The sequence below is a fragment of the Sarcophilus harrisii genome, chromosome 2 (genome assembly GCF_902635505.1).
Source record: "Sarcophilus harrisii chromosome 2, mSarHar1.11, whole genome shotgun sequence".
NCBI classification, from domain to species: Eukaryota; Metazoa; Chordata; class Mammalia; order Dasyuromorphia; family Dasyuridae; genus Sarcophilus; species Sarcophilus harrisii.
Genome location: NC_045427.1, coordinates 338,537,214 through 338,681,392, shown reverse-complemented (window position 1 = coordinate 338,681,392; position 144,179 = coordinate 338,537,214). Strand labels below are relative to the sequence as shown.

At 34.1% G+C, this 144,179-nt stretch overlaps 3 protein-coding genes across 4 annotated transcripts in view; 2 read left to right on the top strand and 1 right to left on the bottom strand.

The window, feature by feature from the left end:
* The window catches only part of TRAPPC6B (trafficking protein particle complex 6B), a 17,917-nt gene extending 15,658 nt beyond the window's left edge, over nt 1-2,259 (top strand). Inside the window, exons 5-6 of one of the 2 annotated variants that reach the window (XM_031952953.1) lie at nt 381-474; nt 1,742-2,259. In XM_031952953.1, coding sequence (XP_031808813.1) covers nt 381-474; nt 1,742-1,773 — 126 coding nt within the window. In that variant the 3' untranslated portion in view covers nt 1,774-2,259. The remainder of the gene's footprint in view (nt 1-380; nt 475-1,741) is intronic. The other variant, XM_031952954.1, reaches the window with a different exon arrangement.
* On the bottom strand, nt 2,080-28,657 carry GEMIN2 (gem nuclear organelle associated protein 2). Its single transcript, XM_031952952.1, has 10 exons — nt 28,241-28,657; nt 27,787-27,871; nt 26,255-26,344; nt 25,688-25,747; nt 25,015-25,128; nt 22,602-22,646; nt 20,594-20,662; nt 4,357-4,467; nt 3,533-3,591; nt 2,080-3,149 (listed from the first exon to the last, which is right to left on the bottom strand). The coding sequence occupies exons 1-10, from the start codon at nt 28,360-28,362 to the stop codon at nt 3,110-3,112; spliced, it is 795 nt and encodes a 264-aa protein (XP_031808812.1). The 5' UTR covers nt 28,363-28,657; the 3' UTR covers nt 2,080-3,109.
* A 33,741-nt stretch (nt 28,658-62,398) lies between these two features.
* On the top strand, nt 62,399-141,529 carry SEC23A (Sec23 homolog A, COPII coat complex component). The gene is made up of 20 exons (XM_031952950.1): nt 62,399-62,491; nt 70,242-70,480; nt 73,523-73,580; nt 75,080-75,166; nt 75,884-76,120; nt 81,901-81,980; nt 83,019-83,163; nt 84,375-84,533; nt 92,076-92,191; nt 95,884-96,007; nt 99,286-99,366; nt 101,483-101,572; nt 103,900-104,006; nt 112,652-112,805; nt 117,655-117,732; nt 118,699-118,860; nt 120,467-120,553; nt 123,398-123,553; nt 134,832-134,897; nt 140,324-141,529. Exons 2-20 carry the CDS (start codon nt 70,260-70,262, stop codon nt 140,411-140,413), a joined length of 2,298 nt encoding a protein of 765 aa, XP_031808810.1. The 5' UTR covers nt 62,399-62,491; nt 70,242-70,259; the 3' UTR covers nt 140,414-141,529.
* Nucleotides 141,530-144,179: the final 2,650 nt, after the last annotated feature.

Here is a 144,179-nt window from a genome sequence, read left to right as displayed (position 1 = left end):
TGCAGTAAAAGAGACTATTAATGTGGTTCCACAGCACAAACCTTGGTGGATATATGGAAGCCAATACAGGATGTGTGCTGAATGATTTAAGATCTAAATTCATAAAGCTACTTTGGTTCTTTCTCGTTGTCTTGATTCAGGTATGATTTTCTCCATCTGTACATAATTCCCTCCTCCTGCCCCCCTTTTTTGATTGTTTTAGTGGGGACTAGAGGAATATGTCTAGTTCATAATTTTGTTGGTCACATGAAAATTTACAAATTGATAGTTTCTCAACTCCTCTATAGAAAAAAATCAAAACAGCATTATGTAAATTTACTGTGGTTTGAATTTACAAGAGGTATCATCATTCATAATCCCCTTCCCCTTTTCCCCCCCAGTATTTAGCATTTACATGTGGCTTAATCAGAGGTGGCTTATCAAATTTGGGGATAAAAAGTATTGTGACAGCTGAAGTGTCAGCAATGCCAGCATGTAAGTAAAGTTTCTCTTTCTTAGTTTTATAGTAAGACTGTATTTTTTCATTTTTTCTTTTAAGCATCTTTTTATTTTTCAAAAACACGTGTGAACAATTTTTCAACATTAGCTATTGCAAAATCTTGTGTTCCAATTTCCCCCCCTTTCTCACATATGCTTCCCTAGATGGCAAGTAGTCCAATATATGTTAAACATGGTAGAAATATACATTAAATCCAACATACGTCTATTGTGCTGCACAAGAAAAATCAAATTAAACTAGTTTAAAAAAAAAAAGTGAAGCAAAATAAAATGCAAGCAAACAACAAAAAGAGTGAGAATGCTATGTTATGAACCACATTCAGTTCCCACTGTCCTCTTTCTGGATGTAGATGGCTCTTTATCATTGAACAACTGGAACTGGTTTAAATCATCTCATTGTTGAAGAGAGCCACAAGGCTGTTTTTTCCAAAAAAGATTGTTATAATTTTTAACCAGCACAGAATTTGTACCACATTAGGTAAAAGTCAAAAAAGAAATTAAGACTTAAGAGTTTAATTTTAATCGTATACTTAAGAGTATAATTGTCCTTAAATGGGAGTCTCAAATCCATTTTAATAAGTTGTGATAACATAAGAATGTGTCTTTCTCTAGTTTCTGGGAAAATTTAAACTACTAAAAAAAAGAGTTTGACTATGTTTAAAATTGTAATAAGAATTAGCAATCATATACAACTTTATAATTTAAAATATCCAATAGTGATAGGTTTGGAAGAGAACAAAATAACCAATACTTGAAAAAAAAAAATCCCTTTTACATCTTGTCTTTTTTTATTTGAAAACCTCTAGTGATGGAAATTCAGTGTCTCCTAAGGCAGCTCTTCCCAATTTTTGATAGATCTAGTATTTAGACTGTCTTTCTTTATGGCAAATCTAAGTTTTGCCTTTTTGCAAGTTGTACTCATTTTTCCTAAGTTTTGCCTTCTGGGAAAATAAGCGGAACAAAGCTTCTTCCTCTAAATCTTTTCTTCTGTAGGCTAAATGTTGCCAGTTCCTTCAACATTCTCATTTGATTATCCCAGCCACCTTGTATGGTGTAAGTAATGAAAATATTACTCCTTTTCCATTTAAGATGATGCTTTATGAGCAAAATTTTTAAAAAGCATTCTCATCTTTTTAATAAATTATTTGGTCAAAGCTGCTTTAAAAAAAAAATAGTGTCCAAGCTTGTGTTTTTCATTTCAATATGTATTATTGTTCAATAAATATTTCTTTTTTTTTTGTAGGTAAATTTCAAGTCATGATACAGAAGATATAGCATGTACGAAAATGTTTCTACAATGTAAAAAGATTAAATTATTCATGTATAAAGATTTTTGATGAGTAGTAACTTTTGACTTAACTGGCATTATCATCAGTTTATCATTGATTCATGTAAGCTATATGTTAATTTATTAGATAATGTAATATGCACTCTTAAATAAGATTACCATAGTATGGAATATATTATCATCTAATGGAACAAAAAAAATCAAAGAAAATTTTACTGAGACACTATGCTGTAGTTATATATGACAGTTATACTATATTCAACTTTATTACATTAAAATTTTTATTAAGTACAAAAACCAAGTAACATTTCTTTGTGCTCTACTGATTAATGGTAATATTTATTTAGTATTAAAAAGGAGAGCAAAATTAAAAGTCTTTCTGAATTAGCAAAGAGAAAAAAGTTATCATTTACACCCAATTTTTTCAGGTCCACGAAAGGATGAGATTAAATTAAATTAAAAAAAAAAAAAAAGCTGATATATATTAAAATGAGCAATCTTAATATTTGTATGAAAAAGCTTTTATTTTAAATCCACTCATAGCACTACAAAAACATCCTGGAAGATAATTTCTGGGTTCAACAAGAATGGAATTCTAGAAAGGAGGTAAATCTTGGCAAGAAATCAGATGAAGGAAATTCATGGGTTGGATACTAGATTCAATAAATGAATAAAGAACTGTAGCTCTAAAAACATGAGATAAATTAGGATGACTTCACATGCAAAAAGATTACTTGTGGAAGTCAATTTCACTACATTCAGGTAAATGGGTAATTGAGAATGTCCATTCTTCAACTGTAGTAGATAACATGAATATTCATTTCGAACAATTTAAAACGTTGCACATGTTCAAATCTTTTATATTAAGTATTCCTCATGAGTTTACCAGTGGTATGCAATAAATATTATCTCATTTCCTAATGTTGATCATTCTGTTTTGGTCAATGTGTTCTTAATATCCTAATTTTACTTTCAGCAAAAGGAATTTTAAAACTTATTTCCATCAAGTATCTTCAGCATTCATTATTTAGGAACTTAAAAAAGTTATTATACAAAGCATTTCACTTATTGAATGACTTTAATATTTCTGAAAGGTTTGCAATTGAAGACACTTTTGAACAAAACTAATTGCTAACTGTGCGACATGCCACTCAGCCAAATGAGTCTTAAACACAACATTGATCTTGCGAAGAACATCAATTTCAGTAATATATCAAATTTAAGATTGTTACAAAACACTGAAATTTTGATGAAATCTGCCTTGTTGCTTGTTTCTTTTACATCATAAGTATTCTATAATTGAAGATTGTTTTTGTCTTACTATCAAGAAGGTTCATCAGCCAGGTCTCGCTGATCAAAGTACCTATTAAAAAGACAAATGTTAGTATTTATGGAGAACTTTGGCTTAAAACTTAGTTGATACCTAAACATCACACAAAGAGCAATGGCATAAAAATCACTAGGGACCTTACTTAAAGAACTACAATAATTTAGCACTCTAAAAATAAGTACACATTTTAGACTTTCGAGCTGATATCCAATTAAAATGTATTATTTTTGAAACTCACAAAATGTTGCTAAGAAAGCATAAAGTAGGTATAGCATTTTATGGTTTTTCCTATTTACTAAACTTACTCAACATCTGGGCTTCTTTAAAATGTTCACATAGGAAAGACAGACATGTTGAAAAAAATGCACACAAGTAGTACTTAGAAGTACAAGATAAAAAACAAAGTCTTACTATACCTGCTCACCAAACAGATTAATAAATTCAAAGCAGATACTCTTTCATCTTCTTTACTCTCCTAGAAAAAAGAGAAAAATAATATATCTTATTTCTGCTTTCTGGGTTCCACCAAATTTACTTTAAAAAAAAAAAAAAAAAACAAGCACTTTGGAGAAGTTATTATTTATGCTACTGTACCATAACAATGTTCTTGAAAGGGAAGGATAATAGTGCTGAGCCAAGACTTTATTTAATAGGGGTTCTGAAGGAAATTAACTGATAAAAATAGTTCTGGGCCTAAAAGCTTGAAAGGCAGGTATCTCTCTAGCCTCTTGCTAAGAAGATACAACTTAAAACCTATATCCTAATACATTTTATGTCATCTATATTGTGAAGATCAGTGGAGACAGATGCATAACCCTGAAAACTGAAAACCTGGATCAGAAGCCCTTGCAATATAGGGGAGAGGAACCACAAAAGGATTTGTCTTAGCTTAATTGAAAGAGCACATCAGAGAACTTGAGCCAGATGACTCATAATGACATAGGGCATTAATAGCTCAAGCATAAAACATGCTACTCACACAGTAGTAGGATTAACAATGTAAGATTTTTGTATGTGTCAAAAATCTTATTTGATTATTCACAGAACAACAATGAAATAGCTTTGAATTGGGAAAAATTCGCATTGTGCATTTTCAATTTTTCTTTTTTGTTTAAATTTTCAGTCACCATCTAGGGTAAAGTAATGTTTTTCTATTAATATAAAATATATCAAAGTGCTTTGCAAACTAAAGTATTACACAAGTTTAAGATATCATTTGAAATAGAAAGTTGTAACTTACCACTAAGACTCTCACTTCAGAGCATCTTCTTGCAAGTTGCCTAATTAATGAATGAGCTTCAGGTAATAATGGTTTTTCAAGGCAAGCTAACAAAGCATAGAGCCATCTTCCCTGAATGAATTAAAAATTATATGTATATATAAATAAAGTATTTAATAAAATACTATCTATAAGTTCTTATATGTTTCACTACTTTTTTCATGGATATGTCTCTTGTGATACACTGAGTGGAGTGCTCGGCTTGGAGTCAGGATATTTGAATTTAAATCCTAACTGCCACCTATGTGTAACCTTACATAAATCACAACCTCCTTGAATTCAGTTTTCCTCATTACATAACGAGGGGAAGGGTGGAAAAGACTGGGTTTAAATCTACCATAAGCAAATTGCTGAGCCTGTTATAAAGAGTTGGAGTCTAACCAAAACAAATTAAAAGTCAAAGATCTTGGAATTAGTAAATCACAACTTGCTTGAACTTCAGCTTCTCATCTGCAGATGTAAGATGGAGAAAGTTATTTAAGGTTTCTTGTTGCTTTAACATTCTGATAATAGTAATAAACAGTTACATTCTTTGCTACAAATAAATCCTAGAAGATATGAGATGGACATCTGATTTCACTGATTTAAAGAACTCCCTAATTAGGAAACCATATAGATCTGCCTCTTATCAGTAATGTGTAATTGCCTGAAACAAGGAGAAATAAAATGATTTTCCTGGGGTTATATAGCCATTCAGCAGCAAGACCTGAATCTACATCTTCTAGGCTCGAAAATTGGGAAGTAATTGACAAAACAAAGAAAACAATAAACCATAGATAATGTTAACATGTAGTTTTCTAAGTCACTATATGGCCAGTAGAGATCCTTTTGTTTAAGATTAGTAACTGTTTCAATCTGAGTTTGCCATCAAGGATTATACAACATACTGCCTTATGAATAAAATGTAAAATTTTAAACTAGTTTAGATAGTGACAACTAAGTGGATTTCCATAGGGGATCTAAGTAACAGAATTAGTTATTGTGCTAAAGGGAAAATGAAAAATTAAAACCCTTCCCTTCTAGAGTTTCTTCCAAGGTTTCTTGCCAATACAGGAATTTTTTATTTTCCAGGGTAGGGAAACTCATGAGAACTTGTTAGACATCAAAAGTGGCCAAGTTTTTCTTTAGTATCTCTATATTCTGAATTAACTGATTTCTAAGTCCAAAATGGGAATGTTATTTATAAAATGTTTTCTGATGCTTCTACTAATAAATTTCCTTGGGATCTGTCATATTTCATGCTGTTATCATGGAACCATTAAAATAAAATTTAAGTTTCATTATTAGTTGCTACAGGATTAAACTGATAAAGCGATAGATGACTATTCTGTGAAAATTCTGATAACAAAACAACACAGAATATTGTCACTGCCACAAAAGCAGACTCTCAAAAAATTAAATTACAATTGTATGGTAATGTATCATTTCTGAAAAAAGTAATCTATAAAAAATATATGAGAAATAAGAAATTATTGTTGATATTTATAAGATCATAGATTTGGAACTGTAAATGACCCAAGAGCCACTGAGTCTAATCTCTCATTTTATAGATGAGTAAACTGAATCCCAAAGAGGTTAAATTGCTTGCTAGAGTTGAAGTTAGTGTCAGAGGCAGGATCTGATTTAAAATAACTATATAAAATGTTTTAAAATAGTAAAACATATATGTAAAAATATAGTCATAAATAAAAAAAAAATTTCTTGGTTGGCTTAGTAATAAAATGCAATCATGCCCTGACTTCTATATTGTACTCAGGCAAAGCACAAATTATATTACTGAAATATTATTGTAGAGAAAATTTACAAATTTGAAGGTGAGTGAAAGGTCATAAATCTAACATTGGAAAGTACTTTAAGATGTCACCTGAAGCAAGATAGAGTTAATAGTTTGCTGGATTTGGAATGAGAAAGATCTGCATTCAAATCCTGCATCAAAAATTTACTAGTTGGGTGATCTGGGACAAGTCACACAACATCTCAGCCTTAGATTTGTAAACTGGGAATAATAACATGGGTAAAATCAAAATTTATATTCATATGTAAATTGTTTTTGCCAACCTTAAGATACAAATGTTAATGTCACCATCATTATCATCTAGTTATACTCCCTCATTTTATACTGGAAGAAATTTGAGACTGGAGAAATTAAGTGACTTGGCTCTGAAGGTGCCAGAGCTAGGAGTTTAAACTCAGGTGTCCAAGTTAAATCTTTCCTTCCATCAGAACAGAAGATTAAATGGGTTAAATGAAAACAGTAGTAAGAACTCTTGATTGAAGTTACGAATTCAGAACTGAACCCTGGTTCTTAATCTTGAGCAAGTCACTTGACCTTTCTGGGTCTCGGTATCCTCTGTAAAATGAGATTAGTGGTAAAATGAAATTCAACTTCAAAAAACACATACTTAAAACAGATACAATGTAAACTTGTCAGACAAAACTTCTGTAGGAATGTTTTTGCTTAACACTTATGTTTGAAGGGAGACTATATGGCAAAGATGAAAAATGAAGTTGTGGAAAAATGGTTTTCTAGGATACTGATGTCAAAATCAAATAGAAACAAAGACCACCAAATCAAACAAAGATACCTGCAGGCCAAATATTGACTTAGAAAACCCTAAATTAACGTCATCTGCATTTTATTGTATTTTATTTTGTTAAATATTTCCCAGTTACATTTTAATTCAGATAGAATGCTGTGGATCTCATGTTTGACACTCCTGCTCTAGCCATTCTGGAAAGGAATCAGGAACTATGACCAGGAAATTATTGACTGTACTTTCAGCTATACTATGTTTATAAAAATGAAGAGAAACCAAAGAAAGAAAAGGATCTATATGTACAAAATGACAATAACTCTTTTTATGACACTTAAAAATAAACTGAGGAGGTGTTCTGTTGGGGAATAGCTAAACAAGCTTTATGTATATAAATGGAATGGCATCCAATTGAGCTATAAAAAAAGAAATAGACAATTCCATAGGGACCTGAGAAGACTTTTATGAACTAATTTAAAAATAAGACAATTTATACAATGACATTGTAGAGAAAAAAAACTTTATAAAACTTTAGAACGCTGATCAATGCAATGACAAACCAAAAAAATGAAGATAAAACACCATTTACCTCCTAATGAGGGATGAACTTTAAATGCTGAAAGCACATTTTTGAACACTGCTGAGACATACATAAAATTTACACACAAATAATATGCATATACATTCAATTAGCTAAGTCAGAGGAATTGTGGGACAGATTGAGAAACAAAGGAGAGTTCAATTGAGGTCTTGGTGGGATGTGATAATGACTAATGACAAATGGCATCAATAAAACTTTTTTTTAAATAATGGAGTTGGATAGCTATCTAAGATCCCTTCTAGTTTTATAATCAATTGTTCTTGTACCAAAAAAATTTATAATTGTAAAGTTGTTTTAAAAATCATGAGCCTGGGGGCAAAGCCAAGATGGTGGAGAGGACATACGCTTTTTTCTGATCTTCTCCCATGACCCTCAGTTAATTACCAAATTCAGCCTCTGAATTAGTTCTGGACTGGCAGAATCCATAAATATTGGGAGCAAGGAAAAAATATTACAAGCAGCCAGAAAAAAACAATTAAAATACCGAGGAGCCACGATAAGGATCACCCAGGATCTAGCAGCTTCCACTTTAAAGGATCGAAGGATCTGGAATCTGATATTCTGAAAGGCAAAGGAACTTGGAATGCAGCCAAGAATAAATTACCCTGCTAAACTAAGCATTTTCTTCCAGGAAAGAAGACAGGCATTCAATGAAACAAGTGAAATTCCATTCATTTCTGATGAAAAGACCAGAGCTAAAGAAAAAAATCTGAATTCCAAATATAGGATTCAAGAGAAGCACAAAAAGAACTCTTGAGAGCTATATTTCTGTCATGGGTATACATAGAGAGTGCATGTAAAACTTGATTTTATAGTTATAATATAAAAAAGGAACTAGAGGTGTAAAGGGACTTGTACCAGAAAAAGGGAAAAGTGGAGGTAAAATTAGGGAAATTGCATTTCACTAAGAGACAAAGGAAAACTATTATATTTGAGGGAAAGAAGGGAGGGGGGTGAACATTGTGTAAATCTTACTCTCATCAGATCTAGCTCAAAGAAAAAATATTAGACATATTTGGTTTACAGAGAAACTTCTCTCAACTTACTGAAAAGGGGGAGGGGAAAGGTAAAAATGGAATGGGTAGGCTAAATAGAAGGGAAAATAGAAATTGGAGGGGAAAGGTATAAGAAAGAGGGAGGGATTCTAAAGGGGGAAGGGCTGCTTGAGGCAAGTGTTGCTCATAACTTAACTATTGGAGAGGAGGGAAAGGAGAAAAGAAAGGGAAAAGTATAATTTGGAGATAAGATGGCAGGAAATACAGAATTAGTAATTCTAACTGTAAATGTGAATGGGGTGAACTCTCCCATAAAGCGTAAGTGGATAGCAGACTTTTTTAAAAGCCAGAATCTTATAATATGTTGTTTACAAGAAACACATTTAACGTGGAGTGATACATAAAGATAAAAGGCTGGATTGCTTCAGGTGAAGTAAAAAAAAAAAAAAAAAAAAAACAGGTATTCATCCTGCTCTCAGATCAAGCAAAATCAAAAATTGATCTAATTAAAAGAGATAAAGAAGGAAACTATATCTTTCTAAAGGGTACCACAGATAACAAAGCAATATCAATATGAAATATATATGGGCCAAGTGGTATAGCATGGAAATTCCTAATGGAAAACTTAAAGAGAGCTGCAAGAAGAAATAGAAATAGTGGGAGATCTCAACCTTGCTCTGTCAGAACTAGATAAATCGAACCACAAAATAAATGAGAAAGTTAAAGAGATAAATAAAATACTAGAAAAGTTAGGTATCATAGATTTTTGGACAAAATTGAATAGAGACAGAAAGGAATAGTTTCTTCTTGGCAGTTCATGGAACCTATACAAAAATTCTCTCTCTCTCTGTGTATGTGTGTGTGTGTGTGTGTGTATATATATATATATATCAAATGTAGAAAGGCAGAAATAGTAAGTGCAGTTTTTTCAGATCACAATGCAATAAAAGTTACATTCAATAAAAAACCAAGAGAAAATAGATCATTGGAGACTAAATAAAGAATAAATGGATGAAACAGCAAATCATAAACACAATAATTTCATGCAAGAGAATGACAATGAGACAATATACCAAAATTTGTGGGATGCAGCCAAAGCAGTAATAAAGGGAAATTTCATATCTCTAGATGCTTACTTGCATAAAATAAAGAGAAGATCAATGCAGCTAAAAAAGTTAGAAAGAGCAAGTTGGTCTTGCAACTAAAAAAATCTAGGAAAAAAACAAAATGAAAACCCCAATCAAATACAAAACTTGAAATTCTAAAAATAAAAGGAGAGATTAATAAGATTGAAACTAAAAAAAAAAACTACTGAATTATTAAATAAAACTAAGAGTTGGTTTTATGAAAAAACCAATAAAATAAACCTTTAGTAAATTTGGTTAGAAAAAGGAAACAAGAAAATAAAATTGTTAGTCTTAAAAATGAAAAGGGAAGACTTTCCATCAATGAAGAGAAAATTAAAGCAATAATCAGGAGTTACGTTGCCCAACTTTAAGACAATAAATTTGATAATCTAAGTGAAATGGAGGAATGCCTACAAAAAAATAGATTGCCCAGATTAACAAAGGGGGAAATAAATTACTTAAATAGTCCCATTTTAGAAAACATAGACTAAGCTATTAATCAACTTCCTAAGAAAAAATCCCCAGGACCAGATGCATTTACATGTGAATTCTACCAAACATTTGATAAAATTTAAATTTGTATAGTATGTCAGTATTAAATTTTTTTTCAAAAAAAAAAATTTTTTTTCTCATGAAGATGAATTTAAGGTTTGGGTCGGAAGAGAGGTGTTTGCCTAGTTTATAGGGCAGTTAGGTGTTTACTATAATACTCTATAATATCCTATAATACCCTATAATATCCAATAATACAGTAGTTTTAACAGTGAGTGGTTGTTTATGGGTTTGAGGTAGACTTAGTTGTTGCTTGCATGTGTTTTAGTACCTATTTCTCTGCGGTATTTAATTACCATACTGAAGGCCTATCATCCGGTTTTGGGGTTTGACAGAAGGGATAAAATTTAGTAGGGGGGGTTTAGTGGTAAGAAACTATTATAAATATTGTTTGTCTTTGCTTCTCGCCTAAACACGCATGGACACACATACACATACACACACACACATACTTGCACCCACACTCATACAAATGCACCCTTAGTATGTTCGTCTAGTCGATTGGGTTACATATTGTGGGGAAAGGAATATAAACGCATGTCTAGTGAGGTTTTAGTAATATAATGATAATAATATGTCTATTGATCATTGATTATATCTTTAATATAATTGATTATTAATACTTAGCTTAATATCTAAACATTGTATGAATGTATGTTTTTGATGAATATTATGTCTAATCATCATTCATCGAATAACACCATTTTGGAAATAAGTGTGTGTCCGATGTTCATTCTCAGTTGATGTCTGATTGAAATGTTATTGGTCTTGTTATGTAAGTCTGCATTTTTAATGGCGTCCCTCAGGCTCCCGCCCTGTTGATAAGCCACCCCCAAATTAAAAACTACCTAATGGCATAGCAATCACTGGAGATACCGCAATATGAGGCCAAACAGCATTGTTACCATCACAAATGCTTCTACAAAAAGCATGGTTAAGCTGAATTAGGAACGAATGGGCCTGAAGTAGCAACCAGTAGGCAGTCAGAGGAAATAAGGTTCGTCTGCAGGTTGTGGGCTTGCTCTGAAGCATCGTGTATCTTTAGATGGCGGGTTGCTGATCTCTTGTGAGTGGAGGATAACGGTATTCCTAAAGGTAATGATCTGCTAGAGGAATTAGCTTTGTTGATCTTTATTCATGGATGTAATGTCTATGTACGCCAACATATTATGTCTTATGTAACATATACATAATATGTATTATGTACTATTATGAGTTATATTAGGTAAAGATATGCATGTATTTATTAATTTCTAACAATATATTACATTAATGTATTTAGTACTATTTGTTAATAGGTATATTATTATATGATAGAGGACTATAAATATATACTCTATATACATAAATATTTATAATTACATTAATGTCTTTATGATTTGTAGAGAAAAGTCATTGAGTAATGAACATGGGTAAAATGGCCAAGGATAAGCATTGAATTGTAAATTCAAAGACAGAGACTAGATATCTCCTTTTACCAGTGTCAATTGAAGCCAAATGTTGAGGCACTTAGCTGTTAACTAAGAATTAGGGGGATAGATACCCTCCAGTTTAGAGGTAAAGGCAGTTTATTGAGACTGCCCCAGGACTCCCTGCCTTTTTTTTTCTTACAAAGCAGGAGTCTCTCAGGATGTCTGCAAAGGCTAGGTGATTTAACACCTGCTTAAGGCTTTGAAGGCCTTTGGTCTAGCTTGAAATTAAGCCTTTAAATGGGCTCTGAAGTATATATTTTGTTGAATTGCAAATTCGAAGAAGTAGCTTAAATGCTGTCGCTTGTTTAGAGAACTTAGCTTAATTAAAGTGTTCCATTTGCAAGGTAAAGTCTTGTAGTTCTTAGTTATGAGAGTGTGATGAATAGGGGAGTTAGGGGAAGTAGCAGGGCTAACATGAATGTAGCTGCTAGAATTAGTGTGGTAGTTTGTATTGAGTTACTGTATCATTGTATTTTGGAGTTGTTGGTGGATGGGAATATGGTAAGGCTGGATGATACATAGATGATTCCTATGTAGAAGAATAGGTTTAGTAGGGCTGAAAGAGCTATTGTTGTGGCTGTTATGATATTGCCATTAGCAATTAGTTCTTGTAAGATCAGTCATTTGGGTATAAAGCCGGTTTAAAGAACAATTAACTCCAGTGCTATATAAACTATTTGAAAAAATAGGGATTAAAGGAGTCCTACCAAATTCCTTTTATGACACAGACATGGTACTGATACCTAAACCAGGTAGGATAAAAACAGAGAAAGAAAATTATAGACCAATCTCCCTAATGAATATTGATGCTAAAATGGTTCAATATTAGGAAAACTATTAGCAAAATTGACTATATCAATAACCAAATCAACAAAAACCACATGATCATCTCAATAGTTGCAGAAAAAGCATTTGATAAAATCCAACATCCATTCCTATTAAAAACACTTGAGAGTATGGGAATAAATGGACTTTTCCTTAAAATAATCAGTAGCATCTATTTAAAACCATCAGTGAGCATCATATGTAATGGGGATAAACTGGAACCATTCCCAATAAGATCAGGAGTGAAACAAGGTTGCCCATTATCACCGTTACTATTTAATATTGTATTAGAAATGCTAGCTTTGGCAATAAGAGAAGAAAAAGAGATTAAAGGAATTAGAGCAGGTAATGAGGAAATCAAATTATCACTCTTTGCAGATGATATAATGGTCTATTTAGAGAATCCCAGAGAATCAACTAAAAAGCTATTAGAAATAATCTACAACTTCAGCAAAGTAGCAGGATACAAAATAAATCCACATAAATCATCAGCATTTTTATACATAACTAACGAAATGCAACAGTAAGAGATACAAAGAGAAATCCCATTTAAAATAACCGTTGAATAGCATTTTCACTCTTTCTGTTATTGTTTGCTTGCATTTTTTGGTTTCTTCAGGTTTTTTTCTTACTTTCTAGATCCGATTTTTCTTATGCAGCAAGATAACTGTATAAATATGTACACACATATTGGATTCAACATATATTTTAACATATTTAACATGTATTAGACTACTTATTATCTAGGGGAAGAGGTGGGCGGGAGAGGAAAATTTGGAATGGAACGTTTTGCAAGGGTCAATGTTGAAAAATTATCCATCCATCCATTTTATAAATAGTTATAATAATAAAAACCTGTTGATAGTATAAAATATTTGTGAATCTATCTGCCAAGGGTAAGTCAGAAACTATATGAGCAAAACTACAAAACCCTTTCCACACAAATAAAGTCAGATCTAAAAGTTTTAGAAAAATATCAAGTGCTCTTAGATAGGTCAAGCAAATATAATAAAGATGGCAATACTACCTAAACTAATCTATTTATTTAGTGCTATACCAATCAAACTCCCAAAAACTATTTTACTGACCTAGAAAAAATAATAACAAAATTCATCTGGAAGAACAAAAGGTGAAGAATTTCAAGGGAACTAATAAAAAAAAAATTAAATGAAGGTCGCTTAGCTATACCAGATCTAAAACTATATTATAAAGCAACAATTATCAAAACCATTTGGTACTGGCTTATTGATCAGTGGAGTAAACAGACTTATTGATCAGTGGAGTAGATTAGGTTCACAGGACAAAACAATCAATAACTATAGCAATCCAGTATTTGACAAACCTAAAGATCCCAGCTTTTGGGATAAGAATTCACTATTTGACAAAAACTGCTGGGAAAATTGGAAACTAGTATGGCAGAAACTAGGCAATAACCCACATGTAACGCCATATACCAAGATAAGCTCAAAATGAGTTCATGATCTAGACATAAAGTATGATATTATAAATAAATTAGAAGAACATAGGATAGTTTGACTCTCAGACCTGTGAAGGTGGGAAAGAATGTGACCAAAGAACTAGAGAGCATTATTGATCACAAAATAGATAATTTTGATTATATTAAGTTAAAAATTTTTTGTAAAAACAAAACTCATGCAGCAAGATTAGAAGGGAAGCAAATAAACATTCAAAGGTTCTGATAAAGGCCTCATTTCTAAAATATATAGAGAACTGACTCAAATGTGATTTCTTAATCAAGCCATTCTCCAATTGATAGTCAAAAGATGTGAACAATTTTCAGATGAAGAAATTGAAACTATTTCTAGTCATATGAAAAGGTGCTCCAAATCACTATGGGACAAATGCTCTGAGACACCACTACACACTTGTCAAATTGGCTAAGATGACAGGAAAAGATAATGATGAATGTTGGAGAGAATGTGGGACAACTGGGACACTGATACATTGTTGATGAAACCGTGAATGAATCCAACCATTCTGGATAGCAATTTGGAACTATGCTCAAAAAGTTATTGAACTTTGACCCAACAGTGTTACTATTGGGATTGTATCCCAAAGAGATCTTAAAGGAGAAAAAGGGACCCACATGTGCAAAAATGTTTGTGGCAGCCCTTTTTGTAGTGTCAAGAAACTGGAAACTGAATGGATGCCTATCAATTGGAGAATGGCTGAATAAATTATGGTATATGAACGTTATGGAATATTACTGTTCTGTAAGAAATGAGCAACAGGATGATTTTAGAGAGGATTTGGAGAGACTTACATGGACTGATGCTAAATGAAATGAGCAGAACCAGGAGATCATTATACACAGCAACAAGACTATCTGATGGATGTGGCTGTTCCAACATGAAAAAAGCCATCTACACCCAGAGAGAGGACTATGGGAACTGAGTGTGGATCACAACATAGTATTTTCACTCTTTGTTATTGTTTGCATGCATTTTGTTTTCCTTGTCATGTTTTTTTTTTTTTTTTTTTAATTCTAAATCAGATTTTTCTTGTGCAGCAAGATAACAGTATAAATATGTGTATATATATTGGATTTAACATATATTTTAACATATTTAACATATATTAGACTACCTGCCATCTAGGGGAGGGGGTGGGGGAAGAGGGGGAAAATTTGGAATAGAAGGTTTTGCAAGTATCAATGTTGAAAGATTACCCATGCATGTGTTTTGTAAATAAAAAGCTGTAATAAATTAAAAAAAGAACCATAAACCCTCTTTACTCCCACACAACATTCAGGATAATATAGTCAAGTATTATCACAGTAAAGGATTTTCTTTAAAATCCCCTATTGGTTCAAATATGACAGATGAAGATATTATGAATATGGCAGATCCCAAAGTCTAGTCCAGTAAGATATAATATCTTAAAAGTTCAATTATTTGCAAAAGATTTTTTCTCCCACTTAATACCAGTTGCCTTCTTCCCTTAGTTTAATTTTTTTTTTTTACCTACTTAACTTTTGATTTCAGTATAATACTCCTAATATTTAAGTGTTTATTGAAGGAAAAAAAATTAGGTTGCTAATGTCTGTTACTTTAACCATTAAACTGTTTCCTGTAAAAATATGGTTCTTGTAGCAAATGAATTTTAATGAGGCACTATGTAACAAGGGTAGCCAATCTTCTTATCATTTGGTAATATCCTAGAGTAAGATACTGACACGTGACTAGATTTGGATGAATACCTGAGTATTAAGCCTGTTTTCTGAACACAATTTTTTGATCTCTAAATTTCAATTTTATCCATAAAATAGCAATAATACGATTTTTAAAAACTACTTCCCCATATATTGTAGGGAAAGTACTTCCTAACTATATATATGTAAATACATAAATACTCACACACACATTTAAATGTGAGCATTATAAAAGTCTTCAGGAGTGCTAGTTAAGGAATCTTATGTCCAAAATACCTATGAATTGAGATTCTCCTAGGGTTCTGGCATTTACCTTGAAAATAAATGGCAAACTGCATTTTTTATTTCCTTCACAGGGTTATTGTACACTATTTCAGAGTCTGATTCTTTCTGTACAGCAAAATAACGGTTTGGACATGTATACTTATTTTGTATTTAATTTATACTTTAACATATTTAACATATATTGGTTATCCTGCCATCTAGGGGAGGGGGTGAGGGGAAGGAGGGGAAAATTGGAACAAAAGGTTTGGCAATTGTCAATGCTATAAAATTACCCATGCATATAACTTGTAAATAAAAAGCTATTAAAAAAATAAAAATAAGAAAAAATAAGAAAATTTTTAAAAAATAAAAAAATAAATGGCAAAGAGGAAGTTATTTTGTTGAGAGAGAAGCTTCTGGTTTGTCTCTCCAGAGTAAACATCATTTTATCTTATCCTTTCACCTGGCTTTATGACTGCTATTATAGTTTCAATTGAACCCCAGGAAGCTCACACAATTTTCTGCTTCTTAAACCCATATCCCCATTCCACATTTTATGGTTTTATCCACATCAAGCTAGAGCCCTGGGGACTTTTATTTTTAATCAAAGAGAAGGACATCTTGAACTACAACCATTAAGTGTCACATACATTTTGAGCTCTTGCCAAGAGACAGATTTGGCTCCTTTTATGCAAAATAATAAATACTATTTGGCTAAGGAAGAAACTTTGAAAGTTCCAAATTCATAATCCTCCAAGTACAATCACATTTAGATACTATGCTAATTTGGACAATGACTTAGGTATAGAATTTAATAATGGGCTGTATTTCATTTGGGCAAGGCACTATTCTAGCTAAGATTTGGGTCAGAATAGATTTTCTCCTTTCCCTAGATTGTAAACCCCTGGAAGATAGTATCCATTTCACTTTTTTGGGGTAGCCTCAATGTCTGCTTAATAAATACTTGTTGGTTAAAACCAATATTGTTCTGGTGACATTCTATAACCACAGCCTATAATATTCCATTGTCTGAAGGACCAAAGTTGAAATATACCTAAAAGGTTCTGGAGAGTCAGGTGTTTGACACAAGTAAGCTGCAATACATAAAAAGGAATTACATAGGAAATGTATTATCCTCTTTGTAGACCACTGCACCAGCCTTATAACTGGTCTTTCTGTCTCATCTGTTTACTTTCCAATTCATCTTCCATTCCCACTTCTAAAAAACAGGTCTGAGTACGTCACTATTTCTTTCTTATTGCCACCCCTCCACCTTATGGCCCTATGAGCTCTAATAGCTCCTACTACCAGAGCTTTTATAGAGCATTTAAAGCTCTCTTTTTATAGATGAGATTTCAATAGTTTTATTTTTATTAATACCAGAAAATCTATGCATATAGATCATTTAGTCCCAAAATTGGTTTGCTACATAACCTTTTTTAAAGCTTTTTATTTTCAAAACATATGCATGGATAATTTTCCAACATTGACCCTTGCTAAACCTTTTGTTCCATATTCCTCCCCCCCACCCTAAGCTCTTTAATAACTTGTTTTTCCTGCCTATTCCACTCATTCTACACTTTATACTTCCTTCTATATATTCTACAATCCACCTATACTAACCTTTTTACAATTCTTTGAATATCACTTCAACTCCATGTTTTTCTGCTTATCTCCCTTCCCCTCTCCAGTTCCTCCTTTCTCTCTATCTCCTTTGTTCTCTCTCTCTCTTTTTCTTTTTGCTGAAGCAATTGGAGTTAAGTGATTTGCCCAGGGTCATACAGCTAGGAAGTTTTGAACCGATTTGAACTCAGTCCTCCTGACTTCAGGTCTGGTACTCTATCCACTGTGTCACCTAGCTGCCCAAAACATGAATATTAGTCCAACAAGTGACTGTCCAGATTTTTTTAAGTTCAGAAAAGCTTATACCTTTTGTTCATTGCAATAACATTTATTACTAAAATAACATAATTACATTAAGTTCTGAAATGCATTATCTGGTATTTCTACCTGTGTTTAGAGGTTCCATACAATTATTATGAGTTCCATAAAGGCTAGAAAGGGAATTTTCTATGTTTGTCTAAGTCTTTTCCATATATTTATCAAGATTATATATTATCAAGTCCAATTTATTTAATACTTATGATTGGTCTTTTTGTGTTATTTATTACACTGGATTTAAAAAATCTTCCCACCCTTATTAATTTTAAAAATATTTCTTTTTATTAGTATAGATGAATTTTTTTTTTAATATATGGGAGAACTGGCATGTGGATTGTTAGCTGAAATATATCAATAAGGTCAGAGATTTCTCCCCAAATCTTTGTTATTTCCCCCTCCTTTAGATGTCTTATAAAGAGGTCCCTCAATTATCTCTAACACAGATCTCTAAATATACTCAATACAATCCAGATGCTTTATTGCTGATCAATTCAGCTTTTCTTCAGTGTCATTTCTACTTCTTTTCTAAGCACCTCTGGGACTGTGGTGTTTAGGATCCAAGTGTTGTTATTTTTCCCCCATTGTGGTCTTCCTTTAGTTTTTATCATTAAACACTCTTAGATGACTTTACTTTCTTGTCTATCTTCCCAAACTTTTCAAGAGCAGACTGGATTGCTTTTGGGAAAACTGTAAAACATTTTTGCTGACCTCAAATAACCCATTACAGCAAAGGCCCCCCTTTTCAATATATTTTTACCATCTTTAATATATATATGTATGTGTGTATATATCTATCTATCTTATAACTACAACAAAACTTATAAAAGGAAATATTATAATCTTGCAAAAACAAAAACAATAAGCTCATATACTCTGTTGTACCCGCCAAGTGATGCACTCTATAAACCACCCATGACTCTTCATTTTGTGACTATCTTCCATGTATTCTCAAATATTTGCTAAAGGATATCTACCCAATATAGTTGAGGCCTTCTTCGTTTTTTCCCAACATAACAGTGGAATACTCTGGCTGTCCAGCTAGCATTCCTCACTTCTGCCATGAGAAGAATCCATTTTCTCTTTCTACAATTTCTCATTCTGTTTATTTAAAACTACTTTTCTTATTAAGAGCTCTTTGTTGATTATATATTGCACTCTGCTCACATACACCATGTTTTTCTATGCTCCTCTTTAGTTCTTACATTAGTGTTTCATATTCTATTTCAAATCTAGATGACAAGACTAGTTGACAAAACTAGATGACTAGAAAAGTTCTGGTAACTAGAAAAGAAATAGTGGAAAATGAGTGGGTTTAGGTAACAAGGAAGAAGAGAAGATGAATAAGTTCAGTTTCAGATCCATTGAGTTTATAACACCTTTAAGACATCTTGTGTGGGACTGCAGCTCAGAAAACTAGGACTGAAAAAAAAAAAAAAAAAAATATATATATATATATATATATATATGGAAATTATCTGCCTAGAAAGGATAAAAACATAAAGGAGGGTGACTATAAGATCATTAAGTAAGAATATAAAGATAAAAAAGAAGGTCCAGGATAGAGCCTCTGAATACTCCCACAGTTAGTGGAGTGGATGATGTTTCAGCAAAAGATCCTGGAGGGTCAAATATGTGGGGGAAACATTAGGATAACATCACAGAAACAAGACTACTGAGCAGATAGTGAGGGAATTGGGAGCTGGATGACATGATCGGATCTGAACTTTGGCAAAATCAATATCACTTATGTCGAGGATGGACTGCATTATAGGAATAGTCCTGAGTCAATTGTGTAAAATATTTGTATTATAACAGTCAAAAAGAATCAGGATTGAAAAGAGGCCATTAGATTTAACAATTTACGAAACTATTGCTCCCCTCTCTGGTCATTCTTTTCAGTACTAGTTGTACCTCCTCTCCCCAAATCACAGGTCCTATAGTAGTCAAAATACTTACCACTGCCATTTCCAGACTCTATTAACATCACTCAACAATCTCTTCCTCTTGAAGCCCAGGGGACAATGCCCAACATTGTATAAGTGCAAGGGTTAGAGGTAGGATTTCAATCTGGGTCATCTGACTGCAGAACTTTGTACAGTACTAGAAAATGCAGTAGATTCTATCTTGCTAGAGGTCTTTAAGAAGGACTTTGAGTTCAAGTATATAGATTGTACTAAATAGTTTCTTAAGATAAAATCCTAAAGGCAACAACATTTGGAGCCAGAGAAACTGGGTTTAAATCATAGCTATTTCATTTATCAGCTGTGTGATTCTGGGTAAGTTATTTATTTCTCTGGGCTTTTAATGTTCTCATCTGTAAAGTGAAGAGACTGGCCTAGATAACCTGAGTCCCCTTCTGGGAACAAGATACTTTGTTAAACTTTTTTTTTTTTTTTGGTGTATTTGAATTTTGTAAACGATTCAAAATTATTTGTAGTCTGTTGAGGTAATGAAGATAAGTAATTAATTTCTTCTCTTGTACAGCTCATATAAACTGTATCTAAAGGCAATGTTTAAAAGACAGAAATGTTTAAAAGTAATGAACTTTCCTTTGAAACTATTTTGAAGGCTGACACTTCATTTAGATATGTTCTGTTTTTAAAATACTCAAATTATTTTACACTCATCCTGGGTACACAGACAGTATAACAAACAACATACAGACATTTAACTAAAACTTGATCTACATTATGAAAATAGAAATAAAAATAATACCAATTCAGGAGTAAAGTCTTTTTCTCCAAACCAGTTAATCAGGTACTCTAGGACACTAGTTATTGTTGCCTATTAAAAATAAGAAATTTTATTAGTAAAAAAAATATTGAATATCTAAGATATTTTTAGCATACAAATTTTATACCGTTAAGTCAGTATTTTTATGCAGAATATGTATTCTTTATACACTTTATAGGAAGATAGCGTCTGTATTATAACTAGCTTAATTAGATGGTAGCCATAGGTTCAAGAGAATCAGTCAATCATACACACTCATTGTTCCAATTATCAACAATTACTTAAGCTTAAGTTTTATACTCTGGAAGGATGAATATAGAGATATCTAAAAAATAATCTATGTCAATGAAGGGGAGAAGGAAAGGAATAGGAACCTTTGGAAAAAATACCTTACACTTACTAATTACTTCAATTCAAGTTGATCAAAATTTTAATGATGGAGTTTCATTAGTACTAAAAAATACAAAAACTCAAATTCACTAAATACTACTAAAAATAATGCTTTATGAGATCTACTAATATAATTTTTGTTGAACAAACTTTCTTTTTTTTACAAGGCAGGAATGATATGAATGGACATGAGGTCAGTATCAAGGTACAAACCCCACAAGCAAGTCCCTGCAATATGTATGATCTTGGAACTTTTTGAGGCAACTAGATGGCAAAGTGGATAAAATGCTGGGCCTGTAATCAGAAGTACCTAGTCTCAAAGCCAGCTTCTTACTAGTTGTGTGATATTGAGCAAGTCACTTAACTTTTGCCTCAGTTTCCTTATCTGTAAAATGGAAATAACACCACCTAATTCCCAGAATTGTAAGGAAAAACAACATAACACTTCTAAAGTTCTTTGCAAACATTAAAGCACTCTGTATTAACTACTATTATTATTTCTTTGACCATTAATAAGTTTTAACTACTAATAAGTTATAATAAAAAGCCTTTGAATTTGAATTTCCTGATAACTGCTAGTAAATTTCAATTCATATTAACAAAAAAGTTAAAGCTGTAATTGAATTAAATTTAACAGAATGAATTATTTCCTTTTTTCAATTTCTCTTTCTCTTTACAGTACCCTAATGCTAATGGGTAATGAAAATAAATGTCATATTTTTATTGGATGTGGCTTAGTACTTAAAAAATTAAAAAAGGAACATCAGTTTATGAAGAATTTGAGAACCAAAGGACCAGATTTTCCCCTATTAATGTAGAAATTATCAATAATTATAAATGAAATTTAATTCATAAATATGTATATGTATTCATATATATGTAGAGACTATAATTATAAATGAAATTTAATTCATATATGTATGATACATATATGTATTCATATATATGTGTACACACACACACACACACATATATCCACACATATATGTATGTATGTATGTATAAATAAACTCTTCCTCATGTGAATTTTTATTTTGGTCTGAGCATGTATTTTTACTAGTGTAGGAAAATCCCAGGGAAGGAAATTCCCTTTACCTATAAAATTGTGGGAGATTTTGTAATTTATAGTCTATTTATAGACACTTGCCTGGAGAACTAAAAAGATTAAATAAGTTGGTTAGGGTCACATACTATTATATGTTAGAGGCAAGACTTAAAACTGGGTCTTTCTGACTAAAGTTCAACTGTCTTTGTTGTAATGTGTCATTTAATCATTTCTTATTTATACATATATATAATTCTATCTTTTTTTTTTTTTTTCTGAGGCAATTTGGTCTTGTCCAGGGTCACACAGCCAGGAAGTCTTAACTGATTGAGGTCACATTTGAACTCGGGTCCTCATGACTTCAGGGATGGTGCTCTATCCACTATACCAATTAATTGCCCCCTAATTCTATGTCTATATGTATGTCTCTGTTTATAGTCATAAAGCTAAAATTTAATTTTTTACCCAGTACTGCATGTATATTATAAATGTATACATATACACATATGTATAAACACACACAAACACATTATCGTAAATTAAGATGAGTTTTACCTGATTCATCCTGCTAACAATACTAAGCAAGGGAGGAAAACCAATCTGTAAAAAAAAATAAAATAAAACAAAGACAGTATTAAAATATGATGAATGATAGTATAAAGTTTTGTTTTTTACTGGGGAAATTTTAAAGAAAAATGTAAAAAATGTTCTTCATATTCTATTGCTTTTTAGTCTATTTCAACATACTAATGATGCAATTATTAGAAACAAAAAACCAATGACCTCTCAAAAATTAAACATTTGTTTAAAAAATACAGTATCTTTCTAGAAACAAAAAATAGCAACATTCAGGGACAAAATTGGATTATTCTTTGGAAAAGCAATAGTTCTGTATTTGAAGAATTCAATTAAAAAAAAACCAACCTGCACTTAAAAAAGCTGTAATATCTTTATTTAAATGAAGTGCTTATGTTTTTCTTTTTTATTTGAATTATATAAAGTTTATATTTCACAGTCAAAAATGGCTTACATCATGGTTTTATACAATTTGAATTTACAAAGTGCTTTTTTTTGCAAAAATCTTATGACTTAGGTATGTTGGATTACATCAAGAAATCTTAAAGTAAATATATGAAAAAAATGCTTATATTAGAGATTTTAGTGTGTCAGTCCAGATGTGACTAACAAAAACTTTTGTTCAGTCATTTCCTACTCTTAAGTTACCCCACTCTGGGGTATTCTTGGCAAAGACCCTGGAGTGTTTTGCCATCTCCTTTTGAGAAAAACAGTTAAATGACTTGTCCAGGGTCATGCAGCTAATAAGTCAGAGGCCACATTTGACTTAAGTACGCCAGATTCCACTTCCAATATTATCAATCATGCCACCTACCTGCTAAATAACAAAAACTACAAAACATCAGAGTTACACAAAACCAAGTGGCTGTCTTAAAATGCTTTATGTGCATCGTGGTAAATAATTTCAGAGAATCATAAAGGTTTTTAAATATTTTAAGTGTTGTTTTGAAGAGCTAGCCTTATTAAACAGAGAAAATCATCTCTAGTAGGTTGGCCATGGCAACCCAATCCAAAGTGGAAAGAGCAATAAAGATTACAAATCAGTAAATACAGGACTTAGCAATGGCTTTATCACTTAACTTGCCTCTATAATCTTGGGCAAGTCATAACCCTGCTATGCATCAGTTTCTTCATTATATATGAAGATAAACATTTATTTATCTTATCCCAAGTGCTGCTATTAGATAAAATATGTCAATTTTTAATTAAAAACACATGTTAATATTAAAATTATTAAGTGTAAAAAAATAGCATCACCTTTCTGTCTTGTTTTTTCCATTAGGTTTTTTAGTAGTAAGCAGCTTGGTTTCACCTTCCTTAAGTTTTCAAATAAGAACAAATATTATTACATCAATTCTGTAGCACAACTGTTCTCTAATTATTTCTCCTGTATTAAATTTGTCTCCTCAAATATATTGTAGTTTTTGGGGAGAAGGGAACATATGTTATATAATTTTTTGTATTGATCAACAGGGCTTAGTATAGAGAAGGTACTCCTATTTATTCCCTCCTATTATTAGAATGTTACTTTCTAGATTTATAATAGCTCAAATCTATATAACCATATAAAGCCAAGTTGGACTGGAATGAAAATATCTTTCATAAACTTTTTTGGGCAAGATGGTCTTTAAAGTTTCTTCAGTAATTCTGATTCTCAAGATCTGTTAAATATGTGAGAAAAGGACAAGTACTACATGGTCCTTACTAAATGGTGTAGTTATACTGATTTATGTGGATCTGGCTATGTTGCTTTAATTAGATTTGTTCATATTTATATATAAATCAAAGAATCAGTAGAAGACAATATGATGAAAAGAGCATTTGGTCCTACATTAGGTAAAATGGAAGTTTTAGTTTTTTCTCTACTAATAATACTGTTTGATCAAATCATGTTACATTCTGTGACTAGTTTCTTTATATTTTAAAGAAATAAGAATTCCAATAGTCCCCCTATCAACTGTTCAAGAATATTGCAAAGTGAAATACGAGAATGAAAACAATTGGAAAAAAATTAGAAGAGTTATATATATGCCCCATGTTATTTCAGTTACTGTCAGCAGTGATGGCAAAGAAGAACAGCTGATGCTCCTAAATGAACCTCCTTAATGGAGAGGTAGGTGCTATTATTATCCACATTTTTCAGTTAAGCAAACTGAGGCAAAGGGAGGTTAAGTTACTTGGCCAAGAACACAAAGCTAGTTAAGTATCTGTGGTTGGATTTGAACTCTGGTCTTCCTGACTACAGACCTATCCTCTATCCACTAACCCACCTTGCTGCTTCATGATACTTTGAAGTAGTATGTAACATTTTTTTTAAAGTGTACTTGTTTAGAAAACAAAACAGAAATAAGATCATCATGATTTTGCCATCTTAAATGCATCTATCACCTACCTGCACATAGTCTATTCCTGGATTTTCACCTGTAGCTGTAGTAAGAGACACTTCAGCATATAACTTTTCACCAAGACAAAACTTTTTCCAGCCTTCTTCATCTTCAGATTTTGGCTGAAAGATGAAGAAAAAGTTAATGGGCACACCAACTTTAAGAATTTTACAAGATAGAATAGACTTGATTATCTAGTAGTTTGAAAACTTACCAAAACTCATTTTTTATGCTCAAACTGAGATGCCAATGCCTGAGTTTCCTTTATTAAAACCTCTCAAACTTCTCTTATTTTATCCTCCTACAAATGTAAGTAAGGCATGTACTAAATAGCATTGTTTCTTGTTTAGGTAACAGGGCATGGGAAGTGCCTTTTCATTGAAATTTTAAAAATTCACTTATTAGGAAAATTTAAGAAGCTTATTTTATTCTTTAAATGCTGAAGACATATTTCACATCTCAAAATAATGCCAAACTATGAGTCCATCAAGATAAGATAAGACCTCTCAGCTTCAACATTTAAAGTAGGTTGGAGAAAAAAAATGCCAAGGACTAAAATACTACATACAAATGATCTTTCATTTGGAAGAGAATGAAAATTCTGTAAAAGGTATTCTTTTTCAAGATTGGAAATAAATGCAAATTAACTTTTAAAAAGTAGATACTGAGAGAACTTCATACCATGGTGACATTGTTATCCAAATGCTGTGATTTCCAGTGGTTTCTATGCTTGTTCACACTCTGAGGAAAAAAAAATTAAATTTAAATTTTCTGTTTTACCTTATTTCATGCTAATTAAACAGAGTAGGTGCATATGAAGGAAATAATTATATATACAATTTTTAAAAACTCAAGTTTTACAAAAATAATAATTAAATTCAGTATATTACTGTGTGTAAGACACTGTGCTTGGCTATGATGAAACTTAAATAAAAAAAAACAACAAACCATTAAAAAAAAGAAAAAAGAAAAATTCAACCCATTTCTTGCTGTCAGAGAATTTATATTCTACTAGAAGACAGAATATGCAGAGAGATAAGGAAATTTAAGATAATTTAAGGACAAAGAGTACTAAAAAATTAGCAATAAAACTCGCTTACATATCTTATAATATTTTACAGTTAACTATGTAACAATTTAGCATCTAATTTATAAATAAAACACTGACCTTCAGATTTAAAAGTCATGAATCCTATTTTTCTAATAGAGCATAAAGAAGAATTTACTTGGACAATTAATTCTAATTACCTGACGAATACTTGAAAATTGTGCTACTTGCTGCTGCTGCCATTTAATCGTTGGAGAATATCCTTCAGGAGCTGGCTGGCACCCTGAAAGCTAGAAAAATAGCCCCAAAATGTCACACCAATAATGTTATAAGAATCTGATAACTCCAAGAATATTACACAGTAAGTTTATTAAATACTTATTGTGCCAAGTGTTGTGCAAAGTGCTATAGATACAAAGAAAGGTAAGAATAATTACTGCCCTTAAGGAGAATACATTCTAATGGAGGAATCAATATGTAAATAACTACATACTTACAAGATAAATACAATGAGCAAATGTAATATAACTGAAGAGGGATGGGGCTTGAAAATAAGGTTTGAGGAAGAACCAAGAAAGGTTTCCTAAAGGAGGTAGGTAGGATGAACTGAGTTTTAAAGAAAGCCTTGAAAACCAAGGTTAATGGTGAAAAGGCAGAGCAGGAGAGAAAGCGCCCAAGCAGTACAAAGAGATAGAGATGGAATGTTATTTTTGAGAAGTTACAAACAGACCAGTGTAGCTGGATCACAAAGTGTGTGGAGAGTAATAAAGAATATTACGCCTGGAAAGGAAAGCCAGGTTAGTTTTTTAATATTTGATCCTGGAGGTAACAGGAAGACACTGGAGCACACCCTAGGGGAAGGGAAGAAGGGAAAGGGAGAGGAAGGATGACATGCTAGATCCAAGTTTTAGGGGGAAAAATCACTTTGAATGCTGAACAGAAGATAGATTAGAGTGGGAAAAGATTTAAGGCAGGAAGACCAATACAGGGCAGGACTAGGGTTATGGCTATTAAAGTGACAAGACAGTGAATGTATTTTATTAGATGTGTGGAGTGAGGTATTGAGGATGACACTGGGTGACTTGAGAGGATGGTGCTGCTTTTGCAAAAGAAGAGCTCAGGAGGAGAAAAGATGAGTTTTGTTTTGGACCTCTAAATCTAATATGGTCCCCATACAGGCCACTAAATGTTGTGGTGTGAGAAATGAGGGTGAGAGATACCCAGAGAGCAATGGGATCCCCTGGCTGTCACAAGCTTTGCGAAAGTTGACAATATTATAGTTGACAAATGTTTACAAGTTGACAATATTGTCAGCTTATTTTTTTTTTTAAAGACAATATTATAGTGGAGGAAATCATGACAGAATAGGAACTTAAAAACTGTGAGCACCTGTAAGGAAGGTCCTTTTGCCTTTGTAACCGCAGAGCTTTAAAAGCACAGTGCCTAGCACAGATAGGTAAATGCTTTTTTTGGCTTCTGACTCCCATTCTACATAAGCTTACATTCTACAATGATAGGGACTTCAAAGATGGTATTATTTTAAACCATTTTTGTTAACTATACGACGACGACGATGAATTGTGATTTCTGAAGATTCTTAAACTGGGACCCGGTTATTTGTAGGCTTTAAAATGATCACATAAGAGGTCTAATATTTAAGCTGCGCAGCTTAAAGGGAGATAAGTTTCCACTATTTAGTCCGACAAAAGAAGCTTAAGAACATAAAACTCACTGAAACATTCACTGTTTGCTTTCTTTTCAACTTCTTTGGATCAATGTGTGCCACCACAACATCTGGACATTGTGCTGCTTCAAGCCTACAAATGAATTTTTTTTTTTTAATTTAATTTTGTTTCAGGAGTAATCCATTCCCTCATTTGCTTTTTTAAATGGGCGAAGAGTTTGGGGAAGTTCGCTCCGCGGCACACCGAACTCCCGGGCAAACTAGGGACTCCAATCCCTAGGACTGGCGCGCCCAGCCGCCCGCCACAGGAAGGAGACACACCCCTCTAGTCCTCCCCCTCCACCCGGGCTTGGGACAGAGCGCGCCACTCCAGCCACGTCGGCGACGCCAGGCGGCGAGTAAGTGGGAGGGGGGGCGCTGGGGCGACTCCACCCACTTCCTGGTACTGAGTGGGGGAGGGGGGACGCGTTTGAGATCAGAGGCTCCGAGCCAAGCCACTCACTGGACCCGTTTCAGATACTCCTGGGGTGTCCGAGGTGGCACGGAGGGGTCGAAGTCCTCAGACAAGTCGCAGGGTTCCACCGGTAAGAGGCGGGGCATCAGCTCCTCCACTACCGACTCCATAGCGCCTCGACCCCGCGGAGTGTGGCCGAGCTGAGCCGTGAGAGATCGGGCGAGGGCCCTGCTGCACCTGCGCAATATGCAGGCGTAAGAGCATGCGCAGCTCGTTTCAACTTTCTTCCTCCTTCTCTCCTTTTCCTTTTCCTCCTTCCCTAGGCAGAGTGGTCATTATGTAGATACCTGTTCTTGGATAGGTCCCGTCGATCCCTGTTTTAATAAAATTTAAGGGAAGAATCCTGGATGATTTTCATTTTGACTTAGAAAGTGCTGGGTGGGTTTGTGTGTGTCCACAGCCAGGCAGGAATGGCGATCTCCAGAGTCTTCCAGGGAGACTAATTCCTGCCAGCAGAGGTAGCAGGAGATGGGTGTCAGAAGCTGGCCACTCTGTTCTGAGGAAGAGGGGATACAGACTAAAATTATGTCAATGTTAGTGTGTTTCAGTTAGTGTGTCCCGCTCTTCCTGACCCATTTGGGGTTTTCTTGGCAAAGATATTGGATAGAGAGCTGTACCATTTCCTTCGTCAGTTCATTTCACAGATGAAGAAACTTACATTAAATAGCTTGGGGCTTTATATAATGTGCATATATATCCATATAGACTTAAGCTACCATGCATACACACAGAAATACACACTTGTATATAATATGCATCTCCAGAGCTTAACAATATATGTATGTAATATATGTGTGTGTATGTTTCCAGAGTTTGACACAATTATGTAATCTCTTAATCCAGGGTCATTTCTTACAGAACAATAATATTCTATAATATTTATATACCACAATTTATTCAGCCATTCTCCAACTGATGGGCATCCACTCAGTTTCCAGTTTCTAGCCACTACAAAGAGGGCTGCCACAAACATTCGTGCACATACAGGTCCCTTTCCCTTCTTTATGATCTCTTTGGGATATAAGCCCAGTAGTAACACTGCTGGATCAAAGGGTATGCACAGTTTGATAACTTTTTGAGCATAATTCCAAACTACTCTCCAGAATGGTTGGATTCGTTCACAACTCCACCAACAATGCATCAATGTCCCAGTTTTCCCACATCCCCTCCAACAGTCATCATTATTTTTTCCTGTCATCTTAGCCAATCTGACAGGTGTGTAGTGGTATCTTAGAGTTGTCTTAATTTGCATTTCTCTGATTAATAATGACTTGGAGCATCTTTTCATATGACTAGAAATAGTTTCAATTTCTTCATCTGAGAATTGTCTGTTCATATCCTTTGACCGTTTTTCAATTGGAGAATGGCTTGATTTTTTATAAATTAGAGTTAATTCTCTATATATTTTGGAAATGAGGCCTTTATCAGAACCTTTGACTGTAAAAATATTTTCCCAGTTTATTGCTTCCCTTCTAATCTTGTCTGCATTAGTTTTGTTTGTACAAAAACTTTTCAGTTTGGCCACTTTTCTTTTTATTGTTCCTGTCTCTGTGCTTGCTTTTCTGTTTGTTTGTGACTGTCTTGTCTTGGAAATTCAAACTAACCTGAATTTTTCCTAAGTTAAGCTTTTCTCCCTGAAGGAAAGATTTGAGGTCTAAACTGTCCTGATTAGATCACTGCCCTGATAAAAGATTTCTGCAGCTTGTGGTTATGTATAGCTACTAGAATTGCTAGTTAAAAGAATTGCTAAATTGCTAGACCTCTTTCAGAGTCTAACCTGAAATCCACTGGCTTTTTTCTTTGCCTAAAGGTAAGGTGTTCCCCCTCCCCCAATTTTAAGCCTCATTATTCCAGGTAGCAGTACTTTTTGGAGGAGTTCCAGTCTTTTTTTCCTCCAAGGCTCATTGATCACTTAGCAAAACTGGGGGGGGAGGGGGAGGTGGTGATCAGACTTATTCAGGGGATACCCATGAATCAAGTCATTTGGCCATTTTTGATGGGCTATTTCTAGCAAGGACCCCAGTTTTTCTGGGATGCTGGGACTGTGGGAGTCAGCTATGAGCACTGGGACTATGATCCTTTCCTCAAAGGTACATTTGGGCAGGGAATACACTTCATTGTGCCTGTGAGAAAGGCTCTCTAAATTAAAAGAATCTCTGTGACTCAGGACATCCCCTTTTCGAAACTGGATTCTCTTTGAAATTACAATTAGACTTAATTGGAATAGCTTTAAGCTAGCTTTTTCAGCCAAAAAAAAAAAGAAGAAGAACTGTGGATAATTTATTTTTTTAATCCCTCCTTCATCCCTGAAGGCCTAGGCATTAAGGACTAGTTCTGAGAAAGGAAAAGTTTTTAATGATCACATCAAAAAGAAAAAAAAACAGACATTTCTGTAAACCTAAAACTGGCCACTTTCAGTCTACAGAAATAGTTAATTAAAGTTATGGAACTAAAATGTTTTGATCTTTTCTCATCAGAACATTTGTAGAGGGCTGGAACTCTGGAGAAGTATACTTGAAACAAGGTGTTAACTCAGTGGAATTGATGAGATCATGGTTCTCTAGTTCACATATATACTTAGTAATAGTTCTCTAAGTTTACATATAATCAGTATGCTGTAATGATGTAATTACAATAAGGTATATAAAGACTAAGAAGGACTGGGAAGATAAGACATTCTATCTTTCACTTTCCTCCTGGTGGCTCTCCTGCCTCCTACACTAAGAGGAGACGGGCAGAGGAGACTGAGACTGGGTTAGACTATGACAGACTATGACAGACACAGACTGTGAAGGGGACAATGAAAACTTTGGACTTTATTCCTGATTATTCTTGTGGTGATTATTCTGCTGAGACCAGGGCTGGTCCCAAGGCCCTTCAGAAAGCTAGCCCGGACATGAATGTGGACATAAACATTTACACTCAGCAGTTCAACTGACACAGATCGTCAGTTCAGTGGAAAAGTCCTCGTGACCTAGAAATAGGCTGAATACAAAAATAGACAAGCTGGAAACTTTGGTAAGGGCTAAACTAGTGTTTCAACTGAAATGGGACAAATGCTTAGAAAAGAACCTTCCTCACTCCAAGGGAAGTGTATAGAATACATAGTTAAGCTAATAAAGAACCAAGGTTTGATTGTAACTTGGGAGCAGATCATTGGACTCTTGGAAACATTAGAGTACATGTCTAATTGGTTCTCTAAGGAAGAAAAATTAGAGCCTGATAATAGGAAACTAGTGGGAGAGCAACTAAAGGAATATTACAATGATGGTGGTCCTGATTCAATTTTTGAAGAAACATTCTATATATACAACATACTACAATTGGCTTTAAGGAATTAGATAAGTATTAGAATAAGGAAATAGAATAAAGAGCAGGAGAGAGATGGCACTGACAAAGCAGCTGAAAAGTATAAAGAATTAGACAAGAAAGGAGTTAAGTACAATGCTGATGAAATTAAAGGAGTGTGGTGCTTTATCTCAGGAGCCATTAGGGCATTTCCCATCTAATAACCTTCCCCTCTCAATTTCCCTTCATGGGTGGAGAGAGAAGGAGGGTTGGGAGGGCAGTGACACAATCAGCACCACCCATGAAACAGCTTTGTCTATCTCCTATTACATGATTACAAAAGACACTAATTAAAGCTAAAGAGAAAGGGCAAGATACATCTGATTTAAGATTTAAAACTTATCCTATGATTGAAGAGTTTGACTCTTCAGATCAAGAAAAAAGAAAATACACTCTGTTTAATCTAGAAATCATCAAAGATCTGAAAAAGGCTTGTACTCTTTATGGGTCTACATCACCTTACATTAAGATGATGTTAGGGAATTTGGCTTTTGAAGTTTTAATCCCTAATGATTGGAAATCTATAGCAAGGACATGTTTAGAACCTGGGCAAAACTTGTTGTGACTTTCTGAATATAGTGAACTTTGTAGAATACAAGCCCAACAAAATAGGCAAACTGGAGTTAATATACCAGTCACCTTTGATCAACTAGCAGATTTAGGTCTTTATGCAGGCACTTGAGCACAGATTAATTACCCTATAGCAGCATGTGAGCAAATTGCTGTTGCTACTATCAAAACATGGGGCACCCTCCTAGGAAGACAAGATAGAGGGGAAGTCTTCACAAAAATGGCACAAGGTCCAAATAAACTCTTTGCTGATTTTGTGGGACATTTGTAGACAGCTGTCATACAAACTATTGGTGAAAATGTAGCAACAGAAATTATGATAAGACAACTTGCTAGAGAAAATGCTAATGAGGTTTATAGAAGAATTATACTAGGACTACACAAGGATGCTATTTTGGATGAGATCATAAGACACTGTGCCACAGTGGGCACAAATACCTTTTATACCCAGGCTATGATGTAGACTTCCCAAGATCCGAACATGGGAAGACAGGGTCCCTTTTGGCAAAGGACTTCCAGAGAGACTTGTCAATCCTTTCATTGTGGTAAAGTAGGACATCTGAAAGCTCAATGTTTTTTGTTTGTTTGTTTTTAAATTTTTATTTTTTTTATTTTTAAAAATTTTGAGTTACAAATTCTTTTCCTTCTACAATAGCTTCTCTCTCTCTCTCTTTTTTTTTTCACAATTATAACTTTTTATTGACAGAACCCATGCCTGGATAATTTTTTACAACATTATACCTTGCACTCACTTCTGTTCTGACTTTTCCCCTCCACCTCTTCCCCTCTCCCCCAGAGGGCAAGCAGTCCTATACATGTTAAATATGTCACAGTATATCTAGATACAATATATGTGTGCAGAACCTAACAGTTCTCTTGTTGCATAGGAAGAATTGGATTCAGAAGGTAAAAATAACCCGGGAAGAAAAACAAAAATGGAAACAGTTTACATTCGTTTCCCAGTGTTCTGAAAGCTCAATGTTGGCATAAAAGACAGGGTGGGAGAACAAGACCCAAAACCCTATGTCTAAAATGCAACAGAGGCTTCCATTGGGCATCAGACTGTAGATTGACTCAGGGAAATGGGAAGTGGGTCCCAGCTCCAGGACTCCTTTGGGCATCAGAATGTAGATTGACTCAGGATAATGGGAATCAGGGCCCAGCTCCAGGGCTTCATTGGGCAATAGAATGTAGATTGACTCAGGGGAACGAGAAGCAAGGCCCAGCTTCAGGGCCCCAGGCAAAAAACACTTGGGGCATGATGGCAGCTGAGTTTAACCCAGAGTCTCTTTGGAAGTTCAATACTCAGACATGATCAGTCAGCCAAGAAACAATCTGATGGGAGAAAGGGATTACAATTGGAGAGAATATAGGTTTTATAACCCAACAGAAGGGCAGTGTCCAATGCAAGCAGCTCCAATATAATTGTCAGGTGATGTGGAGAGATCCAGAAAGTAGTGAATGGAAGGGACCAAATAGGTTAACTGCTTGGGGATGAGTATGGTGTTCTTCTTCTTTAAAATATAATGGTTCTCTGGAAGCAGGTTTCTTGGGGAGGTAGCCCTAGTATCAGTTCAGATCAATAATCACCCCAATTGCAGCCAGGTGTTAAAAGTTCAGATCTTTTATTGCTTCCTCCAAAATAGCCCGGTTAGTTTGCAGACGTTTATTTTCTCCTTCCAAAATAGCCCAGTTAGTTTTTCTTAGAGGCCTATCTTTCTGCTTGGTTCCAAGAACTCTTGCTGCTAATTTTTTGCCTCTGCCAACTTCGGCTTCTCTTCTTCCAAAGGCCTCCAGCCAGCACCAAGGTGAAAGTTGGAATGAATCTGTCTTGCCTCTGAGAGAGGGCTTCTGGCTCTCCTAGAGTACTCTGTGTCTGGTTGTCCTTTGCTTCTGCCTCAGCCTCCAGCCAGCACAAAGGTGGAAGTTGGAATGAATCTGAGTCCGCTTCCAAAAGTGGGATTGTAGGATCTGAGAATGGGATTATGGGTTTCCTCCCAGAGTGCTCCTCTCCAACCCCTGGTAATGTTCTGAAGTAACTAACTTGAAGCTCTAAGAGCTTCTATATATGTGATCTCCCAAAGGTTGACTCCTCCCAAGGGAGGGATTAAGAGATGTGAATTTGGATATCTCATACTAAACCCTGAAATTTCCCAAATGTGTGAACTCCAATGAGTACTTAAATACTAAAAAAAAAAAAAGCTAGAGGATTTGTTAAGTACCATGCTAAATTAGCACTTTGTAAGGATTCCAACAGGTGAGGAATTGCTTGTATCTCTACAGATGGAGAAGGAATCAGATGGGTGCCAACAAGCTGTATTCATCTTGTCCATTAAAGAGAGACAGAAAAAGAGAAGACTCAAAAAACATCAGATGACAGTTGATTTATGAACGTCAAAAATTATTGATGAGACTACTACAGGACTTCAAAATTTGCAGGAATCATTGGATTCCCTAACACATGATGAGACTTTTGCAGGACTTCAAAACTTGCAGGAATCATTAGATTTCCTGACACATGAAGTAATGGACAATAGATTGGTTTTAGACTATTTCTAGGACTTATGGACATGTATAATTCCTCATGTTGATTCATGTTGTTTGTTACATCACTACTAGCCTATGTTATATTACTATGTGCTTGTGTAATACCCTTCCATGCTGAGGGATTTATGTATACCTGTTTCAAGTAAGACCCTTCAGTCCAGAGGAAACCTGGTAACAATATCTGGTTTGGTGTTCACACCTTCCTGAGAAGTCAGGGAGGGTACAATCATCTCCTTTTTGGTGTTTTCACCTCTCTTCCTGAGAAGTCAGAGAGGGTGTGACCACTTATGTTCTAAAACAAAAGAGAGCTCAAGATGTAGAGAGGCAGAATTCTGGAGATGTATACTTGAAAGGAGTATACTTGAAACAAGATGTTAACTCAGAGGAATTGATGATACAGTGGTTATCTAATTTACATATACTTAGTACTTAGCATGGTGATGTAATAGTTCTCTAGTTCACAAATATTCAGTGTGCTGTAATGATGTAATTGTAATAGCATATATAAGAACTGGCGATAGGAAGTCAAAAAAAAGTCAGACTGGCAGATGGCTGAGAGAGACTGGGTCAGACTATGACAGACGCAGACTGTGTAAGAGACAATAAAGATTTTTGGGGTCTATTCTTGTCCATTCTAGTGGTGTCTATGACCAAAGCCCTTCCAGAGGACCTCTAGAAAGGTAGACCAGACATTACATTTTGGCGCTCAACTCTAGAGAAATATACTTGAAACAAGGTGTTAACTCAGTACTTAATACTAATTGGAAACTTAATTGGTTTGTTTGATTCTTGCTTTTAGGCCTCTGCAAATTATAAGTTTAAAATTGCATGTTTTACTGGGACATTGATGCATTGTTGGTGGAGTTGTGAACGAATCCAACCATTTTGGAGAGTAGTTTGGAACTATGCTCAAAAAGTTATCAAACTGTGCATACCCTTTGATCCAAGCAGTGTTACTACTGGGCTTATATCCCAAAGAGATTATAAAGAAGGGAAAGGGACCTGTATGTGCACGAATGTTTGTGGCAGCCCTTTTTGTAGTGGCTAGAAACTGGAAACTGAATGGATGTCCATCAGTTGGAGAATGGCTGAATAAATTGTGGTATATGAATATTATGGAATATTACTGTTCTGTAAGAAATGACCAACAGGATAATTTCAGAAAGGCCTGGAGAGACTTACACGAACTGATGCTGAGTGAAATGAGCAGGACCAGGAGATCATTATATACTTCAACAACAATACTATATGATGACCAGTTCTGATGGACCAGGCCATCCTCAGCAACGAGATCAACCAAATCATTTCCAATGGAGCAGTAATGAACTGAACTAGCTATGCCCAGAAAAAGAACTCTGGGAGATGACTAAAAACCATTACATTGAATTCCCAATCCCTATATTTATGCACACTTGCATTTTTGATTTCCTTCACAAGCTAATTGTACAATATTTCAGAGTCTGATTCTTTTTGTACAGCAAAATAACGTTTTGGTCATGTATACTTATTGTGTATCTAATTTATATTTTAATATATTTAACATCTACTGGTCATCCTGCCATCTAGGGGAGGGGATGGGAGGGGTAAGAGGTGAAAAATTGGAACAAGAGGTTTGGCAATTGTTAATGCTGTAAAGTTACCCATGTATATATCCTGTAAATAAAAGGCTATTAAATAAAAAATAAAAAAATAAAAAAAAAATTGCATGTTTTAGAAAACATTTCAGAAAATCTGAGACTGAGGTTTCAATTGAATAAGATTCCTTCAATGTTGTCACTGCCTCCAGACCTAGATTTCCAGTTGAATGAGACCACTTATTGGGAATGGTTCTGGGCCAATGTTAATGAAACCACTTGACTGCTCTAAACGGTAGATCACTGTCGGAGGAAGGTTTCTCAAGAGTCCAAGGAGAGTTTCTCTCCCCTCCCCAAAGTCAGGACAATTTCAGGGTTCCCTTCATCAGTACTAGACAACAAACCAAATCTGAGTTCTACAATTTCAGGAGGAACCCATTACTAAGTCAATTTAAGTACAACAACCAATTAAGTTTCCAATTTTAACACACATACCAATTTAAAGTTATTTTAAAATTAAACAGTAATCTAGTTTATAAAATTCCCTAAATTCTACCTAGATATTCCATTCAAACAGAATTGCCTTGTAATTGTTTTCCTGATACCCAGAAACCTCTTTTTGTAAACCAGGAAAGAGTTAAGCACCTTGAGATTCTTCCTGGCAGGATTCCACAGGCCTGAGTTCTGATAACAAAGTTACAGGCCCCTTGTTTATAGAATTTATTTTTTAAAGTGGTAGCCTGCTGCTTTTCCATTTTCCAAAAAGTTCCCAAACTCTCTAATGACTTTCAGTCTATACTCTTCTCATTCATATATACTTAAACTTTTTCACTTTCTATATACATGTATCTACTTTCTTTTACTTGCTTTTACCATCTTCACTGTACTAAATATATTTCCTCCTTTTCTCCCTCTCTTCTGCAAAGCTGCTGCAGTTAGCCCAATGCAGAAGAAGAGAAAGAGAAAAAGATTCTCTTTCCTTGAGCTAACGAGCCCAGAATTAACTCCCAAATTACCTTATTGAGTCATTCATTTCCATTTGTTCAATTCTGAATTTTAGTATGCTATTTTCTTCATTTACTTTTTTTACTTCTTTTTGTATATATCCAATTGAATTTTTGAATGAGTTGTTTTGTTCTATGGAATTTTTTTCCATTTCTCAAATTCTGTTTTTTAAGGAGTTATTTTCTTTTTCCATTTCACTATGCCTATTTTGTGTTATCTTTTCCAAACTCTCTTACAAGGCTTTCATTTCCATTCTCCATGTTTCTTATACCTCTCTTTTAAGATTTTTTAAAAGTTCTTCTAGGAGAGCCTTATGTGATGGGGACCAGATTATTTCACCATTTGGAGCTTCATCTGGAGACAATCTGCCTTTAGTCTCCTTGGGATTTGAAATCTTCTCTTTTGCCATAAAAGTTGTCAGTTGTTAGAGTCCTCTTTACTTTTTTAATCATTTTTTTAAAGTTAAGTTAAGGTCTGCCTTTAGGGCGTGAGGTTTTCCAAGCCACTGCAGCTGCACTGGGTCAGTGCTGATTCACTCCTGCTGCTGGCTCCGCCACGTGGAGTTGTCAGCAATGCCCTGGGGCTTTGTGCTGTCTGCCCTGGTGTTTGTGATTGTAGTTTGGTCAGCCACCCTTAGACTGAACTGCTCCAGAACTCTGAGCTGTCTTTGCTGGCATTTGTGGTCAGCTGCCCGGGCCTTGCTGTCTCTCTCCCACTTCTGATTGAAACAGATCTTCTCTGGTCTGCTTTCTCTAGCAAACTCTTTGCCCTGCGAAGGTCGCATTGCCACACAGAGACTGCCCTGGAGCTCTGTTCTGTCTATGCTGGAGTTTGTGGTCAGCTGTTTGTGCTTAACTGTCTCTCTCCCATTTCTGATTGAAACAGATTTTTTCTGGTCCATTTCCTCAAGTAAATTCTCTGCCCTGGGACTCTGAGCTGCCGGTGCTGGCATTTGTCTGGTTGCTCTGGCTGCCTCCTTCCTGTTTCCAATTGAAACAGACCTTTTTTGGGCGATCTTTGAAATTATCTTCTGCTGATAATTTGTTGCACTCCCAGTATTTGTGGGTTCTACCTGTCCAGAGCTAATTCAGAAGCTGGATTTCATAATTATTGTGAGGGTTGTAAAGAAGATCAGAGAGAAATATGTGTCATCTCCACCATCTTGGCCCCACCCCAGATGTCCCAAATTACCTTACCAAGATCAAAAACCAATACACTCAGCCATCCAGAGTGACTTCAATTCAAGATCTTATCTTGAACCACTCTGAAAGAATTACTACTCTGAATTCCACCCATTCCAATAATTCAGCCTAATCTTTTCCAAATCAGCAACATAGAGGCTGAATGCTTATCTTTGAGAAGCTTGCAGATTTGCTGCAGATTTATTGATTTTCATTTTGCCCAGAGTCTCTCCTCTTTGGGTCACTTTACCTTAGAGAGCAGGGAAAGATCTCTGATGTTTGCAAGCTGCCTAAAGCAAGGCAGAGAGCTGTCCTGCTAAGACTCAAGGCCAGTTCCAATAGACTTGATGGAAAGAGAAATCTGCATCCAGAAAGAAGACTTTGGGGACTGAGTATGGATCACAACATAGTATTTTCAGCTTCTTTTGTTGTTGCCACCTTAAATTTTGGGATGTATGTTTAAATTGTAATTCTGATTCTGAAATTGTATGAGATAATTACTAGTGCATGCTAAAATTATGAACTTGTTTATTCTGGTATAAGATCTTAGAAACCTGTGTGAAAATATTGAAGTATTACTACTGGAAATTTAAATTTTCTGTCAATAAAAAGTTATTATAATAAAAAAAATAAATTTAAATTTGTATTTGATTTGATTTTAGGCAAAAACTGAGTCACATGTTTGTATCTCCTAATTTAGAATGGAAGGATACAGTGAAGATTTTATCTAGATGGATTTTATTCTTGGATCTGTTAGCCCATTTTTTCTGAGTTAACAAGGTCATATGCCTTAGGAAATGAGCTTGGTATAGAATGTGAAATCCCCATACAAGAAAGAAAGTACAGATGTAATCTGAAATTTAGGATTAAAAACTATATTATAGTGTTATTTTAGATCAGTTGGCATAATTATAAATGAGAGCATATTCCACGCTTCTTTCACTGATTATAGCTGCTCCTAACCTGGCCTGAGCCCTTCTCCCACTTCACTGATTAAGTGGAAAGAATACCACTTCTGCTCAGCCCTTTTTTGAGCCCCGCCCTACTGGTTAGATAAAATTTCTTTAAGTTTAAGCATTTCCCAAGAAGACACCTGCTCATTCCTCTATCCATTATGTAGAAGTTAGTACTAGCCTTTCACCAAGCCACCCACCTGGGAAAAGAGGTTCTTGGCAGACTTTAAAAACTCCTTTTCAGTCTTTTTACAAGGTATAAACAATTGAATACTAGTTTTTATTTTTCACGTTTGTGATGGTTGTTTTAAGAGTAAATTCATTTCTGTAATAACTATCTAAAGTTCACTTAGATAAGATGCTGTATCAAGGTTCTACTACTTAGTAATTCAAGTAACTTCTAAGAGAAGTTTGATAGATTTCTGGTTAATTGCAAATTTTTTGAAAATGGTTATTTCAAAGCCCAAAAGGAAATTATGGTTTCCAGAATGAGGACTGGCCATTGCAGTTGATCCAAGCTCAGTTGTCTTTTTGTGTGGTTTTTATATACTTCATTATAATCCTGTGGTTTGTGCTGTTATTTATACTCTGCTCTGTACCAATTTTTATAAGGCAAACTGAACTACCAGCAGTTTCCAGAGTATTCCATCTCTTACTTCATGGAGACAGAATGTGGAGTTTGGAAGAATAAGTTTGCCCTAAGCCTGTGATCAACTTTGCAAATTCTTTATTTCCCTTGTTGAGAATTTTTATCTTCTTTGTCAATCTAATCTATGGAAATTGTTCCCTCGTTGTTGAGGTACTCTACCTTCTCAAATGTGTATTTATTAAATATTTTATTCCCTCCATAGAAACAGATGAATAAATCTCCACCTTCTGAAGTTCTGTGACATTTCTCTGGGATGGTTGTTTTTCTGATTTATTGGTCCTCATCCATAACAGTATTCAAACTCCAGAAATAATATTATTTATACTCACTCAAAATTTTTTTCTCAATTAGCCAATCCCATATTAGAGGCTTTAAATTTAAAAAGAAAAAAGCTTACAAATCATTTTGCCTAAAACTATCTTAGGACTGATGTGGTGGAAGGCCATGATTAATTTAATAAACATTAGATAATTTTATTTTTTTAGAAGGTGAATAAACCCCAACAAAATGCTATCCAGTGTCTGAGTGTACCTTTCATTAAGGTGCAACCTGATGTTGTGCTAATCTTTGCTACTATGCCCTGATATTTAATTTCCTACCTCTATAATGCCATCAAAAGTTGGGTTCAATTCATTTCTGTAACATTGCAACCCCATAAACCACAGTATTTTATTCCTAGTTTTTGGACACTACTAAACAAGTGTCCTAGGATTTGGCCTTTTAATATTTCAGCATTGGTTTGATATACCCTGTTCTGTTTATGGATCCCCAAACCATTTTTTTCAAAAGATTTAACAAATTAAAAAGAGTGGGGAATGATGAAGTCTTGTATTGTGTTTTGGACAGAGAAAAACTATAGAATTGATCCCTGAGGCAAGCAGGGAGAAGGCACTGACAGAGATCAGTTTAGCTTCATGGTTCCATCCTCTGCGGAGGTTGTCCAGTCTGAAATCCAAGTTATGTCAAACCCCTGAGACATGAATTTTGGAACCATACCAGTTTTTGAAGATGAGATATTAAGTTGTGGAAGGGTTCCATTAGTGAAGAGTACCTACACCAGTGAGTATTGAAATGGCATATTGAAGTGATAACAGCACTGTGTTGTTGTTTTTTTTTTTTTTTTTTTTTTTTTTTTTTAAGAAAAATTAATTGCCAGTTTCCTGAGTTACTTGATTTCATAGGTGATTATTTTTTGGTAACTCACTTGTTAAAGGCAAAACCTGCTTTAATAAAGTATTTGCTCATGATATTTGTGGAAATATGTATAGAAGAATTGCACATGTTTAACATATATTGAATCACTTGACGTTTAGGGGACAGGATGGGGGAAGGAAGGAAAAAAATTAGAACACAAGGTTTTTGTAAAGGTGAATGTTGAAAATTATCCCTGTATATATTTTGAAAATAAAAAGTTTTAATAAAGTAAAATTTGGTTAAAAAATAAAATAAAGTATCTGCTTTACTTTCCTTCATGTTGTATGGATTTTTTCTCCCATTTTTGCTTTCTTTGATGCCATTTCTTATTCAATTATAAACACATTCAGGACAATGCTGTTAAGGTCTAACTATGGTGGTCCTAACTGTCTTTGATAGTGAAAATACTTCTTAGAAATTCTATGTGATAATAACGGTTTGGTCATGTATACTTATTGTGTATCTAATTTATATTTTAATATATTTAACATCTACTGGTCATCCTGCCATCTGGGGGAGCGGGTGGGGGCTAAGAGGTGAAAAATTGGAACAAGAGGTTTGGCAATTGTTAATGCTGTAAAGTTACCTATGCATATAACCTGTAAATAAAAGGCTATTAAATTAAAAAAAAAAAAAAAAAAAGAAAAATTCTATGTGCTCCCAAACAAAACCATTTTTATTCAAAAGAATTATTGCAGAAATATGTATGTAATGAGGCTGATTTGATTTGGCTCACAGGGAGGATAGAATACATGTATCCCCAAAAGCCCTGCTCTCTTCTTCTCCAAGGGAGATTTCAGTTCTTGCCAGGAAAGGAAGCAGGAGGTTAGAGGAGCAGTCTGACTGCTATGCTATCTTCATAAAGATGGAATACCAAATGAGAATTATACTCATCGACTCCCTTAGATATTATTAGTCTAGGAAATGAAATTTTTAGGTTCAAGTTAAATTGCTTGAACCTAATTACTATTCATTAATGGGGAAAGAAGGACCCCAAGTTTTATGTCTAAAACTTGACTCTTCCCACCAAATATCAGATCAATAAGGAATACACCCAACAAATAACATAGAACCCCTGCAAAAACACCCATTATTTAATTTAATAGAAACACAACCCAGAGAGAAGGTATATGTATGAGAATATATATTAGATAATACAGATTGAATGTGCTCTCAATCATTGGGAACAAGATAATTCAGCTGAATGAAAAGAGCCCAGAACTCACACAAAGAAATTATTTCCCAAAGTCTATAGTGTAACAAGCTGGAAATGAGGACATGAGCAAAGTTGTACATGCACCTTCTTGCCCGTCTTTCTTCTTTCATGGTCTGAAGAGAGGTCCTTATATGTCTTTTCTCTCTACACTGGAAGTTGATTCCTTTGGAATATTTTTTGTATATACCTCCTTTTTTCTGACATTATCATCACCCTAGGCAAGTCCTCATCCTTTCACATTCAGACTGTTTCAATCACCTGTTGCTTAGTCTCCTTGTCTCAGATTTCTACGGTAGTTCATTTTCTGGTCAACTATCAAACTGCTTTTCCTAAAGTTGTAATGTCGGAGAAACTGAGGGAATATAGAGAGTTTTTAATATTTGAATTACTTAGAGGGAGAGATTGGGCGCAGAGCAGAATTCATTTCCCCCACCCCCCAGGGCTGAATTCTTTTGAGACAAAACTCCAAAGGGCTGAATTGGATTTTCGTCTCAAAGAATTCAGCATCGAATGTGAGATTCCATGGATTTTTACAGGGAAAGGGGGGATATGTGTGGGAGGTAGGATAGAGTGAACACTGGTGAGCAGGAATTTCCAGGAATGGACCATCAATCCGATTCTGACAGGTTGGGGGGTAAGGATCATAAATTCTTGATAACTTAGGAGGATTTAGGAGCCAGGATGTCTGATATAGAAAATCTCCCCCTTATCTAAGATTAAACATTTATGACCCTAGAGTAGCCAGCCCTAAGTTATATCAGTCCTAATAGTCAGGAAGGAGGGTTGTAACCAGGGGGATTGAGGCAAAACAATTCAAGGAACTGAAGCAGAACAATTTAGGGAAATTGAGGCAGAACAATAAAAGGAAACTGGCACAACAAAGTGTAAGTCTAACCATGACATCTCCCTGTTCAATAAACTAGAGTGGCTTCCTGTTACTTCAATATCAAATCTAAAGAAATATGTCTGACTTTTTTTATTTTTAATATGTTTGACTTTTAAAGCTTTTTAGAACTTGTCCCCTAACTACCTCACTCCCCTCCACACATTCTATGATACCATGACAACACCTCTTTGGTGTTGCTTTCAAGAAACACTACATTGCCTAACTTCATGCATTTTTACAGCTGTCTCTCATATCTGGAATTCTCTCCCTCCTCATTCCTGACTTTCTTTAAGTTCTGGCTAACATCTCACCTTCCCATTTTCACAAGCCTTTTCTCAGAATCCCTTTCTCTACCTTCAGACTTGGCTCTAGTCCTTGCTTAAGTACTGTTGTGGTCTTTCAGAAAGAAAACAGAACATTTTTTTCCATAGAACTGGCAAAGGCTTTCCTGTTCTTCCTTGGGACCTTACCTTGGATCTGCTATCACCCAAGCAGGAGGGGAGAAAGCAGAGTATTCTTGGCAAATTAATGCATTTGAAGTTTACCTCTTCCACATAGACACACACACACACACACACACACACACACGCACACACACACACACATATCCTTATATATAATTGAGAACTCTCTATGTAAAATGAGAACCTCATATTAATTTAATTTGACTATTCAGTATATTTCTTAAATCTTCATCTCTAAGTACAGACAGTTCTCACTACATAAATAGATCATTCTGAAGACCTCTCTGTGAAGTGATTTTTATGTAATGTAAATCCCCTGCCCCCATTTAGCCTACATAAAGGCATACACAAAATAATTTGTTGTTGTTTAGTCTTATCTGACTCTTCATGGAGCTTTCTTAGCAAAAATATTGGAATTGTTAACCGCTTTCTTCTCCAATAGATTAAGTCAAACAAAGATTAAGTGATTCACCTAGGATTATTTGGTTATTGAGTACTTGGGGCTTTTAATTCAGATCTTCCTAACTCCAGATCTAAACTTTCCACACTGAGTCATTTCATTGCCTCACACAAAATGATACTTTTATTGAACTCTAAAATGTACTAAAATTCAGATATTTTAAGTATTATGGCCATGATGACCAAAAGAATTGTGAAATGACAGGTAAAGTTAATGATAAAGTTTGTACAATACTATGCAATGTATTTTAACATAGGTGTGCAATATGTTGTCCCTTGCCCATCCACTGTACTCAGCCTTTATTACTGGTAGTTGTCTGTGTAACTTTTAAAAAAATAATTGTTGAGAGAGAATTTGTTCAGCAGCTCTCTTCTTTTTCTCATTTATTTGATGATTGTTAAGAAATATCTTCAGCTACTCCCTGAACTTTTAAAAATCTCCAAGTATTTGGATCTATCTTTTCAATTCAAGAAAAAAAATTTACTCAAATGATGAATGTTTCAGCTAGCTATTTTATTATGAACTTTTTGGGTTCAACTTTAGGTTCCAAAGCTTCTTTCTTCTGTAATATTTGCAGCTAGCAGCTCAATCAGGTCCACATTCAACATTTCTTCTCTGAGACTCTATCAACTTCTCCACATCTTTCTCATCCACTTCTAGCTACAATTCTTGTACTTATTTTACAATTTTGCTACTCACTTATTCCAATGTTTCATCTTTGTTAAATTCATGAAAATCGGGAATAAACTCTGGCCACACTTTTTTCTAAACTCTCTTCATACATGTTTTTGTTATATCTTCCCATGCCTTAGCAGTATTCTAGATTGAAAGATAAATGTTATAAGACTTCCAGAAACTTCTCAGTTCTTATCTGTATCCAAAGCTACAATTGCCTGGGCAAATGTAATATATAAATAATATATATTGTAATTTACAATCACTCCCTGATCCATAGGTTGTAATAGTGAGAGAGCGTTAAAGGGAAGGTAGACCACTTTTACATTTTCATTAAAATCATCCAAATAGGGAGGGTGATTATGATCCAAAATAATTACAATCTTGAAAAGAATGTTATTATTATTACAAAACTTCTCCACTTCAAGAATGAAGCAATGTATAAACCCTTGTTCAAAGATGACAAAAGTTATCCATGCCTTAGGTTTAGTAAAGTGATGCATAGGTAGTGTTGCCTTGCTGATTCCTTTCAGTGTTCTGAGATTTTCTAAGTGGTGCACAAGAGCAGATTTCAATTTGCAAATCCCAGATACGTATCCTTCAAGCAGAAGGGCAAGTCTATGTTTTGAAGCTTTATGCTCCAGCATAGTTGTTTTCCTTTACCAATATGTAGGTTTGGGACTGTTAATAAAATTAATAATAATAATAAAATTAACAAAAATAGGCCTTCCCCCCCCCCCCCCCCCCATATTAAAGATTTGCTCCAGTAAGTAGGGACCTTCATCTTTTATTTTCTGCAGGAACTCTAGGGTATTCTTTGTTGCTTCAGTGTGTATACTAGTAGCCTCTCCTAACTCTTACACACTGTGAAATTCTGCAAGATTTTTAAATCATTCAAACCATCCACTGCTTGCTATAAATACCTCTATTCCTTCAGAGTACTTTAACCTTAAAATGGCTTTGAGTCTTGGGGTGAATTATCATCAGATTTAAAGGAATATTCTGATTCTGGTCTTTTGTCCATATAGTTAATAAATAGTTTCTCCTTCTCTAGAATAGCACCTTCTCTTTGTTTAGAAGATAAGTCAACTTCATGCAAGCTTTATCTAGGAATCATCTTTCATTATGGTGTTTATAATTGACACCACAAGATTAAGTTAATATAATATCGATGATAGTTTTGGCCTTCATGGTTTTCTAATTATTTTCAGTTTCATTTCCAAGGCTATTGGCTTAACTTATGAGATGATTCACTTTCCCCCTCAAGAACATGTTTGCTGCCAGCTATGGTAAAAATATAAAAATTACTATTGAATACAGGGAGAGGCATAGTACCATTGTATGTAGACATAGGGAGATTAACTTAATGATGCTTCTCAGCTTCTCACCACCATGTATGCCAATTGCATCACATATAGTGTCTACTTTGCATAAGAAATTTTCTAATTTTGGGGGGGAATGTGGATTTCTTACAGAATTCTTTCAAGTAAGGTTGAATTTACAATGAAAATTTAGGCAAAGCAAGATCTGTATCTCCTACTGAGATCTGTTCCTTGGGACAAGCGGTGCTCAGTTTTTTCTGGCCTTTTCATAAAACTCCACATTTTTTTCAAATAACTCTGTAGTATCAATGGAATCTGACTGTAACACACTCTTTAACAATTAGAATCTCCATAATTAAATATTTAATACAGATCTAAAAACTTAAAAAAAATCTGTAATAGCATAAGATGTGGTGTTCTCTTCTTTAAAATATAATGGTTCTTTCTGGGAGCAGGTTTCTTGGGGAGGTTTTCTGGAGGCAGCCTTAGTTTCAGTTCAGAGTAATAATCACCTCAAATACAGCCAGCTGATAAAATCCAAACGTTTATTTCTCCAAGATCTCTTGCAGCTTTGTCCTTTGCTTCTGCCTCTGCTTTCTTCAGCCTCAAGCCAGCACAAAGGTGGAAGATGGAATGAATCTGACTCCGCCTCGGAGAGTGGGCTTGTGGGCTTCTGTATCTCCCAGAGTGCTCCCCTCTCTGTCAATTTTCCGAACTAACTGACTTGAAGCTCTAAGAGCTTCTTTATACATGATCTTCCAAAGATTGACTCCTCCTCTGAGGGAGGGATTAGGTGTGAATTCACAAAGTTACAAAGTTAACTTTGTGAATCTCCCATACTTGTGAACTCCAATGAGTACTTAAATACATTAGTGAGTTTGAGAATTTGCTAAGTACCATGTTAAATTAGGCAACTGACTTATCACTTTGTAAGGATTCGCTCTAAGGTGTGAATCAATAAGCATTGTATCAATTCCATTGAGTTAACACTAGGATTCTAACATCTCCCTTGAGTTGTCCCCTTGTTTCAAGTTCTGGCTCATAACATCTCCCACTTTCTTTTGATTTAGAACATAGGTGGTCATGACCTCCCTGACTTCTCAAGGAGGTGAGAACCCCAAAAAGAATGTGATCACACCTTCCCTGACTGCTCAAAAAAGAAATGAAAACACCATATAAAGAAGGTGGTCACACCCTCCCTGACATCTCAGGAAGGAAGATGAAAACACCAAAGGAAATGGGAAATCAAATCAGATTAGCAGGTTTCTGAAGGGGCTCACTTGAAACAGGTACACATAAATCCATCAATATAGGAGGCATCACACATAATTACATAAAATATATAAGCACATAACAATATAACACAGGCTAGTAGTAATGTAACAAATAACATGAATCAACATGAGAATTTATACATGTTCATAAGTCCTAGAAATAGTCCAAAAGGAATCCATTGTCCATTAGTTCATGTGCCAGGAATCCAATAATTCCTGTAGGATTTGAAGTACTGCAATAGTCTCATCAACAATTTTTTCATCTCAAGGAATCCAATGATTCCTGCTGGTTTTTGTTCATCTTGTATTTGCTCATACACTGTTATGGGATAATAAATCTGTTCTGAATTCTCTCCATACTGACCTTCACCAGCTAGTTGGTCAAAAGTGATTTGTCCAATAGCTCCTGTTTGCCTATTGCTTGGGCTTGAATCCTACATAATTCATGAAACTCTGAAAGCCACAACAAATTTGTCCAGATTCTAACCATGTTCTAGCTATGTATTTCCAATCATTTGGGGTTAAGATTTCATAGGACAAATTATCTAGTAATAGCTTAATATAAGAGGATGTAGCCCCATAAAGAGTGCAACCCTTTTTCAAATCTTTAATTTTTTCCAAATTTTTCCAAATTAAAAGGAGTGTATTTTCTCTCTTTTTGACCTGAAGAGTCAAGCTTTTCAATCACAGGATATGCATTTTTAAATCAGATATAGCTTCTCCTTCATTTTTTGCCTTAATTAATGCCTTTTCTAATCTTGTCATATTCTGCTTCACAGGAGATGTTTTGTGTTTTTACCTCTCTCCCTCCCCCTTCTTCCTCCACCCATAAAGGGTTACTTTCCCAAGCAATAGTAATGGAATTATTTTTTCAAAAGAAGAGGTAAGTAACTATTTAAATGCATTAGCAGTTCTGACATGATTTTGCTTCAAGTACTGTGAGAAGAAATGTAATATAGGAGGCTGATAAGACAACTGATGATGGTTTGCTTTTATGGTAGTGTAAATGACCTAAAGGCTAATTTAAAGGATTTCCATGTATGCTTGGGCAAGAACTTAAACTTTAGGTGAAGTAAGTCTTGTAAGGCAATGACTACAAAGAGCTATCAAAAATAAGATTTTTGAGGATGTTGAATGTGGCTGATTGGATGAAAATGTATTGGAAATTATTGCTGTTTGTCTCTCACTGATTCTAATACTGCCTTCTATTGATGGCTTTTTTCCTATGGCCAATGAAAAGAAAACCTAACTAACCAGAGCTATGCTAGCTGGAAGTGCAGGAGGCAATTGTAATTGTTGGGCTCATATGTAGATAGCATAGGGAGAATGGAGAATAATGAAGGCAAGAAAGACAGTCTCACCCTAAGTACAATGTTTCCTGGTCATTTTACAATGAGTCAGCCCAGTGCAAACAGGAAGTTGTTGAGCAGCCCAGAAGTAATTTCTGTGGCCAAAGACTGCCTCATTGGAGGACCCTGGTCATATTGAGATAGCTTCATAAAGGGAGATGGCCCCCTCTCTTATTGGTCGCGCATGTGACCTCACAGACCCTTCTTAAGCCACTGTAGCAGGAGGTCGCTCTCTTTATCCTGGGGTAGCTGAACCAAGTGGACAGATAACCAAGAGAGGTAAGGAGCTTGCTAATGAACATGTGGGTCTCTCACAGACCTGGTTAACTTTGGGAGTTAACAAGTCAGGGCAGTATGTGAGCAAGTGTAATAAAGATTTTAAGTTTGTACATGGTTGTTCTTGAGCACACTATTAGTTATTAAACTACGGTTCAAGAAATCTTAGTCAGAGACCTCTTAAGACCTCAGAAGAGGTGAGCTGGGTTAAATTTGGTTGACACTATAAAGGTCAGTTGTCAGAGGCCCTGGGAATTAGGAGAGACTGGCCATGTAAAGGACTACGGAGTAACGCTAAGGCATTCCTAAAGGAAGTCACTGCCCAGGCTTAAGTATTCCTGTCCTTTACATGTGGTGTCAATGTGAGTGCACAGTAGATTGTCAGGGCCTTGAAAATTAATATTAATGTTCGGAATTAATATGCGGGAAGAACCAGTAGAACCTCGCCTAGGAGGGGTAGGTACCCCTTGAGGTACAGCTCAAGGAAACAGCTGTGCATGCTGCTCATATAAATAAGATAAAAAGCCAAATGGAAAATCTTTTAACAAAGATCACCTCTGAAGAACATCAGGAAGCTTGTAACCAAGCTCCAAGATGGCTACCCCCATGCCCATTAAGTATAGCTCAGCAAGGGAAAAATCTAGAGCTAATAGAGATGATTGAGAGTATAAAGCATAAAATACAACAGTTAAAAGTTGAGCTAGAGGTAGAATGAAAATTCATAGTACAAACAATTTAAAAAGTTAATACAGTTACAGGGTGAGATAGAGAAAGAAGAGAAAGCTAGGTTACAACAGCTAGAACAGAAAGAGTTCAGCTCGGTGACTGAAGCTAAGGAGAGAAATGAACAAGCCACAGGACATCAGTTGGAGAAATTCTCCTTAGTGTTTTTGTAGGTTTACCTCCTGTATTATTGCCTTAAGGAATCTATTGACTACCTTGCCGTTGAGAAGAGGTTTAGTTCTTTTCATGTGCAAAACTCGGTTTGGACTTTAATTTGGCCTAAGGTCCAGCATGTGTCTTTGGGGAATTTTCCAATTCCTGACCCTCCTCCCTCAACTCCACCTTTTTGGGCCAGGGGAGGAGGAGGTGGAATAAGGGGAGTGATGATATCATCAGCACCTGCCCATTAATCAATTCCAACTCCCTATGTCTTCAATTCAAAAGGCGGGAATAGGCTTTATTGCCCGAGGCAACAGAGACTCATGGCATCCTGAAGACAGCAATTGCTATAGTGTTCAGAAAGTCTTTAAAAATACAGCTCAGTTAGTTTCTAAACAACCTTATGAGGGTAAGACCTTGCAGTTAGAGAGAGTGGAGAACTGCAAGGATAGTCTCTGTAGAGTTGGAATTCCCCTTGGTTTACCTTGTGGACTTTTCACTTCCACAAGTTGGCTTGATTGCCCAACCCCAAAAGGACAGTATTCCTGTCCTTTACACAACCCTATTGAATTTAAGAGACTCATTCAATTCTATTCAAATTCCAGCCCAAACTGAAACCCAGCTTATATATAAAAAGAGCCAACTAGAAACAACTCCTTGCAGAGAGGTCCTGACATGCCATACTATGCCATGCCATGCTATTCTAGTCTATGCTATGCCATGTTATGCCAAAGAAACCTCTGCCCACTGGAATAATATTCTCTTCCATGTTACCTTCTCTCTCACCTATTTCCCTAACGAGACTTTTTGCTTCTCGGGATTTTTCTAAACTTTACTTCTCTGCCAGATCTCCTTCATTGAGGAATTCAGCCTTTCTATTCTTGCATAGTAAAGGCTGACTTCCCAATGCCAATATTAAACCTCTTTTATCAGTCTAGCCTTTTTGGATTTGTAAATTTCTTTACAGAGAATCTCTATGCCACCAGAAGGGGGATTCCCAAAACTCCCTGCCCTTGCACTGAATCTCAAGGTGGTGTAGGGGAGCCAAACCTCTCCATTTGGTTCTGAACCTGCCACTAGACCTTATCATTTTACTCTCTGACCACAAGAAACCCTAATCTCATTTTGGTTCCCTAAATCTAGACCTCATCATTTGGTTCCCTGAAAGGAACTGGAAAACCTAAACCTCATCAAGATTATAACTTTTGTGGCTAACTATGCCAGAGTGACAGCACCTTGTAGATCTTAACTCTTAAAACTATTCTTCATGGTCCCCCAAAAGGCACTTAATGAAATGGCATAGCATAAACAATAGTAAAAAAATATTCATTTCATAGACCTGGGTGATACTCTCCCATTGATACAGGCAGCATTAGTAAGAAAAATGGACAAAGTTCATTAGAAGAGAGAAATATGCATAAAGAAAAACATGTATAATCAAGACAACTCCCACTCCAAACACTTCAAGATCCTTGTATTCTTTGGTGTCTTTTCTTATTTTATGCTGTTCTCCTGAATGGAATATCTTTGCTGGACAGACTACTCTGCTGGACTCTCTGGCTGTTCTTTCCCATATCCCAACTTGATTTTATAGCTGGACTCTCTGAGCTTGTCTTCTGCTGGGCATGGAAATTTCTACTGGACAAATTGCTCAGCTGCAAGATACTATAGTCAATGATGGAGGAGGAGGAAGAAATTCCTTTCCCTCTCTGTACTGTAGAAGAGGTACATATCTTATATTTTGATAATTGAGTTCTTTCCTCAGAGCTGTTTCTTATCTCTATTGCTCAATCTTCGTAGCTTTTGATTTTCTCCAGAGCTGTCTAGCTTTCTTTTTTATAATGGTCTAAGAACTGTGTCTGATTCTCTCAACTAATAGCTAGATGTTTCCTGTGTCCTTTGGATTTATTCAAGGGTCAAAACTCAGGTTGCTTAAGTAACTTCTTAAAAGTTTTACATTGGCCAAAGTCCGAAAAGGATACACTCACGTACAATCTGTGAATAGGTTATTCCTGTGAGACTCTCAAAAGTTTCATGTCCTTTACAGTCTCATCAGAATTATTATATATATCTAATAGCCTAATGTAATTATCTTTGAAAGACTAACATGAAGAAAAATTCTAAAATGGTTTTGGAATATACCACTTGGTATAGTAGAAAGTGACCTGGACTTTGAATCACAAGATGGTTGGACAAGTCACTATTTCAGGGCCTCCGTTTCCTTATTTGTAAATTGAAAAGACTATGCTAGAGTATTTTGTTTCATATTTTTAAAAATCCAATTTTTATTTTGTTATTTCCAGAATCTCTCCCACCATCCCTCTTCCATCTATTAAGAAAGCAAAAGCAAAACTTGTTACAAATATGCATAGTTAAGCCAAGCAAACTTGCAAATTCCTACATTAGCCATGTCCCAAAAAATATGCTTCAGTTTGCACTGAGACCTTCACATCTTTATCTAGAAATAGATATTGTTTCATCATGAGTCCTCTGGAGCTCTGATTGGTTCCATTGTGTTTATATGAGTTACTAAGTCATTTAAATTGTTTGTCCTTTACAGCATTGCTACTGTATAAACTATTCTCCTAGTTCTGCTCACTTTGCTTTGTATCAATTCCTATAAGTCTTCCCAGATTTTCCTTCCTATCTCCCTCATCATTTCTTAAAGCATAATAATATTTTATATGCTGTCTCCGTCTATACATAGATAGATTCACCTCTCTCTCTCTCTCTCTCTCTCTCTCTCTCTCTCTCCCTTTTTCTCTCTCTGTTGTAAACTTGCTCATTTCCCATTTAATGGGCATTCACTCACTCAGTTTCTAATTCTTTCCTGCTATGAAAAGAACTACTACAAATATTTTTTATACTAAATTATTTTTTAAGATTTCTTCCATCTTTCTGTGGGCAATGGAATTGGAGTCATTACTTTATAGTATAAATCACATTGATAATGCAGAATTCCATCACTATAGAACAGACACAGCAGTGTAGAAACACTAAATACTATACCATAAGTAGCACAAGACTGATTTTACTAGTAGTTTGAGTAGTTATCCACCATTTAAGTGCTATTTAGGGGGTACTTAGAAAACCCTATTTGTCCTTCCAATAAATCTTATCAAAAAGCATTTTAGGCATCCTACTAAGTGCTGAAGATATAAAGACAAAATTGAAACAGTCCTGCCTTCAAAGAGCTGACATGTTTTATATAAGTATAGTCCAAATATGGCATCATTCCTAATCCTCCTTGAAAACCTAGCTCACTTACCCTACCCGCATCCATGCTGACAAGTTGAAGTATAATTCTTGTGTGTCTTAAGAAGTAGACTTTTAAATATTTTATACAGATCTCTTCCTTTTAGGTTTTATTGGTAATATATAAAAATGCTAATGTTTTGTGGTGATTTATTATGTATTCTGTAACTTTGCTGATGTTTCAATTGTTTCAATTAACTTTTAGTTAATTCTCTAAGGTCCTCTAAGTAAACCAACATACCTTTTGCAAAAAAAAAGTAATTTTATTTTCTCTGTGCCCATGCTTGTTCCCTCAGTTTCTTTTTCTTATCTTATTTCAATAGTTAGCATTTCTAGTACTGTATTAAATAGGAATGGTGACATTGGGCTGCCTTGCTTCACTTATGATTTTAGTGGAAAACCTCCAGTTTTCTTCTATTACATGTAATGCTAACTCTTGGTTTTAGATACATATTATTTTATGTTTTTTAGTATTTTTTTTAAACAGAAATGGGTATTGTATCTTGTTAAAAACTTTATTTGTATCTATTGAATTAATATGATTTTTTTGTTCTTATAATTAATATGGTTTATTGTGTTTATGGTTTTTCTAATGTTGAACAAACCCTCCATTTCTAGTATAAATCTGACTTGATTATAACATTTGATTTTTTCATATAGTTTCTTTGCTATAGCCTTTTTGCTAATATTATATTTACAATTTGAGCATTGATATTCATTTGTGATATTGGTCTATAGTTTGTTTTCTGTTGTTGATTTCCTGGTTTATCTGTCAATCAAATAATAAACAATCAATCAATAAACATTTATTAAATACCTATCTAGGATATAAGTGAGGCAAAAGAAAGTATCTGTCCTTAAAGAAATCAAGTATATACGAACAAGATATATACAATTACACAAAAAAGCTGAAAGAATAAAAAACATTATAAAGGGAGAAAAGGTAAGATTTGATAATTGATGGGGATGAGCTTTTTTGTGTAGTTGTAACTTTAGTTTAGGCTTTCATCATCTCTTTCCCGAGATATTTGTAATAACTTTCTAACTAGACTCCTGTCTTCTAGCTTCTTTCCAGTCCCATCTGATCTATTCTTTTCTTCTTTTAAATTTTATTCAATGGCATTTTATTTTTTCCAATTATATGTAAAGATGCTTTTCAATATTAATTTTTGTAAGATTGTGAGTTCCAAGTTTTCAACTCTTTCCTTCCCTTCCCTCCCTGCCCAAGAGAGGAAGCAATCTTATATGGTATGGGTACAATCATATTAAACATGTTTCCATATTAGTCATATTGAGATAAAAGACAGAACAAAAGGGGAAGAAAACATGAAAACACAAAAACAGTGAAAATAGTAAGCTTCAATTGATATTCAGACTCCATACTTATTTTCCTGGATGTGGATAGTATTTTTCATCACAAGTCTTTTGGAATTGTCTTGGATCATTGTTTTTCTGAGAAAAAATATCATAGTTGATAATGCCAAAATATTGCCATTATTGTGTAAAGTGTTCTCTTGTGTATGCATACTTAGAGCATTATTAGTTCATGCAAGTTTTTCCAGGGTTCTGAAATCTGCTTTAATAATGATTTCTTATATAACAATAATATTCCATTACATTAATATATTACAACTTGTTCAACCATCCTCAATTGATGTGACATCTGTTCAATTTCCAATTCTTTTTCACTATAAAAAGAGCTACTATAAATATTTTTGTACCTGTAGACCCTTTTCACTTTTTAAAAATCATCTTTGGGATACAGACTTAGTAGTGTGGCTCAATCAAAAGGTATGCAGAGTTTGGTTGCCCTATGGGCATAGTTCCAAATTGCTCTCTAGAGTAGTTAGATCAGTTCACTACTCCACCAACAATGCATTAGTGCTCCAATTTTCCAATATCTTCTCCAACATTTATTGTTTTTCTTTTCTGTCATAGTAGGGACATGGGGTAGTATCTCAGAGTTGTTTTAATTTGTTTTCTCTAATCAATAGTGATTTGGAACATTTTTTTTTTCATATTACTATATATAGCTTTCATTTCTTCATCTGAAAACTTCCTGTTCATATTTTTGGACCATTTATCAATTAGGAAATGACTTGTATTCTTATAAATTTGATTAAGTTTTCTATATATTTGAGAAATGAGGCCTTTATCAGAAACACTAACTGTAAAAATTATTTTCCAGCTTTTTTTTTCCCTTTCAATCTTGGTTGAATTGATTTTGTTTGTGCAAAGCCTTTTTAATTTAATGTAATCAAAATTACCCATTTTGCATTTTGTAATGTTCTCTATCTCTAATTTGATAATAAATTCTTTCCTTCTCCATAGATCTGACAGATAAACTATTCCTTACTCTTCTAATTTGTTTGTGTTATCATCCTCTATGTCTAAATCATGAACCCATTTTGACCTTATCTTGATATAAGGTGTGAGATGTTAGTCTATGCCTAATTTCTGCAATACCATTTTACAGTGTCTTGTGCCAACCTATACACCATTCTGTTTCTTAGCCCAGAACCAAATTGTTTTTATGATTGTTGCTTTACAAAATAATTTTAGATATGGTAAGGGCTAGGCAACCTTCCTTTGCATTTTTCCCCATTAATTTCCTTGGTATTCTTGACCTTTTATTTTTCCAGATGAATGTTATTGTTTTTTCTAACTCTATAAAATAATTTTTTTGGCAGTTTGATTGGTATGGCAGCGAATAGTTAAATTAATTTAGGTAGAATATATTTTTATTATATTTGTTTTTCCTTCTCATGAACAACTGATAATTTTCCAGTTGTTTAGATCTGACTTTATTTGTGTGAAAAGTTGTTACCAGAACAACCTGCTAGTGACTGCTGGATGATATGGAAGCCACCTGCCAATGACTGCTGGGGATCCAACTCAGAGCAGCAGAATGGATCTCTTCATATGAGAGGATGATAATGATACAAGGAGACTGAAAGACAGTTGTATTCTCTGACCTCTCTCCTCTTCTCTCTTGCCTCCAATTTATTTCATTCCCAATCCACAAGCAACATCTGTGTCAATAAAGGCTGATTTGCAATTCTTTCAGGGTTGTCATGATTCACAGTGGTGGGGGCTTTTGGAGAATCCACCTGCCCTTTCACACTTAGGTGTGGTCCTTAACCAAAAATGTTTTGTAATTGTGGTCATATAGTTCCTAGGTTTGCCTTGGTAGGAAGAATCCCAGATATTTTATATTGTCTATGGTTATTTTAAATGGAATTTCCCTTTCTATATCTTGCTGATAGACTTTTTGGTCATATATAGAAATCTTGATGTTTTATTTGGGTTTATTTCATATTGCTAAAGTTAATTATTTCAAGTAGTTTTTAGTTGATTAGTATATTATGTCATTTGCAAAGAGTAATAGCTTTGTTTACTCACTTTCTACTCTAATTCTTCAATTTCTTTTCCTTTTTTTTAATTTCTAAAGCTAACATTTCCAGTACAATATTGAATAATAATGGTGATAATGGCTATCCTTGTTTCACCCTGATCTTATTGAGAATGTTTTGAGTTTATTCCCATTACATCCAATGTTTGCTAATGATTTTTGATAAATACTGTTTATAATTTAAGAAAACTTCATTTGTTTTTATGATTTCTAGTGTTTTTAATAAGAATAGATACTGTATTTTGTCAAAAGCTTTTTTTTTTTGCATCTATTGAGATTTGATAGTTTTTTTATTGATATAGTCAATTATGGTAACAGTTTTCTTATTATTGAATCAGTCCTGCATTCCTCATATAAATTCACCAAGTTATATTGTATTATGCCGGTGATAAATAGCTGCAATCTCTTTGCCAAAATTTTATTTAAATTTCTTGCTTCGATGTTTATTAGGGAAATTGTTCTATAATTTTCTTTCTGTTTTGGTTCTTCCTAGTTTAAGTATTAGCACCATATTAAGCCATAAAAGGAATTTGGTAGGACTCCTTTGCCTATTTTTCCAAATAGCATACAGTTGGGCAAAATAGCTCTGATTGCTTCTTCATTGATGTTGAATTCATCTTTTTCATTTTTTGATACTGGTAATTTGCTTTTATTCTTTTTTTAAAAAAACAAATTAACTACAAGTTTATCTGTTTTATTGTATTGCCCCTCCCACAAAATCTGTTCTTAGTTTTTTTAATTCAATAGTTTTCTCACTTTTAGTTTTACTAATTTCTCATTTTGGTTTTCAGAATTTCTAATTTGGCATTTAATTGGGGATCATTACTTTGTTCTTTTTCTAGCAGTTTTAGTTGCATACCCAAATCACTGATCTTTTCTTTCTCTATTTGATTCAAGTAAGCATTTAGAGATATAAAATTGCCCAAAGAACTGCTTTGGCCACATCCCATATGCTTTGTTTTGAAGTTTCATTATTGTAGCTCTCTTTGATGCAATTTCTGATTATTTCTATGATTTGTTGTTTGACCCACTCATTCTTTAGATTATTTAGTTTCCAATTAATTTTCAGGCTATCTTTTCATGGCCTCTTATTGCACATAATTTTTATTATGATTTTATATTATGAACTAAAAAGGATGCATTTAACATTTCTGACTTTCTATATTTGATTGTGAGGTTTTTATTTGCTGTAATACATGGTCTATTTTTGTGTAGTGCAGTGTACTTTGAAGAAAAAGGTATATTCCTTTCTGTCCCTATTCAATTTTCTTCAGAGGTTTATCATATCTACTGTTTCTAAAATTCTATTTCATTTCTTTAACTTCTTTCTTGTTTATTTTGAGGTTAGATTTATTTAGTTCTGAGAGAGGAAGGTTGAGATCCCTTACAACTATAGTTTTATTGTCTTTTTTTTTTTTTTTTTTTTCCCTGCAACTCACTTCTTTTCTAAGAGTTTGGATGCTATTCTACTTGGTGCAGGTATGGTTTTAGTGTTGCTATTACTTCATTTTCTATGGTACCTCTTAGCAAGGTAATAGTTTTCTTATCTCAGTCAATCTTTAATCTATTTTACATTTGCTTTGTCTTAGATCAGAATTGCTACCCTTGCTTTTTTTTTTTTTTAATTTCAACTGAAACCTAATATATTCTGCTCCAGTCTTTTACCTTTACTCTGTGTTTCTCTGCTTCAAATTTGTTTCTTATAAACAACATATTCTAGCATATTGGTTTTTAATCCATTCTACTATCTGCTTCTGTTTTATTGGAGACTTCATTCTATTCACATTCACAGTTATCATTCCTGTGTATTTCCCTCCATCCTGTTTCCCCTCTTCCTTCCATTTATGCTTTTTTTTATCTTCTTTCATCCTGTCCTTCCTCACATGTTTTACTTTTGACCAACACCTTTCTCAATTTGTCCTCCCTTCTTTCAGCTCCCCACCTTTTTTCTTTTCCTTTTCACTTCCTATTTACTTCCCTATAGGGAATTATGGGCAATGCATAATCTTTACAATCCAATAAGGCAGGGAGACATATTAGTGAAAGCAACTTTTGTAAAAAATGCTGTTTGTCAAGATGTCCTCCAGAAAGCCTACACCTGCTTTGTACCTATAGTTTGTTTTGTGGCTCCTGTCTTTTCTTTACTTGGGCCAGCCACTTCAAGGATATGATTAGAGGCCATGGTCCTTTCTTCTCTTTCTCTAGGGAATTAACCAACACAGTTTTGGAAGTCTGCTCTGAGACTAAACTGTACTGATGGTCAGATGAGCTAGCCATCTAGAGATCATTCTTCACATCTCAACCAGCTGTCTCCTAGGAAACATGGGTTTACTTGTGCATCTTACTATCAGCCCTGTCATTGCATTTATACTTTCTACCCCCTCCTCTAAATTCCTCTATCTCCCCCCCTCTTTTTTCTAACTCTTTGAGTATAATAAATCAATTCTATGATTGCTTCTAGAAAGAATGTGACAATAAGTTGCTCTGTGGCTCCTTGTAGAGGGCCACAGATAGTGGGGGAACTCTGGGTGAGGTATGAGACCCTTCAGCCCAGAGGGAACCTGCTAACAATGTCGGGTTAGACTCCTTATCATCCCTAAGGGCTCTAGGCTTTCCTTAGAAGTCAGGAGGTCATGACAACCTGTGTTTCGATTTAAGCAGAATGATATCAGGTGGCAATCTACATACAATAACAAGTTGTTTATGTGGTCTCACAAGCAGTATATATACTTAGCATATGCCCAATATTATTTTGGTTGCATAAGGTATTAAGGTATATAAGGGTAAAAGACCTTGGAATAAAAAGATTCCTTATTTCCACCATCCTTGGGAGTTTTGCCTCATCACTTCTCCACTATGTTTTAACCACCCCAACTTGGGGGCTCTAGAAACCAGGACACAACTTCCTAAACCAAAATTTTCTCCCTTGGCTACTACTATACTCCATGTAATGGATTTCCCCATTGGGATGTAAATTCCCTGAAGGCAGGGACTGATGGGATTCACTGGAAAAGATTTTAATATTGAGAAAGATTGAAGGCAAAAGGAAAAGGGGAACAGCATAAGATGAGAAAGAGTACCAGGGAAACATGAACTTAGACAGACTTTAAGGGATAGTGGAGGATAGAAGGCCTTGACATGACTGAATAACTGAACAACAATCTTAGTATTGTATCTGTATCACCAATGACCAACACTGTTCCTGGAACATATTAGGCATTTAAGAAATGTTTTTTTCATTCCTTGCTGCCTAAAAATGTGGTCAGGCTTCTCTCATCCTAAAAAAAATTCTTATTTGATATTTCCCCATTACTTTCACAGCCAACCTCTTTAAAAAGTTGTTTATTTTTGTTGCCTCACTTACTCTCTTTTTTCTTACTTCTCAACCGTTGGTAATCTGCCTTTTAACCTCATTATTTAATGGAATTTGGTCTGATGCTCTAATGTTGCTAATGCTCTCTTAATTATCAAATCCATTGTTTTTTTTTCAGTCCCTATTCTTAACACTGTTGAGTATGTTTTCCTGCTGCATTCCTTTTCCTCTTTTGATTTTACTGACACTGTTATTGTTTGATTCTATTCCTACCTGTTTGACTTTTCATTCCCAGCCTTTTTTGCTGGATCATATATTTCTAGTCTTGTAACTGTGGATATATCCCAAGGCTCTGCCTTTTCATTTCCTAAATTTTCTCTCTCTTGATGACCCAATTAGTTGCCTTACATTTAACCATCCTCTAATTATGTTTCCCACATTTATATATCTAGACCTATTCTCTCTTCTGAGTTATATTCTCCCATTACCAGTTGCCTATTTGGCATTTTAAAACATATAGATCTCTCAAACTTAACATTTCCAGAGCAGAACTGATCTTTTCCCCAAAACCATCCTCTTCCAATTTCCTTATTTCTGTCAAAGATACCACCATTCTTCCCATGACTTCTGACTTCTCATTCTCCCATTTCTTATATATCTAAACAGCTGCGAAATCTTCTATGTTGGCAAAATCTCTCACTTCTAGACTCTTTTTGTCTATCACATATCTATTACATTATTCTAAGTCTTCATCACTTCTTTTCTGAATTATTGCAAAAGCCTTCAGAATAAAATAAGAGATAAAGCATGCAGTAGGTACTATATAAATTTTCTTCCCTTCTGTAGTTTAAAAATCTTTCCTCACTCTCACTCAACTGTCAAAATGAGCTTCCTAAAGTATAGATTTGACTGTCATTATACTGCTGAATAAACTCAGTGATTTATTATTAGAAAAACAATTTGTAATTTATACACATTGTATATTATACCAATTTTATACATATTTGTAAATATTATACAAATTTTATATAGATTTGTAAAGCTGTAAAATACAGATTGTATCAAGTGCAAGCTTCTTTGAGATTTAAGGTCTTAGTTTCAACAATTACATCATTCTCCTTCCTGTACTTTATCAGTTCCTCTTGCTCTTTCTCACATAGAATACTCCATTTCCTATGTAAGGTATTGTGTATCCCTTTTATATGTAAATAGTTTGACAGAAATGCACTTGTGAAGAAACAATTTCTCCTGTATAAATTCCTGATAATAGACTGTTCTGGACCTAGGATAGAGAACTGTCCTTCAAGTGAATGTTCTGTGAAAGAAGACATGTTTAAAGGCAGAGTGATGACTTGAGATATGATAGCTTTGGGGCATTTGGTCCGTCAGCTCATTTGTACTTGACTTTTTTAAAGTTTTGAAGTTTATAACTGATGAAATTATAAATCAGGTGACTGGGGACTATAGAAGGATTTTTGGCTTCATGTCTGACTTAAAATGGATTTCTTGAGTTTTAAAAACTGTTATTAACTACCAGGAAACTCTAAATTCTGTCGGTTCTCATATTTTAACTCAAACTGTTTACACATAGACTTTTATCAGTTTTCCTTAATGTTCTTTCTCTGCCTCCTTGGAGCCCAAAGTGTTCACAAGTAAACAGGGGGTAATAATTCCTTTCACCAATTTCCATGTCTTCACACAGTCTGGCCCCCATGTCTGGAACAATATAGGGAGTTTTAAGGTTGGTACATATTAACTCATTTGATCCTCATAATAACCCTGTGAGATAGGTGCCATTATTTCCATTTTACAGATAAGGAAATAAGATTTAAATAGGTCAAATGACTTACCCAGGATCACAAGCTAATAAACCATCTTAGGATGTGGAGGAAGAGTCTTGACTCCAGCACTATCTACTAATACCACTTAACTCACTTCACTTCTACTTCATAGAATCTCTCTTCCAATTCCCGAAATTGTTAGTGCCTATTCTCCTTAACTTTCTTTTACTTAATTCTCTTGTATTTATTTTGATTATCTGTATATATTTATATATCGTATATACTTTAAAATTTTTTGTACATATTTATTGTCTTGTCATCAGAACGAGATTGTCTCATGTTTGTCTTTGTACCCTAGCATCCAGCTTGCAACATATGCGCCATAAAAAATGCTCCTCGATTGAGTAGATTAGGAGTTTAGATTAGGACTATCTGGAGACAGCAAACAGTGGATTGGACTCTCCCCTGTTCTTCCCTTCACCGCCTCGCCCCTTCTCTCTACGTGGCAGAGGCTGCACCAGCCATGTTGCTTGAATCCTGAGACTCTGCCCTGACGAGGGGGGCGGGGCGCCCGCGCCGTCTTGGGGGTGGGGCAGTTGGATTAAGGTTGCGGAGGAGGCTGCAGCGGACGCGGAGTAGACCCAGCAGTCAAGGTAGGAGCCTGTATTCCTGGGACCCCGCTCCCTCTTATTTACGGAGGGGCGTGTGTCTAGATGCCAAGGCTGTGCTGGTGGGCATCGGGTGCGTCTCTGAGCCAGGATCGGTGGAGGAGCGCTGCGGGCCCTCCGGCAGCCGAAGAGGGCCTGGCGGCCGCTGGAAACTCTCCTTTGCTCTCGCTAGCCCACCCTCCCGAGGAAGCTTCGCCCGGGCCTTGGGACCAGTTTTTTTTTGAAGGCGGCTTGGGGCGGGAGACAGAGTCGAGCGGCCCCAGACCCAGCCTGGGCCGAGCCCGGCGCCCAACTCCCCGCCCCGCCTTTCCCGGGTCGCTTGACTTTGTATCCTGGCGATCTGTCACTTGGAGCCTGGGGGGACCGCGGGGGCTGAGGGACGGAGGGAGGGAACAAAGGGAGGGGAGTCCATCCACGTCTGGACGATGAATGGTGTATTGGTTTCCAAATGGTCCTAAATTTATCTGGTTTTGTGGAAGGTGGGAAATGCCTCCCAGCATTGGTGTGAAAGATGCTGCTTTTTGGAAACGCTATCATTATCTGATTTGTTAATGAAGAACAAATTTGATCTCTTGATCTTTTTCACAGGATGGGAACCCCCTCCCTCCCCGAATTTGTTTGAACTAATTCAGCGAGAAAATACTGATTTAAATATCATACTTCTAGTCGGAGTCTTTGTTTTTCAACAGGGGAATTCAATTTCATAATTGAATTTTAGAGCCATAATTAGTCAGCTAATATTTATTAAGCACTTACAGTATGCCACTTAGTGCTAGGGACGTAACCACTTCGTATTTAGTTGTTGCTGTATTGTCTCAATTAGGTTGTGAATTTCATCTGGTTAAGACTTACATTTTTCTTTCTTTTTGTATCCCCAGTATTTCCTAAGCTTAATAAATAACTTGTTTGGCTTTGTACTAAACTCTAGGGATACAAAAAAGAGCAAAAATAGCCCTTGTTCTAAAGGAGCTTACACTTCAATTAAGGAAGAAACTTAAGTAACTATGCAATATTTGGAACCGGGAAGAGCCTGTGGAATGTAGTATTTGAGCTTAGACTTAAGGGAACGAGAAGCTAAGGAGGAGAACTTAGAGGACAGTTATGAAAAGGCAGAATAAGGAGAAAAGAATGTTTTGAGGGAAAGGAACAGCAAGAAGGCTAGAGGGCTAATGTCCTGTGTCAGGGGAATTGACTGAAAAGGTAGGAAGGGGCCTATCTTGAAGCACTTTAAAAGCTAAACAAATATTGTGTTTAATCTTGGAGGAGACAGACACTGGAGTTTATTGAATAGAGTGGGTGATGTAGTCAAATTTCTTTTGGAAATTCTTTATGTCAGCTCAGTAGAAGAGAGGCTGGAATGAGCAGAGACTTGAAGCTGAAAGACCAACAATTAGAAGATTAATGCAGGTAAGAAGTGTTGAAGACTTTTTCCAGAGTTGGGGCTGCATGAGGGGAGAGGAGATGTTTAGGAGAAATGTTGCAGCAGATTTCTGAGTGAGAAGTTAAGTTGAGTCTATTTGCTTGGGAAGTTACTCTGGGTAGTATTAAGAAAATTTGAGAGAGATGAAGGTTGGTGGGAAAGAGTAGTTTTGTTTTGGACTTGTTTGGTATGAGGTGGAATGGGACAATTTGAGATGTTCAAGACTGGGTGAGGGATTGGATCTCCCTCCAGAGAGATTAGGGTTGGACAAAAAGAACTAAGAATCATTTGCATTGAGAAAATAATTGGACCTATGGGAAGCAAGATAGAACAAAGTAGGTATTTTGAAATTTTGTGTATGTCATGGACCCTTGACATTCTGCTGAAACACATGGGCCTCTTTCTCAGAATAATGTTTTTGAATGCTCAAAATAAAATACATAAGATTTACAAAAGAAACCAATAATATTGAAGTACAATTATCAAAACATTAACAAAAATAAAATCACTTACCATAGAGTTTAGAATCTCTGGTATATAGAGAGAAGAGAGGTGGAAGTTGTTTGAAAGATCATCTGGTTGAGAAATCAACCTTTTCATTTCACAGTTAAGGAAACAGGACCAAGAAGTTTCAGTGACTTGCCCAAGGTGACATATAGTAAAGCAAAGCCAGGATTCTAATCCAGAGTTCATTTGATTTGGCAACAGACATTTATTAAGTGCCTGCTCCAAGGATACAAAGATAAAAACAAAAGAATTCCTGTCTTGGAGGAGCTTACCTATAACAACATGTATTCATAATTCAGGTTATCTTAAAGATAGAGAAGTCATGGTGAAGAAGGAATCAGAGAAAGGCTCTAACTAGTAAGATGCCATTTGAATTGAGCTTTGAAGAAGATTCAGCAAGATCTCCATTCAAATCCAGCTTCAGATAGCTGATCACTAGAATGATCCTGGACAAGTCATCCTGGTTTGCCTCAGTTTTTTTCATCTCTAAAATGGACATAATAATAGCACCTACCTTCCAGGGATATTATGAGAATCAGATGAGATAATTATTGTAAAGTGTTTATTAGCACAATGCCTAATACATAGTAAGTACTAAATAATTGTTAGCTATGATTCTGATGATGATGATCAGAGATGAAGAGTATTAAATTGTGCAGTGCACAGACATGGGAGATAGAAATGAAATGTCAAATTTTCCATGATGATAGTATATGAAAAAATAATTTAAGATAAGGCTGGAAAGATACAGTAAGTAGAGTTCTAATTACTTGGGATAGGCAATTTTGATAGAAATTCAAATGTGAGAGCAAGGGTCCTGTCCTATGCCATGCTAGTTACACTAGGCTGACTTTTATGTCCAATCTCGACCAGATGAAAACAGATTGTGCTCATTTCCCTGATTTTCCCCATTTTTAGTTTGTCCTGTCAGTTGATAGATTTCATACTATATAGATGTTTTTGTTGCTTTGATTGTTGTTCACTAAATTCTATAGTTTTCAAAAATAGTTATTACTCAAAGGAAATGTGCAAAAGTTATGGTTTTTCAAAGATATTACAGTGGACGTTGGTGTGGGTAAATCAGTCATTTCAAGGATCAGTTTAATTCATAATGCTATAGAATGGGTTTTACAGTATAAAGGCAAGTGTGGTTGAAAATTAAAAAAACAAAACAAAATAGTAAAACTAAGAACTACTGTGAGGCACCTTAAGTAATTCTCAGAAAGAAAAGCTGAATCTCTTAAAGGGATACAGGCTTCTTTAAATTAGAAAAACAAGAAGATTAGTAAAATAAAACAGGTGTGAACTGCTGCTATCAATAAAGAATGATTTTTATAAGATTATAAGATAGTTCAAATGCTGAAATATCAAAGATTGGGAAAAGTTAATTTTTACTGAAGAAACTCACTTTTTCATTCAAGGCTGTACCAAAATTGTTTTTTTAGGAGTCCAGATGATTCCATAAGATCTGCCCATCTTCATAAATAGTGTAATTCTTCAAGATATTTTGAAGAATTTTTACTTTCCAAGGACCAAGAAATCTTAACTTCATTGACTCTAATAAATTATGTTGGAATATGAAGAAGCAAAATTGTTCTAGAATTACAGAAATTCCCCAGTGAAAGTGGAATGCCATCAGCATGGCCTTTTACTATGCCATGTGTCATGAAATATTAAGAAATTTATTTAAGAGGTGGAGAGAAAATTATTTTAGTGATCTGATTTTGCCTGATTTAAACTGAATTAAACTGATTGAAAACTATTTGACTGTAATCAAAGCTAGGCTTGGAAAAAAATGGATTATTTGTCACATCTTTGCTTAATATTTGATATATGTGGAAAAAATTAAAAATGTCAGTCTTGTGAACTGTCTAAATGATGTAAAAATAGAACAAAAGAAGGTACATATTGCATATTAAATTTTTTTTGAAGATGTAAAAAGTTGTAAGCATAATTTTTTTTTTATTTGTCTGAGGCAATTGGGGTTAAGTGACTTGCCCAGGGTCACACAGCTAGGAAGTGTTAAATTTCTGAGACCAGATTTGAACTCATGTCCTCCTGACTTCAGGGCTGGTGCTTTACCCACTGCGCCGCCTAGTCACCCCAAGCATAATTTTATAAGGCAATAAAATTAATTATTTTACTTATTCTCATTAGTCCCAGTTATTTTACACACTATTGTAGATTAAAATTAGATTATGGAGTACCTTCAGTGCTAGGCTGAGGTATTTGTATTTCTGTAGATAATAAGGAGTCATTTCAGCTTATTAAATGATATGACCTGTATGTTAGGAAGATCATTTTGACCAGTATATGGAAAGGATGGATTGGAGAGAGAAACAGTTCTTTTTAAATTATTATTTAGTTAATATTAGATATTTTTAGTTCAAATTCTTGCCCTTCCCTTCTTTTCCCCTCATTTTGCTGATGAGAAAACAGTCCTAGAGATGATGGTAACTTAACATGCTTAATGTCATACAGTTAATCTATCAGCCACTGACAATTTATTAAATGCTATTGTATGCCAGGCATTGTGTTATATGCTGGAGATATAATAACAAAAATGAAAGTTTCTGTGCTCATGGAGCTTATGTTTTATAAAATTATATATAAGATAACTTCTATGGAGATGGAGATGGTGTTTAAACTTAAGTTTGAGTAAATCTAGACATTCTAAGAGGCAGAAGTGAGGAGGGAATGAAGATGTATGAGGACAGTGAGTGCAAAGGACAGAGATGGGTGAGAAGTAGCAAAAAAGCCAATTTAATTGGATTATTTTTGTTGTTGAGTCATTTTTGAGTTGTGCCAGATTTTCCATGATCCCATTTGGGATTTTTCTTGGTAAAGATATTGGAGTAGTTTTCTGTTTACTTCTCTAGATTGTTTTATAGATGAGGAGACTGAGGCAAACAGGGTTAAATGATTTGCCTAGGGTCACACAGCCAGTAAGTGTCTGAGGCAAATTTCAATTCTGGTCTTCTTGACTCTAGGCCCTGTACTCTCCACTGGGCCACCTAGCTGCTCCAATTGGATCATAGAGTATGTAAAGAGGAATAATGTATAAATAAACTAGAAAAGTATGTTTGAGCCAGGCTGTGAAAACTCCTTAAATGCTAGAGGTATTAAATAAGACTTTAGAATAGAGGTTCTTAACTTTCTGATATGGACCAATTTGACAAGTCTAGTGAAGCCAAGCCTATTGACCTCATAACAATAATGTTTTAAATATATAAAACGAAGTACATAAAGTATTAAAGAAAATCAATTATAAAATTATAAAATATTGTTTTCATAACTTTTTTTTAAGTTCTTGGATTCCAGATTAGGGAGCCATTTGGAATTTATGGAGAAAGGAGTGATCTGGCAAGATTGTTTATTGTCATGAGAGAGATTTGAATCAGGAAGACCAATTAGAAGGAAAGTTATAATTGAATTTTGATCTTTGATCTATTTTTTAACCTTTAAACTAGCAGCTAATTAATATACCTGGAATATACTCTCCCACTTGATTTTTAGAATTTCTTGTTTTCCTTCTCAAGCAAAACTTTCTACATTAAATTTTTCCTTATGCTTCCAATTGTTGGTTCCTCCTCCTGAAAATTTAACTTATATTTGCTTTGCATATATTTTCTATATACTAATGCATGTATTATTTTCCCTAATGGATGTAAACTCCTTTAGGGCAGAGACTTTGCTAGTGAAAAGCCATATCTGTGTAGAAGGAACTGTTATGTTAGAATGTAGTCCAGGACTAAGAACAATTTTATTAGTCATTTCATAAGTATGTAAATGTTGGAATACTAAAACTTATACTATGGGAAGAATAATCCATGACACATTTGGCTTAGCTCTTTGAAGACTTGCAGTTTCATTATTGTGAGATCTCTCTACTAATAACAGACTATTGGTTTGAGTGTTGCCATAGCTCCCAAATGATTTATCCTTTCGTCAGTCTGTTGGTGAGTCTCTCAGTACTTTGCTTGGAAGATCTTTGATAAGCAGACTTATAGTTATTAATCTTTTCAGCTTGATAGCATCTATCATAGCTTTTTGGATATTTAAATTTAAGAGATCAGGGCCATCTCCATTCCATGATATGTTAGTAGAACTTTAGTGAAAAATATGATATGATTATAGGACCTTTGTAGCCAAAAGGAACCTTAGCAGTAATCTTTGGAGTTTACAACTCTCATTTTACAAAAGAAGAAACTGAGAAATTAAATGATTTATACTGCTAGTAAAGTCTCAAAAGTGGAATTTGAATCCAGGGAATTTGAAACCTCTTGATCGCAAATCCAGCTAGCACTTCATGCACAATATGATATTACTTCCACATTATTTGGTAATAAACTGTTAAAATATATATTGAAATACTATATTTGAGTTTTTTAATAAGCAAAAATTTTATTTACTCCCCTTTTCACCTTTCTCTCCAATGGAAAAAAAAAAAAGAAAAGGAAAACCTTTGTGACAAATGTGTACATTCAAGCAAAACAGTCCCTCAAATTGATCATTTTCCAAAGTAAATGCAGCATTCTGTACCTTGAATCGGTTATTCTCTGTTAGGAGTTGCATAGCATGATTTGAGTCCTCTGCAACCGGGGATAATCATTGATTGTATTGATCAGAGTTCTTATACGCTGCTACTTTTTAAGTTGTTCTCTTCCTGCTCATTTTGTTCTGTATCAGTTCATATACATTTTCCTAGGTTTCTCTGTTAATAACTTCTGTTATTTCTTCCAGCATTCCATTACATGCATATACTATAATTTGTTTAGCCCAATTGATAGGTTTGATTAAGTTTCCAGTTCTTTGCTACTGCAAAAAGAACTGTTATAAATATTTATATGTAGATGAGTCCCTTTCTTATTATTTGATATCATTACTAGTGCCATTTCTGACTCAAAGGGAATGCACAATTTAGTGACTTTTTTTTTTTTGACATAGTTCCAAATTTCTAGAGTGGCTGGACCAGTTCATAATTCCATAATTCATCAATAATGCATTGATACAGTGGTATCACACTCAAAATAGAAATAGCATGATAAATAAAATAAGGCCAAATGTTGACATAGAAAACTACAAATTAAATTATCTATAATTTATTTTATTATTCTTATTTTTGGTAAACATTTCCCAGTTTCATTTAATCTGGTTTGGATAGTGAGTCTGACACCTACATCAGTATATCTGTTTTCTTCTTCTAGCATTTGTTGCTTTCTTTTTTTTGACAACTTTACCAATCTCATGGGTTTGAGGTAGAATCTTAGAATAGCTTTAATTTTCATTTCTCTGATTATTACTAATTTGAATAAATTTTTCTTCATGTGGCTATTTATAGGTTGACTTACTTCCTTTGGAAATTGACTATATCCTTTGACCATAGTTTTTTTTTTAAGAAATTTTACTTTTAGAAAAAGATACTTTATCTATGTATTCCACTGATTTAAAATTACAAGTTTATTTTATTATTTTGTTTTTTTTATATTTAAATGCTTCTAAAATTTAAAACTTCTGAATTTAATGAATGCTAGAAAAAAAAATAAGCATTTCCAAAGCAGAATAGAAAAACATTGCACATAAAATTGTCAATATCTAACCTATACTGCTTACTTAAAAAAAAACAACATATAATTCAATAAGGAATTACAACTATTGAGTTGTTAGTTTTGTAAACTAGGAATTATTTTTTCCCCTCTTCATTCATTTTTATTTCATGATTTTTAATTAATAAATTTTTTTGAAAACCATACATGTTGAATAATCTGCCTTTTAAAATAGTGCCTGAATTTTACCATTTTGTTACAGAAATAAATAACATTTACAATGACGACCTTCTTGGAATTCATCCAGCAAAATGAAGATCGAGATGGAGTTCGATTTAGTTGGAATGTTTGGCCTTCAAGTCGTCTTGAAGCTACAAGAATGGTTGTTCCTGTGGCATCCCTATTTACTCCACTGAAAGAGAGACCTGATTTACCTCCTATTCAGTATGAACCTGTCCTCTGCAGCAGATCCACATGTCGAGCAGTTTTAAATCCTTTATGGTAGGTTCTTTTTTTTTTTCCTTAAGCAAAAAGCAGTTAATCATTTTTTTCTTATAGTATGAAATTAATCTTGAATTAAATTAGTCAAAAAATCTGTTATGTTTTAAAGTTTTCAAAAGCATCATTCTAATTTGAAGAGTAGTATTGTAATACCATAGGCCCTCATATGAGAATTTATTGCAATAAATATAGTATTTATTATCAATTTAATAATTAAGTTTTTCAGGTTCAGCCATAAAACACAATTGATTAAACTTTTCAAAATACTGCATTTATTATGTTGGTATGCCTATGTTAGATGGCACTATTGTTGCTGTAGGATGTTGGAGATTCTCATAGAAGCTCAGGTTCTCTAGATTTAAATCTAAAATTTCTGATCCCTTCCTATAGTAAAAATGTTTTTTGTCACTAAAAATAGTTAAAAACCAGTATTCTGGATAATGTTTTTAGCAACTTTCAAAGAACTAAATGATAACTTGCCTATTTTATTTAACCATACCATATATGAATCAGTTTAATCTAACCACATCATATAGGATATATAAACATTTAAAAAAATGAGTAATTTTAAAAAATAGACACATAAAAACTTATATTCCTAAGTGAGTATTGTGTTTTTCAAAGTGGTTACCTGGGAAGGATTTGCAAGCATTTTTTCCACAAACTCTACATTATACAAACATTTAAAATTTTGGATTCAGTCTTCAACCCAGTATTTAGAATCACTTCATTGGTTCTGACTGATCTTTGTCTTTTTGAAGGCAGATTTCAAAGTAACTTGAATTCTGCAGATACATATGTAGTGAATAAGGTGGTTAAACAAGCTAGTAATAATAAGTCTGTCTTCACTGTTCAAAGAGTTCCTTTTTTTGGAGTGTTCAGCCACTCCCTGTGGTAAAATCAGAAGTTTTTCCTTGGAGCTTGAGATTAAATATTTAGAAAACAACATTGATTTGGATGAATTTTAAAATTTATAATAGAAAAAATGTCATTACTTAATAGTCATACTTCACATTCAGACCTTGATTATAATGTTATTATATAATTCATTTTTGAATTGTAATTAGGTTTTTAAGCCCTCGAGGGATTGAAATATCTGTCCAGACTTAATTACTGTTGATTGCTTTTCACCAGACTAGTATAATAATTACTAGATATTATAACATTCAGCTATCTTTTTCTTAACTTTTTCTTTAGTCAGGGACTCTCTTTCCCCCTCCTTCCTTTTTTACTTCTTTACTTTGTTTTTAAGCATTTACTCTTTGCAATATATGAGACTCTTTGGAGATAAGTCTTATAAATAAGATTAGCTTGTGAGCTAAGGGAGAACAAAGATTGTTTTTTGCCTATTTTTGATCCTCAGTGCTTACCACAGTGCCTGGCACACAATAAGCACTTAAAAATATTTTTTGATTGATTATTTTTTTTGTTACTTTTTATTTTTATTTCACAGTCATTTATCTATAACTTTTTATTAGCCCCTTTTTGAGTTGAACATGTAAAGACCTTTTAAATGTAAAAGCTCAACCTCATACTGCCTTTCCAATCTTATTTGTTACTGCCCTGATCTGTGATCTGCACTGTGATCTATGCAGCTGATCTACTCATTGTTCCTTGTCCATGGTACTCCATTATCAATGTTAGTAGTACCTTTGTATTAACTATCCCCTCCATGCCTGAAGTGCCATCCCTTCTCACCTTGATATCTTATAATTCCTAATTTCCTTTAAGGTACAGTTCTTCTCAAGCTCAAGCTTCTACATGCTGCTTTTCCTGATCCTGCCTGCTACTAGTGCCTTACCTCCAAAATCAGCTTCTGTCTGCTTTATATATAGTTATGTGTACATGTGTACTTATGTGTCTCTTTATACTAGAATGTAAGTTCCTTAAGGGGAGGGACTGTTTTGCATTTGTCTTTGTATCCACAGTGCCTTGCACCAAGTAACTATTTAATAAATGCTTGTTGATTGTTTAATTCTTGTGAACAAGAAGAACTTTCAAACTAATCAAGCTGACTTAGCAGACTTGTTTCATAATATATATTGTATTCCATAGCCATATAATTCATATCCTTACTGAGAGAAGGGAATGTATCATCTTATCAACAAAAATTTGATTTTGTAAAACTACTTTAGTTGTCAGAAAATTGTTGCTCAATTGTGTCTGACTTTTTGACCCTGTGTACCATAGCATGCCAATACTGGTCATGGAATTTTCTTGGCAAAGATACTAGAGTGTTTTGTCATTTCCTTCTCCAGTGGATTAAGGCAAACATGTTAAGTGACTTGCTGAAGGTCATACAGTAAGTATCTGAGGCCAGATTTGAACTTGGTTCTTCTTGACTCTAGGCTCAGTGCTCTATTTTCTGAGCTCAAAGCTCCCGTGCTTTATTAATTGTGACTCAAAGCTCCCGTGCTTTATTAGTTGTGACTAATTTATTTTCTTTATTTTCTGCATAATGTAACTTCAATTTTCTGAATCTAATTTGTAAAATGAGGAGGTGGATTAGATACCTTCTGAGGGCCCTTCTAACTCTCAATCTATGATTTGTTTACCCTTTTAATTTAATTTGGCATTTGATGTAGGGCAGAAAAGTTGCTACATTACTCTTTCCATTTAAACAAACTGTTTATCATTTAGAGAAATTGTTGATTTTATGTGTTATCTTACTTAGGTATGGTTCCTTTAGATTCAGCTCAATATGTAATAGCCAATATTAAATTTGAGGAACTATGATAATTAAAAATGTCTATATGTCTTATTTTTATACAAGTTGTTTTACATGAGTTCTATTCTATATAGAATGCGATTTAGGTGTCTAGTGGAATATGAAATTAAACACTTGTTTTTTCTTAAAAAAAATCACCTTGTTAGCAGATTCTATTGTTTTTATTTTTTGAATATAGAAATATTTTTATTCTGATGATTTGAAAAATGCTTTTGAAAATTATAAAAATAATTTTACTAATGTAAAACATTCACATAAGTGAAGTACTACTAAATAAATAATTTTATACCATTTCTTATCTTTTAAAAAAAAAGTCAAGTGGATTACCGAGCAAAACTGTGGGCTTGCAATTTTTGTTATCAAAGGAATCAGGTAAGAAAATTCATAATTTGCAAGTTGAATCCATTCCTATTTAGCTATTTAACAGTACTTTATGGCAGAATTAGTACATGAATATTTATGTTTAAAAGTAATTAAATGAACAAAGATATCTTTATTAGCTTAATTAAAGTGTATTTATTAATCTTTCTATAATTAAGTTATTGTGCTAAGCTTTGGGGTTGCAAATATAAAGACAGAAAGTTAGGGGTGGGAGACCTCCCTAAGATGAGGAAACTTAATATCCAAGGGAAGCTAGGTCTGGGAGACCACAATCTCTGCTGAGTGGGAGGAGACCTCAGATTACTGGGTTTGGGGCAGAGATGGTTGCTACAAAGATCCTAGGATTATGAAATAAGTTGAAAGGGCTGAGGAAGAAACCTTGCCTGGGAAATTGAGAGCTTTGAAAGAAATGGTATCAGAGAGGTAGCAGGTTTGAATAAGGAGAGCAGAACTATGGGGGTAGGGCAAGAGGGAAGTTGTACTTGGAAAACGGAATGCCTCAGATCTCTGTGGTATAGCTGACTCATGGAGCAAAGAGGTCTGTGTTCCCTACAGGGAACTTGGAATATGAGGGTGCTGGACTGGGAGGCAGGATTCTTGGGTCTTGGGTCTCTATAGTGAAGCAGAGTCTAAGACAGCCAGTTTTTCTCCTTTTTGGTACTTTTGTGAAGTATCTATTATGGGCAGGAGCAGAGTTCCTCAGCCCTGGAGAGTGATTATTTGAAGGCCAGCTCATGAGAGATTTTCTTTTGACTTTCAATCAGTAGCCTTTTGGCTATTGGTATGTTAGCTGCCTTCAAGTGTTTGAAAGGATGTCATGGGAATGAATGTTTAGATTTGTTCTGATTTGGGGTTCTCTGGATCCCAGGGATATCCCTTCTTGTGTCAAACTGGGGAGTGAAAAGGATCCATGAGGATTATTGGGCTTTTTTTAACTTCCCAGATGAGAGGCTGGCTATCCCCATAAAGACCTGAAGAGGAGGAAAATGTTTAAGGCTTGGTCTTAGAGCTGATTGGGTTCCCTGTCTAGTTTGGAGGTTATTTCTCTTCACAAGACATAAGTGATAGCTGCCAAGGGTCTCCTGCTATCTAGGCTTCTGCATCCTAATGGAATAACATTGTGCTAAGCCCGGGTACTGATGAAATGAAGTAAAATCTGCCCCCAAAGGGACTTCCAGTGGAAAAAATGAACATGCGCCAAGGGCATAGAAGTTGATCAGAGAATGAAAAATTTGGTTTGTAGAGGATCGCCTTTAGCTGAGGGTAAGCTTCTTAGAGGTACATAGGATAGGAACTGGAACTTTTAAAAAAGGGAAGATTTAAATAAAGACAGATTGAGGGAGTCTCTTCTAGGGTGAGAAACGGCTTGTTTAAATCCATGGAAGTTTTCTTGATTTTTAAACAATCAAGAAAACATGTATTTATCTTTTCTGTTTCTTAATTTTTTCTTGGAAAATAGTATTCAAATTTTACTCTTTTCCTTCCTGTAGTTTCCACCCACATATGCTGGTATATCTGAACTCAATCAACCTGCTGAACTTTTACCTCAGTTTTCAAGCATTGAATATGTAGTACTGGTAAGACTATCAGGACATCTTTAAAGACCTTTATGGGATCACAAGATTTAGAGATGAAAGACCAATCCCCTCATGTTTGCTAACAGTGATTTTGTAGAAATATGAAATCTGTTGGAAGGGACTTGAGGTTTTATCTGTTCTAAACCCTAACTAAACATGAATTCCCTTTTACAATAACTATATTGATTAGAATGTGAGAGTGAATTAATGCTTCACTTGACTAAGACATAATCTTTTTCTCTCTACAAATTGAATTTGTTGGCATTTTAGCCTTTTAAGGCTAGTATAACAAGACTAAATTTGTTATTTTGGATTTCTGGATGTGATCAACAAAGCAGTAATAATCTTGATATGTTACTAAGATGTCAGTTCTCTCATATTCATAAACTGATTTTTAAATGCTGGTTGGCATTTTAAATTTTAGTTAATTAGTTAAATATGACTTTATTAAACTATTGATGTTAGTCCCTTGTAAAATTCAGAAATTTTGTATCTCTATGTGTATATTCCAAGTATTTAAGGTATGGAAATAATAATATCCTAAGTAGCTTGAGTGGTTGAGTTGAGTATGTTTTATCCTGGCACAGTTTTAATGCTGTGAAAATGAAGAATGTGTAAATTTGTGCAAAAGGAAAAAAGTATAGTTGTAAGGAAAAACAAAAAGCAATAACATGTTTATTTCCCTGCCCTTTATTCTGATTATTTGTCTTTTTAAAGCGTGGCCCTCAAATGCCTTTGATATTTCTGTATGTGGTGGATACTTGTATGGAAGATGAAGATTTACAAGCTTTGAAAGAATCCATGCAGATGTCACTCAGTCTTTTACCATCTACAGCTTTGGTGGGACTTATTACCTTTGGGAGAATGGTACAGGTCCATGAACTTGGTTGCGAGGGCATTTCAAAAAGCTATGTCTTCAGAGGAACAAAAGATTTAACTGCAAAGCAATTGCAGGTGAGTAGGCAAGAGTAGTAATTCAAAGTGTGTATGTGAACAAAGATCATCACTTAAAATGGAAAATGTAAATGCTTTCTTCAAATTACTTTTCAGAAAAATATTTTGTAGAGGGTAGCTAATATAGTATTTTATATTTCCAATTTACATGTAAAGATAGTTTTCAATATTGTTTCTTCAAGACTTTGTGTTCCAAAGTTTTCTTCCTTCCTCCCTTACCAACATCCTCCCCAAGATAGCAAGCAATCTGATATAGGTTAAAAATGTACAATTCTTTTAAACATATTTCCACATTTGTCATGTTGTGCAAGAAAAATCAGACCAAAAGGGGGAAAAAACATAAGAAAGAAAACAAATAAACAAACAAACAAAAAAATGAAAATACTATCTTTCAATCCATATTTAGTCTCTGAACTTCTGTCTATTTGGTTAGCATTTTCCATTCCAAATCTATTGGAATTGTCTTGAATCACCACATTATTGAGAAGACCCAAGTCCATCACAATCGGTCATCACACCATATTGCTATTATGGCATATAGTGTTTTCCTGGTTCTGCTTGCTTCACTTATCAGTTCATATAAATCTTTCCAGGCTTTTCTGAAATCAGCCTGCTCATCATTTCTGTAGAATAATAATATTCCATTACATTCATGTATCATAACCTATTCGCATTCATATATTATAATGTATTTAGCTATTCACCAACTGAGGGGCATCCACTCAATTTCTAATTCCTTACTACTACCAAAAGGACTGCTGCAAATATTTTTTTTGTACATGTAGGTCTTTTTCCATCTTTTATGATCTCTTTTGGATACAGACCCTACTATAGTGATGCTGTTGGATCAAAAAATATACACAGTTTTATAGCCCTTTGGCAAATTGCTCTCCAGAATGGTTGGATCAGTTCACAGCTCTATTAATAATCCATTAGTGGAGGACGCTGTTGTAATTGTTATGACATAATGAACATTATCATATGCCTATTTCCATTCTAGTCTTTTCTTTCCATTTGCTTTACTTTAATAGTTTCAAAATGTTGACGTGTAGTAACTTAAGTTGCCCAGTATTTTAAAATTTAAAAATTTTAAGTTTAGAATGAAAATTAAATGTTAGAATCATATATTACAAACTTCCAAATTTTTAGTAGGCAGTGGTAATTATTAAATTGTACTGATATGCTGTTGGTATGTTTTACTAATGAGAGTCGGTACCGCACAGAGGGTTTTACTTTGGAATTAGGAAGACGTGGAGCTTAAGTTCTGCCTCTGCTATATTTTGGCTGTCTAACCTTTCAGAAAGTACTTGACTTGTCAGTGTTTTCTAGACAACCTGATAATGATCTAAGTTGTAGTCCTGTATTGGGAGAGGACTAATCTTATTATCAAAAAAGTTGCAGATTCAGTCCCCTTTTTTGAGTCTGTGTTTTACTCATGGGCATTCTGATCCTGTAATAAGTATATCAGTTGTAACATGTGTGACAATATATACTTTGTCCAGCAATGGAAAGGAACTCTACCAAGTGACATTTTTTTTTTTAAACCAACAGCAAGCTTAAATTTTAATGCATTTATTTTGACACACCAGACCCTTTCCAAGACAATCCTAAACAGACCTCTTAGCAGTACTTTCCTTGAAAAAAATTATAATTGGGAAAGGAATAGAAGAGAATATAAAAAACAAAACAAACAAACTCAATTATACAAATTTTAAAAGCTTTTGGATAAGTAAAATTAATGCAATTAGAATCAGAACCAAATATTGGTTAAAAAAAGATATTTACATTAAAATATCTGATAAAATCCTGACGTTGTACAATAAAAAAAGTGACATCTAAAATCTATAAAGAATTCAGTTAAATACAAAAGAAGTGGTCAAGGATATGAGCAGTTTAAAAAAAAATTTCCAAGCAAACAGTTGTTCAAAACCAATAATAAACAGAGAAATGGAGATTAAAGTAACTCCAAGTTATTTCTTATGCATCAAACTAGTAGAAATGATAAAAACCTTTTAGTAGTATGATTTCAACTAATGGCTTCAGACATTTTCTAGCTGTGTAACTCTTAGAAAGTCACTTAACCATGTTTGCCTCAGTTCTTTATCTGTTAAATGAACTGAAGAAGGAAATGACAAGCCATTCCTGCTAAGAGAACTCCAAATGGTATCATGGAAAATAAAAAAAAGTCTGAAATGACTAAACAGCAACATATTGTCATATAGTCACTGCAACATTAAATTGCCCCCAAATTTAGCATTTCTACTAGAATTTTATCAGATATTTTAATACAAATATTTTCCCCAATATTTGATTCTGATTCTAGCTGCATTGATTTTACTTGTCCAAAAACTTTTAAGTTTTACTTAAGTGAGCTTGTTTGTTTTGTTTTTTATAATGTCTTCTATTCCTTTCCCAGTTATAAATTGCAGAATTGTGAAATATATAAATTATATAACCATTGTTATTCACTGATAAAATATAAGGTAGAATAAAATGTATAAGTTAACTAGCATTTTGGTTCCATGTAGTTTCTGATTCTAAACGAGCTGACTGCATGAAGTTGCAGGAGATTGAATATGAATTTAGAAGTATAATGGATATATAGAGAGCATATTTGGGACCAGGAATGGGTGAAAAAAATAATTTATTAAGGACATCTGCTAAACTTTGAAGACATAAATACAAAAGACAGTCCCTATCATCAATGAACTTAAGTGCTAATGTGAAAACAACACATAAGGGGACATAGTAACAGGAAGGGTCATTTTAGGATGAAATATTGTAGAAATAAATTTGAGGACATCTGGCATATGTTACCTTCCCCTCTTCCACCTCACCAACTCCTATATATCTACTCCAGCAGAATCCTGAAATTTGTGCCAGATTAATCAACAATTAAGAAGTCCATTGATAAACTGTAAAAGTGATTTCTTTGCAACTCAGAACTGCACAAAAAGTCAGTGGAACCCCAAAGACATTAGGAAAGGGCCCCTATCAGCAAAACCAGCATAGGTAAATAAACCAGCAGCCTCCTAGAAGCAAAGAGTCTACAAAACTTTGTCTGGAGGCAATAAGAGTGAAGGGATTGCCTAGAAAGCCCCAGGGAGTTCAGAAAACTCCAGGGAGGGATCTTAAAAACCACAGGGAGCATCATGGCAGCTTTCAGATTAGGAAGAGCTCAGTGGGGATTCTGAAATCCTTCATATCACATCCCGAGATTTTATAAAGCTTCCTGAACATACAACATTCTGAATTTTAAAGGCCCACATTAAAATCAAAGTGGACAGAACATCCCCATTCCAAAGTACAGCAATGGGTGGATCCCACTCAGCATGAAGCCCTATTTCAGGAACTAAAGGAATAAATCAAACGAAACACCAACCAGTATTAAGTTAGCATAGATTTGGTGATTCCCCAAAAGAAGAAGAAAATAACTTTATAACAACTGAAAGGCAGAGATTTTAAATAGAAAAATGGATAGACTACAAATAATGAGTTCCCAGAAGAAATTAAAAGGGGAAATAAGAACTCTGTAGAAAAGAATTAGAATAGATTGCTTAAAAGATAATTGGAAAATTTTACCCTAATGGCCAATTTACTAATAATTAGAATAGATCAAATAAATCAGGTAGTCCACGAGACAGCATGAATTATTAAAACAAAATGAAAATATTGAAAAAAGAGAAGAAACTATATATTATATAAAATAACTAATCTGGAAGAGTATCCAAGGAGAATTTAAGAATCATTGGACTTCCTAAAAACCATAATTTTAAAAAGCCTACACACAATATTTCTTTTTTTTTCTTTCTTTTTTTTTTTTTTTTGCCGTGGCAATTGGGGTTAAGTGACTTGCCCAGGGTCACACAGTTAGGAAGTGTTAAATGTCTGAGATCAGATTTGAATTCAGGTCCTACTGACTTTCGGGCTGGTCCTTCTGCGCCACCTAGCTGTGCCCTATACAAAATATTTCAATAAATGATGAAACTAGATTTTTTGGAATCAGAGGGCACAGTAAAAACAGGAAGAATCCACCAATAACTTGCTACAAGGGACTCCAAAAGGAAAAGAACCTAGAAATATTATAGCCAAAATCCAGAACTCCCCCAAGAATCCAGATACAAAATATATGCATGGGTAATTTTACAGCATTGACAATTGCAAAACCTTTTGTTCCAACTTTTCCCCTCCTTTCCCCCACCCTGTCTGGGAGAGGTTGACCAATACATGTTAAATATGTTAAAGTATAAATTAAATACAATATATGTATACATGTCCAAACAGTTATTTTGCTGTACAAAAAGAATCGGACTTTGAGATAGTGTACAATTAGCCTGTGAAGGAAATAAAAAATGCAGGTGGACAAAAATAGAGGGATTGGGAATTCTATGTAGTGGTTCATAGTCATCTTCCAGAGTTCTTTCGCTGGGTTTTACTGATTCAATTCATTACTGCTCTATTGGAACTGATTTATTTCATCTCATTATTGAAGAGAGCCACATCCATCAGAATTGATCATCATATAGTATTGTTGTTGAAGTACATAATGATCAATGAAGTATATGATGCTCATTTCACTCAGCATCAGTTCATGCAAGCATGACCATGTTTTCTAAAGTCTTTTGGAACAGAGTTTCAGTCTAGTATCAGTTGACTTAATCTAGTGATTTTCAAAGACTTTTCATACTTGGTGTAAGATATATTCTTACCTAGTTAAGGCATGAGAGCTAGAATGTAATGGAAGGATTCAACCCTACCTTGGTCTGCATCTGTAATATTCTGTGCTTCTGCTTTTCTGCAGAGGAACCATATTTCATCCTCAGTCCTTTGGAATGAAAATCATTACATTTATCTGAATTTTCATGTCTTTTGATATATTCCTTTACATTATTATAATCATTTTTTCTGTATTTTATTGTATTGAGTCTGCTTTCTTCAGTATTGGATTGGTTTTCTGTCAGTGAGATAAGCTTCTAGTTTTGTCTTAAGATAGTCCCTATAAATCTGGCTCTAGGTCTACTCTGATTTGTAGGTCTTCCTGAATCTAGCTATTCATTGGTTTTTGATGTAGACATTAGCTGGAGATGGGTAGGTTGACAATTTCCCAATTGAGAAATTTGGCAATTAGCCAAATTGAATGCCAGAATTTATAAACACAGCATTAATATTTTCCATTAATTTTTTTTCATTTTATTCCTCTTTTCATCTCTTTGAAATTCTTGTTAGTAAACTTGTTTCCTTTTACACACACCTACACCTACACACATACACACACACACACACACACACATATATGCAGAAGCAGCATAGAATAGTGGACTGCCTGCTGGACTTAATGTCAGGAGTGCCTGTATTCACATCTCTGACACATTATTGCTGTCACACTGGAGAAGTGATCTTTTTACCCTTTTTTTGTGCAGTTTCTTAGAACTTTTCCATAGTAGAAGGATTCCCATACTTGAATTCCCCAGACTCATAAAGTCATGGATTTTACACTTTATTTCACACTTTCAATATACTTCACAATGTTTTTCTTTTGCTTCAATAGTAAGCATTTAGAAATCCATGAAAACTTTAATAAAAAGAACATTTTACTTGGTAAATGAAAAGCAAAACTGAGAATTATATATGGAGAATGGATTTTTTTCAGTATTTTTATAAGAAAATAAGATGTTGGTGAAAGTCACAATAATTTATGTTAACTAGTTATGAAATACAAGTGTCTTTTATGATTCATTATATGAATTTCATCTATGTAAATGTTTTTACCTTTACAACAGGAAATGTTGGGACTCTCTAAAGTACCCATTACTCAAGCAGCTCGTGGCCCTCAGGTACAGCAACCACCTCCGTCAAACAGGTAATAATTTAAAATAATTCTTCACTTTTTCCTTGAATTTAAATTATTTGTGTTTGTAGAAATAGTGGTTGAAAGGAAAAGGTATTATACTTTTTTATTTGCTAACTCCCAAATCTTTATTTTCAGCTTAGAACTCTACTGGGTTTCGAGTCCAGATTTTATATTATTGCTGACCAGTTGTAATAGAAGTCTGAACTAGCTCTTCAGACAACATGGGTCCAAAGCTGAACAACCACATATATCATATCTACCTCCTCCCTGTCTTCCTTCTTCCCCAGTCTCTCATTTCTTCTGACTTTTAGATTTTTATAAGTAGTTCTGCCATTCTTCTGATAACTAATACTTGAAATTTTTATATATTTTATACTTCCTTTCCCCCCAGATCAGTCAGTTACAAAGTTTTATTAATTCTGTCTCTGCAATATATTTCTTTGTAAAGATTTCTCTAATCTACTTTCCCTTTCTCTGTCTCCTCAGAAGTGATATTTTCTTCTTTTGAACTCTCCTATATTTTATGCATTTTTACACTTCTGCTTTTTATTGTGTTTGTATATGAGTGTATAACCTCTCAAATAGATTAAGTTCATTGAACGTAGGATTTACCCCTCTTGTTCAAATTTTTATCCCACTCATTGCTAGTAGGTGCTCAATAAATGTTTGTGTTTGAAATTGCCTAATGTTTTGATGACTGATTTTGTATGTATTCATAGCATTTATTACATTTTATTATAGAAATTTTTTTGACATATATGCATGTTGTATATTTTACAGGGCATTAATGCATTTTTTTTTTCTTCTTTTTGCTATTCTTTTGATGGGAGAAAAGAGGGTATTGAGTTTGACACATATATATCTAATTACTGCTTATTTTCATATGGAAATTAACAGTTCCATATCTTAATAGGAAAGTGAAATATATATTAAGTATAGTGTTTAGATAATCAGCCTTGTTTCTATTCTACTGTTTTACAAAGGAGTTTATTTTTTAGGGTGAATACTGGAAAAAATTAAATGGAGTCCTTTAATTTTCTTTTGTAGATTTTTACAACCAGTACAGAAAATAGATATGAATCTTACAGACCTTTTGGGAGAACTCCAGCGAGACCCTTGGCCTGTTCCCCAGGGAAAAAGACCTTTGCGTTCCTCAGGGGTGGCTCTTTCCATAGCTGTAGGATTGCTGGAGGTAATGATTATGTCTTTTTTTTTCTATTGATATTTTTTCTTTTGCACATCATTCTCAAGTCTCAATGACTCCTTCCTCTCATTCCTAATTAGTAGTATCATTTTAAATAAATACATATTATTAAGTAAAAAAAAAAAAAGCCCCAAACCAAAGCATATATACTATTTCTGAAGTCTTTCATTTTTGTTTTCCTTTACATTATTGTAGTTGCCATGTAAATTGTTCTCCTGATTCTGCTTATTTTACTCTATAAGTTTGTCTCTTATAACTTTTTAATATATAAAGTAACCTTCTTGTTTTTTCTCCCTCTCTGCTATCAACATAAGAATTAGTTGACAGGCAAGAAGGCTTATTTATAAGGATTGCATTTGTATTTGCATATTTTAAACATTAAGAACCTTTTTTCTTTTATAATAGGATTTTTTTAGAAAAGGGAATACTTGGGCTTGTTTTCTCTTTTAAACTGCATTTTTGGAAGCTTGATTCGCAGCATTTTAGATATTAAAAAAAGAAATTATTTCTTTTGGACTCAAAAATGTTTTTTATTTGTATAAATGTGTTTGTTTATGTTTTCTTTCTTCCACTGAAATCTTATTTGCCTTAATTACCTTATTGTGGGATGAAAATGAAACTATGTTCTTGAGAGACTTGTTAGACAAGGTCTACCAGCTTGGAAAGTCTTTGAATACTTATTGATCTGTTGTCTAAAAATCAATTGCATTAAGATCAAAGAAGATTACCATTAGCAGTAATGAAAGTTTTTGACTATAGAAAGCTCTGAAATACAGGTTTCTAAGTTATAGAAATATTTTTAGCTTTGACAGTGGAGAGAATACACACTGATCCTTGAATTATTTTGACTGTTGTAATTTATTATTGTCCCTGTCCATTGAGTTTATCTGGATAACTCCATTCTCCCAAAGAGCCATCTTGTAACAAATAGATATAGTCAAGTTAACCAATTAACATACTGTCTATAATTGAAAATATATGCTTCATTTTCTACTGTTGGTCTGTCCCTTTGGTCTGTCCCTTGTTTCCTGAAAGGCAATAGGCATGCTTTATCTGAGTTATTGCTGGTCATTCCATTGGTTAAAGTTCTGAAGTCTTTTAGTGTTGTTGGTTTAAAAAAAAAACTATTTTAATCCTTGAAATATTAGAGAAGATAATTTTTGTTGAACTGTTGTTGATGTTTTGCTTTCTTCTAACAGTGCACTTTCCCAAACACTGGTGCTCGTATTATGATGTTCATTGGTGGTCCAGCTACTCAGGGTCCTGGAATGGTCGTTGGAGATGAGCTAAAGACACCTATAAGATCTTGGCATGATATTGAAAAAGACAATGCTAAATATGTTAAAAAAGGAACTAAAGTAAGTTTCAGTTTTTATTTTACTTAATGCATGAGATATAATACAAACATTTTATGACAGAATCATACAGTAAAAAAGTGTCTCAACCAAATTTGAACTCTGGTCTTCCTGATAGCATAACCTTATACACTGTGCCACTGTAGCTTACAAAGAATAAAGTCTAAAAGATTTTTAATCAGGTCAGAAGTTCTGCTTTCTTTCTCGCTCTTTTTTTTTTTTTTTTTTAAATTAAAGCTTTTTATTTCCAAAACATATGCATGGATAATTTTCAACATTCACTCTTGTAAAACCTTGTGTTCCAAATTTTTTCCCTCCCTTTCTTCCACCCCCTTCCCAATATATGTTAAACATATGCAATTCTTCTGTATATATTTCTGCAGTTTTCGTGTGGCACAAGAAAAATCAGATCAAAAAGGGAAAAAACTGAGAAAGAAAACAAAATGCAAGCAAACAACAAAAAATGCTTTTTTTAAAAAAATCACACTTGGCTAATCTAGATTCTCTAAGGGTAATGGATTTGCTTTAGTTTAATTTAATTTTAATATTTGGTGTAAGAAGGCAGAATTACTTGTTGGTCATGTTGTACTGGCTATTCTTTGTGAAATACCGATTGGATTACTTTGATTCTAGATTCTCTTACAAGTCAGATTCTGTGATTCTGTATTTTTGTAAGTTAGATATAATTTTTGTTTTGGAATTTTGAGATTAGAAAATTTAACAAATCCCTTGGATTGTTGTGGTGTCCTCATTGAAAAAAGTGTATTTTTTGTCACCTTGATAATCACCAACAAACTTGAAGTTTTTCACACATAGAAAGCAGAAAAGGATTTACATATCAAACTAAACTTGTATTTTTAAAAAGTGTAATAAATTCAGCATATTAGATTCAAAGCTGTTTCTCTTTCTGAACTTCCTTCTGTTATCTTATGTACATTTAAAAAATACTTGGCTGACACTCTTTTCTTCTTTTTTTGGTATCACTATCACTAACTTTTCCTTTCTCCCCCCCAATTTAAAAACCAACAAACAAAACCCTCTCTTATAACAAATAAGCACATTCAAACAAAATAGATCCAAACCAGAAATGTTTGACAAAAAATTGTCTTGTTCTTCACCTTTTGTCCATTTACCTCTTTGTCAAAAGTTGTATTGATCAGAATTTTTAAATCTTTGAAACTTACTTTTCTTTACAGTATTGTAAATTATGTAAATTATTCTTGTTCTCCTAGCTTTGCTCTGTATTAGTTCATAGAAAGTCCCCAACTTCTTTGAATTTATCCCTTTAGTCATTTCTTATGACATAGCAATATTTTATTTTATGTACCATGTACCATGTGTCACTTCTTTTGACCACATGATCTCTTTATCCATTCTCTAACTGATGGGCATCCTCTTTGCTTTAAATTCTTTGCAACAACAAAAAATTTTACTAGTATTATTTTTGTACATGTGTATGCTTTTTTTATATTTTGGGGGTATGTCTAATAATGGTATAATTGAGTCAAAGGGGAAGTGTAGTTTAGTTACTTTTTGGATATAGTATCAAATTGTTTTCCAGATTGGAGAGATTACTTTACCAGCTTTACCAGCAAGACATCATTGAATCTACTTTCCTGTACTACTCCAACAACATCATTTTCCTTTTTCATCATTTTTTGCTAGTCTTCTGGGATTGAGATGGAACCTCGTAATTGTTTTAATTTGAATTTTTCTTCTTAGTGATTTGGACCATTTAATATAATGGTTATAGCTTTGATTTTTCCCTTGAGAAACAATTGTACATATCCATGATTTTCAGTCATTCATTCATCTGTCTCTATTTTCTACCTCATCAGAGAAACTTGCTACAAATATTTTCCCCCGTTTTACTATTTCTTTTATAATTTTAATTGCATGATTTTTATTTATATAAGCATTTTTTTTCCAATTTTATGGACATTCTATGATCCCATCTGTTGTCTGGATAAAAAAATCTTTATCTCTTAATAACTGAGAAAGTTGTCTCTATCCATTCTTTTTTTTTATTAAAGCTTTTCAATTTTCAAAAGATATGCATGCATAATTTTTCAACATTAATCCTTGTAAAACCTTGTGTTCCAATTTACTCCACCTTCTCCCTACCCTCTCCCCTAGATAGCAAGTAATCCAATATATGTTAAACATGGTAAAAATATGTGTTAAATACAATATATGCATATATATTTATATAATTATCATGATGCACAAAAAAATCAAATAAAAAAGGAACAAAATGAGAAAGAAAATAAAATGCAAGCAAATAACAATAGAGTGAAATTGCTATGTTGTGACCCACACTTAGTTCTCACAGTCCTCTCTCTGAGTGTAAATGGCTCTCTTCATCACACAATCATTGTAACTGGCCTGAATCATCTCATTGTTGAGAAGAGCTACTTCCATCAGAATTAATCATTGTATCATCTTCTCGTTGCAATGTACAATGAACTCCTGATTCTGCTCATTTCACTTAGCATCAGTTTATGTAAGTCTCTCCAGGCCTCTCTGAAATCATCCTGCTGATTGTTTCTTACAGAACAATAATATTCCATAACATTCATAAAGCACAGTCTGTTCAGCCATTCTGCAATTGATGGGCATCCATTCAGTTTTCCAGTTTCTTGCCACTACAAAAAGGGCTGCCACAAACGTTTTTGCACATATGGGTCCCTTTCCTGCCTTTTAAAATCACTTTGGGATATAAGCTCAGTAGAAACACTGCTGGATCAAAGGGTATGCACAGTTTGAAGTCCTTTGGGCATAGTTCCAAATTGCTCTCCAGAATGGTTCGGTCACTTCACAACAGCCACCAAAAATGTATTGTGTCCCACTTTTCCCACATCTCCAATATTCGTCACTATCTTTTTCTGTCATCTTAGCCAATCTCATCCCTTCTTCTTTGATGTGTGTGATGTGACTTTTAATATTTAGGTCCTATAATTTAGAGCTTATTGTGATATTCTGGTGTGAGATGTTGGTCTTATCCTAAATCCTGACATATGACTTTCAAGTTTTCCTTGTAGTTTTTATTGAATATTGAATCCTTACACCATTGCCTAGGAGCCTTAGGGTTTATTTGATCCATATATTACTATTTTCATTGATTTTTTGTATGTTGTATATTATTATTATTCTAATAGTTTTGATAATTATTGTCTTATGGAATAGTTGCAGATCTCCAACAGTATACTCTTCTCCCACTTTTTTTTTCATGATTTTTTTTGAGAATGCCAAGAATACTTTTTTCCCCCATTTTACCAACTCTATAAAATGATCCTTTTGAAGTTTCACTGTTATAAGACTGAATAAGTAAATTAATTTACATAATATTATTTTATTATATTGGTACATTCTAATCATGAACAGTAAATATCTTTTCAATTATTGAGGGCTGTCTTTATTTGGACTCCTGTGTTCTATATCTATTTTGAATGAAATTTATTTTCCTGTCTTCCTGCTGGGTTTTGCTGGCATAGAAATTTAGAAATGCTACATATAAGGAAACAAATAAGGATTTATGAAGTGCCTATTTGCCAGGTAGTATGCTAAGCACTTAACACACATTTACTCATTTGATTTTTACAATAATCTTGGGAAGTTGGTGCTATTATTAATTCCTATTTCACATATTGGGAAACCGAGGCAGATAGTGATTAAGTAATTTGCTCAGGACATCACAGAGCTAGTAAGTATCTGAATTTGAATTTAGATCTTCCTGCCTCCAAGCCTTGTGGTCTCTATCCATTGGGTCACCCCTATCCATTTGGGTCCCAAAGTTTTGGCATGTAGTCATTTTGTAATCATTTTGTTGATAAAATTATTTATTTTTCCTTTGATTGGTTATTTATCTCACTATTTAGGATTAACCATTGAAGTTAGAAGCCTTTTTGCAAAAGCTCTTTATTGGTTTTAACTTTTATTATGTAATGTTCAGTAAAGACAGTGCTTGATATTTGTAAGTGTTAGGTTTTTATTCCATAGTACATGGTCAATTTTTGTAAAGGTGTCATCCACAGCTTTTCTTTCTGTTCCAGTGCAGTAATTACCAGAGATTTATCATGGCTAGTTTTTTTTTTTTTAATAACTTATCTATAATTTTACTTTGATTCTTTGGCATTTTATTTTATTTTTTTCTTTAAAAAATTCCAAAAGGGGACACTTCCCTATAATTTTTTAAACTTCTTCTTTAAATACTTATAGACTAGGTCATTGGTTGCATATATAGTAAGTACTGATCTATTGATTTCATTATTTGTTTATTATGTGCAATATTTCTCTGCTTCTCTTTTAACCATGTTTTATTTTTGTTGTTGCCTGTGTGACATCATGATTTCTATCTTTGCTTTTTGGAATTCTCCTGAATAATAAATTTTGTTGTAGCTCCTTATTCTATCTGAATTTTGGTGTTTCAGATAGACTTCTTGTAAAACATCTTGTTGGATTTACTTTCTAGTTCATTCTGTTTTCCTCTTCTGTCTTACAATTGAGTTCATCCTACTCACATTCATGTTTATGTTTGGTAATTGTCATGGTAGGAAATAAGAATACAAGATAACAAGATAAATAACAAGATTGGCAGGTAGGAGCAGGTCAGGTTATGAAGGATTTTGAATGTGTAATGTAAGCTAAACAAGTTTACGGTAATACAACAAAGGAAAGCTAACTTTTATGATCTTTCAGCAAGAAGGTCTACCTAAGAATTGGGACAGTGGCTTAGGAGAGGGTGCTACTGAACATTCCTATGGGAGGAAGATATTATACAAAGGAAATGGTGGGGACCTCAGAATGGGTCTAACTTGCCAGGATTTAATACAGGGGAAATCAAAGTTCCTGAGATCAGCTGGCATCTAGAAATGGTTGAGGAGGGGAGAGAAAAGAAGGAGGGCATGGATCCCAGCAGGTGAGTGCATGACAGATGGAGAAATGATCATGGTATGGGAAGAGGGTAAAATTGCAATGTCCACTATGAGGCAATGTTTCTATCTTCATTACTTCCCACATGAATTGATATTTTTAAGGGAGAGCATAATTTCAAAAAAAAAAAAAAAGGACAAAGGGTAAGTTATACAAAGAAAATAAATTGTTTGGAAAAGGGAACTTATACTTGATATTTTAGAACCTTTAATGTCATGAGGAACACAAAGGCATAAATAAGAAGGCTTGATAAATGTAGAGATGGTGAGGAGGTAGGAAAAGTAGGTTGATTATAGAAGGGAAGAAAGATTGAGAATCTGGATTAAAGTAAAATAATTAAATTAAAGAAATTGGGAATTAAAGTGGAGTTGCTAATTGTAGGTACAAGGTACTGACTAAAGTGGTAGAAAAAAAAACAAAAGGTTCCTAATGTAGAAAAAATAAACTTATTAGAGAAAAGTGGAAGATCTCCAGTCCTTCTGGTCTGAATGTCTGAGTGCTTTCTTACTTTGGACATTCAATATTACCAGAACCTTGAGCATAGAACACTGAAGGTTTGAACTGTCCCTGGAGGGTCTATAATTTAGTGTCTCCAGGCTTTTGGCTTATTTACATGAGCTCATGTTGGCTTCTCTGATGGAGAGACTGTAGGTTCTGACTGTCTTTTTGTTTAGGATTTGACTGGATAGAAGTGTTTACTCTGGATTTCTTGAGAATTATTTAATTTGTTGCTGTTTTTACCTCTTTTCTGCAAAATAGGGCTCTTGTTTGACTTTTCATATTAGCCATTTAAACCAGAAGATCTGATACCCAAATTTAATAACATTCAGAATTCTCAGTGCTGACAATCTAGGAGATCATTGCAATCTAGGAATTTAGGAAAACATTGGTATTAGATTTATTCTAAATTTGATGATTATTTTAACTGGAAGGAGAAGGAATAGTTTTTCTAGTGTTACCCCAGAATGTGGAAAGAAAGCTTCTTATTTAAGTTCATATTTTAAAATAATGTCCACAATAATGTGTATATGTATGTATATACATATATGCACATATATTTGTATGGTTGTTATATAAATATTTAAGTGGAAATCAGAAATTCAAAATCTTTATAACTTGTATTTGACACTGGTGCATGCTAATATTATTAATATAAGATTTTAAATTTATCAAATCCTTTAGAGTGTTTAGCTGTTGTATTTCTAGAACTTGTAATAAAAACTTTTCTTCATCTGTGTTAATAACAATCTGAAGGTGGAGCATATAGCTACAGAAAAATGTTAGATCATAGAAGTTTATATTCTTTAGTTACTAATAAGAGTTTTTAGCAGTTTCCTGTAGTCGAAACACTTAGAAGTAGAGTGGGAAATACTTTATTTTTAAATTAGAAAAAGCTGTATTTAGTTCATCTTCCATTTACTTTACATTTTACTTTGACATTACTTTTCATTTTGAATATATTTGAAAAATTATTTTCTCATTTACCTGGTATCAGATACTGATTGGGAATGAAACTCTTTTTAAATTGCTCCTGTATCTATATTTGCAGCAACTTCAACAGTTTCATTTCTTTCTGACTGTGCTTTTGCTTCTGAGCCTTTTACCTGCTTGCCTGCTCGCCCTTCTCTAGAACCTGACCTGCTCCACATTTTCTGTCTCAGAATTTCTCCCTTGTTTTTGACAAATTTTGATAACTCTTTTGTCTCTCATTGGACCCAGTTATTCTTTGCTGCAGGTAGAATAGACTAGAGTGGACGTATTATTTGCTTTCTGCTGTGCCTTAAAATACCAGTTATTTTGCTTCTCTTTGGTGGTCAGTTATTTTTCACTTGTGTTCACCTTCAGATGATCCATTTGCTTTTCCAAGTCATTTTACAGATGATGAAAGAGAGGCAAATAGGGTTTAAGTGACTTGCCCAGGATCACATGGCTAGTAAATATTTGAGGCTGGATTTGAACCAGGAAGATGAAAATTCCTGACTCCAGGCCTTGCACTTGATCCTCTATGCCATCTAGCTGCCTCCCATTAAACCTATCTCAGCCCCTGGATTCTTTCCAGTTAAGATTTAGAATCTTTAAACCAAAAGGGATCTCACAGATTAGTTCAGCCTCATTTTATGGATGATGAAACAGAGTTGGGACCAGAATTCAAGTTATTTATTTCAATGCTTATTTTACTCCACCATTTAGATTTTATCATGGAAGGCTCTATGTGAAAAGTAAATTTTAGTTACAGAAATGATCATAATATTTTATAACACATTTATGGAAGTAAAAATTATATCAAATGCAAAAAACAATCTTTGATACATTGCCTGAATTTTCATAGAATCATAAGTTTAAAGCTAAGAATGACCCTGGAAGCCATATAGTCCAGCCATCTCATTTTACATACTGGAAAACTAGAACCCAGAGAAGTTTTTTGATTTATTCAAGGTCACATGGGTCCTAAGTGACAGATGAATTTTTTTGAACTTAGATACTCTGATTCCCAATCCAATGCTTTTGTTCCATGTCACACTATCCACATTTTGACCAGGCTTTGAATATTGTATATACAAATATATATGACTAATACTGTTTTGATTAAATTTTAAAAAATTTTGTCTTTAGCATTTTGAGGCTTTGGCTAATCGAGCTGCTACAACTGGTCATGTTATTGATATTTATGCATGTGCACTGGATCAGACTGGTCTTTTGGAAATGAAATGCTGTCCTAACCTCACTGGGTATGTATCTAAAATCTGAAACCCACTGTAGTCTTGAAATAATGGAAGTGAGCCAAAAGAACAAGTTATAGAACTCTTTTGGGGGAAAACTAATTATGATCTTTCTGCCATTTATTATATTTGAATTTTCTGTATAATTCTTAACTTGAATTTCAGCTAAGAGTTTTAATCTAAGTTCTCAGGTTTTTCTGTTATCAGTTATTGCAAGTCAGTTTCAGTTTTTTGGTAGTGATAACTAGGTAGCTTTGAATATGTACCCTAGACATAGAAATAATTGGGTACAATAGAATTTGATTAAAAATATTTCATAATATTAGGTCAGGACTGTATGTACTTATATTTTGTAATAAAAATATAAATAGTTAAATTAAAAATAAGAAAACTAACTAAACAGAATTGATCTCCATAGAACAATAAAATGGTAAAAGTATGTCTAGTGAGCTATTTTCTTGTCATTTTATATTGTATAATTATTTTCTTACTAATCTTAAGAAACACTCTTTCAAAATTTGGCTTACATAATTTGTGACTCCAACCCCAAATGGCCCTATGTAGCTATCAGAATATTTGTTGCAATTAGCTGCAGTTTGATAGTTCACATTGAACCTCTCTGGGCTATAATTTTCTTATAATTAAAATGTTTATTTCTCAGATCTTTTCCAGTTTTAAAAAAGTTTTTATACTATCAAAATGATAGGTGTTCACTGTTAGCTGTTTATGATCATATGTTTACATGAATTTGTAATTTCATTGATATAGATGTTCTCTTCAGTGGTGTGGATTGAAACCAATTTTAACCTGCCCATTTTGCATTACTTGAGACTTGTATGAGTCTACCCAACATGCTTGGGGACTTCCACAGGTTCTCCTGATTTCTCAAGGATAACATTAGAGCACATAGACAATCCATTAGTTATTGCTTGTTTTTGACATGTGACAAGCTCATTTAAAAAAATATACATTTTTTGATGGCATTCTTTCCTCTTTTTTTTGGGGGGGTATTTCTTTATTTGTTTTGTTTTACCATGTGCACATTTTCATTGATGTACCTTTCCATGTTCTTGTGTGATACTTACTGTTAGTTCTTTGGATATTGTATGTTTCCATGACTCATATTTATAGAAATTACAAAACATTTTGTGATTTAAAGCTAATCCATTTTAGTCTTCCTTTTCTTGGTTAATCCTGTGCCTAACTTATTGTCTAACATGATAGACATGTTCTTTTCATCTAACTGAGTAACTCTTTTCATCATAATGAGTAGATAGTGTCCATCTTGATATTTCCTGTGTGGATAAAAGGCTAAAATTCTTTAGAGAGGTTGTATATTTTGTCTAGGAGGCATAACAAAATTCTGCGACTTAATAAAATTATAGGTCAAAGTCATTATCTCTATCCCTATGACAAAAACTATAGGGATAGAGATAATGACTTTGACTTATAATTTATTAATATAAGAGACTCCAAAGCAGGTAGTCATTTTCTAAGAGAGTTGTCTGAGCACTTACGATTAAATACTTTGCCTAGGTTCACAGCTTATGTCAGAGACAGTGGGCTTGAACCCAGGTCTTCATGGCTTCCTGCTCTAAGACCAGCACTTTATCTAGAGGTAGTGGTATAGTGATAGACTGTTTCACTGAGCTTCAGGAGGGCCAGTTAAAATTCTGTCTCAAATACTTAGTAGCTGTGTGCCATTGGGCAAGTCATTTAATTTCTCTCAGTCTCAGTTTCTTTATTTGTGAAAATGTGATTGTAAAGACATTTTCCTTACTGGATTGTTGTGAGGAGTAAGGGAAATAACATGTAAAGTACTTTACAAGCATTAAATGTTAACTATCGTCCTTATCATGATCTTTTCTACTCTTTTCCTACCTTTGTTATACCCATTTATGCTGATATTTTTGTGGTACTTGAAAGTGTATAAAGCACTTAACATGCTTAAATCATTCAATTTTAATTCTTTGATATAAGTTATTACAAGTGTTGTTATCCCAGTTTTGCTGGTGAGAATGTTGATGATCCTCTGATCCTCCAAAGATGTTTGGACTTGTCTATGGATGGCTATAATTTAAAAAAAATTACAAGATTTAGAAGTTCACATTAGTTTTAAATTTAACAATCTTCTTTATCTTCATCAGTGTTTACACATTTAATGTATGCAGTTTTTAAAGTTGTTATAAAATAGAAGTCATTTGTAGTAGACTCATAGAATTTAGAACTGGAAAATGCCTTAGTGATCATCTAGTAAAACTGCCTCCTTTTATAAATAAAGAAACTGATAGGTAATTTGGTAACTTTTTTAAGCACCAGAAATCTTTTAGGGATTATAAGTATATCAGAAGAGAAATTGCCTTTAAGATAATATTATAGTTAGGAAATTTTTGTTTTAACTAAATACCAAATGCTAGCTAATGTTCAAAAGAGTGAGCAGTTAATAAGTTCACGAATTGCCAATTCAGCCTTCTGTTGTCAAGGATAACTGTTTATTCTGCATTGATTTTTACTTATTGATATTTAGCTATATTTGCTCAGTTATTTATTCATGTGAAATTTAAGACTTGTTACATTCCAACTTCTGCTTATCTGTTATCCTTGAACTCATCATATGGCCCACCTGATATTTTTTTTGGTCAGTTATATCAAATATAAGTCTCATTTATTAGTGTCAGTAAACAAGGATAGCATCTTCTCTTAAATCAGTTAGTTGGTCTTAATAGTAGTTACCTTCTACTATTATCTGAGCACTATCATACAATAAGTACAAAGAGTGCTGGACATGATGTCAGATAATCTGTGTTCAAATCCTTTTCTCTGACACTCAATAGCTCTGGGAGTTTGGACAATCATTTAATTTCTCTGAGTTTCAGTTTCCTTATCTTAGATGATGTCTTTTTTTTTTTTTTTTTTTTTTGCTGAGGCAATTGGGGTTAAATGATTTGCCCAAGGTCACACAGTTAGGAAGTGTTAAGTGGCTGAGATCAGATTTGAACTCAGCTCCTCCTTGACTTCAGGGTTGGTGCTCTATCCACTGTGCCACCTAGCTGCCTCACTCAGCTTTATCTTTAAAATTGGGATATATTTTTACTGTTTGCTTCACTATGTTGTTTTGAAGAAAGAACTTTGTAAAGCTCAAAATAATGTATATAAATTTGAACTGCAGTTATTTTTGTTAGGATAATTAATACTTCTAAAGACAGATGGTATTTCCAAAACTGAAGCTTAAAAAAGTTTTTTTTTTTTTTTGTATTATCACCTTTGTTTTGATGAACTCTCCAAAGACCTACTTTAGTGCATTATATAATACTTGTTTACACTTAGTATAGTGCCTGACATATAGAAAGTATTTAAGGAATGTTTATTGATTGACTGCCTTATTTGTTTGGTGACTATATTCTTTAAAAATACATATTTTAGAAAAAGGATAAGAGATTCTGGTTCTCAGCTTGCTCATGTGTAAAATGGAAGCTTTAGGCTAGGTCTTTTTTTTGTTTTATAGTGTATAGTGTAGTTTATAGTGTATAGTGTTTTTTTTCCTAAGGTCCTTTTTGTTTTATAGTGTGTAAGTTAGTAAATAGAAATTTAATCTTTTGTTTTTAAGGTGAATCCTTAACTTTTATAATTTCATTCAATTATGGCATATGTTGTTTCAATAAATGTGCTTCTTACAGTGCTATTTTGGTCTTTTCACTCAGAGGTTACATGGTAATGGGAGATTCTTTCAATACTTCCTTATTCAAGCAGACCTTTCAGAGAGTTTTTACCAAAGATATGCAAGGACAATTTAAAATGGGCTTTGGAGGCACATTAGAAATAAAGGTAAGCGAAAACCACAGCAAACATTATATATAATGGGGATAAGCTAGAAGCATTTACAGTAAGATCAGGAGTAAAATAAGGATGCCCATTATTCAATATTGTACTAGAAATAAAGGTAAGAATGAAGACTGAAGAAATATAAATATGTTTCCAAGAAAGGAATCTGATTAATAAAATTACCTCTTCCACATTATGACTTTCTCCATCATGGTTTTGACATATGATGGGTTGATATAAGAAATTAAATGGGAATTTTTGGGAAGTTTTTGCAGAAGCCATAGATGATACACAAAGACCAGCAGACTACACAGAAAACATTCAGAAGCTCAGAAATGCATAAAACGTATATATAGTATATGATATATATCAACATTATTTTATAATGTCAATGTATTTTATTTACTATGTATATCACAATGATTCTCTGGTAGTAAAGGAAGGCCCAAAAAATTTCATGTGGATTTTCTAGTTTGCCTACTTAAGCCTTGCAATGTGGAAGGGATATCATACTATTTTAAAATATCATTTTTAAAAAAGTATATAATTTGAAAAAAATTCCAAATTTATTGCTCTAGAGGGATTTTAGAAATTGTCAAAAAAAAATCTCTCATTAAAAACATAACTACACATTAAGGGAATTTTTCTTTGTTTTGACCCCAAATCTATTTTTCTATAACTCATTCATTGTTATAATTCTACCTTATAGATGAACAAGTCTAATTTCTTTTCCACATTATAGTCCTTCAGATACATATGACAGATTAATCTCAGAGGGAGTGATTATCCTGACTGGATATGCTTTCTAATATTAATGTACTTTCTAAATTGTAGTGCCCTGAACTGAATGCAAGACTCAAGATAACGATATTTATGTAGTTTTATACTATGTCTTTATGGTAATCTGACATCATGCTCGACACTACAGATATAAAGATGTAAATGACATAGCCCCTGATGTCAAATAACCTAAAATCTAGTGATGATATGTTACATTTACAAAAATCTATGATACAAGTTAGAACTTGGTAAGTAGAGAAGAAAGAACCAAAGTAATAAAATGAGAAACTTAAATGAGGAATCGTTTCTGGTTGGGAGAGGTCAAAGAAGCTTTCACTGGAGAGGCAATTCCTGAGTGTGGTCTTTAAAGGAAGGAATTTTTCAATAGGTAGAACTCTGGGTTGCTTTTATTCAGTAATGGGAGAATAGTATACACAAATATAATATTTAGAAAAAGGCAGGATAAGAATAGGACGATGAAAAATTTGGTTTTTCTGGGATGAAGATAATCCAAAAGCAAATAGTTTGAAATAGAAGAAACAAACATTAAAGCCTTGGATGGATGGCCTTGAATAGTAGATTGAGCAATTTGCATTGTATTTAATAAGCAATGAGAAGCTGCCTCTGGTGGTTTTTGATCAGGAGAATAAAGTAATTAGATCTATACATATTATTCAATGCAGCAGATACTGTGCTAGGTGCTTTGGATTCATACACAAAACTTGTGTGTGTGTGTGTGTGTGTGTGTATGTGTATGATGTGTGTATGTATATGTTTTATTGGATACACAAATGCAGTATATTTGTATGTGTATGTATTTATGTGTATGTATGTATGTATGTATATGTTTTATTGGAGGAATTAAATACAGTATATTTGTGTGTATATGTGTGTGTGTGTGTGTGTGTGTGTGTGTGTGTGTGTGTGAGAATAATTTCCAGGGGGAGGGCCAGAGCAGCTATTTCTAGGAGAAGTTTTTGGGGGGAGATGGTCCTTAAGGTAAACTTTGAAGGAAGGTATGAATTATTTGAGGTGGAAGGAAAAGAAGTAGTGTATTCCAAATATGAGTTATGGCCTATACAAATCATAGACACTAGAGACAGAATGTAAAGGGAACAGCAAACAGTCCATTTTGGCAGAATGTAGAATTTTTGAAACAGAGTAATGTATAGTAAGATTGGAAATGTAGGCTGGAGCCAGATTGTGACAAGCTTTTTAAACCCAGTAGAAAAATTTGTATTTGATCTTAGAAAACAGAGTGTGCCACTGAAATTTATTATGTGGACGGGTGACATGGTCAGATGATGTGCTTTAGAAATCTAAATTTGGCAGTTATCTGTGTGCCAGGAGAATTTGAGAAGATGATTCCGGAGAATGTTGCAGTAGTCAGGGTGATAAGAGTCTGAACCAGAGTGGTAAGGGTCTTGCTTCTTCCCTGAACTCCACTAGACTTCTCTACGTGAATGAATTGCTAATGTGATTTGATTGTACCTTAAGCCAAAAATAATAGCATCATACAAAACTTGGGGACAGATGAGATTTTGCCTTGTGGGTGTAAAGTTAGACAATTGATTGAATAATGAGGGGTAGGAATGAGCATGGAATCACGCAGGGATGATAGAGAAATTAGGAAGAGGATAGGATTTTGGAGAAAACATAATGGATTGTGTTTTAGATTTGAGGTGCTTATGGAGAATCCAATTGGATTTGTTCAAGTATGTTGTTGATGATGTGGGAATGGGATCCATTGAGAGACTAAGGCTGTATATGGGAACAATTTAGAGAGAAGTAACAGTTGAGTCCATGGGATTCATGGACTACTAATGAGAGTGTAGAGAGGAAAGTAATGTGTGTCATGGATAAAACTCTAAGCTGTAAATTAGAAGCATTCACCCATGTAGAGAGATTAATGATTCTGAAAAGAAAACTGGAAAGGACAAGTTTGACATGTAGGAAGAGAATTGGCATAGGAATATTAGCTTTGGCAACTTTGTGAAGGCTAAATTGGAGGAGAGAGGCTATAGGGAGAGACTATCATTAGGAAGCTATTACAGTCCTAATAGAAGATAATAAGACCTAAGACCTGTGATGGTTAAAGAGGAGTAGCCAGGTGAAAGAGATAGAGATAGAATTGATAAGATTCATTAGTTAATTTGATATGGGCTGAAAAAACACTTAGAAGTATTTCTTAGATTTCATCCTTAGGAGAACAATGGCATCATCAATAGAAAGAGGAAAAGTAGGAAGACAGAGAAGTTTGGGACATCATGCTTTTCTGTTTGGTTTGGGTCATACATGAATCATGTCAGTTGTACATTCTGGTGGAGATATCCAGTAGACAGTTAAAAATACAGGACTATAGAACTTGGGCCAGTGATAATGATTTAGAAATCCTCTATATAGAAGTGACAGTTGATAACTTTTTTTCTCAGAGTAAAATACAAAATTTAAATATTGTTTAATGTTACCCACACTTTAGCATATCATTTGCTTTTTTGCAGACCTCGAGGGAAATAAAGATTTCAGGAGCAATTGGACCCTGTGTGTCTCTCAATTCTAAGGGACCCTGTGTTTCAGAAAATGTAAGTTAGCTTTGAAATAGAAAACATAACTAACTCTTGAGTCTTAAGTAATTGGCAAAGATCAAAGGTTGTCTCTTAGATCTGTGTGAAGTGACAAGACTGCTATTGTACATTTTGTACCAAGTGCAATAGAATGTACTTATGAAATATATAGCATTCCTTTTGTCCCCCTGCTTAGGTGATAATGCGTTGGATTCTAGAAATAGGAGTGCAAGAATTTTCTTATTAATTACAGTGGATAGAGAGAGAGAGGTGAATTTTAAAGCCAGGGGACCTGGGTTTAAGTTGCAGCTCTGTTTCTTACCTGCCTGTCCTTGGATAAATCACTTAACCTTTCTGGGACTCAGAGCAGACTTGGCCAAATGGCTTCTTGAGTAACTTAACCCCTTTCTACTTATGTTCTTATGGTCCTTATGAAAGTTTACTGCTGTTTTCTCCTCTTCCTCTATAAGAATGAGTTTTCACTCACATTTCTTTTGAAAGTCACCTCAGCATGCCAGAAGAATCAAAATTGTCAGCTTGGTATCCTACTTTTCAAAGATTGTTAACTCTTAATTGAAATAATTTAAATTTATGGATGGTATAAAATTGATTTTAAATAAGTTTTGATTTTTTATCCATCTATTATCAGAATTAATATCAATTTAGTCAAATTTGATGAATTTGAATTTTATTTCCCATTTTCTAGTAGAGATGATAATGAATGATAAAATGGCTCAATCAGGCAGAAGAAGAGAAATAACTTCAGAGTACATAATTGATTTCTAAATAATTGAAATTAGGCATTAAGTTGTTTTACATTCAGTCTTAACATAACTTTACCTGCTCTATGCAAGTCTCCATGGTAGACATTGGAGATACAAAGATCATCAATGCTTTCAAGTAGCTTACATTGTATTGGAGGATACAACATTTCCATAGAGTATAATTTGAGAAGAGAGAAAACATTAACAATTTGGGGAATTAGGGAAGGAAGGCCTGTTACTGAGTGATCTCCATGAAGTCCAAGTTAAACTATATGTCAGGAACTTGAAACCTTTTTTGAGTAGAGTGCCAACAGTTTCCCAGGAAAGTGAGATTTACTCTATTATATATTCCTATTCCAGTTTTCTTCAATGTCCACATACTCCTTAAACACTAGATTGTTTAGGGTTAAACATTTTGTTTTTATAAAAGAATGATTATAATTGCTTCTTGAAATATTGCTTGTAAAAAACACATTGGAATGCATATTATGCCAATAATTCCTATAGAAGTTGCCATAATTACTTATAAAATGTTTTTACTTATAAAAGTTATTACTTATAAAATATGCCTTATTGCATATTCTTATTACATTATCTGAATACATTGTACCTAGTTTCTGCAATCTGAAGTTGGCAGTGTTTTTGCTCATGTTTTTGAAATAAAGTATTTGAAGGTTATGTGTAAATTTTCTGACAAACATTTTTGTTTTTATTTTTTAATTGAAGTTTTTTATTTTCAAAACATGCAACATTGATCCTTCAAAAACCTTGTGTTCCAATTTTCCCCTCCCTTCCCTCCATCCCCTCCCCTAGATGGCATATAATCCAATATGTTAAACATGGTAAAAATATATGTTAAATCCAAAATAGGCATATATATATATTTATACAATTATCTTTCCGCACAAGAAAAGTCAGATTAAAAAAATGAGAAAGAAAATAAAATTCAAGCAAACCACAACAAAAAGAGTGAAATGCTATCTTGTAATCCACCCTCAATTCCCACAGTCCTGGGTGTAGATGGTTGTCATCATCACAAGATCATTGGAACAGGTCTGAATCATCCCATTGTTGAAAAGAGCCACATCCATTCTGATAAACTTCTTATGTATAATTCTGAAACATTTTTCAGGTTTATCATGTGAAAAGTATTTTGCTTGTTTTATAATATAATCAACTGAGTGCAATAGAGTTTAATGTATTCCTATAGTCTACTGAATTTTAAGCATTTTTTTATATATCATGGATTTTAAAAATGAATTATATGTTATATTTTTCTTTGGATATTTATGGTTATGATATAACTTAATATGCACTTTATTACTATATAATATTCTTGTTTTTAAACTTACTATATGTTATACTTTTAGGAAATAGGAACAGGTGGCACCTGCCAGTGGAAAATATGTGGACTCAATCCTAATACAACTTTAGCTCTGTATTTTGAAGTTGTCAACCAGGTAGGATTTTCTGTTTTTTAATAATGGAGAATTTAAAAAAAATATCCTGTCGACCTGATAAGATTCTTAACACTTTATATTTTCTTCCCTATGGTGAATAATGGAATTATATGACAAGCTATTTCTCTTTTGCATAAAGAAACCTTAGTTTCCTCATGTAGTTTAGTATCATAATATATTAATAATTTTAATTTATAGAACTCATTAATCTTTACAAAGGATTTCATTTACATGCTAAAAGGAGTTCCTCAACGGAATTGAGATCTTTTGAAGATCTTTCCCATTCTAAAAGGCAATTTTATGATTTTTTTGATTCTTGGATCTTTCTAAATTTCTGATATGAATACAGTGTATCCATGAATATCAGTGTAGTTACTCCCTTCACTGGGGCAGATTGTAATTCTTTTTTTGCCTATGTAATTTTTGTCCATTTCTCCCCCTAAATCTTCTATAGAGGATCTAGATAACCAGTGCAGTACTTTTTGCTCACATACTATTGATGGTAATATCCTACATCCTATTTAGTTGCATCATTCATATCTGTATTGCCCTCTGGGTCTCCTAAAATTATTACTCTTTGGGAATTATGGTGTTAGGTGATTTGTGGCCTTTATAGCATCACCAGGAGTGTTAAAAAAGAGTTTTTGTGTGAGGAAACAAATTAAGATTGTTCAAAGTGCTGCACAATTTCTCAAATGCAATTCAGCCTTTTCTTCCTCCTGCGAATTGCTCTCAATTTACCTATAATGTAACCAAATGCTGTTCACATCCTTTTCAGAGCACTTAAACATAAATTATCTTATTTGATCCTCTCATAACTATCCTGTGAGTTTGTCAAGGTGGGCATGATTGCCTTCATTTTATAGGTAGGAAATTAGCACTGAGAGCAATGAAATGATTTTGTCCAAGGTCATGAAGTGAGGAGTGGGGCCAGCCTTAAGATTTAGATCTTCTAAATCTTAAGTCAATGCTCTTTCCATGGTATTTCCTTTTTCTTTGAAGAAACCTCTTGAAAGACATGTTTTTTCTTCTTTAAAGACTTATTTAGTGCTGATGTCCTTGAACTTAAGATAATACCGCATGTGATCTCCAGATGCTGAATTATGCAATGTCATTTTGGGAGATGACTATAATTAGTTTTTACTTAAAGTATGCTATGTATGTAGCATTGTCTGAATTTTTTTTTTTGTTTGTTTTAAACATTTTGATTTAGAATTTTTAGCCTCTTTTTTTGAATGGGCTACTTGATTTTTGCTTATTTTTCCCATTTTGAATTGGTAGAATCAAGTTAAGATGAATGTTTCCATTTTCTTTTTTGTTTAAAATGCATATATGTCTTTTATAGTTTGATTTTATTATTTGTAATCAGTCTCTACTGATATTCTACTCTGATGCCTCATGATGGCATGAGGAAGTCTGAATGTAAATTCTGAGAAGATTTTAAATAAGGCTTCTTTATTTATATAATATTCAAAATTTTTTTGCTATACCTTCTGTAGTATTTATCTTCTCCAGGGTTGTTGTAGAGTTTAGATATGGTAATGTATATAAAGTACCTTAGAGTGATATGTGAATATCTGCAATTAATATTTATACCAAATAAATAGAGGGTTTTTTTAAGTTCATAATGATTTACTTAAATGTATATAATCAATAAAACAGTATCTGTATATATAGCATGTGATATGTGATATGGATGTATAGATATATACATACTGGCATACATATGTACTGACATTGCTTTGTTAATTAAATACATAATCAAAGCATTATATATGTCTGTGGGTATAATATTTTTATCTATATATACATGTGGTATTTTTTTATCTCCTTATTATTGTTCATATAGGACACGTCTATTTACAAAGCTTCTTTCTCCTTGTTTATTAGCTGAGCATTGGCAAAATTTTCATGCTTGAACCATTCTCCCAGTTCGTTCTTCTGCGTTAGAACTTTATTCCTGAATACCAGTCTATCCTGACTGAATTTATCTTCCCACTCTTCTTTTTCTTCATATTAATTTCTTCATCACTGTCTTTTCTACCCTTTCCTTTTATCAGTTTTCACTCACCTGATTTATATTGTGCATACTATTGAATTCACTTTGATAGAGTTTTTCTTGCCCTTTATCATTTTTTCTTCCCTTTTCCTCATCTGTTCATTTTTGTATCTGCTTAAATTCCCAATTCCATTTTGTTGGCCCTGCAAAATGATATTCTACAGTTTCAATTTAGAATGAATTTTGGCAGCATTTTGTGATTTGGCAGGATTTTTGTAGATAGATGATAGTTCAATTTTTGCTCAATCTATATTCTTTTTAAATTTAGCATAATGCTCCAATTCCTCAAGGTGGACGTGGTGCTATTCAATTTGTGACTCAGTACCAGCATTCAAGTGGACAGAGACGCATCAGAGTAACCACAGTGGCTAGAAAGTAAGTTGAATTTTTTTATTAAGAGATTTAACTTAATAGCCTAAATTAATATGTTGATCATGCATGTCTCCAAACTGACTTTCCATGCTTTGATGACCTATCCCAAAATAAACAGGTGTTTTTTGTTTTTTGAGAAACAGCACATCATCTTAGGGAAGTCATTTAACTGTTCTTTGTTTCATTTTTCTCATCTGTAAAATGGAGCTAAGATTATCACCCATTTTCTAGGATTGTCATGAAAATAAAATTAGATTATATAGATAAGTACTTTATAAATCATAAAGCTCTATTATAAATGCTAACAATAATAATGATAATCGTTATTTCCTGGGAAGATTTCGACTATGTGACTTCCCTAAGTCTTAGTTGTTTCTTCCACTGGGTAAGGAAGTTGGAGTAACTGAAGTTTTTATTTTGCACAAGGTCACAGATATGTATGTCAAAGGCAAGACCTGGCTAAACCAGCCCTCTTTTACACTGTCATGCTGTTCTTCATCATAACATGATCTTTAACCCAAGCAATTCATTTATCAACCTAGCATTTTTTGTCTGCATGTAAGGCCACATTTTTAATTGTATTTGCTTTCTTCATGACTTTTTGATGTATTATGATCCATAAGTGTGTTTAACATTTTTCTTGTGTTGCATTGATGATAACTTCTTTGTGTCCTAGGACAACATAACTATTTCTGCATTCTTCATTTGAATTTGAAAAAAATATATGTATTTCCTATTTTTTCTGTTAATTTTTTTCATCTATTTATCAAATTTGGTTTTTTAAGCATTCCTCCCTGAGTTTGGTTTGATAATTAATTCAATTAACAAAATAGTTAGCGTGTCTAATTACTTATGTAGTAAATCTATCAGTTAATAAATGTTAACACATCTACTCTATGCCAGATACTGTATTCTAGGACCAAGAAATATAAATATGATGAATGAAAAAATCCCTACCCATAAAGAGTTACATACCAATTGGGGGAAACAGCAAGGATGTATATAAATACATATAAAATGTAAAGAAATTAAATATAAACAAATATAAAGTATTAAATAAATGATAGTTTGTGTTCAGGAGTCACTTTTTCCTCCTTTCTCTGTGACATTCGGTAGAGGGCTGGAACTCTGGAGAAGTATACTTGAAACAAGGATACTTGCAACAAGGTGTTAACTCAGTGTGATTGATGAGATGATGGTTCTTTAGTTTACATATACTTAGTACTTAGTATGGTGATGAAATGGTTCTCTAATTCACAGATACTCAGTATGCTGTAATGATGTAATTGCAATAGGGTAAGGGCTGAGAGAACTGTGGACACAGTCAGTCAGAGTTAGTGAGTCAAAGTGAACAGACTGTGAAGGAGACAATAAAGACTTTAGACTCTATCCCTGACTATCTTGGTGGTGACTATCCTGCTGAGACCGAGGCTTATCTGGAGGACCTTCAGAAATTTAGCCTGGACATTACATTTTGGCGCCCAATGTGGGACACTTAAAGAAGCACACTACATTTTGAGGCTCTGGTTGTAAGGACCTACACTCAGCAGTTTGACTGATTCAATTGTAAGTTTAGTGGAAAAGTCCCTGTAGCCTGGAAGTGGGGTGAGTAAACTAGTCACTTTTGTTTTTCAGCTGAAATGGGGCAACTACTAAGAAAACAGCCTTCCCCACCCCAAGGGAAGTGTGTAGCAAGCATAGTTAGATTAATAAAGAAGCAAGGTTTGTTGGTAATTTGGCAGCAGATTATTGGACTCTTAGAAATATTAGAATGCATGTCTCCTTGGTTCTCTAAGGAAGAAAAATTAGAGCCAGATAAGTGAAAACTAATGGGAAAGCAACTATTTGAATATTATGAAGATAATGGTCCTGATTTAATTCCTGAGGACATTCTACATATACAACATAACACAATTAGTTTTAAGGAATCCCACAAGTTTTAAAATAATGAAAAAGGAGAAAGAGCAGGAGGAGGTTGGTAATGATAAAGCAGCTGAAAAGCATGAAGAGTTGGATAAGAAAGGAGTTAAGTACAATGCTGATGAAATTAAGGAGTGTGGTGCTTCTCAGCAGAAGCCTTTGGGTCATTCCCCATCTCATGACCCTCCCCCCTCAATTTCACCTTTGTAGGTAGAGAGAGGGGGAGAAGTTTGAGGGACAGTAATACCATTAGCACCACCCGTGCAGCAGCTTGGTCCACCTCCTATAACATGATTACAAAAGGCATTAATTAAAGCTAAAGATGAAGGACAGGATACATCTGATTTGAAAATAGAAGTGTACCCTGTGATTGAAGAGTTTGACTTTTCAGGTCAAGAAAGAAAAAGATATATTCCTTTTAATCTGGAAATTATCAAAGATCTGAAAACCGCTTGCACTCTTTATAGGTCTACATCATCTTACATTAAGATGGTATTAGAGAATTTGGCTTGTGAAATCTTAACCCCTAGTGATTGGAAATCAATAGCAAGGACAGGTTTAGAACCTGGACAAAACTTGTGGCTTTCTGAGTATAGTGAACTCTATAGAATACAAGCACAACAAAATAGGCAACCTGGAGTTACTATACTAGTTACCTTTGATCAACTAGCAGGTTTTGGTCCTTAGACAGACACTTGAGCGCAGATTAATTACCTGTAGTAGCATATATATATATATATTCCAATGATTCCTAAGGGTTTTGAGGTCCTACAACAGTCTTATCATGTCTCAGAGAATCCAATGATTCCTGAGGGTTTTGAAGTCCAACAATTTTTGACATCCATGAGTTAAATGCCATAACTGCCATCCTCATTCAGTGGTGGGCACAGTCAGCAACGGAACCACCCGATGTTTCTTGGGTCTTCTTCATTTCAAGGGTCTGCTCCATCTCTCTCTGATGTACAGGGCGAATACGGCTCGTTGGCACCCATCTGATTCTTTCTCCATTTGTAGAGATACAAGCAAACTCTCTCCCCCAAGCAGTTAACTTATCTGGTCCCTTCCATTCACCACTTTCTGGGTCTCTCCACATCACCTGGTGATTATCTAAAGATAGTGGAGCTGCTTGCAATGGACACTGGGTTATAAAACCTGTCTGCCAGAGGCAGTACATCTTTGTCAAAAATCAAGAAGTTAACAGTATAAAGAGCTAGATTTAGAAGTTCTTTAGGTTACCTGTGGTTCCCCCTTTCTTTTATTTTTGGAGGAGCGTCTTAATGTTCCTGTTTCTCCTCTCTACTATTGCCTGTCCTTGAGAATTAAAGAGTATGCCAGTGGGGTATAAAATCTTATACTGTGCACAAAAGTGTGCAAAATGTTTAGAAGTATATGCAGGCCCATAATCTGTTTTTATGGCTTGTGGCACACCCATAATTGCAAATGTTTGTATAAAGAATTCAGTGACCACTGGGGCTGTCTCTTTTGCTGCTGGTATTGCAAAAGTGAATCCTGAAAAAGTGTCTACCACAACATGGATAAAAGATAGACAACCAAAAGACTTATAGTGGGTCACATCCATTTGCCAAATTTCATTGGGTCTCAAACTGCGAAGATTCTTCCCTGGAGGCAGTGTAGGAGCGTGGAAAGGAAGGCAAGCTGTACAGGCTTTTACTATGCTCCTTGCTTTCTCTCTTATTATTCCAAATTGCAAACGTAAAGCTTGAGCAGCCTGATGATATTTAAAATGAGATTCTTGGGCTACTTGAAATAAAGGAGTATTGGCCAGCATAGTTAGAAGGCTATCTGCCTTTGAATTACTGTCAAAAATAGGACCTGGAAGTCCACTATGCAAGATATAAATCTTACCTGGATGCTTTCTCACTTGCTCTTGAAGTTCCTTAAAGAGCTGATATATATTAGAGGCTACAAATTTTATTTGGGCTGTGGCAATTCTTTGTACCACACCTACTCAATAGGCCAAATCAGATATTATATTTATATCTCCTGGATAATAAATGATTGCATATAATTCATTCTGCTGAGTGGACTGAAAAGGAGTTCTGACTACTCTCTTTATAGTTAAGTCATGAGAGTATACAGCACAAATATTATGTTTGGATGCATCCGTAAAGATAGTTGGTCCTTTAAGAGGAACTTTAGAAACTTTCTCTTCAAGAATCCATCACCAATTATGTAATAGCTGGGTTATCTTTAATGGAGACCTGTGTGAAAAATTTGGAGCCATGGCTAATAAATTTTGCCATTCTGGGATGGTTTCACAGCATACATTAATTTGTGCATTAGTATAAAACGTCAGATCTTGTCAGATCTTATCCCAGGTAATTGTACTGCTCGTTTAATGGCCTTTAATAAAATTCTAGCCACAAGTATTGGGTAAGGAGTAAGGCTTTGTTCTGGTTGTGCTGAGAGAGGTTTACCCACTCTATCACACTGTCTCCTTGATGAAGGACTGCTGTGGGTGCAAAACCTGATATTTCCAAGGGTTTTTGAGTGACTCTTTCAACCACATTGGATAAAGCCAATTCAGCTTCTCTTAAAGCTTCTTTTGTAAGCTGGCATGGTGAGTTTAAAGCACCGTCTCTCCTTAAAATGTCATATAATGGTTGTAATTGATAGGTAGTCAAGCCTGACACTGGACGCATCCATTGGATATCTCCTATCAATTTCTGAAAGTCATTTACGGTGTTTAGCTTCTCTATTCTTAAGGAAAGTTTTTGTACTGTGAGCACCTTAGGATATACTTCATATTCTAAATATTGAAAAGGAACATGTCTTTGAATTTTTTTCTGGAGCTATGTGCAATTTATAGTTCTTTAGTGTTTCTATGGTTTTTTGTAAACATGCTTCTAACATTTGTTCCTTAGGTGCACATCCCAATATATCATCCATGTAATGTAATAACAACTTTTGGAAATGCTTTTCTTCCTGGAGTAAGAGCAGCAGCAACATACATTTGACACATAGTAGAGCTGTTTTTCATTCCCTGTGGCAAAACTGTCCATTCATATCTTTTATAAGGCTCAGGTAAATTAACACTGGGCACTGAAAAGGTAAATCTTTCCATATCCTTCTTATCTAGAGGGATAGAATAGAAACAATCCTTAATGTCTATAACCTAAAGAGGCCATTCTCTAGGCAATTGAGTAGGAGATGGAAGCTCAGGCTGAAGACTTCCCATAGTTTCCATCTGTTCATTTACCTTTCTTAAATCAGTCAACATCCTCCATTTTCCAGATTTCTATCTTACAACAAATACTGGAGAATTCCAAGGACTTAGAGAAGGTTGTAAGTATCCTTGGTCAAGTTGCTACTGTACTATATCTAATTAAAGGCCTGAATTTTATTGCTACCTAAGGGCCACTGTTCTATCCACACTGGTGTATCAGTTTTCCATTGGATAGGAACAGGTGAAAGTGTTGGCAGGCCTTCAACAGCAGTCCTACCTAAAAAACCAAAATACTCATTTTTAATCCTAATTGTTGTAAAATGTCTCTTCCCCACAGATTGATGCGGATTTTTTCCAACTATAAAAGGAGTAAAAACTCCTGTTTCACCTTTAGAAGTCCATCTCAAAGGGGTAGCACTAATTTCAGTTGCTATTGCTCCCCCTATGCCAGACATATAGGTGTCTGCCTTAATCTTTGGCCAGTGACTAGGCCATTTGGCACCTCTAATGACTGTATGATTTGCACCTGTGTCTACCAATCCTTCTAATGGTATGCCATTTATATAGATTGTGAGCATAGGTCGGTCAGCTGTCAGAGCTGCTTTCCAGTATATTCCTGGATTTTGTTGCTTGGAGTCAGAATCTGGGCCACTATCACCAGATTGCTTATTAGGAGTCTGTATCAGTAAACCTGATGCTACTACTTCTCCTGGTTGATAACTCACACATTACTTACCTGTATTAGTGACTGGGATATTATCTACACATTCTCCAGTTTCCCACATCAAAGTGTGGATGGACACTATTTTGTAAGTGCTCTAAGGAGGTGAAATGGTCAAGCCTACTGGGCCTGGAGGCAAGGGATCCATAGGCTGGAGAGGGAACAGATTTCACTTCTCCAGGGGGTATCTCAGTTGTCCCAGCTGCATACAACTCTATTCTCCCCAATTGTAATTCTTTTCTCCCATCAGGTTGCTTCCTGGCTGGTTGATTGTGTAATCCCTTTCTCCTATCATATGGCTTCCTGGCTGATTGGTCTTGTCTGGGTACTGAACTTCTAGGCACTCTCCGGGTATAGCATTGGCTGCCATCGTGCCCCAAGTATTTTTTGTTTTGGGCCCTGGGGCTGGGCCCCTCATCCCATTTCCCTGAATCAGTCTACATTCTGATGCCCAGTGGAAGCCTCTGTTGCCTTTTGGACATGGGATATTGGGTTTTATTTTCCCACCCTTTTTTCTCACTCTGTGTGTATGCCAACATTGAGTTTTCAGATGTGCTACTTTACCACAATGAAAGCATTGACGAGTGTCTCTGGAAGTCCCTTGCTAAAAGGGACCCTGTCTTCCCATGTTCAGATCTTGGAAAGCCTGCATCATAGTCTGGCTATAAAGGCATTTGTGACCACTGTGGCACAGTGTCTTATGATCTCCTCTAAAGGAGCATCCTTGCACAGTCCTAGTATAATTCTGATACAAACTTCATTAGCATTTTCTTTAGCAAGTTGCTTTATCATAATGTCTGTTACTGCATTTTCACCATTAGTTCATACAACAGCTGTCTGCAGACATCCCAGAAAATCAGCAAATGATTCATTTGGCTCTTGTGTTATTTTTTGTGAAGGCTTCATCCTTATTGTATTAGAGAAGTCAATGCTTTGATAGTAGCAGCAGCAATTTGCCCAAAAGCTGCTAAGGGGTAATTAATCTGTATTGAAATTTCTGCATAAGAACCTACACCTGTTAGTTGGTCATAGATAACTGGAGGATTAACTCCATTATGACTATTTTGTTGGGCTTGTATCCTGCAGAGCTCACTATATTCAGAAAGCCACCAAGTTTTGTACAGGTCCTAAGCATGTCCTTGCTATAGATTACCACTCCCTAGGGGTTAAGACTTCATAAGCCAGTTTTTGTAATAACATCTTAACATCAGCTGATGTAGCCCCATAAAGAATGCAAGCCTTTTTCAGGTCTTTGAGGATTTCTAGATCAAAAGGAGCATTTCTTGTACTTTCTTGACCTGAAGAGTCAAACTGTTGAATCACTGGATACATTTCCAGTTGCAAATCACCTAAATTCTGTCCTTTTCTTTGGTGGCTTTAAGTACTGCCTTTTGCAATCTACTCATAGGAGCAGTTGGGTGCTGGGGGGGAGGTGTTGGTGTTGTCACTGCCCCTCCCACTACTCCTCCCTCCATCCTGGAAGGTGAAGTTGATGGGGGCATGTCAAGAACCAGTTCCAATTTGAAGCTGCCTTGTGAGAGTGAGAATCACCATGTTCTTTACCATGCACCACACCCTTCACCACGCCCTTCACCATGCCCTTCATCCTCATTTAACTCCCATGCCCTCCGGTGATATCGCTTTTAATTCCTCCTTTGTCCTCCTCATTTTCCTCACACCTCTTCATCTGGCCATTCTTAGAATTTTTCATTTTTGTATAACTTGCAGGATTCTTTAAGGCCAATTGTATTATGTTGTGTGTATAGAATGTTTCATTGGAAATTGACCGAGGACCTTTATCATTGTGTATTCACATAATTGTTGTTCTACTAGCTTCCGATTATCTAGCCCTATCTCCTCTTCCTTTAAGAACGAAGGGGACCTGCATTCTAATGTACCCAAGAGTCTAGAGATCTGCAACCAAATTATAATTAAGCCTTGTCCCTTGATCAACTTAAGTATGGTTTCTATAGCACCCCCTAAGGGTGGGGGTGGGCATGGGGCTGGGGCTGGGGCTGGGGGAGAATCTTTTCCTAATATCTACCCCATTTCAGCTAGAAAAGATTACTAGTTTAGCTCTTAACAAAGTAAGTTCCCTGTGTATCTATTTAAATACTCACCCTATTTCCTGGTCACCGGAGACTTCTTCAGTGAAGTTAGGGCCCTTGGACCCCATGCTTGGGTGCCAAATGTGATGACCGCGCTAGCACCCCAGAATCAGTTGGAGGATAAGCAAAAGTCCTTAGTCTTTTTTCTTGGTCTTTAGGGATAGAAGTGAACAGGATGGAAGCAGAATCTCTGCAACCATCTTCTTCCTGGTCTACCACTAAAGTGACTCTGGCTAGTCTTACTCCACCCCCTAGTCCCTCCTACAATCCTCTGTATACCCCAATCATTGAGCCAGCACAGGATAGTGGGAAGAGCCATTTTCCAAGCATATGCTCATAGAGTATTGTCCAATCGGTAGTTAGCCTCAAGTGTTTGGCAGTCCTAACCTCAGTGCATCAACTCAAGAGTTTCAGCCCTCTACACTATCCCATTATACTGAGAATACATGGCCAAATATACCATATGTTACTGGAGATATTTTACCTGAAAACTTAATTTCTTTTTCCATAATTTTAGAAATATAGCAATATCGTAGTGAAATCACATATATTGTTTTTTAACAAGTTAATTATCTATTAATCTTAAAATTGTAAAATAGAGCTGTTTATGATGTTACTGAAATGACATTTTAAAAAATTTCTCTAGACTAATAAGTATTGACTAAATTAATATAAACTAGAGCAACATTATTATGTTTCTTTTTGTTTTTAGCTGGGCAGATGCTCAAACCCAAATACAAAACATTGCTGCTTCTTTTGATCAGGAGGCAGCTGCCATTCTTATGGCCAGATTGGCAGTGTATAGGGCAGAGACAGAGGAAGGTCCAGATGTGCTCAGATGGCTAGACAGACAACTCATTCGCTTGGTAAGAACAAAAATCATGTGTACTCTTAAATGTTATGAACTGGTTTTTCTTTTTAAAGAACTGACCAATTAGTTTACATTTTTAATGATACTTATTGTGAAAAATCATCTTGAAATGGCTTCATAGACACTGAAGCACTTCAGATTCAAGAGGGGCAACTACATAGTGCAGAGGATAGAGCATCAGTCCTGGAGTCAGGAGGACCTGAGTTCAAATGTAGCTTCAGGCATTTAACACTTAATAGCTGTGTGATCTGGGCAAATCACTTAACCCCAGTAGCATCGAAAAAGAAAATAGAAAAATTCAGGAAAAAATATCATTAATAACTCTTAAATTGTACTTCTGCAGTAACTATAATTAGTAGAGCAATTAACAACACAGTAAACTTTTGATCATTTAGACTCAGTTTTTAAGTTTGTCATTGCAAATATTTACAGAGACAGAGAAAGACAGAGAAGAGAAAGAGAGAGAGCAAAAGAAAGAGATAGAGAAAGAAAGATAGTTTGTCATTGCAAAGAGAGAAAGAAAGAGAGTTTGAGAGAAAGAGGAAGAGGGAAAGAGAAAGAAAGAGAGATTGTGAGAGAAAGAGAAAGTGAGAGAGAGAGACAGAAAGAGAGAGGGATGGAGAGAGAAAAGAGAGAGAGAAAGATAGAAGAGAAAAAGAGAGATAGAGAGAAATTGAGAAATAGAGAAAGAGATATAGAAAGATTATATATATAGAGAGATAGAGAGACAAAGAAACAGAAAAGAGAAAAAGAGGGAGAGAAGAGAAAAGGAAAGAGAAAGAGAGAGATAGAGAGAAAGATAGAGGGAGAGAGATATATAGAGATAGAGAAAAACAGAAAAAAATGAGAGAGAGAGAGAAAAAGAAAGAGAAAGAAAAAGTGAAAGAAAGAGAGATGGAGAGAGAGACAGAGACAGAGATAGAAAGAGGGAGAGAGAGAGAAAAAGAGACAAGAGAAAAAAGATAGAAAAAGAAAGAGACAGAGAAAGATAAAAGAGAGAGGGAACGAAAGAGAAATAGAAAAAGCAAAGAGAAAAAGAGATAGAAAGACTGAGTGAGAAAGACAGAAAGAGGGAGAGAGACACAGAGAGAGAAAGAGAGAGAGAGAAAAAGAGAGACAGAGAAAGAGGAGCCAAAGAAAAAGACAGAAAGATAAAGAGAAACAGAAAAAAAGGAGAGACAGAAAGATAAAGAGAGACAGAGAAAGACAGAAAAAGAGAGAAAGAGAGAGACAGACAGAGAATGAGAAAGAAAGAGAAACAGAAAGAGAGAGACTGAGAAAGAAAGAGAGACAGAAAGAGAGAGACTGAGAAAGAAAGGAGCCAAAGAAAGAGAGAGAGACAGAAAGATAAAGACAGACAGACAGACACACACACACAGAAAAAGCAAGAGACAGAGAAAGAGGAGACAGAGAAAGAAAGAGGGATAGAGAAAGAAAGAGGAGCCAAAGAAGGAGACAGAAAGATAAAGAGAAACAGAGGAAAAAAAAGAGACAGAAAGATAAAGAGAGACAGAGAAAGATAGAAAAAGAGAGAAAGAGAGAGACAAAGAGAGAATGAGAAAGAGAGACAGAAAGAGAGAGACTGAGAAAGAAAGGAGCCAAAGAAAGAGAGAGAGACAGAAAGATAAAGAGGGACAGACAGACAGACACACACACACACACACACACACACACACACACACACAGAAAAAGAGGAGACAGAGAAAGAAAGAGAAAAAAGCAAGACAGAGAGAGAGGGGAGAGGGAGAGAGAAAAAAGGAGAGGGAAAGGGAGAGAAAAAAATCTTAAAATAGAGCCTTGGATAACATTGAAGGGAGAGAAGGGGAAAGAGGTGATAAGAGAATCAACATTTTGTCCTTGTTGTCAATTACATCTAACTCTTAGTATGAGCCCAATTTGAGGTTTTCTTGGGAAAAATACTGAAGCAGTTTGCCATTTCCTCTCCAAGTCATAAGAGAAAGAAAAAAAGAGACAGAAAGAGAAACTGAGAAAGAAAGAGACAGAGAGAGATAGGGAAAGAAAGAGAAATAGAGAGAGAAATAGGGAGTAAGAGAGAAAAATGGAGTAAGAGAGAGAAAGCAAAAGAGAAAGAGAGAAAAAGAGAGAGAAGTAGAGTGCAAGAAAAGAACGAGAGAGGAGAAACAAATAGAGAAAGAAAGGGAGAGAGCGAGAGACAGAGAAAAAGAGTGACAAAGAAAGAGAGAAAATGGAAAGAGAAAAGGAAATGAGAGAGAGAAAGAAAAGAGAAAGAGAAAAAAGAGAAAGAAGAGAAAAGAGACATAGAAAGAAGAGAGAAAGAGAAAGAAATAGAGAGGAAGTAATAGAGAAAGAAATAGAGAAAAAGAGAGAAATAGAGTGCGAGAAAAGAGAGGAGAAATAGAGAAAGGGAGAGAGCAAGAGAGACAGAAAGAAAGAAAGATAGTGACAGAAATGAAAGAGAGACAGAGAAATAGAAAAAGAGAGTCAGAAAGGAAGAGAAAATGGAGAGAGAAAAGAGGGAAAAACAAAAGAGAGAAAGAGAAAGGGGAAAAATAGAGAAAAAGAGAAAGAAATAGAGTGGGAAAGAAAGAGAAAGAAAAGGGAGAGAAAAAAAGAAATCGAGAGAAAAGAGAGAAATAGAAACAGAGAGACACAGAGAGAAATAGAGAGACAGAGAAAGAGAAAGAAAGAGAGGGAGAGAGACAAAGAGAGACAGAGAGAGAAAGAAAGAGCGAGACAGAAAAAGTGAAAGAGAAAGCGAGACAAAGAGGTAACAGAAAAAGAAAGAGGAGACAAAGAGAGACAGAGAAAGAAAGAGGAGACAGAGAAAGGAAGAGAGACAGAGAAAAAGAGAGAGAAAGAAGAGAAATTGAGAGAAAGAAAGTCAGAAAGACAGAAAAAGAGAGGCAAAGAGATTCAGAGAAATAGAGAGACAGAGAGATAGAAAGAGAGACAGAAAATAGAAAAGAGAGCAAGAGAAAGAGTGAGAGAGAATTGGAGAGAGAGAGAAAAGAGTGAGATAAAGAAGAGAGAAATAGAGAGGAAAAAAAACATTTCTACTTGTGCTGGGCACTAAGTACTAAGGATATAAAATATAAGTCAGCAAGACATTGTCTCCCCTCAAGGAAATTAAAAGCATATTAACAAGTCCCATTTACAGGCAAGGCGAAGTGAAGACAGTATAGATCATTAAATGTTATGTGCCTGGCATCATACTAAATGCTGGGGATGCCAAAAAAAAAAAAATTGGGTAAAACATTTACTGCTTTCAGGAAGGTCACATGCTATTGGGGTTTTACAACATGAAAAACAATTATGCACAAATATTTACAATAAATTGGGGATAATCTCATAGGGAGGGCATAAGAAAACAAGTGGAGTAGATTTGGAGAGTAGAGATGGGGGACTGGGGACTTTGGAAGAAGGTTGGATTTGAGCTTGGACTTGAAGGAAGCCATAGATGCCAGAAAATGGAGATGATCAAGGAGAACATTCCAGCTATGGGGACAGACAAAGAAGGTTCAGTGTAGGGAAGAACAAGATAACTAATGTAATAGAATTATAGATTTTGTGAAAGGTAGAGTACAGTATAAAGAAAATTGAAAAGTTTGGAGGAGTAACATTGTGAAGGACTTTAAAAGCCAAGCAGAGGATTTTATATTTGATTTTTAAGTTTATAGATAATCATTGGATTTTATTGAGTAGAGTAATGACATAATCTGACCTACATTTCAGAAAGATCATGTTGATGACTGAGTGGAGGATCTGCATGAGCAGGCAGGGAGACAGGATGAAAAAGGATGAGTATCATGGCTGTGTCAGGAAATAAAGAGACATATAATTTATGTCTACATGTTATATCTATATGGTATATGTCTATGTAGTGTAAGTATATATGTATTAACACCTGTGTACATGCACATATATTCATATTTAGTGAAGGTAGAAAAGACAGAACTTGATAACTGATTGGATGAGAGATCAAAGAGATCATCTAGGTTGTAAAAGTGTTAGTGACTGGTACCCTCAGAAGTGATAAAGAAGTTTAGGAGATGGAAGAGTTTTTGAAGAGGATTTGAGTTTAAGATAAGAACTTAGATGGTTATGTACGTAGAGTTCAAGGTTCTGGTTGGGAGTTGGGGAGAATAATAGCTAAAGTAGAAGGTGCATAGGGTAAGGGTGTGGAGAGCAAAATAGTTGAATTTGGAATCATATGACTGGTTCAAATCCAGTCTCTGACACCTTTGTGATCATTAGCAGGGTCTTTGAATTTCCTAGGCCTCAGTTTCCATCTCTATAAAATGGAATTGAATTTATATGAATTCAAAAATCTTGTGTGACTTTAAATTCAGTATGATCCAGTGTTCCAAATAGTATTTTAGTTACATATATTTACATAACCAGGATTAAGTATTTCATCTTTTATGATCATTTCTATCACTTGCTTAGTTAAAAATTTTTCTTTGTAATTATAGTTGTATAGAGTTCCTCATTCTATTTTCCCAATTTTTATGATGTGAATTTTTAAATTTTTACTTCTTGGGACATTTGTCAATTTGGAGCTTATTGTCTATCATGTGTATGCTGTAAGAAATTAATGTAAACTTAGTTTTTGACAAATTGCTTTCCAACTTTGTCAGATGGGTAGTACTTAGAACCATAGTGAGTATTTGGGTTGATTTTGCTCCATAGTTAAAGAATATTTTGGGAGAAAGTTAAAAATCCTAAATTAGGTGATATTTCGGTTTTTAACTTGATATTTATTCTGGGTTATAGAGTCATAGTCCTTTGTAAACGAGTTCAGCAATAACATTTTTTAGCAATGCCAGGAAGTACTTTACTAATTTAGATTTTATTTTATCTAGTGTCAGAAATTTGGAGAGTATCACAAAGATGATCCAAATTCATTCAGATTTTCGGAAACCTTCTCCCTTTACCCACAGGTGAGAATATAATAGACACACATACTATAATTATTACAGAATTTTAGTTCCATTATTCTCACATGTTTGTTCAATTAATCTGGATCTGTGGTTCCCATTTAGGGGTTCAAGAACCCCCAGGAGGTTTGAGATTATGACTCATGGGGTTTGTGCTTTAAGTTCTTTAATGACACTTTAAGTAGTAAATAATTGTTTAATTGTTATAGATATATTTTGTATGTATAAAATCTTTCCACTAGGGGTTCCTAAGGCTTTTTTCTTTTTTTTTGTCTGATGAAATATGTTTGAATTGGGAAAAACATTGGGAACCACTGATCTAGATGTTTTTTTGTGGAAGGAATTCTGTTTATATTACAGGAATTCTTTCTATAATTTAGTAATCATATTACTTAAATAGAAAGTATTTTCTTTTAATTAGCCTCTCTTAAAGGAAAGACCATCTTTAGTGAGATAATGGATTGACTATTTTATATAAATGACATTTTTTTAAATCATAGAAATTATATCTTTATTTATCATCACTCTTTAGTAAAGTTGCTGTGATTACATTTTGTGGTCCACCCACAATGCCATGCATTTTACCCTCTAGCCTGAAACATTAGCTTGGCTCATTATATTTAATAGGTTCCCACTGAAGGAGAAACTATACTTCTGAGTAGAAAAATTAATTGGAATTCATTGATTTTTAAAAAAATTTTGGTGGAAGTATTAATGAGTAGTAAATAGGCCAAAAGACAGAAAACCCAAGAGAAGAAGAAAGGAAAAACAAAGGATATAGATGCCTGATAATCAGCCTTAGAATATTTTATATTTGAGGGAGGAAAGTTGATAAGTATTTTTTGTTAATTCATATTAGTTTATAGTGAATTTAATAATTTTGTTAGAATCATAGTTTAACATACTTATATTATTTTGAGAAAAAATAAGCAAAATTATTTCAAGTTAACCAAATGTTTTATTTTGCAGTTTATGTTCCATTTACGAAGATCTCCTTTCTTGCAAGTTTTTAACAACAGTCCTGATGAGAGTTCATATTACCGGCATCATTTTATGCGTCAAGATCTGACCCAGTCATTAATCATGATTCAGCCTATTCTCTATGCCTACTCTTTTAGTGGACCTCCAGAGGTAAAAAAATAACAATGATGATGTTCATGCTCATACTGTGATAATAAGATTTGGAACTAGAAAGAATTCTAGAAAATTTTCTTGCATCATTTTTGTTTGTTATTTTAGTAGTTGTCTTTTGAAAAGCAAAAAAAAAAAAAAAAAAAAAAAAGAATAATTGAATCAATCTATTAAAAATAATACTGTCTCTTCTATATAAAACATTTTTTAAAATAGAAGTAATCAGAAGCGTATATAGTTAACATCATGAAATCATAAAATAATTTAACTGCAAGAGAGTTTGAGAGAAAATGTGAATGAATCCTGTTTCTTCAAGCAAGTTTAACAGGGCAACGGTTTATCTTGGAAAGTTTGATTTTCTCTCTTAGAAATTTGGTTTCCCCCTTAAAAATTTCCAGATAAGATGGTGATTCCTGTGAAACCTTTGGGAAAAACATTGGGAACCACTGATCAAGATTTACCTTGTGGAAAAAGTTCTATTTATATTACAGAAATTCTCTATATTGGGTCTTAGTTTCTACAGTTATAAAATGAGGATTTTAAATTAGATCCTAACTCATAGATCTAATTCTGTGAATGCCTTATGTTTAGATAACATGTTATTTCTTTTTTTTCCTTTCCTTTTTTTTTTTTTTGCTGAGGTAATTGGGGTTAAGTGACTTGCCCAGAATCATACAGTTAGGAACTGTTAAGTGTCCAAGACCAGATTTGAATTCAGGTCCTTCTGACATCAGGGCTGGTACTCTGTCCACTATGCTACCTACCTGCCCCTAACATGTTATTTCTTACATAATGTCATAGCTGAATATATTTGGCCCTTAAGTTGATGCTGTATGATTTCGACAATGTTGCATTGACTGTGTAGTTTGTAATAGTTTTTTCATGAGTTCAGAAATTTTATACAAACCTAATTAGAAAATAAGAATTTTTTTTTTTTAAATTTAATAGCCTTTTATTTACAGGATATATACATGGGTAACTTTACAGCATTAACAATTGCCAAACCTCTTGTTCCAATTTTTCACCTCTTACCCCCCCACCCCCTCCCCTAAATGGCAGGATGACCAGTAGATGTTAAATATATTAAAATATAACTTAGATACATAATAAGTATACATGACCAAAACATTATTTTGCTGTACAAAAAGAATCAGACTCTGAATTATTGTACAATTAGCTTGTGAAGGAAATAAAAAATGCAGGTGTGCATAAATATAGGGATTGGGAATTCAATGTAATGGTTTTTAGTCATCTCCCAGAGTTCTTTTTCTGGGTATAGCTGGTTCAGTTCATTACTGCTCCATTAGAAATGATTTGGTTGATCTTGTTGCTGAGGATGGCCTGATCCATCAGAACTGGTCATCATCTAGTATTGTTGTTGAAGTATATAATGATCTCCTGGTCCTGCTCATTTCACTCAGCATCAGTTCGTGTAAGTCTCTCCAGGCCTTTCTGAAATCATCCTGTTGGTCATTTCTTACAGAACAGTAATATTCCATAATAGAAAATAAGAAATTTGTACACAGTCTTGGAAAGATCTCTCTACATAATTTGTTTTTTTCATTTTTTCTCTTTCCTCTTCCTTTCCTTTTTTACTTTATTTCAGCCTGTTCTTCTTGATAGCAGCAGTATTCTTGCAGATCGTATTCTTCTGATGGACACCTTTTTTCAGATTTTGATTTATCATGGGGAGGTAAGATTTCATTAATTTTAAATCTCCTTTGAGCAGAATATTTTATTTACTTTAAAAAAAAGTTTTTACCTCCTTTAGATTAAACTTTGATTTTCTTATAATAATAATAATAATAATTTAAAATATGTATAAGAATCCCTACCAGTTTTTTTTAGATTTAGTTTACAAAGTGACACATTACTTTAACTCATACTTTACTTTAACCATACCTGTGACCACATGTATAGTATATATGTGCAAGCAGTAAATCACCAGTTGTACTTGCTGTTTGTGAGGGAATCAGTTTGCCTTTTTAAAAGGATAGTATTCTCATTTAATTTTCTAACTATAGTGCTTTTACCATTGCAAGAAGGCAGACAGATGGCTAATTTTACTGCTCTGGGAATTCTAATTATGAGAGATGAATATTCCTATAGAACATTGCTTTTTCAGATCTTTCCAGTAGTATAGCAGTCCCTAATTCTACTTGATACCAAAGGTCTTGCTAAAGATAGACATTTGAAGCATAGTATACCAATCAGTATTTGTTAACTTTTCATTATTACTTAATAATAGCTTCTAATTGTACTCTGATAAGTAAAACTTTTTGTAATACTGATTGAGCCAAGAAAGGCTTTTGCCATTTTAGTTTCAGCTTTTTTTTCTTAAGATAGCTTGGCAGTAGGCTTAAAGAAGACATTAAATATGTTGTTGATATTACTTTGTACTTTTAAAAAAATGTCTAGATGTAGAACTGAATTGAGTAAACTTGGATTGAGGGAGATTTATCTACAAAAATAAAATATCCAATAATAATTCTTTAAACTATCTTTATCTATCAAGCTGTATTTAACTCTGGTTCATTTACTAGGTTTGCAGGACATTTTGAATGCTTGTAAGGAAGCAATATTACAATGATTTCTTGAAGTAATGCAGTTGATTAAGACAATTCCATTTCTGTCTTTTGGTGTTAAATAATTTTTGCTTCAACAGATTCTGCCCTAGACAGATTTTCCCCTAGACTAGTATTAAAATACATTTTCATTCCCTAAATATAGGGAATAGGGAGAGAAGGACAGACATGGTATATTCTAGGGAGAACAAGTAAAACTGACAGATCACTAGCCACTGGGTGTGGTTCTCTGACAACTGACTCTCAGTTAAGAAATCCAGTTACTCTCAGCTCCATCTTTTTTAAAGTCCCAAAGATCAAATATGTAGCGTGCTACACTCCTAGTATAATATTATATATATATTATATATATATATATAATACTATAATAATAATATATAATAATATAATAATCAAATGAAAGATAATTGAAAATATTTAACAAAATAACCAAAATGAAACAAGACATAGATAATGTTAGTATGTGATTTTCTAAGTCATATGTGCCTGTAGAGATCCTTATGTATGATTTAGTGGCCTTCATTTCCATTTGAATTTGCTGTCAGTGCTATAGATGATCCCAATCTGATTTGGCCTTTTGAACACCATTTTAAATCCTGGATTTATAGTCAGGGATTTGAAGAGTTAGCTCTTTGCCAAAGTGATAGTGAAAATGACAGCCTTCAAGAGGAGTATAAGCCACTTGAGCATTTCATTTATTGTTTTTCTTAAATTTACGTAGTTTATAAAATGATAATTATGAGAAATTTTTTTACTAATACATTGGCTTGAAGTACCTGGGAAATCTGTCATAAAAGGTTCTGCAAAAGTCATTGGATTTGTATTAATTTACTCTCACATATCATTTTAATTAAAGGAGTATTTTTGAAAAGTCTATTCTGATTAGTTGCTTATTTTGTATTTTATTTTTAAGAGAAGAAACTTAAACTTAAACTGTTTTCATTTATTCCATGCACCTTTATTTAATGTCATGGACATTTCTGATAGTCTGGTGAGGCCTAAGGACCATTTCTTTTTTTTTTTTTTTTTTTGATAGATTTTTTTTTATTTTTATTTTTTATTTAATAGCCTTTTATTTACAGGTTATATGCATGGGTAACTTTAGAGCATTAACAATTGCCAAACCTCTTGTTCCAATTTTTCACCTCTTATCCCCCACTGCCTCCCCTAGATGGCAGGATGACCAGTAGATGTTAAATACATTAAAATATAAACTAGATACACAATAAGTATACATGACCAAACCGTTATTTTGCTGTGCAAATAGAATCAGACTCTGAAATATTGTACAATTAGCTTGTGACGGAAATCAAAAATGCAGGTGGGCATAAATATAGGGATTGGGAGTTCAATGTAATGGTTTTTAGTCATCACCCAGAGTTCTTTCTTTGAGTGTAGCTGGTTCAGTTCATTACTGCTCCATTGGAAATGATTTGGTTGATCTCATTGCTGAGGATGGCCAGGTCCATCAGAACTGGTCATCATATAGTATTGTTGTTGAAGTATATAATGATCTCCTGGTCCTGCTCATTTCACTCAGCATCAGTTCGTGTAAGTCTCTCCAGGCCTTTCTGAAATCATCCTGTTGGTCATTTCTTACAGAGCAATAATATTCTAAGGACCATTTCTTAGAATATTTTTGAATGTATAAAATAAAATGCATAGTAATATGAAAGAAATCGATTATATTGAAATGCAATTGTCAGAATACTAAAAAAAAAAAAACCAAAAATGCAAGTTTACAGACCCAGGTTAAGAACTCCTGCTGGAACTGTACCTTAAAAATTGTTATACTAGTTAAATGGTTTCATAAACAGTAGTAAAATTTTTCCTGTTATCTTTTCTAAGGTTGTTTCCCATGAATATTATCTTCTTTAGAATACTTGATACACCAGAAAGGAAAATCGAAATTCTCCTTGTTTTTTTGTTTTGTTTTTGTTTTTTTAATTTAGACCATAGCGCAGTGGCGCAAATCAGGCTACCAGGACATGCCAGAATATGAAAATTTTCGCCATCTCTTGCAAGCCCCAGTAGATGATGCTCAAGAAATTCTGCATTCCAGATTTCCAATGCCACGGTACATCGATACAGAACATGGAGGCAGCCAGGTAAATAGTTTTCTTTTATAAACATACCTCTTTGTAGAATAGATTGTATCTATCTATCTATCTATATATTTGTTTCATTGAACCTTTTTAACCACATCATGATAGGATAAACACTATTTGAACATTCCAAATTCCAAATTGTATAATTATTATAGAATGATTAACATGATTTTTTGAAAGTATACCGCTGTGACATGTGATTTGTTTTATTTTTTTAATAGCTTTTTATTTACAAAACATATGCATGGGTAATTTTTTCAACATTGACCCTTGCAAAGCCTTCTGTTTCAAATTTTCTTCTCCTTCCCCCCATCCCCATTTGGTTTCCTCATTACCTACTCTAATTCCTTTAATCTCTTTTTCATCTCTATTGCCAAAGCTAGCATTTCTAATACAATATTGAATAGTTTTGGTGATAATGGACAACCTTGTTTCACCCTTGATCTTACATATGATGCTTACTGATGGTTTTAAATAGATGCTAGTATTTTTAAGGAAAGATCGATTTATTCCTATACTCTCTAGTGTTTTTAATAGTAATGAGTGTTAGATTTTATCAAATGTTTTTTCTGCATCTATTGAGATAATTATATGATTTTTGTTAATTTGGTTATTGATATAGTCAATTATGCTACTAGTAATAATGAACCAGCCCTGCATTTCTGGTATAAATCCTACTTGGTCATGGTGTATTATCTGGGGAATGATTTTCGGTAATCTCTTTGCTAATATTTTATTTAAGATTTTTGCATCAATATTCATTAGGGAGATTGGTCTATAATTTTCTTTCTATTTTCATCTTACTTGGTTTAGGTGCCAGTAGCATGTCTGTGTCAAAAAAGGAATTTAATAGGAATCCTTCATTCCGTATTTTTTCAAATAGTTTATATAATATTGGAATTGATTGTTCCTTAAATGTTTGGTACAATTGACATGTAAATGCATCTGGTCCTGGGGATTTTTTCTTAGGGAATTGCTTAATATCTTGTTATATTTATTTTTTCTAAAATGGGAATATTTAAGCAATTTACTTCCTTTTCTGTTAATCTGGGCAATCTATATTTTTGTAGAGATTCCTCCTTTTCACTTAGGTTATCAGATTTATTGGAATAAAGTTGGCCAAAGTAACTCCTAATTATTGCTCTAATTTCCTCTTCATTAATGGAAAATTCTCTCTTTTCATTTTTAAGACTGGTAATTTGATTTTCCGCTTTTTCTAATCAAATTCACTAAAAGTTTATCTATTTTGTTGGTTTTTTCATAAATCCAACTCTTAGTTTTATTTATTAATTAAATAGTTTTTTTAGTTTCAATTTTATTAATTTCTCCTTTAAGTTTTAGAATTTCAGGTTTGGTATTTGATTGGGGTTTTCAATTTGTTCCTTTTCTAGCTTTTTAGTTGCAAGCCCAACTTGCTTTGTCTAGCTTTTTTAGTTACATTTATCTTCTCTTTATTTTATGCAAATAAGCATCTAGAGATATAAAATTTTCCCTTATTACTGCTTTGTCTGCATTCCACAAATTTTGGTATATTGTCTCATTATTGTCATTCTCTTTGATGAAATTATTGTGTCTATGATTTGCTGTTTCATAGGATGAGATTATGCAGTTTCTAATTACTTTTTGATCTATTTCCCCCTGGCTTTTTATTGAATGTAATTTTTATTGCATTGTGATATGAAAAAAATGCATTTACTATTTCTTCCTTTCTGCATTTGATTTTGAGGTCTTTATGTCCTAATATATAGTCAGTTTTTGTATAGGTTTCATGAACTGCCAAGAAGAAAGTGTACTCCTTTCTGTCTCCATTCAATTTTGTCCAAAGATCTATCATACCTAACTTTTTAGTATGCTATTTACCTCTTTAACTTCTTTCTTATTAATTTTGTGGTTTGATTTATCTAGTTCTGTTTTATGGGCTGAACTTGAAACAAGGATTCTTACAAGGTGCTAAGTGGAAGTGATAAGGCAGTGGTTATCTAATTTAGCATGGTGATTTTAGTTCTTTAGTTCAGTACATGTACTTAGTATTTAATATAGTTCTACAAGATTCATACCTATGATGATATAATTAAAATAGAGCATATAAAGTGGCACTGAGAGACAGATTCATTCCATCATCCCACCTTTGTGGTGGCTGGATGCTGAAGTACAAGCCCTTGGACTCAAGAGATTTCACTTCATCTCACACTACCATGGTGGCTGGCCTCCTGCACTTCCCCCACTGAGACCAAGGCCAATCTGAAAAGCTAAGGAGACAATAAAGGCTTTGGACTTTAACACCTGGTTATTCTCGTGATTACTCTGCTGAAATAAAGGCTGCTTCCAAGACCTCCAGAAAACCAACCAGAACACTACAGTTCTGATAGAGCAAAGTTGAGATCTCCCACTATTATAGTTTTGCTATCTATTTCTTCTTACAGCTCTCTTAACTTCTCCTTTAGGAATTTCCATGCTATACCTCTTGGTGCATATATATTTAATATTGATATTGCTTCATTATCTATGGTACCCTTTAGCAAGGTATAGTTTCCTTCCTTATCTCTTTTAATTAGATCAATTTTTGCTTTTGCTTTATCTGAAATCAGGATGGTTACCCCTGCTTTTTTTACTTCACCTAAAGTATAATAGATTCTGCTCCAGCCTTTTACTTTTACTCTGTATGTATCACTCTGCTTTAAATGTGGTTTTTGTAAACAACATATTGTAGGATTCTGGCTTTTAATCCATTTTCCTATCTGCTTTCGCTCTATGGGAAAGCTCACTCCATTCACATTTACAGTTAGAACTACTAATTCTGATTTCCTGCCATCTTATTATCCATCCCCAAATTATACTTTTCTCTTTCCTTTTCCCCTTTCCCTCCTCTCCAATATTTAAGTGATGAGCAACACTTGCCTAAAGCAGCCCTCCCCCTTTAGAGTCCCTTCCTCTTTCTTATACCTTTCCTCTCCAATTTCTGTTTTCCCGTCTATTTAGCCTACCCTTTCTTTTTTTGTCTTTCCCCTCTCCCTTTTCAATAAGTTGAGAGAAGTTTCTCTGTAAACCAGATATCTCTAATGTTTTTTCTTTGGGCCAAATCTGATGAGAGTAAGATTCACACAATGTTCATCCCCTTCCCTTCTTTCCCTCAGAAACCTATTGTATCTGGAAACAATAGGTTTCCTTTGCCTCTTTGTAAGATGTAATTTCCCTCATTTTACCTCGACTTTTCCCTTTTTCTGGTACAATCCCCTTTCCACCCCTACTTTCTTTTTTATATTATAATTGTAAAATCGTATACCCATAACAGAAATACAGTTCTCAAGAGGTAGGTTTTTTTTTTTTTTTTTTTTTTACTACTTTTTATGCTTCTTTTGAGTCCTATATTTGGAAGTCAAATTTTTTCTTTAGCTCTGGTCTTTTCATCAGAAATGAATGGAATTTCACTTGTTTCCTTGAATATCTGTCTTCTTTCCTGGAAGAAAATGCTCAGTTTATCAGGGTAATTTATTCTTGGCTGCATGCCAAGTTCCTTTGCCTTTCGGAATATCAGATTCCAGGCCCTTCGATCTTTAACGTTGAAGCTGCTAGATATTGGGTGATCCTTATTGTGGCTCCTCGGTATTTTTATTGTTTTTTACTGTCTGCTTGTAATATTTTTTTCCTTAATCTGATAGTTCTGAAATTCAGCCACGATATTCCTTGAAGTTTTTATTTTGGGGTCTCTTTCAGAAGGTGTTTGGTGAATTCTTTTTTTTTTTTTTTTTTAGTGAGTTTATTTTATTTTATTTATAATAACTTTTTATTGACAGAACCCATGCCAGGGTAATTTTTTACACATTATCCCTTGTTCTTCTGTTCCGATTTTTCCTCTCTCTCTCTCCACCCCTTCCCCTAGATGGCAAGCAGTCCTATATATGTTAAATATGTCGCAGTATATCCTAGATACAACATATGTATACAGAACCGAACAGTCCTGTTGTTGCACAGGGAGAATTGGATTCAGAAGATAGAAATAACCCAGGAAGAAAAACAAAATGCTAACAGTTTACATTCATTTCCCAGTCTTCTTTCTTTGGGTGTAGCTGCTGTTGTACATCTTTGATCAATTGAAACTGAGTTGGGTCTCTTTGTCAAAGAAATCCACTTTCATCAGAATACATCTTCATACAGTATTGTTGTTGAAGTGTATAATGATCTCCTGGTTCTGCTCATTTCACTTAGCATCAGTTCATGTAAGTCTCTCCAGGCCTCTCTGTATTCATCCTGCTGGTCATTTCTTACAGAACAATAATATTCCATAACATTCATATACCACAATTTACCCAACCATTCTCCAATTGATGGGCATCCACTCAGTTTCCAGCTTCTAGCCATTACAAACAGGGCTGCCACAAACATTTTGGCACATACTGGCCCCTTTCCCAGTATCTCTTTGGGGTATATCTTTAATATCTCCTTGGGGTATAAGCCCGTAGAAACACTGCTGGATCAAAGGGTATACACAGTTTGATAACTTTTGGGGCATAATTCCAGATTGCTCTACAGAATGTTTGGATTCGTTCACAACTCCACCAACAATGCATCAGTGTCCCAGTTTTCCCACATCCCCTCTAACATTCATCATTATTTTTGCCTGTCATTTTAGTTAATCTCACAGGTGTGTAGTGGTATCTCAGAGTTGTCTTAATTTGCATTTTTCTGATCAATAGTGATTTGGAACACTTTCATATAGTTTCAATTTCATCATCTGAAAATTGTCTGTTCATATCCTTTGACCATTTATCAATTGGAGAATGGCTTGATTTCTTATAAATTAGAGTTAATTCTCTATATATTTTGGAAATGAGGCCTTTATCAGAACCTTTAACTGTGAAGATGTTTCCCAGTTTGTTGCTTCCCTTCTAATCTTGTTTGCATTAGTTTTGTTTGTACAAAAGCTTTTTAATTTGATGTAATCAAAATTTTCTATTTTGTGATCAGTAATGGTCTTTAGTTCATCTTTGGTCACAAATTTCTTCCTCCTCCACAAGTCTGGGAGAGAAACTGTCCTATGTTCCTCTAATTTATTTTTAATCTCGTTCTTTATGCCTAAATCATGGACCCATTTTGATCTTATCTTGGTATACGGTGTTAAGTGTGGGTCCATGCCTAATTTCTACCATACTAATTTCCAGTTATCCCAGCAGTTTTTGTTAAATAATGAATTCTTATCCCAAAAGTTAGGATCTTTGGGTTTGTCAAACACTAGATTATGATAGTTGACTATTTTGTCTTGCGAACTTAACCTATTCCACTGATCAACTAATCTATTTCTTAGCCAATACCAAATGGTTTTGGTGACTGCTCCTTTATAATATAGTTTTAGATTAGGTACAGCTAGGCCATCTTCATTTGATTTTTTTTTTAATAATTCCTTTGAGATTCTCGACCTTTTATTATTCCATATGAATTTTGTTGTTATTTTTTCTAGATCATTAAAATATTTTCTTGGAAGTCTGATTGGTATAGCACTAAATAAATAGATTAGTTTAGGGAGTATTGTCATCTTTATTATATTCTCTTGGCCTATTCAAGGGCACTTAATATTTTTCCAGTTATTTAAGTCAGACTTTATTTGTGTGGAAAGTTTTTTTGTAATTTTGCTCATATAATTCCTGACTTTCCTTTGATAGATAGATTTCCAAATATTTTATGCTGTTGACAGTTATTTTGAATGGAATTTCTCTTTGTATCTCTTGCTGTTGGATTTTGTTGGTGATGTATAAAAATGCATTGATATTGCTTCATTATCTATGCTACCCTTTAGCAAGATATAGTGCCCTTCCTTATCTCTTTTAATTAGGTCAATTTTTGCTTTTGCTTGATCTGAGATCAGGATGGCTACCCCTGCCTTTTTGATTTCACCTGAAGCACAGTAGATTTTGCTCCAACCTTTTATCTTTACTCTGCATGTATCTCCCTGCTTCGGGTGTGTTTCCTGTAAAAAAACATATTGCAGGATTATGGCTTTTAATTCATTCTGCTAACTGCTTCCTCTTTATGGGGGAGTTTACCCCATTCACATTTATGGTTAAAATTACCAATTCTATATTACTTGCTATCTTGTTAACCCCTGTTTATGCTTTTTTCCCTTCTTTCCCCCTTCCCCCACTTTCCAGTATTAAACTTGTGAGCACCACTTGCTTCTCATAGCCCTCCCTTTTTAGTATCCCTCCCCGCCACCGCCTTAGAGTTCCTCCCCCTATCTTACTCCTTTCCCTCACAGTTTCCGTATTCCCTTCTGCTTAAGCTTATTTTTTCCCTTCTCACTCTTCAATGAGGTGGGAGAAGTTTCACCATAAATTGAATATGTCTAAAATTTTTCTCTTAAAGCCAATTCTGTTGGCAGTAAGATACCCACTATATTCATCCCTCTCCATTCTTTCTCTCAGATATAATAGGTTTCCTTTGCCTCTTTGTGAGATGTAGTACCCCCACTTTACCCTTTTTCTGGTACAATGTCCTTTCCACCTCTAGTTTCTAGAACAAGGTATACATGTATTTTTTATACATCTTTATAGCAGAAATATGGTTCCCGAGATTTCTTTTTACCTTGTTAGGTTTCTCTTGAATTCTATATTTGTAGATCAAACTTTTTTCATCAGAAATAGATGAAATTCACTTATTTCGTTGAATGTCTGTCTTCTTCCCTGGAAAAAGATGCTCATTCTGGCTGGGTAAGTTATTTTTGGTTGCATACCGAGTTCCTTAGCCTTTTGGAATACCATACCAGGCCCTTCGATCTTTTAATGTAGATGCTGCTATATCCTGGGTAATCCTTATTGTGGCTCCTCTATATTTGAATTGGGTTTTTCTAGTCGCTTGCAGTATTTTTTCTTTCGTCTTCGGGTTCTGGCATTTGGCCACTATATTTCTTGATGTTTTGATTTTAGGATCCCTTTCAGTAGGCGATGAATTCTTTCAATGTCTATTTTGCCCTCTGTTTCAATGACTTCTGTGCAGTTCTCTTTGATAATTTCCTGGAAAATAGTGTCCAGGCTCTTTTTTTTCATCATATTTTTCTGGGAGTCCAATAATTCTCAGATTGTCTCTCCTAGACCTATTTTCCATGTCTGTTATTTTCCCAAGAAGGTATTTCACATTTTTTTCCATTGTTTGATTTTGTTTTGCCTGACTGATTCTTGTTGTCTCCTCGAGTCATTCAATTCCATTTGTTCGATTCTGATTTTGAATGAAGTATTTTCTTCACTCACTTTTTAAATATCTTTTTTTAATTGTCCAATTGTGTTTTTTGTTTTATAGAATTTTTTTCCATTTCACTAATTTTATTTTTTAGAGAGCTATTTTCTGTTTCCAGTTCACTAATCCTAATTTTCAAGGATTTGATTTCTTTATCCACTCTGTATTTAAATGAGTGGGATGACTTCTCCAGACTCTTTTGCTAAGTCTCCCTCTCCTTTTCCCATTTTTCTTCTAGCTCTCTTGTGAGAGCCTTTTTAATTCCTTCTGTGAGTTTCATCTGTGCTGAGGAACAGATGGTCTTCTCCTTTGGGGATTCACCTGGAGACAGTCTGTTTTTAGTCTCCTCAGGGTTTAGAGTCTGCTCTCTATCTATATAGAAGCTGTCAATGGTTAAGATCCTTTTCAATTTTTTGCTTATTTTGTCAGAGAAGAATCAAAGACAAACTAGCAAAGAAAAAAAGAAAAAACCCCAAATGGAATCTGCTTTTTTAGGGGGAAGGGCTGGGTGGTGTTAACAAGCTTCTTCTACAGACTGTGGGGGGGCAGCAGTGAGGTACTAGCAGGACACAGCGCTGGCTGTGCTACTTTGCCTGTGTTCTGAGACTCCAAGAGCGTGCTGAGACACTGTGGGGGAGGGGTGGCCAGGTCTCAGAGAGACTCCAGCTGTTTGAGGTTGTATTCTTCACCCCCGGTATTTTTACCTTCTTTGCTGGGCTACTGATTTGCTGCCAGGGCAAAGTATCAAATCCTGTAGCAAAGCTCTTCCCACAGAGACGGCTGAGATCACACCCTACCCCCCTCTGGTCTGCTCTGCTGTGAGCTGCCTGCTCAGCTCTCTCTGCCACTGCCTGCCCTCAGCCTGCGCCCAGTCTAAAACTGTCCCTGGCCTCGAGAAAAAACAGACCTTTCCTGGCGAATTTCAAGGATGTCTTCTCTTGGTAACTATTTGTGGGTTTTTTTTTCAGTCAAGCATTAATTCAGAGGCTTGTCATGAAATGAATTCTGAGAGAAAACGCAGAGCTTACACAGCTGTGTGTCTCCTCTCCGCCATGTTGCCCAGAAGTTGAATTCTTTCAGTGGCTATCTTACCTTCTGATTCTTTAACATCAGGGCAGGTCTTGTTGATGATTTCCTGAAAAATAGTACCTGTGCTCTTTTTTTTTATCATGGTTTTCAGGGAGGCCAATAATCTTTAGATTGTCTCTCCTAAATCTATTTTCCAGGTTAGTTGTTTTCCCAAGTAGATTTTACATTTTTTTCTATTTTTTAATTTTTTTTTTTTTTTGGTTCTGCTTAACTGATTCTTGATGTCTCATTGAGTCATTCATTTCCATTTTTTCAGTTCTGATTTTTAGTGAATTATTTTCTTCATTTACTTTTTTTTTAAACTGTTTGCATTTGTCTAATCGAGTTTTTAAATGAATTGTTTTGTTCTATGGAATTTTTTTTTCCATTTCACAAATTCTGTTTTTTAAGGAGTTATTTTCCTTTTCCATTTCACAAATTCTGTTTTTCAGGGAGTTGATTTCTTTTTCTATTTTGTTATATCTATTTTTAATGAGTTTTATGCCCTTTCCAAACCCTCTTGCTAAGTTTTCATTTTCCCATTTTTCTTTTAGCTCTCTTTTAATTTGATTAAATTAATCAATTTAATTTAATCCTTTTCATTTCTTCTAGGAGAGCCTTGTGTGATAGGAATCAGATTATACCACCTTTTGGGGCTTCATCTGGAGACAATCTGCTTTTAGTCTCCTCAGGGTTTGAAATGTGTTCTTTTCTTTCACCATAAAAACTATGTATGGTCACAGTTTTCTTTGCCTTTTTACTCATTTTAGGGCTTTTAGGGCAGGGGAGATTTTCCAAGCTTCCTCTACAAGTCACAAAGTGGCCCAGCTGTGCTGGGATCGTGCTGATTCACTCCAGGTGCTTGGTGGGCATGACCAGGTCCCATGAGACTGTGGCATTTTGGGGTTCACTGTTTACCGTGTTTGTGTTAGATGTTTTCTAACTTCTCTGCCGATCTATTGGCTTGCAGTCAGGGCAGAGTAGCCAACGATAGTGTAGATTCCCCCTCGTAGAGTCTCTGCAGCATGGAATCTGCACTGCCCTGCTGAGGCTGCACCGGCTTGTGGAGAACACACTAACCTTGGGTCTGCACAGCCTGTGCTGGTGTCCTTGTGCTCTGCCTGCCTGCGTGCCTGGTCACCTCCTTCCATGCCTGACTGAAGCAGACCTTTTCTGGTGATCTTTAAAATTATCTTCTGCTGGTAATTTGATGCACTCCCAATATTCATTGTTTCTACCAGTCCAGAACTAAATCAGAGGCTGAACTTGCTAATTAGTTGAGGATCTTGAAGATCAGAAAGAAGAGTGTGTTGTTCTTTGCTATCTTGGCTCTGCTTCCTGTGACATGTGATTTAAGTATATGTCAATTAAAATTTTCTTTTCTTTTCATCTTCTTATCTTCATTGGGGGTAGAAAGGAAAAAGAAAACCCTCCTGACAAAAAAATAGTCAAGCAAATAAATTGCCGTTTTGGTAATGTTCAAAAATGTTTGAATACAGACTATATCTGGAATACAATGACTGTCTTTTTTGAAGGGGTTCATTATTCATCCTGTAAAAAAAATAAAAGACTCTTTATGGCATTTAACAAAGTTCTGAAATCTTCCAAAGTTTTCTTTACAGGGGAGGTATTCTTGTCACTTCTTTCTTCAATTCATACTTGCTTTCTCAGGTTTCTCTGAAAATTTCTTACATAGTAGCAATACTCCATTATGTTTTTACTTAGGTTGTTCAGTCATTTCCCAGTTTATAGGCAGCCACTTTATTTCCCATTATTAGCTTGTACAAAAAAAAAAAATCTGCTGTAAATATCAGGCAGCTAGTTGCTACATTTGATAATGTTGAATTTGAATAATAGAAAGACCTGAGTTCAAATCCTAACTTGGACATCTAAAAGCTGTGTGACTACGGTCAAGTCTTAATTTTTCTCAATCTAAATGTTTTAATCTGTTATGATAAGAGTGTTATGTGGATCAAATTAGATAATTTACATAAAATACTTTGCAAACCTTAAATAACTATATAAACATTATAAGACTCTATGTGTATGTATGTATGTATGTGCATACAAATGCACATGAGTGCATGTCCTTATTTGTCCATTTAGTTGTGTTCACTCATTTAGTCACTTTTTGTGACTCCTTTTGAAGTTTTCTTGGTACTATTTGGAAATAGTAGTTTCCAAACACTATTGGAGTTTCTTGGTACTCCAATAGTGGAGTTGTTTACCATTTCCTTCTGCAGCTCATTTTACAGATGAGAATTGAGGCAGATAGAGCTTAGATGACTCACCCAGGGTTACACTGCTAGTAAGGGTCTAAGGCAGGATTTGAACTCATGAGAATGGATCTTCCTGAGTCCAAACCAAGTCCTCTATTTACTGCACCTCCTAGCTGCTATTTGTCTATTAAAGTACAAAATCAAGTTTCATTTTCAAGTTGAATGGCAAATCTCATGATCATTGTAGCATGTTAGTTCTTTTAAAGGAAAGGCAAATTCAAGACAGTTCAGTCTTGTTAACTATATTGGTTATTTTAATCCAATCACGTGACCATTATTGACTCCTTTTTGAGATTTCTTCTGGTGGGAGCCAGGTAAATGGGTGAAGAACATTATTATGTCCCCTTCCAAACAGGTAAGAGATAATCAGATATCAGGTGATAATTTTAAAATGACATTACCAGGGATGACATCATGCTCTTAACAATTTTAAGTTTTTAATAATATTTTAGGCTAGTACTGATTAATTGGACAATATATTTTTTGATATAAGAAATATTCTTTGTCACTCTACTATATTTGAATTTTGGGGAATGGAAAATGATTATAAATATTAAAGAGATCTAGATATTATCTTATTTTTGATCATCATTAAATCAACTGAAAATAATATCTCAAGAAAAACTTTTAAGAAAAAAATGTCTTAGGCAGTGTAAACCTAAGAATTTTTTGTTTGATGACTTTTTTTTTCCATCTTTGTTTGAAAGGCACGGTTCCTGCTTTCAAAAGTCAATCCTTCACAGACGCATAACAATATGTATGCCTGGGGACAGGTAAGTATAAATAGCATATTAAAAAAAAAAAATCTTGTATGATGGGGCAGTGGATAGAGCACCAGCCCTGAAGTCAGGAGGACCTGAGTTCAAATCTGGTCACAGATACTTAACACTTCCTAGCTGCGTGACCCTGGGCAAGTCACTTAATCCCAATTGCCTCAAAAAAACGTTTTAAAAATCTTGTATGTACTTTATTTTTTATTTTAAAATAATTTTTAGATTAAAAAAATTTTGAGTTTATATTCTCTCTGCCTCTCATATCTCCCCCAAGAAATGTGTTATTGGTTACATATGTGAAGTCATGCAAAATATATTGCATATTAAGCCATGTTGCAAAGAAAACAAAAACAAGAAACATAAAGGAGGAAAAAGTATGCTTCAGTCTACATTCAGAGCTCATCAGTTTTTTCTCTGGAGGTGCAGAACACTTTTCATCATGGGTCCTTTGGAATTTTCTTGGATCATTGTATTTATCAAAGTAGCTAATCTTTCACATTTGATCATACTTACATTATAGCTATTAATGAGTACAAGCTTCTCATTCTGTTCATTTCACTGTGTATCAGTTCACTTCATATAGATCTTCCCAGATTTTTCTGAAAGTATCTTAATCATTATTTTTTAGAGAATAGTAGTGTCCCATCACAGCCATATACCATAACTTGTTCAGCTGTCTCCTACTGACAGGCATCCCCTCAATTTCCAATTCTTTGCCACCTAAAAGAGCTGCTATAAATATTTTTGTACAAGTCTACTGCCTCCTTCTTTTAAAAATTTTCTTTTGGATACTATAGCTCTTTGGTTATAGTTCCAAATTGTTTTCTAGATTGATTGGAGCAGTTCACAACTATACCCATAATTTGTTATACTGTATATACTAAATAGCATATCTTGAAAATGATTTTTTGAATATTTTTACAATTTCTTTTTTTATGTTTAGTGTATTCTTTTTTTCCTTCTTTCCTCATATCTCTTCTTTTGAAATATGTTAATATGAATGGAAGAAATACATTGGAAGAAATATGAAAAAAGTAGAAAATAGGATTCTAGTAACTATAAAAAATCAAGAAGTATGTGGAATAAATAGATGGAGCTTCAGTCAAACAAGTATGGGGTAGCATTCATTGGGAGAAAATGAGATATCATAAATCCAAGATAAAGAATAGCTAACTTGCTTCTAGGGCTTGAGTAAAAATAAGCATCAAAGCATCAATGATAACTATATCATGCTTGATGGGGTAGATACCCACCATGTAGGTATGCAAAGCCACGTGTATTGAATACCATCACTTCTCTTAATCTACTGAAGTCACTCTGTTCATGTCAGGGGTCACTCTTCTTACTGGACTGTCATAGTTTATTTTCTAACACTTGACATATTATTTTTAACATATATATATTTTTTGTTTCTCTAAGAAGAATGTCAGTTCCTATAAAGACATGTAGGAACTTAGTCATAAATTTTTTTGCATTTGCATTCCAAGCACTTACAATAATTTCTTACTATTTTACTTTGAGTCTGCCATCTTGGCACTCTGCCTTGTGGTGTCTTTCCCCTTCCTCTCTTTCCATGCCATGTTTTATCTCCTCTAACTCCACTACATTTCCCAACCCCATTTCTCCTCCTTCTAGATAACTTGCTCTTTTAGGGTGCTAAGTCTTTTTTGGGATTTAGCCTGCCAGCTAAGGACATATCCCAATCTCATGGGGTGCTCCCTTTCTATTGGTAATTATGAGTTCCATTGAGGAACTTGTCTTCCATATGCTCTCCCAACTTTTTTTCTGGTGTCTGTTGTATTCCTTCATTATTTGTGTAACCTATTCCTCTAAATAAATATACCTTTTGCCAAAAAAAAAAGAATAATTTCTTAGAAATGTTTCTTATTGATGCACTCATCAAGCTTCAAGGGAAGCAGGGGCCAATGGGAGAGAGAAAATGGTAGAGACTAGATCTCAGTAGCTAAGTTGAATCCAGAGTATTGAAGTCTAGCTATGAAAAATACAATGTTGTATCAAAAAGGACAGTGCACTAATAGGAATGCCTTTAGTAATAATCTTCTATCATTATTTCATGGAGAAGATTAGCAGGTAGGTATTCATTTTTCTTAAGTGCTAAATTAGAAAGAATGGGTTTAAATTGGTACAAAGGTAAGTTTAGTTGCTGGGGAGATCTCTTTTTAGTTGTTAAACTTGATAATGAGTTCTTAATAGAGAATGTTATCCTGAAGGTCTTTTAAAATAAGAATAGTTGATTGCCTTTGACTATTTTTATGCCATTTCCTGGAACTGCAAGAAGGCATTTAGATAGCCTTTAAAGTTTTCTCTGCCTTATGATAGTGTGATAATTATTCTCTTAGCACTATTTTAGGCAGGAGAATGTTTCATACAGCTTTTTAAAAACTCTACATATTAAAAGTGTCACTTTTTATGATAGAATAATCCAATTTTGGTAGTCAACTTGACTATGTAATATAGTGTCAAGTTAAATCATTCAATCAGATAACAGAGTTAAAACATAATTAAAACATTAATTTGTTGCTAAAGGGATAAAGTAAAAATTCTGTGTCAGCTTTGGAAAAACATACGTTTGTTAATCTTATCTATAAAATCTTTATAAGTGAAATGAGAAGGATTTTAGTAACAATAAAAAATCAAGAAGTATGTGGGATAAATAGATGGAACTTTAGTCTGACAAGGATGGGGTAGCATTCATTGGGAGAAAATGAAATGTCATAAATCCAAGATAAAGAATAACTAACTTGGCTATTGCCATCTACATTTGTTTGAGAAGATCAGATGAAGTAATATATGTAAAGGGTTTTACAAACCTTGAAGCATTATTTTAAATATGAACAATTATCACTCAGTAATTTTAAAATTCTAATTATTATCTACATTTGACCTTTAGAAGGTATCTATGTGACAGGTTCCTATAGTAAGTAGTATGTGGTATTTTGGTGATACCACAGTATTGTAAAAACTACATGGCTTTACAAATAATCTTGCTGAATTATTTTTTAAAATTGACCTTTATTTTTAAGCCTATTTAACTAGAAGGGAAAAATAGGTTTTTCTTTTATTTATGAAATAAAAGTCTCACATTGACATGATATTCTTAGAATGAAATATTTAAAATAATTGGGAAAACCCATGTTTACATTTACTTTGCTCAGTCTGCAGCATGAATAAATCTGGGAGCATGGTGAGATATTTGGAGAAAGGAAGAAAAATTTATATAATAGTTTAAATGTATAATATAATATATGCTGTATAATACATAATTAATATAGCATACTATATAATGTAATGCATAATAGACATACATATATGTGTATATATATATATATATATATATATATATATATATTTATAAAATGTATAATAGTAAAAGCAAGAGAAAAGAAAGAGGACTACTGTTCTTATTTCCAATTCATTAATGACTCTCAAACTACATTTTGGAGAATATTATTTTAACTATTTGATGTGTTATTTTGTGTTGATTTAGGTGACTTCTGTGTATTTGTATAGAATAAAAAAGATTAACATTACCATTATAAAATATATTTTTAAAAACTTCAGCAACATGAAATTATTCAAATTCTTATTATAGTTTCAAGTCCTATGAAATGAAAGTCATAATATTGATCTTTCATTCATTTATATGGCAGCAAATTTTAATTCCAGATTTTAGCCATGAACTTGCTGTTACTCCTTAATTATTTTGAAGGAATTATAATAGACCAGTAAGGTCCTTTCCAGTTCTAAATCTATGATTCTTTATTACTTTAGAATGTCATGACAAAAAAACCATAGCTCACACCATTCAATATAGATGTTGGAGGAATTCTTAAAGAAAATAATTCTTTCTGCTCCCCTCTGTTTTCTCCCCATTTTTCCTCCATGAAGAGATATTTTTATATACTATTTTAAGAAGAAAGTAGTTTCTATTTAATATCTTGCAGTTGGGCTTTTCTTCTTTTTTGGCCTTGCTGCATAACTATCATTTAGCTTACAATAGCACTGTCCACATTTATCAACCTAGTACCAAGGATGTAGATAGGGAAAGTCTCAAGGATTTTGTGACTTCTCTTTGCTTTATATAGAATGGAGGCCAGTTTCCAAGATAAAATTACTCATGTCAAAAAAGTTTATGTAGATAATGATAATTTAAATAAATTAGGTGGTATGAAATTATTTTAAAATGATTATTCTTCATATATTAAAAGTATTTTTTTTATGAAATGTGTTGCATGTTTTTCTATTAAAATGACTTTAAAATAGAAATTGGGAATTTAAGTTTTGTTGAAATGATGGATATTTTTGAAAAAAGTATGTTTGAAATCATGTTTCAAAAGGAAGGATTAAGCAATGGTGTTTACAATATCAGGAGAAAGTCATACTGGGTGGACACCCTGTGAAGGACTTATGGGAAGAGACAGGCAAGAATTTCATATGAAGTGCAGGCAAGATTGATAATCTATTCATCTGGATTACCGAAGAACGTCAAGAAGGCCACAAAAGTACTGAGCTTATGAGAATGAAAACATTCAAAAATTTCTTTGATGCCATTCTTTATTCCATAATTACTTGTTTGTATTTTCTTGTAGCCTGCTCAAACATTCTGTATAATTTACAGTAGTCCTTTGGGTGATTCTCATTTTTAGTTTTCAGTGTTCAGTAACTTTCAAGCCATACTATAGATCCCATGAGCACTATTTATTAAAAAACAAACATTATTGATTAGAAATTATTTTCATTTCAGTAAATTTTATTTTTGAAAATCATTTAAATAAAATTTCATTGTAACAATAAGTAACAAAAACTTGGTAAATTGACTACTTAAGTGTGATGATAATAGCAATTATAATATTCAAGTTGTTTATAAGAAGGAAACTAATTTAGTTAAAGTCAACTGGCATTTTTAAAGTACTTGTGATTAGGATTACTCCTGGTAGTCACAGAAGATACAAATATAAAAAAGTAAGCTTTGCCTCCAAGTAACTTATGTTGTGCTGGATTTCAACAAAAATATCTGACAACTATTTGTTGCATAGCTTTTATGGAAAAACAACATAAAAGAAAAAGAAAATTGACAAATATTTTCTTAGTGTATTGAATTCACAATTATTTCCAACCGTTGATTTTTAAATAATTCACATTTGCTTTAAAAAAGTTCATAGAAAAGAATATGGTGTTGGATGGGAGAGTTCCAGTTTCTATTTTAAATATTGAGGTATTCTTTGAGAAGGATTTTTTGGTATATTAAGAATTAGATTATTCTACTTCATTAAAGATTGGAATGGGTGTGAGAAAAGTGTGCTTAAAAATATTTCACTGAATATAGTGGTCTTTTCTATGCTGGGCTTTCTTAAATACGACTTTTTTCTGGAACCATAAGTGATTGCATTTTTCTTTTTTGGTAGGAGTCGGGAGCACCTATTCTCACAGATGATGTTAGTTTACAAGTCTTTATGGATCATCTAAAGAAATTGGCTGTATCAAGTGCTGCTTGAAGCTGTTAAACATATTTGAGGATGCAAAATATGAAGTGACAGTTCAACATTATTTCTTCCCCTTTTCAGTTTATTTCTTTGAACCAACAGAAAATTTTTGGGTCCTTAGATTGGATCATTATGATTTATGAGACAGCTACTGGGGAGAAAATTCGCCTTTATATATTACATTGGAGTTTAATTAGAGCAATAAGAACAAATTTTACTTTGCTAGCCACAGTGTTATAACTGATCTAAAATCTTTGTAACTTGATTTTTTTTAAGGTTGAAAATATAATTTTGCTTTAAATTATAGAGCTACAAACTATGATATATAGCAAACAAATCCAAAGTGTAACTGAGTTATTGATGATCTCATGAAAAGCATTGTGTTTCTTAAATTATTGCAAAAGATGAACAAAATAAGACCTTGAAATTTTCTGTCAATTCATTGAACATAGATTTGCAATGATAATCATTTTGTATCTAGTTTACTTTCTGATAAACCAATAGGTCTACTTTTAAAATAGCCTGTTTTGGAATTATTTAATTTTGTGTGTGTTTTTTGATTTTTTGATAACTGTTTTTTGCTCTTAATAAGGACAAAAATTATTAGCAAAAAATAACTTGCAGTAGCTAACCAGTGCATAGAACTCCCACAAAGCATTCTTTCTTGGGATAAAACACTAAACAGACAATTGAAAAGTAAGAGGTTAAGAAATAAGCCACTTTTAAACCAGACATAGGCAAATATAATCTTTGTTATAGCTAGATGAACCAAATTTAGTTTTGATCCCATATAGTCCATGGTTCTCTGTTTTTCAAATATAAAATTTCATTTTTATTATAGTCTCTATTATTTTAATGGTATTATGCAAGTTTACACATATTCTTGGTTTCCACTTCCTTTATGTGATAAATTGATTGAGGCTGTGGTTTTTGTTGAAACAATATTATATGACATTTTACATAATTATAATGTCTGGCTAAGCTGGGATCTATCCCAATATATATGTTAATATTTGTCCTGCCTATTAAATTTTACTTATAGTAAATAAGTTTGAATTGCTAAATCCAGATGAATTTTGCAATGAATTTGAATTTACTATGTCAAATAAAAGATTGTGCATTGTCATATGTTTAGAAAGGCAATTTTGATGTTTGCACTTAACGTGAACCTGGTTATATTGCTATTAAGATAGGTTTTTTTTTCTATTTATATATTCTGTAAATCCTGATAAAACAATTGCTCTCTTCCAATTTGTTTTAAAGATACTGAGCTCCTTTGAATTTGAAAAATCAGGAAATATACATTTCTCTCTCTCTTCCTCTTTCTTCATTTCCTCTTACTGGGAATTAGGTTGACATTAAGTAAAAGTAAAAGTAAAAGTAAAAGCTAAAAGATGCCTAGTTCAAATTAAGAAACAGTGTTGTAGCATTCATCTTTATTTTAAAGCAATTAATGCTTAGTTATTTAACCCAGTTGATTACTATTACTTACAAATTATGTATCTTTAATTTGTCTGAAACCTTTCAGTAGACTACTTTAAATACTCTTTTTTTCCTTAATGAAGGAATGAAAAAGCATGTATTAAACATTTAAAGTCAATCACAAATCAATTTATTAGTTTATTAAGCACCTGCTATAGATCAGGCACTGTGGAAAATGCTGGGGAGTCAATTCACAATCTGCTATGCTAGGGATACAAATCGAAAAATAAGACAAATAAGACAATCCTTGTCCTCAAAGATTTTACATTCTAACACATATAGAAGTTTTCAGCTACGTGTCATTTTGTAAGGATCCTTATGGTCCTTAGGGCACAGTGACAAAGCAGTGGTAATGCATCATTTTAAATCTCATTTCCACTGATAATCACATGCATTTCTGATGTTGAACCATCTAGTATTGCCAAAAATTTTCTTGGCAACAATTTCTTTCCTTTGTTGGTTTTCACTAGCTGTGGCATCATCTCCATGGTAATTGCTTTCTAGGATGATGACTTTTAGAGCTAGGTTAGAAGTTGATGTATATTCTGGATGGTACTGCTACTCTTAGGGTTCTTGTACTTTCCTTCCTATTGGATGGCAGTTGACTTTGTAAGTATTATAAAAGGTAGTTCCTTTGGGTCTAGAAGTAGAATCAGTGATCTAAAGAGAGTTTGGGCTCCTACACTATCTCCATTGTTATTTGAAGAGAAAAGAGGGTCAGGATAGTGGCTGCTTGATTTGTCTGGCATGCGCTATTTTGTTTTTCCCCTGAGGTGTCCCACTACATCAGCTCAGCTGGCTTACCTGGTGCCAGATAGCCATTTGGTCTATGTGTGGTTGTCCCCTTTTCTGTAGGAGTTGCTTTCCTGAATGATGGCTGTCCAGAAGTAAGTTAGAAGCAGAATTGGCACAAACTTAAATCTTTTCCCTTCCTTAGTGTGCCTTGAATTGATTAGTGCAATTTAAACTTTGGCTGACTAAAGTTCCTCTTGATTTCTAACTCCATTATTTATTGGAAAGGGTCCTGTTTTTCCATTGCATTTAAAGGACAAGAATGAGAAAAATGCATATTTACACTTATAAATAGCTTGACTTTAAAAACACTGTAAGTTTAGTATTTATTAAAAGCATGGTGAAGGAAACTAACCAAGATGGTGTAGGAGGAAGCAGTGCAGCCCAGTTTCTCCAACAAATACCCTAACAAAGGTCTCAAATGAACGCCAGACTGAATAGTGATCAGAAAGCCAGGAAGAAACCACAATGGATCCTCTTACTAGTACAATTGTAATCACAAGTTAGATCCACACGCAAGCACCCAGCTTAGAAAGTATGGAAAAAGAGGAAAGCTGGGATTTCAGAACTAGATAACCAGGAGAAGGATTATGATTTCTGATTAAGCCCTAGAGCACTGGAATTAAAGCACTGGGATCACAAACTGGGGAATGAGACCTCAAACTCAACCTCCTGAAAAGAACAGACACAGTGCTCTCAGCTTCTTGGAGAAAAGATCTAAGAATTGGATCTTATTTTGTGGAGGCAATAGTTACTTGGATTTATCACTTACTTGAAAAAAGTGTCTTAACACTATCCCATTTGAGTTAGGGGAAAGAATCTAAGACAGATTCTTGTGTTTAGGTGCTTTGCTACTATACCTCTCTCTGGTAGACATCTCAGCTAACTTTTTTTTTAAGTTTATGTATTATTAATACACATTTTTAAAAAATTTTAATAGCTTTTTATTTACAAGTTATATGCATGGGTAAATTTACAGCATTGACAATTGCCAAACCTTTTGTTCCAATTTTTCCCCTCCTTTCCCCCCCTTCCCTAGATGGCAGGATGATCAATACATGTTAAATATGTTTAAATACACATTGTTTTATGAATTGTGTTGGTATAAAAAAATCAGAGCAGAAGGAAAAAAAGAACATGGGAGAGATTTAAAAAAAAACCCAGAAAAAACATTCAGTTTCCTTAGCTCTTTTTCTGGATGCAGATGGCATTTTTTTCTCCAAAATCTACTGGAATTGCTTTAGATCACTGAACTACTGAGAAGAACTTACTGTTATATTCCTGTTTTTGCTTGTTTCGCTCAGTATCAGTTCATGTAAATCTTTTCAGGCCTTTCTATAATCAGCTTGTTCATCATTTTTTATAGAGCAATAATATTCCATTACGTTCATGTACAGCTTATTCAGCCATTCCCCAATTGATGGGCATCCATTCCTTTTCCAATTCTTTGCTACCACAAAAAGTGTTGCTTCAAACATTTTTGCACATGTGGGTCCTTTTCTCT

Coding starts and splice junctions, on each gene's coding strand:
- SEC23A (XM_031952950.1), top strand. CDS start 70,260: ATGACGACCTTCTTGGAATTCATCCAGCAAAATGAAGATCGAGATGGA. Junction 73,581..75,079: donor TTTGTTATCAAAGGAATCAG/GTAAGAAAATTC, acceptor TCCTTCCTGTAG/TTTCCACCCACATATGCTGG. Junction 104,007..112,651: donor GTAACCACAGTGGCTAGAAA/GTAAGTTGAATT, acceptor TTTTGTTTTTAG/CTGGGCAGATGCTCAAACCC.
- GEMIN2 (XM_031952952.1), bottom strand. CDS start 28,362: ATGGAGTCGGTAGTGGAGGAGCTGATGCCCCGCCTCTTACCGGTGGAA. Junction 20,663..22,601: donor TTGTTAGCAGGATGAATCAG/GTAAAACTCATC, acceptor TATTTTTAATAG/GCAACAATAACTAGTGTCCT. Junction 3,592..4,356: donor CTGAAGTGAGAGTCTTAGTG/GTAAGTTACAAC, acceptor TCTTTTTTCTAG/GAGAGTAAAGAAGATGAAAG.